The sequence below is a fragment of the Lytechinus pictus genome, chromosome 10 (assembly GCF_037042905.1).
Source record: "Lytechinus pictus isolate F3 Inbred chromosome 10, Lp3.0, whole genome shotgun sequence".
Lineage (NCBI taxonomy): Eukaryota > Metazoa > Echinodermata > Echinoidea > Temnopleuroida > Toxopneustidae > Lytechinus > Lytechinus pictus.
Window position 1 is genome coordinate 31,251,235 of NC_087254.1, and position 144,179 is coordinate 31,395,413.

At 35.9% G+C, this 144,179-nt stretch overlaps 5 protein-coding genes and 1 long non-coding RNA gene across 8 annotated transcripts in view; 3 read left to right on the forward strand and 3 right to left on the reverse strand.

The window, feature by feature from the left end:
• The window catches only part of LOC129269473 (large ribosomal subunit protein uL3-like), a 12,206-nt gene extending 11,482 nt beyond the window's left edge, over positions 1–724 (reverse strand). Inside the window, exon 1 of the mRNA XM_054906975.2 lies at positions 645–724. Coding sequence (XP_054762950.2) covers positions 645–647 — 3 coding nt within the window. The 5' untranslated portion in view covers positions 648–724. The remainder of the gene's footprint in view (positions 1–644) is intronic.
• A 10,890-nt stretch (positions 725–11,614) lies between these two features.
• LOC129270481 (NADH dehydrogenase [ubiquinone] 1 beta subcomplex subunit 10-like) lies at positions 11,615–26,429 on the forward strand. The gene is made up of 4 exons (XM_064105820.1): positions 11,615–11,889; positions 17,836–17,974; positions 20,838–20,977; positions 24,993–26,429. Exons 1-4 carry the CDS (start codon positions 11,817–11,819, stop codon positions 25,094–25,096), a joined length of 456 nt encoding a protein of 151 aa, XP_063961890.1. The 5' UTR covers positions 11,615–11,816; the 3' UTR covers positions 25,097–26,429.
• LOC129269474 (tektin-4-like) lies at positions 25,801–34,195 on the reverse strand. 2 transcript variants are annotated; one of them, XM_054906977.2, is made up of 7 exons: positions 33,931–34,195; positions 32,399–32,995; positions 31,845–31,915; positions 31,185–31,328; positions 30,437–30,659; positions 29,912–30,066; positions 25,801–29,387 (listed from the first exon to the last, which is right to left on the reverse strand). In XM_054906977.2, exons 2-7 carry the CDS (start codon positions 32,975–32,977, stop codon positions 29,171–29,173), a joined length of 1,389 nt encoding a protein of 462 aa, XP_054762952.2. In that variant the 5' UTR covers positions 32,978–32,995; positions 33,931–34,195; the 3' UTR covers positions 25,801–29,170. The 2 variants fall into 2 exon arrangements, with proteins under 2 accessions (XP_054762952.2, XP_063961889.1); XM_064105819.1 differs by having other exon boundaries at positions 28,234–29,387; positions 33,761–33,933.
• A 10,431-nt stretch (positions 34,196–44,626) lies between these two features.
• Positions 44,627–82,045, forward strand: LOC129269475 (fatty acid synthase-like). Of its 2 annotated transcripts, none has more exons than XM_054906978.2 (28): positions 44,627–44,994; positions 49,288–49,453; positions 50,254–50,406; positions 51,063–51,236; positions 52,433–52,633; positions 54,642–54,764; positions 55,087–55,789; positions 56,019–56,226; positions 56,723–56,912; positions 57,298–57,527; positions 58,202–58,411; positions 58,941–59,232; positions 59,613–59,804; positions 60,900–61,148; positions 61,627–61,800; positions 62,214–63,438; positions 63,859–64,007; positions 64,569–64,784; positions 65,359–65,688; positions 66,861–66,980; positions 68,168–68,290; positions 69,211–69,434; positions 69,831–69,984; positions 70,516–70,712; positions 76,132–76,378; positions 76,726–77,750; positions 78,051–78,308; positions 78,892–82,045. In XM_054906978.2, the coding sequence occupies exons 2-28, from the start codon at positions 49,312–49,314 to the stop codon at positions 79,009–79,011; spliced, it is 7,629 nt and encodes a 2,542-aa protein (XP_054762953.2). In that variant the 5' UTR covers positions 44,627–44,994; positions 49,288–49,311; the 3' UTR covers positions 79,012–82,045. The 2 variants fall into 2 exon arrangements, with proteins under 2 accessions (XP_054762953.2, XP_063961891.1); XM_064105821.1 differs by lacking the exon at positions 44,627–44,994 and adding an exon at positions 47,502–47,520.
• Positions 82,046–105,503: 23,458 nt separating this feature from the next.
• LOC129270482 ((E3-independent) E2 ubiquitin-conjugating enzyme-like) lies at positions 105,504–130,232 on the reverse strand. The gene is made up of 17 exons (XM_064106091.1): positions 130,209–130,232; positions 126,540–126,710; positions 124,812–124,970; positions 123,369–123,512; positions 122,926–123,032; positions 121,099–122,494; positions 120,225–120,327; positions 119,012–119,219; positions 118,064–118,447; positions 116,584–116,758; positions 115,592–115,817; positions 115,175–115,272; positions 114,079–114,141; positions 113,440–113,643; positions 112,539–112,718; positions 111,553–111,632; positions 105,504–110,919 (listed from the first exon to the last, which is right to left on the reverse strand). Exons 1-17 carry the CDS (start codon positions 130,230–130,232, stop codon positions 110,325–110,327), a joined length of 4,317 nt encoding a protein of 1,438 aa, XP_063962161.1. The 3' UTR covers positions 105,504–110,324.
• Positions 130,233–131,047: 815 nt separating this feature from the next.
• On the forward strand, positions 131,048–135,513 carry LOC129262982 (uncharacterized). The gene is made up of 4 exons (XR_010294917.1): positions 131,048–131,138; positions 132,819–132,985; positions 133,765–133,877; positions 134,818–135,513. It is a non-coding gene; the product is annotated as an uncharacterized LOC129262982 (long non-coding RNA).
• Positions 135,514–144,179: the final 8,666 nt, after the last annotated feature.

Here is a 144,179-nt window from a genome sequence, read left to right on the forward strand (position 1 = left end):
AACACCAGTCACCAGCATTCAACACGAACTGCTGGAAATACGTCATATTTTCCGAGGTCAATCCCAACACCAGCCTGATTTCAAGTAAGGTGTTGTCACAACACCAACACCAGATTTCAACACCGTACTTGAAATCACCCATTGTCATTATTGAACATGTGTGATTCATTTCAGGATTTTGATGAGAAAGGCTGCATTTTTAGTTTTACATTTTTATTTTTAGACTTTCAAAATTCAAGTTTAAACAGTTAAAGTTCATAATAAATGATAATGGCACACTTATTATATTACTTAATCTACTCATAAAAACTAAGAACATTATCGACTGATTTTATGAAATTCATGTTAAATCTGAACTTCTTAGCTTCGTAAAGGTGCGAAGACATCGCCCCCCCCCCCCCCATAGTCATAGTTTTATAGTAAATAGTAGTCGAGCACACACGTCAAAATTCACACAGGTGCACGTCATTCATTCCTTCCTGAAAAGTATCTTTTAGACACCAAATATACTCCCACATCATAAAAACTACTATTAAATAAAAGAATGATTGTCTTTCTTCAACTCAAATACTATTACTTGAAAGGATGTTACATGAAATAATGGATTTAAGACGATATTTTTAAAGAGTGTTCTGTAGCCTCACCATCCTGGGATACGTGGACGTGTAAAAGAGGCCGAAATAAGTGAGCGATCGATTGCGAGCGATAATACATCCACGGAGATTTCTATACTGACACTAGACTCCACAGTGCTCTGTGAAATGATCGGGCCATATCCGCCATCTTAATTTTTTTATTGGTCTATAGATGACTATGTGATATATAGAAACGTTTCTTTCACGGACTTTGATGACGTAACAAACATGAATTTAACAGAAAAATTGCACATGTTGATTGCGCAAGCACTTGTATAGATATGACAATTTGTATTTTTACTTTTTTCAGTTTTTTGGTAAATGATGCTATGAGAGCGCGAAGAGTGATCGAGCTGAAAACTTTGATAAATATTGATATATTCTTATATCTGAAAACTGTGCATTTTAAGCACTCTTTAAATAAACAATATGTGACATGACTTCATTTTCAAAAATTATTGTTATTATATTCTTTGTTTTATTTTTATTATTATTATTTTGGGGGATTTAGACCTAAAATTGTGAAATTGTATAAGCACCTTTTGTAATCATAAATACATAGGCACAGTTCTGGGAGGGGGCTTTGGGGACTGACACCCCCCCCAAAAAAAAAAAAATCGTCCAAAAGAAAAAATATGTTGGCCCTGAAGTATTCACTATTTAATGAATACATAAATAAATAAAAAATATTCACTATTGAATAATGCAGAAAGGGGAATCCAACCCAAATAAAGGCCCTGTCATATCGTTCTGTTAAGGCTTGCGGGTGATTGCATGCCAGGAAGTCAACCGCAACAAGTATGTTCAAAACTTTCGAAATCTACATTTTAGTCATTTGTGCCAGGTATGAATCGAAAGTACGAACTCAACAATAAGAACGTAATTAAAGAGCTGAAAATATTTTAAACATGCAGGCCTACCATGGCCCTGGGAACGATTTTTTGGCTGGGGGTGCTGAAGTAGGCTTAAATTCAGGGGCGATCCAGCTTTCGCCAAAGGGGGGGGGGGGGGGGCAAACAAATTTCATCCAAATTTTCCCCGATCGGCCGCTCAAAGTTGATTTTTGTTTTTGTTTCTTTGAAGGGGTATTTGTAACAGTCGATCACTTCTTGCGAGTGCGAAGCGCGAGCTATTTTTTTTTTTTTTTTTTTTTTTTTTTGGGGGGGAGATTTATGTATTTTGTCCTGAAAATTGATCAAGGCAATGTCTGTGATCCTGACTGATCGAAAATGGGCTGTTAAGGACTGTTTTATATAGTTATCTATGAAAACAATATATATTTCAACAATCAAATTATAAAGCGAGCGCGAATGAAGTGCGACCTGAAAATTTAATTGTGACATTCCCGACCTCAAAAATTGACGTTCTAAGCACTTTTTGTAATAATGAACAGGATAAACAATGCGAGCGGAAAAACGGGTCACTCTATATGTTTTGTAAATGATGAAAAGGAATGGTAATTGAGTATCCTATATTAATAATGGGAACGCGAAGCGCGAGCAGAAAATTTTTAATATTCTAATCTGAAACTGGATAATTTATTTAAGCATGTTTTAAATAAAGAACAAGCCGCTTAACTCAATAAACATGCGCGTGTTTTAGATTAATACCTATATGAATATATTTTTATCATGAAAATCAATAAAGCGAGCGCGAAGCGCGAGCTGAAAATATTTGATATTCTGATCTGAAAAGGGGTAAATTTAAGTTCTAATTCAAGCACTGTGTAGGAAAATTGTGAAATGGTTATTATGGATCTTAATAAATGATGCGAGCGTGAGCTGATATTTTTATTATTATCAATTTGACCTATATAGGACCGGGACATTCCAAGGATATTTTGTCATCATATGAAAATGAGAGAATGATGACTATCTTCCTATTTCTCTTCCTAAGTGCGAGATATTCCATTCTGAAAAAGGGACATTTTAGTTCTTAAGAATTCATGAAAATGTTTACTAATAAACCTAATGACAGCTTGAATTTGTTGATATTAAGGCCTGAAAACTGGACATTTAAAGCTCTTTTGTAATTATCCAGGATACAAGTAATGTGTTAACATGATGCGAGCGCAAATCGCGATGTCAAGAAAAGGGGGGTTTAAGTAGTTTGTTATAGATTGAATTACTTATTATTATAGAGGTAATTATAGAGGTATACATTACTCACCAATCAAAATGCGAGCGCGGAGCGTTAGCTGATCAAATAATGCGAGCGCGCAGCGCGAGTTGAAAATGTTGATACTGAGAACATAAAACGGAAATTTACATAGAGCACTAAATAATACAAAATAAATAGGGAAAGCTCGCCTGTCGGAGCTGAATACGTTTTGTATATTGACTTCAAAATTTGATATTTTAAGCTCCATATCAGCCTATTGAGCAAGAGTTTTATGTATCTCATCAAACATGCAATGCGAGCGCGAAGCATGAGCGAAAATCTTTTATATAATGACATAAAATATTTTTACTTTTTTTTTATTTTTTTTATTTCTGTTTTTATTATAATAAGTTGAAATAAATCACAAAATTTACAATTGATTATTAGGTGATTGCAAATCACATAAACACAAGTTAGTTACACAAAAAAGAAAAAAATAACCATAATAATAAAAAAAACCTACTTTATTTTCCAAGTCTTCCCCTCACTTTATTTTATTTACTCGTCTTCCTCCTCTTTTTTTACTCTTCTTTTTTTTTTCTCCTCTCTGTTTCCCTTCTTTCTTTTTTCCTCTTTTCCCATTTTTTTTAATATTGCTCCGCCAATTGGGGGCCGGGCCCCTCGCCTCCCTGGATGCGCCTATGTAAGTGAATTTGTCAAGCAAAAAATAAGGTTTCACTCCAAATCGAAGGTCATTTTTGGTGCCAAAAAAATTGACAAGCCAAAATAAAAAGGTTTCAACACAAGATGTTGGTCATTTCCCATACATTTCTCCCATGTGACACACCTACCAGAATTCCAGGGGGTGCTGCCTATGGAAAATAGTACACACAGCACCCTTGGAAAAATCTTGGGGGTGCTTCAGCACCCCCGCTTCCCAGGGCCATGAGGTCTACTGACCTGAAGATGTGATACTATTTATGATGGGAATTTAGTAAGAGGATTGTTATCTCGCTAGACAGCGAATAATGCACGTAGTGCGATCTAAAAACATTCATCATCTTTATGAACAGGTTATGCGTATATCGCCGGAACAAAATAATCAATATCGAATCTCAAGTAGAATAGTTTGTGCAAATCTGGATTTTCCAATTATGAGCATTATGTGATTTTTTTATTGTATTATAAATTTGTTATTTGTTTATTAAAATATGTTTATACAGGATAACAAGCTCAGATTATTTTTCAGCATGGTCCTAACATATAAGGACTAATGACCTGATTCTTTTTTATTATTCTCCTCCCTTCCTTTTCTTATCTGTTTCCTTCCTTGGCCCATCTCTCCCCCGGGCTTTTCCCAAACCCTTCTATTTTTTTATGTTGGCATTTCAAGATCAGCAGGTAGCCGGGGGTCCCTGGGTTCTGCGGAATTCTACCTGCTGATCTTGAAATGTAATGGCACCCTGGGCAAATAATTTATGTTTGTAAAATTATACTTTACCCCCCCCCCCCCCCATCAAAGGTAAAATAAGATGGCGGCCGCTCACGCGTGCGTCAATGGATTGCTCGCCCTAATTTATCATTTATAGCTCTGTGGTAATTGTGACAAGGATCGTTCAATACATGAAGATCTTTAGGCCATGATAAAATTAGTTAGAAAATTAGATAAGCTTATGATTAAACTATAAAAATGAAATTAATGTGTTTTTGCATATAAGTTACATTTATTATTAATTTTATCATTTTTATTATTATATACCGGTACCAGTAATGAGTGAGAGTATATTCATCGGGCAGGGTCAGAGTTGGTAGGCACTTATGATCCAAGTTTGAAAGGAGACTCGTAAAATGACGTCAGTCTCGCCGATGAATATTCATTAGATCGTGGTCGTGCGTGTTCAATACACACTGCGTGCAGGCATGCAGATAGTTATATGCGAGGAACTTTGGCTCCAGAGACAAGTTGTCAAATAACGTGTGTGTGTGTGCGTGTGTGTACCATCGGCTGGTAGTACGCCATGCTGTCTAAGACTTCAAACGCGTCGGAGAGAGTGCATGGCAATTCGGTAAAACGAAGTTTCCGATATAAAGAGATAATAAAATAACACTATGTACAGTACGCCCGGGGGGGGGGGGGGGGGGCCACTTACATTGACGAGTGGATACCATGCGCGACCAAAAAAACACGTAAAAAGGATGTCCTTTTCAAGAGAGGGCACGTTACGTACGTATAACGTGATAAGGGTGTCAAAAACACAAAAATATTGAAAAAAGGGTATCTATTTCCAGTACGTTGAGAGGCAAATGTCAGATCAGGGGAGGCAGGAGTACAATTAATCAGGTTTTTTTTAAGGGAAGAATAGTGTAGAATAAAAGGTATTATGTATAGCCAAATGATCTAGGTGAGGGAAGTGAACAATGATGTTTTTAAAAAAAAGAATGAATATACCTTACCTGATCGAATATTATGGTGATCCAATTTAAAAGGAGGTGAGACAAGTTTCAATGGAGGTTTTAAAAAAGAATAAACTGTATTATGGTGAAGCCAATTTAAAAGGAGGTGAGGCAAGTTTTAATGGAGGTTTTTAAAAAGAATAAACTGTATTATGGTGAAGCCAATTTAAAAGGAGGTGAGGCAAGTTTCAATGGAGGTTTTAAAAAATAAACTGTATTATGGTGAAGCCAATTTAAAAGGAGGTGAGGCAAGTTTCAATTGAGGTTTTTTAAAAGAATAAACTGTACTACAAATTTGAAAGGAGGTGAGGCAAGTTTCAATGGAGGTTTTTAAAAAGAATAAACTGTACTACAAATTTAAAAGGAGGCGAGGCAAGTTTCAATGGAGGTTTTTAAAAAATTATAAACTGTACTACAAATTATGGTGAAGCCAATTTAAAAGGAGGTGAGGCAAGTTTCAATGGAGGTTTTTAAAAAAGAATAAACTGTACTACAAATTATGGTGAAGCCAATTTAAAAGGAGGTGAGGCAAGTTTCAATGGAGGTTTTTAAAAAAGAATAAACTGTACTACAAATTATGGTGAAGCCAATTCAAAAGGAGGTGAGGCAAGTTTCAATGGAGGTTTAAAAAAATAAACTGTATTATGGTGAAGCCAATTTAAAAGGAGGTGAGGCAAGTTTCAATTGAGGTTTTTAAAAAGAATAAACTGTACTACAAATTTGAAAGGAGGTGAGGCAAGTTTCAATGGAGGTTTTTAAAAAGAATAAACTGTACTACAAATTATGGTGAAGCCAATTTAAAAGGAGGTGAGGCAAGTTTCAAAGGAGGTTTTTAAAAAAGAATAAACTGTACTACAAATTATGGTGAAGCCAATTTAAAAGGAGGTGAGGCAAGCCTCAATGGAGGTTTTTGAAAAGAATAAACTGTATTATGGTGAAGCCAGTTTAAAAGGAGGTGAGGCAAGTTTCAATGGAAGTTTTTAAAAAAGAATAAACTGTATTATGGTGAAGCCAATTTAAAAGGAGGTGAGGCAAGTTTCAATGGAGGTTTTTAAAAAGAATAAACTGTATATTGTGAAGCCAATTTAAAAGGAGGTGAGGCAAATTTCAATGGAGGTTTTTAAAAAGAATAAACTGTACTACAAATTTAAAAGGAGGCGACGCAAGTTTCAATAGAGGTTTTTAAAAAGAATAAACTGTATTACAAATTATGGTGAAGCCAATTTAAAAGGAGGTGAGGTAATTAGTTAATGGAGGTTTTTAAAAAGAATAAACTGTATTACAAGTTATGGTGAAGGCAATTTGAGAGGAGGTGAGGCATGTCTACAATGATAAGTGTATAATATAATTCAAATGATGAAGCCATCTTGAGAGGTGCATGAGGCAAGTCTACAATGAGGTTTCTAAAAACAATGAATAGTGAAGAAAAAGATCGCAATTGCTTTTAATAATCCACAAAATTGTGTAGTTATTTATTTCATGCAAATTGCTATTAATTGATTATGCTCATTTGTGCATAATTTCTTTTTCTCCTTTTTTCTTTTTCTTCCTTCCCTTAATTCTTAATTTTTCTTTCTTATTTATTTTTTATTTCCGCTTTCTGACACTTTTGTGTCTTTTTTTTCTTTATTTCGCTCATTTTTTTTGTTCGTTCTTCATTTACTATTTGTCTTTACTTTCTTTTTTCTCTCTGTCTTTCTTTTATTAATTTTTTCTTTATTCTTTCCATTGATGTTTTTTTTTGGTTTTCTTTTCCTAACTTTTTATTTCCCCTTTTCGTTTTTTGTTCTTTCTTTCTTTCTTTCTTTGAATTTAGCTTTCTTTCCTTTATGTTTTTGTAGTCTTCATGTTTGCGTTAATTTTCCTTTCATTTTTTTCTCTCTCATCTTTATTTCTTTGTTTCATTTTCCTTTTTTTTTCTTCACTTTTTACATTTTTATTCCCTTTTTTCTCTCTTTCTTTTTTTTTTCTTTCTAACTTTCTTTCATTTGTTTTTTTCAAACTTTTTTCCTTTTCGGTTCCTTGTTACTTTTTTTTAATTTTTCAGTCTGACCTTTTTCTTTTTCTGTTCCTTTTAGATTCTTTCTTTTCTTTATTTTTTCTTTATTTTTTTCCTTCACTTTATCATTGATAATTGTTCTTTCTTCTTTTTCGTTCTTTTATTCATTCTTTTTTCTTTTTAAGTTATTTCGCTTGCTTTTTTTTTTCATTTTTCTGCTTTGTTCCTTTCATCTTTTTTTTCTGCTTCATTCTGACCCTTTTCTGTCTTCTTACTTCAATACCTACTTACTTTCTTTCTTCATATTTTATTCTTTATTCGTACCTGCTTTATTTACTTTTCTTTCTTTATTTTGTGCACGTGGACGTCTCGAAATAATAAAATCAGTCATTGCGTACAAAATGCCTATTTCGCGCAATGCGCCAGAAACAGTGTACGCGCAGCGCCCATGATATTCTCTTCACATAAGGAACGCTTCTATTGGTTAAACTGCCAATATAAAGCGCATTTTGATTGGTAATATCCTTAAAATGGGCGTGTTGAAGATAAGAAGGAGGCAGTCCTTACAGAGATAAGAACGCGTTAAGGACGTTCCACAGTTATGTTTGTGCGCATTATGATCTGCGCATGGTTTACACTCTGCGCGCTGACGTCACAATGGATGAACAGGTGATTAATAAGCTGCGGGTATGTGCTGATTTTTCTCATCATCTGCACTCTAACTGCAGATCCGATGCGTTATTTCATGAAGCTAAAAAATTGAATTATTCCATGGACCATTCAAAAAAAGATTATCTACAATTTCAAAATACTTTACTCTGCAGTGCTGCCAAGAATCACGAATATTACCCCGAGTTTGAATAAATGGTAGAGTGGTTTGATTTTTTTCTTCACATAGATACAAAGCATTCGGCGCATTTTTGGTGTTTTAAAAAGCACATTTTCTCTAATAAAAATACTGATAGTTTAAAAACAAGCACATGAACCCCTATTTTTTAATGTTTGTTCCTCTTAGGTATACCTTCCTCTACAACTCTACAACTTTTGGTGAAAATGACATGGATTTTGAATAAAGTGCAGCATTTATTGTACTTTTGTAGTTTGTTACTGAAATTTCACATTTTTTAGATTGGGATTTTGTTATCTCTTACGCCATTTTTAAGAACTGACAGTGCTGTTAAACTTAAAATTGCAAACAAATAGCACTATAAATATATTCTCCATTCTAACGATATAATTATTAATTCTCTTGCGAAATTTGATGACTTTTTCATGTATTTTGACTGAGTAATACAGGTTTAATCTCATTGTAGTAATCTTGGGCGGTCTAAAAATGCCAAATTCTTTTGAATGCGCAATTCTTAAGAACATCAATTTGGGTGAACTTTGCAGTTCTATAGCAAAAAATCAAGCACATGGACCTATGTTAATTTTTGCATTTTTTTAATATTAAGGTTCTAAAGTATCTATGTGCAAAGTTTGGTGAAAATGACATGGATTTCACTTTAACTGTGGAACGTCCTTAAGAAGATTTTCAGAATACCGATTTGCAATGATTTTAGCGTCTTCTTATCTCAGTGAGATAAGATAAAAGATAAGAACAAAGATAAGAACGTTTTCAGAATACCACCCCTGATCTGAATTAGAGAGACTAGATACACTTTGTTGATTCATTTTTACTTCACTGATGACATGTAGTTTTGATTATTATTATTATTATTATTATTATTTATTTGGCCATAAAAACATACAAAAATTGTACAATGTAATTACATAAATACAAAAATAAAACCTGAATAAAAAATAAACCTGAAATAAAACCTGAATTTGAACTTAAACTCTTGACCTGTTTATTGCTTGAAGTTTCTAATTGAGGCCGTGGTACTAGACTACTCTTGGGCCGACTTACCGTTTCTTATCATTCTCGCACTTAACAACATAAGACAAAACCGTTAGTAAGTAGTCATCTTATACTGTATTTTACCCCCTTTTTATTTTGTTTAATTTTTTTATTTTATATCCATTTTCTTATGTTTCTTGCGGGGAGGGGTTCACTTGATTTTCTAGGCCTAGATACAGTTTTTTTTTCTTCTTTCCTTGTTATTTTTTTTTCCAATCTTATTCCAAAGTCCTTTTCCTTCATTCTCTCTCTCTCCCTTTCTCCCTGACTCACTCTCGAACACATTACTCGTTAAGACTTTGTTTTAGCAAATCGCACCGCGACTCCATCTCATCCCTCGACATCATTATAAACCTGCCTCACCTCATGTTACATTGACCTATTCAACTCTTTTTTCCTATCTATGGTCATTCCTTTCACATTCGCACTGGCCTTTTCATATATTATTTGAACTACTTTTACATGATTGATAAAAAAATACCTCACCGATGATTCTTGCTGAACCTCATCATTTAAACTTGTCTCTCATTTTTTGCATTATTCCACTTATTTTACACCATTCGGATTCATTAATATAAAAACGATTATTTCGTGGTACTTGTCCCACCCCATCTTCCCCATATGTATACCGTTATTCATATTTCTATACTATTCTTTAACCAAAAAAAACTCATTGTACACTTGCCTCACTTCCTTTGAAGTTGGCTTCATACTATTCATTCTTTCAAAAAAATCATTGTACACTTATAATTGCCCGCACCTCCTTTCCAGCTGGCTTCACTATACTAGATTCAATCTTTGTAAAAACATCATTGTGCACTTGCCTCACCTCCTCTCAAGTTGGCTTCACCATAATATTTATGACACTAATTATTCTATTTAACAACCTCAATTGAAACTTGCCTCACCTCCTTTTAAATTGGCTTCACCATAATTTGTAGTACAGTTTATTCTTTTTAAAAACCTCCATTGAACTTGCCTCACCTCCTTTTAAATTGACTTCACCATAATTTGTAGTACAGTTTATTCTTTTTTAAAAACCTCCATTGAAACTTGCCTCACCTCCTTTTAAATTGGCTTCACCATAATTTGTAGTACAGTTTATAATTTTTTAAAAACCTCCATTGAAACTTGCCTCGCCTCCTTTTAAATTTGTAGTACAGTTTATTCTTTTAAAAAACCTCAATTGAAACTTGCCTCACCTCCTTTTAAATTGGCTTCACCATAATACAGTTTATTTTTTAAAACCTCCATTGAAACTTGCCTCACCTCCTTTTAAATTGGCTTCACCATAATACAGTTTATTCTTTTCAAAAACCTCCATTGAGGCTTGCCTCACCTCCTTTTAAATTGGCTTCACCATAACTTGTAATACAGTTTATTCTTTTTAAAAACCTCCATGCATTGAAACTTGCCTCACCTCCTTTCAAATTTGTAGTACAGTTTATTCTTTTAAAAAACCTCAATTGAAACTTGCCTCACCTCCTTTTAAATTGGCTTCACCATAATACAGTTTATTTTTTTAAACCTCCATTGAAACTTGCCTCACCTCCTTTTGAATTGGCTTCACCATAATTTGTAGTACAGTTTATTCTTTTTTAAAAACCTCCATTGAAACTTGCCTCACCTCCTTTTAAATTGGCTTCACCATAATTTGTAGTACAGTTTATTCTTTTTTAAAAACCTCCATTGAAACTTGCCTCACCTCCTTTTAAATTGGCTTCACCATAATTTGTAGTACAGTTTATAATTTTTTAAAAACCTCAATTGAAACTTGCCTCACCTCCTTTTAAATTGGCTTCACCATAATACAGTTTATTTTTTAAAACCTCCATTGAAACTTGCCTCACCTCCTTTTAAATTGGCTTCACCATAATACAGTTTATTCTTTTTAAAAACCTCCATTAAAACTTGCCTCACCTCCTTTTAAATTGGCTTCACCATAATACAGTTTATTCTTTTTTAAAACCTCCATTGAAACTTGTCTCACCTCCTTTTAAATTGGCTTCACCATAATATTCAGGTAAGGTATATTCATTCTTTTTTTAAAAAACATCATTGTTCACTTCCCTCACCTAGATCATTTGGCTATATATAATACCTTTTATTCTACACTATTCTTCCCTTTAAAAAAACCTGATTGTACTCCTGCCTCCCCTGATCTGACATTTGCCTCTCAACGTACTGGAAATAGATACCCTTTTTTCAATATTTTTGTGTTTTTGACACCCTTATCACGTTACGTACGTAACGTGCCCTCTCTTGAAAAAGACATCCTTTTTACGTGTTTTTTTGGTCGCGCATGGTATCCATTCGTCAATGTAAGTGGCCCCCCCCCCCGGGCGTACTGTACATAGTGTTATTTTATTATCTCTTTATATCGGAAACTTCGTTTTACCGAATTGCCATGCACTCTCTCCGACGCGTTTGAAGTCTTAGACAGCATGGCGTACTACCAGCCGATGGTACACACACGCACACACACACACGTTATTTGACAACTTGTCTCTGGAGCCAAAGTTCCTCGCATATAACTATCTGCATGCCTGCACGCAGTGTGTATTGAACACGCACGACCACGATCTAATGAATATTCATCGGCGAGACTGACGTCATTTTACGAGTCTCCTTTCAAACTTGGATCATAAGTAAGTGCCTACCGTCAGGGTTGGTCGTCGAAGTCGAACAGAGAGCTTTTCTTCCTTATTAAACACCTTTTAAAAACAAAATGGGTGTCTTGGAAGACTTTATAGGGAAGGCCTTCTATTATACTGTTGATGCTCCCGTGACTTTTGTAAGAGGTATGAATTCCATGATAGTTAATTGAGGTATATTTAACAATTCGATTTGCTCAGTCCCACACGACAAGATGCGTGATGTGTCTGGCATGTACGTCTGTTCACAAGATTAAACATGAAGTTGATAACGTTCCTTATATTCTTATGTCTATGAGTAAGTTTTTCATAAATATTTTAAAATGTAATGAAATATATGATTTTCATCACTTGAACTTAAGTTGAAGTTGAAGTGAAGCCAAAATAAGGCCAAAAGGGCTTAAAAAAAAAGTTTAACAGTTTAACTAACTAGGCTTGATTATTTTTTGATAAAAAAATGTGAATTTATTTTGTATTCTGTGGTGTGAGACTTCTAACTTTAGTAGTGTTAATAATGTTATTTGAGAGACTTGTTATGGTCCATGGGGAATGCCGGCATGCCCCGAAGCCAGACGCGCGATGTCTTGGCCACTCCTAGTACCATGGCAATGAGGTCCAAACATTAGCATGTATGGACCTCATAGGCGACAATGCGTTAAAAACAGGTTAGAACTTCTAACCGTCAGTCAGACCGCAGGTCCCTATGCTAATGAGCAAAAAGGCCAGATTCATCCAAATCATCTCGTGGCTGAATCCTCCTCCTTGCAAAATCTCGTGATTCGTGAGATTTTCTTTCTCTAAGAATTTACCTGTTTTAACCTCAAGTTAAATGAAATATTATTGCACCATCAGATAGAGTAAAAGTTACTCTTTCATATTGGTCATTTATTTTGTATACAACATTTTGTTAAATAAGTAAATTTCTGGCCTGAAAATGTGCCTCAAAACTGAATTTTCTTCCTCTGTTTTCTTTTGCAAATTGTGCAAAACTTTTTATTTTGAGCCTCAATGATATTCATATCAACATAAAGCTGAACTTCTGTACTTTCTCACAATGCCACTCTTGATATGCAGCACCTTTTAATCGGGTCAAGATCACACTTTTCCCACCAAGGTACAAGGCGAGATTTCTGAAATTGTGTACTTGCATGAAATCCAGAGTTCTGATTGGCTGGATAAGATTCACAGAACAACAGGCGCGGGGTATTTGAGGAGATAACCACATGGGAAGTGTGACCTTCCCACGAACCCAGGCACTGGAACCGTTGGAATTTGCCAGTGTGCGGTCTCTTTGACCAATCAGAGTGCAGTATTCTTGTTTTCAAGCTGCTTTATGTACTTGGCAAATGAAAAGTGTGATCTTGACCCGATTAAACCAATTCTTATTTTGAAACCTATATCATTTCAAAGCATACATATTCAGCTTTATCATGATATAAAAATCATTTGGGCTCAAACAAAAATAAAGTGTGAAAATAGCAGCTTTTGTCAGGTGAAAATATTTATTTTGTAGCATATTTTAGATCAAAATTTTAACCTATATTACAAAATCTTTGAATAAATCCAAACACATGACCTGAAAGAATGATTCTTCTTCTTTACAATGGTACCAAATTCATGAAATTCGATGCACAATTAGAGCAGCAATGACCGAATGAAAAGAGGTGTTTTGGTCCGCATCAAGCTCATTAAATATGCAAAACATCTCAAGTCATGAATATCACTTGGATGAAAGAAGCCACTTTCTTGGGACCTGCAGTCTGACTGCCGTACTGTTTCCTGCACCCAAGTATGATATTACTCCCAAAATATGAGTTTTGTCCTCGTTTGTTTATCATTTATTAAAAGATTGCCCATTAAATATATTCCTATTCCTAATTTGAATTTAATAAAATAAAGGGAAACTTACATTTGAGTCATTTTTCGATCTTTTTTTGGCAGTCAGTCCGGTCACCGTCGAGTGCGATCAAAGCGGTATGAAGCTGATTTTCAGATCACGTGATACGTGTGGTCATCACCTGATCAATCGACTATCCTTTTTTAAAGACCGCAACAATTATAAATTTTATTATAAAATATATATAGAATAAATTATTGCATAATATTATGTATATTTCTACAATTAAAAAATATTTTGTGATATAAATTTAATATTTGACGTAAAAATCGCTATTGAACAAAATATTTATTAAAAATTAAAAAATCAAACAAAATAAAAAAGCCTTGGACACAGTGCAAAAAACCTAACGATTTGGCCGCGTTGTTAACAACTATCGTAAGGGGCGCTTTATTTATAAATAAAAAAGAATATGCAGCTGTCTATGGCGACGTGGTTTGTCGCGAGATTTGAGACAAATCCGTGGGAATTCTTGAGAAAATACATCAAAAGAACCGGTGAGTACCGATTAAACATTATTAAAGTTGTAAATAGATTATACATACCTTGTCGATTTAGTTTTTAAGGTGATATTAGTGCTTAGTTCTAAGCTAGGGAGGCCCAAACGCGCGTGAGCGGAGTCCCACTTTATTAACACGGGTAAGTATTGCGGTGTCGCCTAGAGTGGTCTTGGCTAGCCGCCCAGGAGAGTAAAAATCATTAACTAACGTCACGAGTTGCATCATGCATGTGCTTACTGAGTTACTCTCCACAGAGCCAGGGATCTGGGGATTGCGTCCCATTATTAGCTAAAAGTAAAATGCATTATTCATGTGCGTGTACCACAAAAAACCTGAAATTTTCGCCCACAAGATTTCTACTTCTAAAAGATCTAGCCCTAAATCATGTAAATGGGATACAAGTTACAACTTCATTTCCGACATTTATGACATTGATTTCATTTTCAAACAAGAATTCTTTTAAAAAAAAAAGAGAAAAATATGAAAAGATGGGGATAATCTGCCACGATGTTTAAATCTTGTTTATTTTTGTTCTTTGCCAAGATACATGATGCATTTCCTCGATTAGACAGCCGTCTGTTTTGAGGAGTTTTTAAACATTCTTAATTTTTTTTTCTCCTTGTACACAGACGGCTCGCTATTGTGCAGCCACCATTAGGGGTAATGGGCTCATCGATTTTTGCCTTTATTTCAGAAAAATATATAAAAAGAACTTGTCTAAAATAAAGATTATTATTCAGTTTTGGCCTGAGATGCACCAAAACCGGAAAAAATAAACTTAAAAGGGGAAAAAACAGTGACTTTCTTCGGCTGTCGCGCAACTCCCACTTCCTAGTTTATCCGAACTTAATAAATAAACATATGGCCATTGAGTACCTGTACAGATCGAGTTAGAGCTCCGGTCTCTGTATTTGGTGGGTGGAGCCAACGGAGTTCAGCGGAACAATCAACATAACGGAGACCGAAGCTTTTGGTCTAATCCTCGATATGCGTCATGAATGGGACGCAATCCCTGGCTCCGTGGAGAGTAAGCACACGTTAGTGACTCTCTAGGAGCCTCCTGGCTAGTCTCGGCGGAGCATATCATGAAGACCTGACTGAAATAGATTGATTTTTTGTCTAACGTTAGATCTATATAGAATTGTGCAGATATGCGTATGCACAGACTAGGGGCACAGGACAGACTTGGGGCATCTTACCTGCCATAATGATAAACTAGAGCAATCCATAGGAGAAATCACAATGTAGTTAAATATTAGTAGGGAGACCGCAATAGTTTTTTTATCTCAACAACCACTTCATTAGACTATTGTTTTTTCAGATCTTGAAAATAGTGCAAAATAGAAATCTACCAAATTTCATAGTAATCCATGAATCCGTTTTTGAATAATAATCAAATGAATTTCGAATGAAATTCAGCCAAATGCTCTTAATAGGCTCTGTAGTATAATTTGTCACCACACACACACACACACAGCTGAAACGCACGCACGACCACACATAGAGTGCAGATAGTTTGTGTGCAATTTTGCATTGGGCTTTCTGAAGTAGTGGGGGATGGGTATTTTGAAATAAATTCTGACACTTGATCCTGAAGGAAAGGTGAAAAATGAGTATTTCTATTGGATTTGCCATTATCAATACTACAAAAATATGGTATATTTATTCACAAGCTACGAGACGTTGAACTTCCTTTTTTAATGCCTCATCAAAATTATGGTAGTAACCAAATGTAAAATAAGTAGGATATTTGGTGTATTTTATTCTCTTTAATTTGATACCAAAATCATTAAAATTTGGATAACGGGATCCAACCGCGTAGCCAGGATTTAATTCTGGAGGGGCCGTAAGTGCATGCGAAGCATGGCAATACTTACAGAGTGCGCGAAGCGCGCTCCCTAGGGGAGGTTTTCGATATCTCATTGAATTCAAATCAAAAGAAGGCATCTGTTGCGTCTCTAGTACCCTTATCAACTTGAATATTGACTTGCAATGATTAAAAAAATTGTTTTTGAAAGAAATTATGAGCACCCCAAATATGGGAAAAGATTGAAGAATTTGAAATAATTCCTCTTTAATACCGCGCGAAGCGCGGAAGCTTAACAAGTTTTATAAAAGTAGAGATACAATTATGCCTACCTTGGTCACATCAGATTTGATTGTAAAAGTGTATCCACATTAAATTTCGTAAACTCAAGTCGCAAATCAGAGTAGAAGACGGGTATATACAGGAAGGAAATAGGCGCTATTCCTTCCCGCGAATGGCGTTGAAGCTCTGAAAATTCTCTGAAACTTTAACCTGTTCTAATTTTGATAATTCTTAGATTATTATAATTTGATTAAGAAGAAAAATGAGCTCAACATGGAAAAAAAAAATTGTGTAATTTCACTCATATTTAGCGCTTCCTTTTGATTAAGAAACTTCAGCGATTTTCAAATCAATGGCGCAAAACAATACATGGATGTGCAGCGATACAGTTTAATATTGTATATACTTTTGCATATGGCATTCATTTTTGTTACATTACTTTGTTACTTTGTTATATTTACTTTGTTCATGATGATTTTAATTTTATATTCTGTATTTTTTACAATTTTTTCGGATTATGAATGATTATTTGACTTTGTGAACAGTGTTTTGTTGATATACTATTACTTGTATGATCTTGAACTGAATGATTTTGATAAATACTATTACAAAACAAAAAAAATATAGCACGGCACTAATTTAATGCCTCCCCCTTTGAGGAGATACTTTGCCAAAAATTACTTGCTGACAAGCAGAAAAAATAGAATTTGGGGACTCTTGGAGTGATGGTAGTGTTTACCCGCTCCGAACAGAAGAGCCAAAATTTTGTGTCAATGCAATATTTGAAAAAATACTTGTCATACTCATTACACCCATGTATACTTTATAATTTCTGGCAAGAATATACGATTCCCACGGCCGGAAAGGGGAAAAACGGAGTAGTAAAAAGGTGTGGGAAACGAAAAGGGAATGGCAATTTTGATATTTTTCAAGTGCGGAGTGCGAAAGCAAAATTTTGTATGAAGAGAGAAGAACTTCTCGTTTAGGTTTTTATTCTTTTGACCAAAAATGAAGGGTAAAAATCAACAAAGCTATACCTGTCTTCCCTTTTATCCTTTTGCTTTTTCTTTTTGCTTTTTCTCCTTTTCTCTTTTTTTTCTTTTTGGGAGCATTTTTTTTAAGGGGGGGGGGCAACTGCCCCCACCGCCCCCCCCCCCTGGCTACTCGTATGACGGAATCATATGTCAGAAATGCATTGAACTTTGATGTTTCCCTCAAAACCATTACCATTTTTGGCCGTGTGAATATGGTGAAAAGGGCAGAATTTTTAGCTCTGTGTGCAGTCTCCCTAATATTAGAGAGTAAATTTATGCAAAATTTAGCTGAAATTAGTTTCTTAATGGTGGGCTAAGAAAGTATTAGTGCCTGTTTTTGTGATTTCATTTTCAAGATCATTTATATGGGTAGGCTATAGTCAATATGTACAAGAAATTTGACTCCCCAAATTCCAAAGACCAAAATAAGTACCGTATTTGAAATGAGACGGAAGAAAAAAAGGAAAACAATAAATTGCAAACTTGGTTGGTACTACTGGTAGATTTTTTAAAATACTAAAGTCTTGCCTTGATAAAAGTTCTGCTATTTTTATTTGTGATTGTGTACTCCAGACTTTGTCGATGGCCAACGCAAAAGAAGTCCATACTACTATTACCACCAGAGATTTCCTCGTGTTACCTCCATAGAAGACTGTGCTGTTGATGACTATGTTTGCATGTATGAGGCCAATATGCAATACAAAAGAGACAGGTAAGTGCATGCGTATATAAAATATTTTAGGAAAAACTTGGTTAGGGATCAATAAAGTCCTATATTTTCAAAGTAAATTTTTTCGTCATTGCTGTTATTTTGCTGAATCCATTGGATGAATAGGAACAGACTGTAAGCAATTATTTTTTTATCCCAAAAATATGCATATATAGGAAATGCTTATCATATGTATACCAATATTAATCACTTTCTAAGATAAAGAAAATATAGTGCACTAAAAAATAAATAATGTGGTTAAATCCACAAATTATTAATTTTTTCCAACATTTTTGTCTCACCTGCATAGTAGAGTGAGACTATATGCGCTGCTTTTCCGACTGCGGCGGCGTCAACACCAAATCTTAACCAAAGGTTAAGTTTTTGAAATGACAGCATAACTTAAAAAGTATATGGACCTAGTTCATGAAACTTGGCCATAAGATTAATCAAGTATTACTAAACATCCTGCCTGAGTTTTAGGTCACATGACCAAGGTCAAAGGTCATTTAGGGTCAATGAACTTAGACCATGTTGGGGGAATCAACATCAAAATCTTAACCTAAGGTTAAGTTTTTGAAATGTCATCATAACTTAGAAAATATATGGACCTAGTTCATGAAACTTGTACATAAGGTTAATGAAGTATTACTGAACATCCTCCTTGAGTTTGACGTTACATGATCAAGGTCAAAGGTCATTTAGGGTCAATGAACTTTGGCCAAATTGGGGGTATTTGTTGAATTACCATCATAACTTTGAAAGTTTATTGGTCTAGTTCATAAAACTTGGACATAAGAGTAATCAAGTATCACTGAACATCCTGTGAGAATTTTAGGTCACATGACCAACGTCAAAGGTCAATGAACATTGGCCATGTGGGGGAATCTGTTAAATTACCATCATAACTTTGAAAGTTTATGGATCTGATTCATGAAACTTGGACATAAGAGTAACCAAGTATCACTGAACATCTTGTGGAGTTTCAGGTCACATGACCTTTCAAAGTTTATAGATATAGTGTATAAAATGTGGATATAGGGGTAATCAAGTATCACTGACAAGTTTTAGGTCACATGATCAAGGTCAAATGTAAATGAATGTAGTATTGTATCATTATATGAATGGTGTTTTTTGTGAATAATAATTTTATACAGTGCGTATAAAAAAAAACGGGACAGATTTGAAAAGTCTATAAAATTTTTGTTTCAAATTATTATGTCTATATTTTGGTGTTAATAGGTGCTCTAAGGTCTTGTCTTTCAAATATTATTAAAAAAATTTAGTTTTGTTCATGCTTGAGCGAACACGGGACGTTTTTGTTGGGGGTTCAAAAAGAGGCTTGCGCCAGAATTGCAGAATATGAGTAATATGATGATCGGATTTCTTGCTAATTAGCAGACTTCCTCTTAACCTTTTCATTATCTTTGCCATAATTTTCAAATCATGCGGTCAAAATTCATTTTCAGATCTATTTATTTGCTTGAATTATTCTGTTATTTCTTTTTAATATGCTCTATGTAAGCTTTGAATATTCCTTCTTCAATCTAAAATTATTTTTCTTCAACCAAATTATGGGAGAGCATGGATTTTTTTATTCAAATCCTTTCATTACGTGCCACAAAGGTTATGGTGCCTTTTGAACAAAGCCACACAGATGGGCGGGCGCTCGGGTTGCTCCCCCCCCCCTCAATTAAAAAAATCATGACCAAGAAAAAGAGTGGACAGGAAATAAAAGGAAAGATAGAAAGTAAAATATGATATTATTTTCTGAATATTATGTCAAAATCTATCACAAAATTTGATATTGTAATTAAAAAAAGTGGGAATATTTGCGTGCTCACTTCGCTCGCTCACAACTTTTTAATACATTTTACCTGATCTGCCATATCTAGCTCCTTCAAAATTGACTCAATACACCATTGTCATTGAAAGACATGAATCCCTTCCTGTGTTTCCTGTCAAGCAATTAAACTTGGTCAAGGAATTAATGACCCATTGAAAAATAGATTCATGTCTTTTAAAGGTACATAACATAATGTGTTTCACATAATAAAACGATTTGAATAATCACAAGTTTTCCCAATTAATAATTCAAATCTTCTTGCTTGGGTTGACAAAAAAACAACTTCTTTTCTCAGTTACTTATGAAGGAAAATTAAAAGGTAAGAGAAGTTTAAATGAAAAAACAAAATAATTCAATTAAATAAATAACTTTGTAAATGAATTTTGACAGCATAATTCGAAAATTGTGGCACAGATAATGAAAAGGTCAAGAGGAAGTCTCCTGATTAGCAAGAAGTCTGATCATTGTATTACACATATTCTGCAATTCTGGCGCAAGCCTCTTTTTGAACCCCCAACAAAAAGGTCCCGTGTTCGCTCAAGCATAAATAAAATTTATTTGTTTAAATTGCATTTCAAAGATAAGACCTTAGAGCATCTATTAACACCAAAATATAGACATCATTATTTGAAACAAAAATTTTATAGACTTTTCAAATCTGTCCCGTTTTTTTTTATACGCACTGTAGTAGTTTTCAAAGTCAGCACTGCTGCTATATTGAATCACGTGATGCAGGTGAGACCGCCAGAGGCATTCCACTTGTTATTGATGAGATGTGGGTTAAAACATGTTATGTCTGGGTACAACTAAAGCAGTGTGCATTAAAGTAAAGTAAGCACCCTTTATCAAAGCCCAAATTTATAATTGAACCTGCAAATATAGAGTACCATGAAATGCATAACCCAAATGTAAAATGAAATAACCTTCAAGGTTTATACACAATCTATAATAAGTTCATATATGTGATGATGATGATGATGATGATATTCCATTTACTTGACATTTCTCATCATTCTGTAGGTTGGTTGATATGGAGATATTAAAGTTTCTTCAGAAGGCTCTTGCTGACTGTAATCTGATGGAAGGACCTAACGCCAAACAGGAATGCAAGGCACAGCTTGCTGAGTATGAAGAAGCTGCTGATGGCTATGAAGCAAAATGTAAGTAACTTAGGTTAGAAGTATGCGAAAAATTCTGCAATGGAATGTACATGTATGTCCAAACCAGTATATAAATTCTGTATCATTTACACACACTCTGTGCTTTGACACAACACACGTAATGGACATAATAACATGCAACTTTACAGCCATTCGAATCAAGCTCACTACTTTTATTATCTTGAAAAATGCTTGTCGATCGAATAAACATTAGAAATAATTGTCCTACTAGCCTGCCTGATTTATGACTGAAAAGACTTCTATATTGATGTGTTTACATAGCATTGGCATCAGATATTAGGCATGCAGAAGTTTAGGCTGTTTGCTGTTATAAAGAAAAGACAACATTATTTTATTTATATATATATATAATGTTGTCTTTTCTTTTAAAAAAAATACAAGAATAAAAATGAAGATCCTGCGTCGGTTGTGGTAGTGTAAAACAAAATACAAGGTGAATAAAACAACCATAGGGAGAAAAATTAGATCAAACTTTCGCACATAGGGCTTCATCAGGAAATCATATATATATATATATTGTGTGAAAGAAATGGATGAAGAGAACAATGGTAGGCGTAGCTTAAATCAAGGTTCCCCAGAGCTATCTACCCTTTTTGGAAAAATTGGTGATGCCGAAAAAATTTCTCTGCCGGGAATCGAACCCGGGCCCCCAGCTTTGAACGCCGGTGCCTTAACCACTAGACCACAGAGACGGGTTAGTGGCTAGGGCGACCCCGATCCGATTGACCGTCAGATAGACAGATTTTCGACACCATACCAATTGTAATTTCCTTTGTCGGGTGAAGGTGGGTTTTGAACAATGACAAGCCGCCATGCCTCAGCTGGATCAAAGCTATTGCTTTGATACAGTACACGTATGGGAGAAAGTATACAAATGTGTGAAGTTATACATGTACTACAGCTTTGGCAACTCTTTTTTTTAAATATTGTGTGAAAGAAATGGATGAAGAGAACAATGGTAGGCGTAGCTTAAATCAAGGTTCCCCAGAGCTATCTACCCTTTTTGGAAAAATTGGTGATGCCGAAAAAATGTCTCTGCCGGGAATCGAACCCGGGCCCCCAGCTTTGAAAGCCGGTGCCTTAACCACTAGACCACAGAGACGGTACATGTATAACTTCACACATTTATATATATATATATATATATATATATATATATATATATATATATATATATATATATATATATATATATATATATATATATATATATATATATATATATATATATATATATATATATATATATATATATATATATATATATATATATATATATATATATATATATATATATATATATATATATATATATATATATATATATATATATATATATATATATATATATATATATATATATATATATATATATATATATATATATATATATATATATATATATATATATATATATATATATATATATATATATATATATTATATATATATCAAACTAAATGAAGAATAGTCAAAGAATGCTCAAATATTCCACTTTAACTAGTTTCGTCTTTATTTCTTCAGAAAGGGTGAAATATTGATTCACAACAAATTCATACAAAAATTGCACTCTAGCGCCATATACTAAGCATGTATACGCTGCTGAGATGCGTTGCGTAGCAATGGAATCATTATGTTATCATTATATAATTTACGTCATAATCTAAATCGCTATGATCAAAAGACGTAATTTACGTCATAATCTGAAGCGCTATGATCAAAAGATATTTCATTATTATTTACACCCATTAAAAGAAGCAATGGTTTGTCCATTTTCATTTTTATTCTTTATGAATAATATAATGTTAAGGCCTATTCAACTCCAGCTGAAATATGTCAATGAAATGTTTCTCTTTTATTTTACGTTTGTTTTCATTGTCTTTTTTTAATTTGTAAAAAGGTATACATGAAATTCTGGAGTTATTCCTTTTGCACATATTGATATGTGTTTACTTACATTAAGAATTTGATATTTTTTCTCTTTTGTGTTGACGGTGGAGGGTCATTCTATTCCTCACAATTCCTCCTGTTTCTCCAATATATTTTTTTCCACATCCGTTACAGGTCATGCAATAAATCAAATTCCGAGATGTGCATGAAATTGAATCTTTCAATTTGAATGTTTTTTTATTATCATTGTTTTTAAATTCTAACTTATCAGTAGTAGGCATATATGGGCACGTTTTACATCGTTTATTATCACATTTTTCGTCCCTCCTTGTGATTTGTCTAACTATGCTTTTGTCAAAATTTTCTTCAAGTTAGGAGCTTGTCTTTTGCTTGCAACATAATTAGTTTTATCAAATACCCTTTTAAGGTTAGCATCATTATTCAAAAAGGACATTGACCGTTTTATAGAATTTGAAAAGTCTCCATTATTCGGATTATATGTAGAAACAAAAACAATATTATCTAATTGATCAATCTTCTTCTTTGTTTGATGTAGGCATTATATATATATGCCTACATCCTACGAAAGGGCGAAGTTTATGAATGAGTTTATTCCGTCATAATACACATATAGACGTAAAGACGAAGGTAGAGGGCGTTAAGGCGCATTACGAACATTGAAAGAAGACAAACAAATTCAACTTAAACACAGATGTAGAGAAATATATATATATATATATTCACACACACACTTGTTTTTGGAAATCCTCAAATTGGCAATCTTAATTGAAAATGATTTTGCCTCTTTGTTTTCTGCTTTTGCAGGCAACTCTAAGTACGTTTGTGCAGAGAATTTCACATTTCCTATGGTGCAGCTTATCTCCCTCATAGCTTAAATTATGTCATAGTAAAGTTTATTTATTTATTGGAGTGAAGTGAAAGATTAACCAGCTTTATGGAACAGATTATGGAATATGCTTTTTACTTCTCCTAGGTCTAGGTCAGACCTAGGAGAAGTAAATATGTAAATTAAAGTAAATAAGTAAATTTTCTTCAAGTTAGGAGCTTGTCTTTTGCTTGCAACATAATTAGTTTTATCAAATACCCTTTTAAGGTTAGCATCATTATTCAAAAAGGACATTGACCGTTTTATAGAATTTGAAAAGTCTCCATTATTCGGATTATATGTAGAAACAAAAACAATATTATCTAATTGATCAATCTTCTTCTTTGTTTGATGTAGGCATTATATATATATGCCTACATCCTACGAAAGGGCGAAGTTTATGAATGAGTTTATTCCGTCATAATACACATATAGACGTAAAGACGAAGGTAGAGGGCGTTAAGGCGCATTACGAACATTGAAAGAAGACAAACAAATTCAACTTAAACACAGATGTAGAGAAATATATATATATATATATTCACACACACACTTGTTTTTGGAAATCCTCAAATTGGCAATCTTAATTGAAAATGATTTTGCCTCTTTGTTTTCTGTTTTTGCAGGCAACTCTAAGTACGTTTGTGCAGAGAATTTCACATTTCCTATGGTGCAGCTTATCTCCCTCATAGCTTAAATTATGTCATAGTAAAGTTTATTTATTTATTGGAGTGAAGTGAAAGATTAACCAGCTTTATGGAACAGATTATGGAATATGCTTTTTACTTCTCCTAGGTCTGTTTAAGTTCCTTAAACAGGTCTCTTCAAATCCAAGGCATTGCAAGAATCTTAAGTTCAATTCCAAATCAAGCATAAGTCCCAAATGAAGCCGAAGTGTAATGGGGCTCTGCAAGAAAGGTGAGTCGCAATTAAATGAAAATCAACAACAAATTTGCATTTAATCAAAGGACCTATGCTTGCTTTTGGGACTCATGTACATGCTTGATTTGGAATTAAACGCAAGTCTCTTCTAATAAACTATCCTTATGGGGGAGAGTAAACTTTATATTGATTTCATAAAGTGACAGTTTAATTGTACTCTCAATGTCTTCCCTTTTTTTCTTCTCTTCACCTCTTTTTTCATTCCTCTTTCCCTATCCATTTCTTCTCTTTGGTCTATGCCCACCCCCTCCCCTGTTTCCTCTCGCCATATTACAGATGGTGAGCTTGGAGGTTTGGGCAATGCTGTTAAGTGCATGATGAAACAGAAGTCCAGATTAATGGAAGAGAGAAGAAAAGCCAGAGAACAAGGAAAGGCATAGATTAGTTTCTTGTTTTAAAATTTTGCAGCATTGCGAGTGGTATGAACATGGCGCTACCAGTGATTTACATTAAATTGACCATTGATTCAGCATGTGAAAAATACAGAGTGGTGCAAAAAAAGTTAATCCAAAGCCTTACATTATTGACTTGGGTGAACTACATGTACCATATATCTGATTTTAATAGGTCTATCACACTGGCACTAGTCAGAGGAAATAAAATCACATAGAGATGGCATTAGGTGTATTAATTTCAAATCGAGACACACAAAATAATTCTTATATATATTTTATGAATACCATCCATTTCTTGATTACGACACCATATTTATAAAACTGTGACCTCATCCTGCAGTTTGACCCAGCAAAGTACATGAATTCAAGTGGACTTCTGGGTACTATTGACATATGCACAGTGGATTGCACACAAAGTTCTTGTTGATAGATTGATGACATCTATCCACTCTTCCAATGTAAAATGATGCTATTTGCACAACTGTACCAGCAGAAAAAAGTGATTGTCTACTCTTAACTGTACTCTCTGCTATAAACCTGGATTCTGTTTCCTTTATCAAGCAGTATTTGTGATACATGGATGAATTTGTGAATTCTAATTTGTTTGTATGTGTTAAATATGAAAATTTGTAGAAAATAAAAAGATTCATCAATCAAAATCTATAATTATATTGCTTTTTTTTTTGGGGGGGGGGTGTTTTTCTGAGGTCTCATGCAGCTGGATCTTTATTTCATCAACTAAGATTGCTGGGAAGTATGCATCTAGAATGAAAAATGGATGAAAATCTGTTTTGCTTAATTGGGGAAAAGACAACATAGATGTAATTTTGTGTGAGATAGCCAGACAAATGAAATGTGCTGAATCATTTTGGTCAACTCATCTATATGAATAATTGTTGTACCACTCACAATGCTTATATGTTACTTTTGTGTAGAGCAATTTATAAAAAAAAACATTGACTGAAAACCTTCCTCAACCTTCCTCACAAGAATCAGATTTTACTGCCTTCCCTCCACTTTTATTAGCTGTAGCACTGTTTTAGCCATAGGCAAGGGGTAATTAGTCATAGCTGTCCATCTTCAAATGGGATTCTACGCTTAAAGTACAAGTGATTAAACTGAAATGGAATTCCCTTGATTTATGCAAAATAAATGTTTGAATGGATTTAAATGGAGGTTTCAGTGATCAAGGATTGAGGATTGTTTGTCAAATGTTTTTTTTCTTTTTCACCCTTATGTGAGAAGGGTTTGATACTGTATTATATGAAACCAACCAGTGAAGGTTTGTTGCAGCAATTATTAAAATCTGTAAAAATCATTATTGATCTGGCGTTTGTTTTTAATTTTTATCAGTGAACCATTGGTAATTCTCTAGACATGAACTGTGATGATATGAAGAATATTCAAAGCTTTTTTTTTATATATAGAAAGAAAATGCAATATCTATAGATTGGCAGCTATGCTTGACTAGATCTGTTGAGAGATTTATGGGCCCAGATTTACAAAGTTGGTTGTGTTGAGACCATAGTTTATGCAGAGTTCATGTATTGATAATATCAGGTTACGCTTCATTTTCCACAAAATCGAGGACAGCTCCAATGATGAATGCATGCCTTTTTACAGGGTTTTTAATTCACACCTATTGCTATCATGAGAGTCCCCTCTTGAATTGATAGTATTAATGCAAATCTAATTGGTTAATTCATGAATTTAAAACCGTTGGCTCATAATGCTCAAATGATAGCAACACAAGTGAATATATGTGACAAAGATGTGTAATCCAGTATTTAAAACCATGGATTAATCTTCTTAAAACTGAATTTTGTGATTCCCATAGGCTCTGAAAAGGGACCACGTGGATCAAGTAGGCAATGGGTTAAAACTGCCATTAAGAATTCGGGCTATGGTGTCTCGTTGTGTAATCCCAGTTTGACTTAAGTGACATCGCATTTATTTTTTCATTTCAGTGACGTTATCATTAACTCAAAATCTGTACTTGTTAAAACCAATGACAATATCGTCTTTTAATTGAACCAGTTGGTAGAAGACGAAACTGTAATTGGGTAATGAAATGACATGTTTTCAGATAATTTCCATGCCATTTTTGGGGTCTTTGTGAGCTTGTTGGGAGAGACTTGATGAAAGGAAATGAAAAGGAAGAGAAACAAAAGTGAGGGAGTAGGTAGGTAGAAATTGGGAGAGAGAGAGAAGGTAGGATAATGATGTGAAGGTAGATGGACAGAGAGAGAGAGAAAGAACTAGAATTACATAGATGTGGAGGATTATTATTTTTTTTAAGTTGGAGATGGATGAGAAATGAGGACAAGAGATACAAGGTAGATCACTTGGAACATACACTACGGGTGTGCCTATGTCTTAGGACCACATAATTCTTTTTGACTTTGGAGAAATTTAACTGGGGATTATCTGGTCGGAATATTGAATCACCTTGGGCAAAATGTTAACTTTTGCACTCATTTCCTATGCCAGACTATGGTGTGTGTACTGATTCAATCTGTTCATCTTCCTTGGTTGCTCTCTCTCTCCCTGTCCCCCTTTCTACCTCTAAACCAAAAGACAATTTTTCCTAGATAATAAACTAGTTAAATTAATGGAGTATAATGAAGTGATTTTGGAAAATGGACTATCACTATGCCAGGGATGTAGTCAAGACTGACCTTGTAACAAAATTTTGCCGGCCTTGGCCTCGAGTCACATGTTCTATGGGAGATTTTCTCCAGCCTCGACTACATTCCTGCACCAATACCATTCACATGTTAAACATCAATGTCTCCTGGATCGAGTGTGAATTTCATCATTATGCTGTGTTTGGGGTTGGACAGTTTTTAATTCACTTACCAACAGACAGAGACAGCACATGAAGTAATTGCAATTTACACTCTGACTCCTGAAATCAAATGTTCACATTGAGCACATCATTTATGAATGGAAATTTAAACCAAATAAGTTGTATCTTACTCCACCATCTTTCTTGCTATATATCCGAATTTCACATGAAAATGAAAACTAACAAGTAACTTTGTTTCATTATATTTTTTTTTCAACTTTATTTTTATTACATATTCTGATCACTCACATAGAAAGCATGATAACCATTTAAATTTCATGCAGAAACAATTCATCCATTTAATTTGATGAAATCTCATATATATACACATACTATAATACATGGCACAATAGAAAAGGGTCTTCAAAAATAGAATAGAGAGGGGAACATTAAGCTAATGTATATACCTAAAGTTATTGCAAGTAAGAAATTGCAGCTAAGTTCACTAGAATGTGCTGTCATGATGAAATTAGAAAATATATAGTGATGATCATGATGCAAAGACGAGATAAATAATGTGCATCAAAAGGACGGATGTATGTTATTTCCTAAGTAAAAGTTGGAATGATAAATATTTATCATGTCATAAATAAGCAATATAACGTACCATTGGTACAAGATTTCTTGATGCTACCAAGCAATACACACACAAAAAGAACATGCACATATCTGAATTGCTTTTGATATGATGAATATGAACAAATATATCCCATTCTACGAGTACAAAATCTTCCCCATTATAATGTTGATCTCAAAGAGTTAACTCCAGAATCTCTGGAGGCATAGTTTAAGATAAATATGCACATTCCAACGTCCAAAATGAGTATTTTTTTCAAGGGACCAATCCAAATTTCTGTGCAGCTTTGTTTATTGATTCTTCATTTCTGCTTTTATGCTTGTACGGCAATACTGTTTCAGATAGTACATATATACATGCAAATGAATAGATCTACATGCTTGCTGATATTCAACAACTACAAAAGTGAGCAAATGGTAGAGTATCGCTTCAAAGATCTGTATTCCAAAACAGTGAATAGTTCACTATCAGCCTTTAGCTAATTTGCAGTATAAGCTATGACCAATAAATTGAGATATCAAAGCTTACATTGCAAAAATACCTAAACAAAGACGTTTTGGTTTCCTTCCTACTACTGAACATGCTCACATTTGTAATGTCTGTTTTATTATAATATATGACGGACCAGTGACATTTACTGATATCCCACAAGCTTGGAGGTGGATGGGTAGCGGGTGCGGAATTTGAGGCACTTGTCGCGATCGACAAAGATGCTGTTCTTCTTGAGGGCAATCTCCTTTTCTAGGGCCATGCGGGTGTCCATCAGGTCATTCAGTGAGGCCTTGGATTCAGCCAGCTTCTGTCGAAGCTTGTCAATCGAGTCCTGGATCTCGCCAACTTCTTGAACCATCCTGAAAATAAAGGAGGAAATTTGATTTTAGCATATTTCAATTATAAGTATGCGCATGAAACAGATAAATTGATAAACAGTGTCTTCCTTAAACAATAACATGACGACCGTATCTTGTTTTTTTCCACATACATTCACATGGTAGCTGAACCAAATAAGAATGACATTTTAACATCAATTTCTTTCTTGTTTAATTTGAGGAAAAAAATAAAATTATCAACATTTTTCATTAGTTCGGCTTCTAAACTGATTCACTAACAGCAAGTAAACCTGACAAAGAGGATTCTGAGAAAATATGTAAAGAAATATCCCTTTTTGTTTATTCAAAATTAGAAATGGCTTAATGTTTGTTCCCTGAAATCTACTATCAAATATGGTGGTCTCCTTGCCTAACTGATGCACCTTGCTACATGATCACGAATAAACATAGATGTAAAAAAACCCTTTTCTTGCAGTTTCAGAAGTAAATATTGTGTCAATAATCACTATTTAAAAATGATCATGTATTTGGAAACAAACATGTACCTGTACTGGGCTGGGTCCCTGCAGAGTTCCACATTTGGCCTATATGTTCTGTGGTCCAGTCTTGTTTGGGCTACCTTCATTGGGGCCTCTTTGTCCTTAATGGCCTGTGTCAGATCCTTGATGTTCTTCTCCATGCCGGCAATGTCTTCAACAGTCTGTTTGAGAAAAATTAGTAAAGGGTTTAACATGGACCTTTTAAGTTATTTTGGGGCTCTGATCACTTTGAACTCTCACTTTGGAAAGTTTTATTTTTTATTTTTTTTTAGATAAGCTAGAGAAAAACTTGAAATTGGCAATAAAGAGAGATAAGGATACTGTTTTTTAATTTTTTTTTACAAACATTGAAGGCAATCATTGATTGACAAAAATCTGACAATTAAAATAAATATATTGTTTTGGTCATGAAAGAATATCCCTGATGAATACTGTCCAGATAGTGTGTTGATAGACAAAGCTGACAATGTATTGAGAAATAATTGGTAATCAACAATGAATCAAAATACGGATTGAAATCAGTATATTCACCTTCAGCAAGTGATTCTCCATCTTGGTCTTGGCATCGTTCATTTCTTCAATGCGGCGTGCGAACTCAGTGTTGACAGTGTTACATTGTTCCCTCATGTCGTTGGATGTATCTGTGAGGATCTGGTCGATCAGGTTACGGAGTTGCTGAGAGGCTAGACGTTCATGCTCGGCACGGACAATGTTATCATGTGAGAACTCTGCCCAGGATTGTGGGTCTGTTTGACTGTAAAAAGAAAAAGAACAAACATAATGATTAACACCTGCTCAGAATAAGATGATGGAAAAGAGTGTTGCAAGATTTTTTTTTGCAGTTGACAACTGACTGATCAACTTTCACTAAAGCAAATAAATTCATAATTTCTACCGCAAGGAGCAGACCACAAATCAACTACAAATTTGCAATCAATTGTAAGACACATTATTGAGTTTGAAGCCTAATATGGGCTACATGTAACCATAGATTACAAATTTCTTACAATGCAATATACATAAGATTAATTAATTCAATAGTGTGAGCTTTTGAGTGTCAGTTTACACAAAATCAATCAGTGAACCATTAAGTCTATTCATGAATTAATTGCTCCAGTATCACAAAGTGAATGAGAATGATCCTTTTGCTTCATTTGTATCACTTTAAAGTTTTAAATTATAAATGCAGTCAGTTTTATTCATTCAGGACAGTGAGAATGTAGTTATTCCAAGCTTTGTAAAATTCAGAAACTGCATGTACTGTGAAGTAAAAACTTACACTGCTTCAAATTTAGCTGATCCTTCCTTGTACTGGATCTCAGTTGAATTGTTGTTCAGTCCAGTGCATTTCTCATCAATTTTGAAGGCAGAGACTTTATCTGACCAGTCCATGGTCAATTTGTGCTTTGAACCACGATTGAGCCTGGAAAAAGAAACATCAACAATGTCATTAGTAATAATAATCAATTACAAAAATATATATTTTTATAGTAGGGGTAACTATGAGGGAAACAAGTGTGTTGTGCACTATTTCAAGGGGCAAAAATGGGCAGAGGAAAAAAGGAAAAGAGAAAAAACGAATCTCAATCTGATAAACAATAAAAAACAAAGGTGAAAAAAGACATGATTTAGCTTCCCCAGGTGTCATACATGTTTGAAATGGTGCAAATTTCCCTGGTTATATATTCCATTACTCAGCAATAATTGTAAGATTTGCACATCCCTTACTGACTCAGATTATTATCAGATATTAAGGTAAGGACCCTGGAGTGGATTCAATATTTTTTCCTTAAACTTTCAAGAGGTTTATTGAATTTTGAGGGTCCTGCTGGAGACAAATACCAATGATGGAAGCTTTCATGAAAATAATTTTGATAAACTCTTCATCAGTATCATCACCATCCATGGTGCAACATAACAAATGAACTGTCCTACTTACTTGATTTGCCTATCAGACTGTTCTATTGTCCTCTTCAGTAGATCTTGAACCTTAGTGATGATATCTACCTCCTGTGGAAGAAATAAACAATCGAAATTGTCAAATAATTGAAGTTGAAAAGAGATTCTAAATTATTTTCTTTCAATCAGAGAAAGATGGAGAACATTACAATGAAGCATAAACAATCAGGAAAAATAAATCATAATGAAAAGAGGGAAGCAAAATCGGTTGCGAAATGAGAGTTGTGAAAGTTTTAAAAAGCTTAAATGGCGATCCTAAAAATTGGATTGTTGTATTTTGAGACGGATTGTATTTTGGTGTATACTTCCATCTTTGTTGTTTTTGTTATCTTGGGTTTTAAGGCGCGTACCGTTCAGATATGGATATTTACGCCTATGATTAATTTGTCTTATTTGTTGTATTGCCCTATGGTTGTTGCCATTCAGGCAAAGTTAGTTTTATTCAGTGGTGAGGGGGGGGGGGGTCTATACAGGAACACAAGTTATAGTCAACATTTATACCCCATAAACATCCCAACATAATGTTTTCCTCACCTTATTTAGGGCCATTTCTACCCTGTCTCCAACAAGATCAATGTCCTGTCTCCTTGCCCTACAGGTAAGATTATCCCTTGCAATATTCAGAGGCACTTCTGTTGCATCCAAGGCATTCTCTAACCGCTTCTTCTGTGCACATAGAAGGTCTGTCTCCTGAATCATTTCCTCAATTTCACGATTGAGCTCACACTTCCAAAAGTGGATGTCGTTCATCCTATCCCCTAGCTTCTTTGTGACATCAGATTGCGTACGCATGGTAAGTGCATGGGTCTCGTTGGAAAGCTGTTTAGACTCGTGACATAGTCTCTCGGCATTATCGCGGTCTGTGAAACTCTGGAGGTATTTGTTGTAGTTAGATTCATGCCATTCTTGAGTGGTGTGCTTGCCAGAGCGGAAACCCTGTGCAGCAGGTGCACCGGTAGGAACACCATAGACTCCAGTTTCTCCTAGGCCACTCATTTTGGCAAGTTCTTTTGACAGGGCATGGTCTGTCTTGGTTCCGACTGTGGTCCGTGTTGGAAAGACTGGAACCGTCGGGGAATAGGACTTGGAAAGGAGAGTTGCACCAGCATCCATGATGGAATCGTTTGCTGTCTGGAAAAAAAAAGATGCATATAGTGTGAATAAATCTACTAAAATATGCTAAATGAATGATTTAATAGTTTATGATAAAATAAAATAGTGTTGTTTTGTAATATATCTAAGAAACATGTAGAATCTAAATTAGATCTTATTTGTCTTGGGAGCTGTTCTCATGCAGATATTTTCAACTGCATTATACATTAGCCTATTACTATTAGGGCATCCATAAATTGATAATTTTCATTAAGTCAGATGCACACTAGTCAAAATAACAACAAGTGTTTTCAGACATATCGTCCAAGAGGCAATATTGACAAATTTGCCTTTTCCCAACGAACTGTACCTGAATGGAATAAACTCCCTCTTCAAATAGTTAATGCAGTTTCGCTTGGCAGCTTCCAAAAGCTTCTGCAAAATCACCTTGAAAATATCCCTCACTCCTCATAACGTGCGTCCAAGTTTAATCTCATCTTTGAGATAGGCTGCAGACCCCTTTGAAGATTACAGCAGATGATGATGATGATAAAACTTCATTAGACATTGTCATTAGATCTAGGCCTATCTCGTCTACTTTTTAATTTTTTTTATCTTCCTTTATTGGCTTTGCTTTGGTTAAAATTTCCGACCTTGGCATTCATCCACCCTCACCTCAGCCCAGGCTCATAGAGTCATTCTTTAAACCGATACGTTTAAAATGACCAGGACAGGAGTAACTTTGGATCTAAAATCATAAAATGAAGACCCTGCATGGTAACACTAACAGTTACACATCCATACCAGAAACAGAGAACGATTGCCCCGCCGTGTCCGCAGAATGACTGCATCAAAAACTCGACTGGAAAAAAAGATGACACGAAAACCCCAACTCAGGCCCAAGTTTGACACATTATTCCGGAATGAAATAACGAGACGTGTCTGTCAACATAAACTAAAACATGTGTACTTACTCTGCGAATGTATTGAAAATATAGACTTGGACACTATTGGTTAGCGACTAAAATCTCAAAACTAAATCGCAACTACCTTCCGCGAATGAATGGTTTCTCAGTGAGCACAGAACGCCGTATGAGGATATCACATGGGTTTCATTGTTTACATTATATTCGGCGTCAGCTGTGTACGTACTGTTGTGCGTTACTACGGAAATCGTCATAGTTACCTCCTCTATCCTTTTTGTCTACTATTTCTCGCTAGGCGGATCTCGTATTCTCTCGTCGATAGCGAGAATTTACCCAGGGCAAGAGGTTTTTTGGGGGAGTCCACTGACAGATCAGCGGGGGAGTTCCGCGTTGATTACACGATCGAGGGGCAGTATATAGTAGACTAACAAAATGAGGGATCTCTCATAATGCAGTAGCGTAGAAAATTTTGGGGCCCTAGCTATTTAGAAAATAGTGTCACATTTCACACTCTTTTCTTTCCTTGTTTTTCCTAATCGTGAAACATATACCGGTATATATATATATTTTTTTTTGGGGGGGGGGGGGGTGGCCTTGGCTCCCTCCATCTCATCTGTATGCCTAAATGAATAATATGAGTGAGAACGAGCAAGCTTGATGTTTTATATTCATTATGTATTTAGGCCTGTAAATTGAACATAGCTTTGAGCAGTTTATTTTGTAATATCATGAACATGCATGATGCGAATTTATAACTGATCGAATGATTTGTAAATGCAAGCGCGATGGGCGTACTGATATTTTTGGGAGGATCTGACCTAAAAATGGGACCTCTAGCTCTATACACACTCTTTATGTGATCTTGGACATGATAATCAGTAATGAGAGTCACAGTGTGTGTTATATATATATTTTTTTACTGTATATAAAACTCGAATTGCGAATATCTTTTGAGTTTTGTAGTATTGACTTAAAACTGATGATTTTAAACCCCATTCAATCCTCTGGAGTAGATTATTATCTCACTCAACAAGCAATGCGAGTGCAAAAAGCTAATGAAATGTTTGATTTCATAAAGGTACCGGAAAGACGGCGGAAAGATTATCTATTTTCAAAACTATTCCCCTACCTTTTTTTTTTATTCGGATTTTCTCCCTCCTCTTATCTTTGTTCTTCCTTTTTTACTCCTCTCAATCCATTTTTTTTCTTCTTCTTCTTTTTAAAAATAAATAAACAATCCTTTTTTCTTTTTCTTTTTTTTTTGCGCTGTAACTAATATTAGGTATTGCATTTCGGCCTCCTTAAATGCGCGATCCATGTCCCACTTTATCTCACTCTATATACCGCCAGCTCGTGGCAGAGATTAATTTATTTTTGTCTATATATTCGAATGAAATCATGCAGGACTGAAATAATCATCAGACGTCAAAACTATATAATACATTCTAAAAAATGAGATGAAAATAAATATAAAATGAATCAAAAGATGTAAGAAAATTTTTTAGAGTAATCACAAGGCCGTATGCAGCTATTTTTTTTTCGGGGGAGGGCAAGACACGGAACAAATTTTAAAAGATATTCGAAAGCGAGGGGGGAAAGTGCCCCCCCGCCCTTTGAAAGGCAAAATCAGAATTTATAATTTAAACTTGCCATTAAAACAGAAAAGTGCCCCCCCCCCCCTTTGAAAATGAAGACCTTTTTTCCTTTTTTTTTTGCTTGTCAATTTTCTTCGTGGACGAAATATCATTAATTTTTGGTTAAAACCCTTTTTTGCTTTTTTGCTTGTCAAAATTTTCCTCGGAAAAATGTGCCCCCCCTGGATCCGCCTGGATCCGCCCCTGGTCACAGTGGTCATGTCATATCTTTTATAGGGAATCTATATCCTTAATCATGATAGGCCTAAACTATAATAGATAAGTAGAGCTATTTATATATTTTTTTATCAGACGAAATTTATATGCTAAAAGCATTCGATCCTTATCGCCATTTAATTGGGTTATTTTTACACGATTTTAGTTGGTAAGAGGCGAGGCATTATTTACCAATGAAATTTGCCTACTCTTGCTCTTAATTTCAACAGGAAAACAACCACTGTAACAACAAAAACAAAATAGGAATCATTTGAAATGTATATAAAAGGACCGTACGTTGAGGTTGGGGCATGTATTGTAATGAGAGTGACTGGGGGGAGGGGGCTTAGTTTTGATAAACAATGTTAAAAATAGAATACGTCAATCTGAATAATCGTACACGCTGATGATACTTTGTTGAAAAAAGAGAAAATTATCATTCTTTAAAAGAAACAAAGCAAGAACATTTCAGAGAGAGAAAATGGGGGCTTGGTGTATTTCCTTTCCTTTAGAATGGTCCCCCGATGGGGAGGGGTGATAGCTTGAAATAGAACTTGGTGTAGACCTTCAGGCGAGAGTCTGAAGTAACTAGATCAATTAAAATTATTCAGGGGTAGGGGCAATATCTTCTACCATATAATTGCATGATTGTGTAAGCCATAAGGTAACATTATACATTGGCCACTTTCCACCCAGGCCATGAATACCCGGTCATGCCGGTACGAGGAATGTATTCTTTGAATGCATCAGCACCCGATCATGCAGGGTATAATAGACATGGTAAACGGTGTAATATTATAATAATAATAAATACAATGCAGCGTAACCATGGTAACTTATAAGTGATTAATTTATTATTTTCATGTCGCTATACTACATGGTATTATCTGCCGATAATGTTATCATATCAGGTAACTAATGTCTCTTATACAAGCTACAGAATTCTTGGCACATCTGAACCATTTCAAAGTAAACATTAAAAAAACCTCGATTTGGACAGCTATATCCAAGTACAAATACACACAGACCAAATTAGCTCGGACAGCTATTTTTGAACTGCTGATAATAGGACAAATTTACAAAAAACGATTCAACTGTAAAAAGAAAAGACTTTGCGATAAACCAACGACACGAAAATAGTAATCTTTCTAGTTATTTTCAGATTTGAATTTAATTATAAAAGAACGTTTGATAAGGAGATTGGTTTATTTAAAGAAGGTTCTAATTTGAGATCTCATTGTTGGAATATTACCTAAAATAAAGTTGTGATATAAGTTTAAGCTTATACATAAACATTTATTGAGATCAATAATTAATCACAGCGAGTAAAAATAAAGTTGTAAATGGTATCACTATTTTTAGAGGCAAACATGTTGACGACATTTTACTCAATTCATTTTAGTATTATTACATACACTTTGCCGTTTGTTAAATATTCTTCGAAAATTCCAAACACAATACGGGAAAAACCGATGAATTATTGATACCAGTTGTTTTTCAATAGCTTGCAATATGGGCCCTATTTTTCACTTAAGTTGGTATTGGTGGCGCCAAAAAGAGGAAGAAATGAGAGGGAAAGAAAAGGGGGAGAAAAAGGAGGGAAAGAAGAAAAGAAAACTAGGGGAAAGAAAGAGAGAAGGAAACAAAAAAAGAGAGAAGGGGGGGCGCCGAATTGATGTTCGACATTATAGGGGCGCCAATTTGATGTCTGCTCTGGGGCGCCAAATTCATGTTCAACCTAGGGAAGGGGGTGCCAAATTCATATTCGACCCTTGCATGGGTCTCCAATCTGATGTTTGACCGGGGAGGAGGGGAGGGGCGCCAAATTCATGTTTCACATGGGGGCGCCAAACTCATGTTTGTTCGTATATCAAATGCTTGATTGATTGATTTTATTTGTCATGCAGGTAAAATATAACAATTACATGAATGTTGTGAAGTATATAAAAAATACCTTGACAGGATAGCCCATGAAAGCCGAGATGGCTTATTTCCAAAGGGTCCTAACATATTAAGTAATTTAGTACATTTATGAAAAACACCTATAAAAAATCTATGAACTACATTAATTAAGTCTAGACCACTAAATTAACAAGATGAATTGTAAAACTTAATATGTAAAAAGACAGAAACAAATGTGTGACATCAAAACTTTCAAGAAATCAACAAAAGTTGATTAAACTAATTTTTAAAACAAGTTGATTAAAAGATCATAACTCCATATAGTTATATAAGAATAAAAATTATAATAATATTCCGCTTTTATGGATCGTAAAACTTTTTTTATATAAAAAAATAAAGACAAATAAGTTTGACATCAAACTTCATGCAATCAACAAAAGATGATGAAAAAATTATAAAAACGATTTGATTAAATAGATCATAACTACATAGTTATAAATAAGAATACACGATTCAAATGAAATTAGAAAGAATAATTAACATTACAGAGTGGGGACATTTTTTAAATGTTGCTTCAATATATAATACTCTTTTAAAATGTGAAAAGGTCTGATTAGGAAGGGAATTCCAAAGTTGTATATACCTTTATAATAAAATGTGCTTCCAATTTGACCCTTTCTCATAGGTACAACAAAGTTAAATTGACTATTTCTTGCTTCATGCCCTTGAATACTAGATGACCGAGTAAAAAAAAATGATATGTAATGATATTCGTTTGAATTGAAAATTTTATAAACACTGAAAACATGGTGAAGTATATAAGTTGTTGCGACCTCAGGTCTATGCAAAGAAGGCCAGCTTTTTCAATTCATTCTTTCCAACATGATTGTGTCCTTGGGTGTAAGCAATTAATAAAGCTAACAATCTTATTTTGAATTATTATAATTTTTTTTGATAAACCTTTCCAAGACTGCAGTACCATGCTGCATTATCATAATCAAATAAACACTGTATTAATGAAAAACTTAAAATGCGTCTGGATTTCGTATTCATGCAATTTTGGTACCGGTACAGAAATTTCGGGCGAGCATTAGCTCTTTTTTTACAATAGAGTCAATCATTGATGTATACATGAGAGATCACTATTTAATATCAGGCCTAAATACTTCACGGAATTCTGTCTCTTAATTAATTGATTATTATAGTATATATTAAAATCATCTATAATGTTTAGACTTACCCCGTGAACAAAACAAAATGCTCTCAGTTTTCTGTCATCCAAATGACACAATTTGATAATTCTAAACTAAGTTTTATAGTTAGATGGCCATCCTGTTCATGATTACCAAAAGTGCTTAGAAAGTCCAAATTTTGGGTCAGAATATCAAAATTTTCATCTCGCTCTTCGCGCTCGCATCAGTTGCTTAGTAGTGTAACGACCCTGTTCATGGTTAGATAAAGTGCTCAGAATGTCCAACTTTGGGTCGAAAGATAAACAAAATTCATCTCGCACTTCGCGCTCGCATAAAATGTTTTGTGAGATACTCATGCTGTTTATGATTACTAAAAAAGCTTACTCGAATGTCCAAATTTTAAATAAGAATAAAAAAAAAATCATCTCGCGCTTCATGCTCGCATCAATTGGTTAGATTAGAAACTCATCCTGTTCATATAAATATATATATATATATTCTGTTCACGACTGTTTCAGAAACGGATTTTGAATTATCTTTTTTGTCACATCATGGGCACTGACGAAGAGTGTGACTTTACCTTTCATTTTTTGAGAGCTATGCTCCTTTTAAAATCTACGATTTTATTTCTACGGCATTTACTAAACCTTTTGTGATTATTTTATTCCCGTTATGCCGAAGCAGACTATTTATATATATATATATATATATATATATATATATAAATGTGTAAAGTTATACATGTACAACAGCTTTGGCAACTCTTTTTATTTAAATATTGTAAAGAAATGGATGAAGAGAACAATGGTAGGCGTAGCTTAAATCAAGGTTCCCAGAGCTATCTACCCTTTGGAAAAATTGGTGATGCCGAAAAAATGTCTCTGCCGGGAATCGAACCCGGGCCCCCAGCTTTGAACGCCGGTGCCTTAACCACTAGACCACAGAGACGGGTTAGTGGCTAGGGCGACCCCGATCCGATCTGACGGTCAATCGGATCGGGGTCGCCCTATAGCCACTAACCCGTCTCTGTGGTCTAGTGGTTAAGGCACCGGCGTTCAAAGCTGGGGGCCCGGGTTCGATTCCCGGCAGAGACATTTTTTCGGCATCACCAATTTTTCCAAAGGGTAGATAGCTCTGGGAACCTTGATTTAAGCTACGCCTACCATTGTTCTCTTCATCCATTTCTTTACAATATTTAAATAAAAAGAGTTGCCAAAGCTGTTGTACATGTATAACTTTACACATTTGTATACGTTCCCCCTACGTGTACTGTATCAAAGCAATGGCTTTGATCCAGCTGAAGCATGGCGGCTTGTCATTGTTCGAAACCCACCTTCACCCGACAAAGGAAATTATAATTGGTATATTGTCGAAAATTTGTCTATCTGACGGTCAATCGGATCGGGGTCGCCCTAGCCACTAACCCGTCTTTGTGGTCTAGTGGTTAAGGCACCGGCGTTCAAAGCTGGGGGCCCGGGTTCGATTCCCGGCAGAGACATTTTTTCGGCATCACCAATTTTTCCAAAGGGTAGATAGCTCTGGGAACCTTGATTTAAGCTACGCCTACCATTGTTCTCTTCATCCATTTCTTTACAATATATATATATATATATATAAAACCCCTTTTGCAACCAAACTGAAATGGACCTAACCTCTTTTGAAAAAAAGGGATTTTTAGATCACTTTTTAATGGGAATTTCAACTTTTCTTTGGTATCATCTTATGGAGCTACTAAAAATCTATACAATGAGGCAAAAAAAAAATCAAATTTGATAAAAAATGGACCCAAGCCCTTTTGCAAGTGAGCTCTTCATATATATATATATATATATATATATATATATATATATATATATATATTATATATATATAAAACAAGTTCTTATCACGTGGACATCTTGTCACTAAAATTGTATTATCCATTCATTTTGACAAGATTCTATACGCCTATATAGTCCACTTAAAAAAATCCATATAGTGCCATCCAGTAGCTATTCAAATGTGAGTAGATCTTTTTGAGCGGGGTGCACATTGTAAAGATAATGCAGTTGATTATGTTGTTCTATTCTCAATAAATAAAACAGATAATGCAGTCACAGATTGAGTGCGTGTTTTTTGTGAACATTGAGTCAGGCTGTCAGCACATCGACATTGAACATGCGGGATTCAAGATAAAAATGCTATTGTTTCATTGTAAAGAGAATGACTGCATCGTTGACATTTCTGAGAGATAATAATGGCCTTAAAGTGACATCAACTCTGCAGTTTCCCCTGCATAACATGATAATAATTGAAACGATGAAAGGATGCATCGGGGAGGATGTTGATGTCCCATAATTTTCTGGACCCCCTTTTCAGAACAATTTTATTCTTCTAAAAAAAATTACCCCCACCAAAAAAAATAATAATGTTCTTGTCCCCTCCCCTATACCCCTGCTACAATATACCTGCGTACGACACTGACTAAAGCCAAAGGCTATACTTAGATCATGTCGATTCTGTTTGGTCTTCGTCTGGCCTCGAGGCAGTGTCCACATTGCCCAAGGTGATGTCCAGAAGATTATTTAAAATCAACATACATCGATTTGTTTGTGAAACCTTAAACGCCCGGCCCTTTCAGTGATTCATTGGAGGAGCCGGAATTTTCGTAAAACTTATTCTGTATAATGTTAATTAATTAGGAATCATATAGTATTCTTGATCCTGGTTTATGATGTAAAGTAATCGGAGAACATATAGACAAAAGAAATGAGAATTTAAATCAAAGAGTGTATAAAAGGGAAAAACCATTAAAACCGACAAAAGTCCTCAAAATGGCTCATTTCAGGTCAATTTGGTCAAAAATTTCAGCTCGCGCTTCGCGCTCGCACTGTTGATTTAATCCACATGTACATAGTTCCTAGTTTTGTTATAGTTTAAAACTCCAGTCTTTAGGACTTCCTACAATTTATAAGACGAATATATGACATAATATAATTATTACGAGTACAACTCGCATAAAAAATTAAACAACTCGGCTTTAACATGTCATTTATTTCGTTTTGAAAATTGCCGAATTTTCATTCAGCATTTATTTTTCTATTATTCTTTTGCTTTTTATCAGTATCAAGTATTAAAGGTTCATTGCCAAAAGCAAGTCTTTCATGGGATATGTCTGAGATACAAAATTTTGTTTACTCTCATTATTTCTATTGGGGCTAAAATTTTATGATTATAATTTTTTATTGTTTGAATTGAGGAGGCTTGAACCCTTAAAAAAATGATAGAATTCAACCTTCAAAGGATTTCTGGTGAACCATTATTATGTCAATGTCTTCATGAAAGAACATGCAAGCGATAAAGAAAAGATATTTCTGTACGTTGATTTTTTTTTCTTTCTTCCAATATTGACATATACAGAGGAACACGTTTGAAAATGTGCTTTCTTGATAAAGACCCGATCCCTTTTGTCAATAAGGACACAATCAACGAATGAATTCATTGGTTAGAAATGACGTCATAAACTTGGTTTCACGATAAGCAGGCATGATTCCATGTCAGGTGTATAGCAATGAACAATGTTGAAGAAAATGTGTATGTCGATTATAGTATTACAGCATAATGAAGAAACACTGGTTTTTCGGGATATGAAATTTTAATAGATCCAGAAAGAAAGTTATCCCAAGCAGCAAGTTCGCTTGTTCTGTCAGAGAGATGTAAAAAAATCAGTAGACTTTTATTTATCAACGGCCCGTTGCCCCCGTCGCTCGATCACTGGTAGAATCCAAAAGGCTTCGAACGGCAATCAAGGTTTCCAATGAGATTTCATTTTGAAAGATAAAATGGGTAGGAAAAAATAACAATTTTGTAAAGAAAAAAAATTACAGGACCATTTGCTAATTAATTTACGCATCTTTTGTGTTTTTCCTCGCTCGCTGCGCTCTCCCTCCATACAAGGACACGGAAGAAAACGGACTAGGGAACCATGGTACCCAAATATATTGTAGATAATTTGGATTATAAAATAGCAACCAAATTTACTTATACGTTGCATTTTTGTCTTTCCTCGCGGCTCACTCGTAGACTCAATGTCAACCTACTTCATAAAAATGTAACATACAGCTTTCTAGTTTCGGAAAGTAAACAAATTTGGTGACCGAGATGACCTTTACGAAATTATGTTTTACCCCATGAGAAGGGCAACTTTCTTCTCTCATTTCGCTCTATGGCTTGTAAAATCTATGCCAATTTATGTACAGTTAACTCCCTGGTACTATACTGATTACGATAATTATACGGAAGTTGCCTATTAAGCACAAAATGCTTATTAATGCAGTGGCGTACAGATGGAGGGCTTAGGGACACCCCCCAAAAAATATGAAAATAATCACGACCAAGAAAAAAAAGGAAGGAAAAGAGAGAAGGGTGAAATATGATATTATTTCAAAATATTATATATAATTATATTCATATAAATTATGTCAAAATCTATCGAAAATTTTGATTTTTGCAATAGAAATTGTCGACATTTTTGCTCGCTCTCAACATTTCATAAATATTGCCCGATACGCCATATCTAGCCCCCTCAAATTTATTTTTTTGCTCATTACGCCACTGAATACATGAGTTAATTGAGCTCTCATCTCTTTCATGATGTGGTACTTAGAATTATACTAGATTATACAGAGGCCTGAAATTCGAGTGTGATAGTGAACTTTTCCATGATTTGTATTCAACCGCATTGCCAAGGCGTTCGTTTGAAGGACCAGGAATTCTGACATAAATTTTGTTATGTTAAAGGGAAGTTCACCCTGACGAAAACTGTGTTGTAAAATAGCAGAAAAAAAAATCAAAAATATTGATGAAGGTTTGAAGAAACATCGTTAAAGATTAAGACAGTAAGGTGTTATTGGAATTTCATTTTTTTTGTGACGTCATAAACGAGCAGTTGCCCCGTATGTTATGTAGTATAAAATGCATAAATTGAATTTTTAATGGTTAGTGATGACTTATTTTTATTTTCTTTTTAGGAGCGGATGTTTTAAATTCCTTTGTGTATTGATATATTGAAGGTACATTAATAAACTTTTTCGATTTTCTGAATAAATGACATTTCATTTTTTTTCACCATTACGATCTGTAGGAAAGCTGCTCGCATATGACGTCACAAATCAAATAATTAAAACTATAATAACTTTTGTATTCTTTGATGGATTTTCCTCAAATCTTCGCTAATATTTTTTCTGCTATTTTTACAATAAACTTTTCGTCGGATTAAACTTCCCCGGGGTGAACTTCCCCTTTAAAATGGAATGTGAATATATGCATACTATTTAGGCATCCCAGGTCAGTCTATCCTCGGTCCACGCTCCCACATCATGCTTCGACTGTGAAGGAAAAAAAAACATTTTGCCATGGAATACTATTAACATTTGAAACACAGACCCGATAACAGAATATTTTGCTCGATGGGCTAATGTATAAAAGGGAGATGATTAGATCATGCATGCAAGCTTTCTTCAAGTGAAGCGTGATTCCCACAACGCTGATCCCTTACAGTTTCTATTGTTTCCAACATCCTTCCTGATAAGAGTCTTGTCTGGTGAGGCGATGTCAACAAACTTTTTAGTTTACGTATGCAAATTAGATGGGCGACGTCGGTATACAGTGCGATGATTGGTCAATGAGAATGGCGAGGCACGTGTGAGCAATGTGGATGTTTTCAGGGTCAAAGCGGGTCACACCGGCAACGTTATCGTGCGATGCCGGTTGCTCTCATACCGTACCATGGTCATGGAGGTAGAACCTAGCTCCATGCTCATATTTTACGAATGCAAAGCAGGAGAGTTAGAGAAAGAGGATTGTGCCGGTGACAGACAATGGAGCCGGCAATGGGAGGGGGGGGGGGGGGGGGGAGGGGGAGGGTGACGTGGAATTATTAATCAAGTTCTGAGATTATGACAGAGCTATAAATGTTGGGTGTGGGCTTCGTCTCAGCTCACATCTCTTTAGAAGTAGGCCCAACAAACAGGTGAGAAGATAGGATCAAAATATCTATCGACGAAATTTACGATGTTTCGTGTTTTATGATCTCTTCTCGGTATATGGACATCATCTCCTACTATCAATTTTGTCGACAAGGAAAGAGAAAGCTGTGCTTCTTCTGATCTACCTTCTGCTCCTTCCCGGTAAGAATTTAATTGTCATAGCCATAGACACGTTATTTCTACCTCTTGTTTTAATTATTACTTTGTTTGAGTGGCCTGTTATTTGTGTACACGGCATATCCTTATAGGGATATTTTTAATTCTAATGTATATAATCCAGGGGTGATGGGGTTTGGCATGCATATATGAACCATTCATGGTTTATTTTTAATCTAGTTTAGTTTAACCTCTCCATTTTCATTAGATCTTTGTTGTTTTCTTCATTTCCCATTAAACATGTTTTTTCCTTCTTAATAGCTCATAGATATCAGAGGAATTCCAGCGAAAAATATCGCCGGAAAATCGATCTTTTCTTGCTTCTTCTTCTTTTTTTTAAGTAAAGGGTTTATACCACGCTTGTTACATATTCACAGCATTTTCGATTTCAGTTTTTACCTTCCGATTCTAGCCTCATATGTACCGTATCACCCTTTCCCGCTTTAAGTTAATAACTGAACAACAGATAATAAGAAATGATTTCAGGCCAGCACTCATTTTCTTTTCCAATTTTACCAAGAAATTGATACCTTGATTGGAATGGATACATAATTAATGCATTTTACTTACATGTTTATAAATGCAAGATTATGATGAATGGGAATGCCTCTATCGCCATTTACGACCTACGACTTTATTGTTTTTGAAAAAAATTACTCATCTGTGATTTTGCATCATCAAATCGCACGACAAACCAATGTTAAGAGTGCGATCGCAATCGACCAATCACGACGCGCTATTCTGACACACCTCCTAAGCTACAGAGGATGGTGAGATATTAACCAATGAAATCACCCCATTCTGACACACCTCCGCCGCATGCTCCGAACAGCTGATCAACTTGTAAATCCGCGAACTCCACGACCACGCATCCGGACCTGCAGACGCAAGAATATTACATCCACGGTTTTTACTCATCGATTTATTTCGTAAACTGTTAAGCAAATCCCACCCAAATCGGCTTAGGTATTTATTTAGTACTTTACTTTACCCATTTATTTCCGAACGAAAATGACGTGTGCAAACCTGCAACACAAGCAATTCATTTTTAGGAGGGGCACCAATATTCAGTAAATTTTGAGACTGGGATAATATTCACTTTCAGTTTCAAGGAAATGAGATGGATATTTGGTAAGTTATTCCCGATGTGTTATTGATAAATAAAACAAACTGAATTATAAAAAAATTAGGTGTTACCAAAATACGATATGAAATAAAAAAGGTTACATTTTCATACAATCTACATCCTTATGTAAGATATGATGACTGCACTCACTCATTGTTTATTAGAGATTTTGTTACATCCATTATGTAAAATGATCAAATTTCCATAAATTTAATCAAATAAAAGTTCACGTACTGAACAAAATATGGACGAATCCACGCTTTTATACTATGTGATGATTTATGAAAGGGATAGTGAATAGAAATAGAATATGCTGTACAGCCTGAAGCACTTGAAAATGTTCCATTAAAACAAAATGAAATTAACAGGAAAATTAAGTTCCTCAGCAAGTATTAAAAGCCAAAAACAGATTAAGTACATGCCTTTTCGAAGTCGAATTAGTCGCCGAAATTAAAGTCTGTTTTTGGTCTAGATCGTGCAAGGCTTGCCTCATCAGACAAGGGAAATATCTTTATCTCCCTGTGTATACACCAACCGACAAGCGTTAATTGCTATTCGGAAAATTTGTAATTTGTGACTGCATGGCCTTGGTGAAAAAAAACACTAATGATTTAGTGACAATCAAAGGCAAATAATGTGATACGAAATATAACAAACTGAAGATTTTTAGGAATGAAATTATTTCATTGATACCGTGATCTTTGGCAAAATCTTATTTTCATGAAGGACGTGGCACTTTTTTTCTCAATCGCTCACTCCCTGCATGTCTTCATACATGTAGATTATTGGGAGATCCTTTTTCACAGCTCATCATCAGGAACAGACTATATTCACACCAATTACCAAACCGCAGAGATTTTGAAAATATATAAATATATAGATGAATAAACAGATAGATAAATAAAAGAAAGAAATGAAATAAATAAATAATAAATAAATAAATAAGTAAATGAATAAATAAATGAAAAAATAAATAAATAAGTGAATCAATTAATGAATAAATAAATAAAGAAAGAAAGAAAGAAATAAAGAAAGAAACAAAGAAAAAAAAAAAAATACATAAATAAATAAATGAATAAATAAATAGATGAATAAATAAATGAATAAATAAATGAATAAATAAACAAATGAATAAATACTGAGTGCGGGACTGAGTGTTCGCAGCCCCTTCGCAGCGTGTAGCCTTTATTCCATTTTAGAGAGGTTTAATAATTAAGGAGTAATATATACCACATCTAAAAGAACGACGAACGTATCAGTTATCAACTAAAGTTAACTTGAGTGAATTAACAAAAATAACAGCAAGTGCTGGTTTCCTTTTTCGAGATAATGCCAATTCGGCATAATTAAAGTGAGATTGCCATTAACTATGTCAGCCATGATAGGTGAGCATGAACATATTTATTTTATCACGACCAAGGAAAGAAAAAAATCAGCTTCACATTATATGCATTTGTTGCAAAATCGTCATGTCCAGACTCCACTGTCCGTATCAATTTTTTGATATTCCAGCGGGAAGGAGGATTGTGTCCGGCCGATTCTGCACGGTACTTGTAGTGTGATATAATGGGCTAATTTTGCGAGTGTGGACAGTGTTCAGTGGATGATGGATGTGGCTGTAGAATGGTCCTCTCTGGTGGTTTAGATTTTGCTTTAAGTGCAAGCATTTTTTTTCATTCTCTTCTGAAAAGAACAAGGGGGGGGGGGGTGATCACCATTCACATGCAACCAATAACTGGCAAATGTCATCAACGTTAGATTGTCATAATAATTATTGCACTAGACTTTAGATCTATATCCATTTCTACTTGGTAGAATTTGAAATTTGCAGTTTATGCTGACTTTTATTGAATGCTTATCGTAGAAACAGTTTGGTAAATATTGCAATCATATTCCAAAGATAGCGGCATATAGCTAGGTAGACAAACGGCAAACCTATGAATTGTGCAAACACTCGATCGTCTGATTAAAGAGTGAGATTTCTTGTTTACATGTATCTTTTTTATTGACTTAACCGATTGATTGAACCTACATTGCATATTCTACAAATCATTTATCTGTCTGTTCTGTTTCACATATGTTGTGCAAAGGGCAGGTTTTGAGACAAAACAGAAGAAGACCAATCCTGCTTAGTGATATCCCCGGGTGATACCATTAGCATTGTTATAATACTTTTCACACAGACAAGTAAATTTATGAGGGAATATATTTCATCTTATCTTGACTTGAGTATTTACACTTACAGTACCATTATACCAAATGTTAATATGTTTTCATCTGTTGAGATAATGAAATGTTTGACTTGTGTCAATGATTTCATTGTCATATTAAATGTAAAATGATAATAACATGAACAATACAATGATGTTGTATTTGTATGAACAATTAAGATGGACTGTAAGAGAGATAAAGAAACAGTTATTGGGATATAGCCAGATGATAGGGGTTCAAGCGGCCTTGCCCGCACTGGCGTACAGATGGGGGGCTTGGGGGGCAAGAGCCCCCCCCAAAAAAAAGAAAAAAAAGAAGAAAAAAAATCACGACCAAGGAAAAAAAAAGAGGAAAGAGAAGGGTGAAATATGTTATTATTTTCTGAATATTGTAATAGTATGTCAAAATCTATAGATCTCAAAATTGGATTTTTATAATGAAAATATATTGATATTTTTGCTTGCTTGCTTCACTCGCTCGCAAAAAAAATAAAAAAAATAATGCAATATGCAATATCTAGCCCCCTCAAAATTTTTAGCTTATTATGCCACTGCTTGCCCATCCAAACTGTGGACCCCTTTTCATAAACATTACAATTATTGTCACTTCTGAAACGATGATACTTATTTTTGGATTCTTGCTTATTATTTGGCATCATATGTTACCATGGTAGTTATTGATGTTCAATTTGGCTTGAATATAGATGACTCTGCCTTTGACTTGCATGGGTTCCTGAAACCTTTTACTTCAACATTCTTTTCTATTCCTCTTTTTTTACTCACTCAACCCCCCCCCTCATCCCATGTTTCATTTCTTTGTTCTCTCTCTTTCTTGATGCTCTGCTCTTTGTATCCATATAAATATTCATAAATATTCATAAATATTCAACAGGTGCATTATGTCACAATATCTGAAATATATATTTTCTACAATTCTTACAGAAGTAAAAAGTTCCTCTCTCTACCATGGGAGTTATCGACGAAGATGACATCGTCGTCAGCGGCATATCCGGACGTCTCCCGGAGTCGGGTAACCTAGAGGAATTCTGGGAGCATCTCATGAACAAGGACAACCTTGTGACAATTGATGACAGAAGATGGGAACCAGGTAATTACTGAATAGCGTTTGATTCAACTTTGGGGATTTATTCTCATTGTTAACCACAGGGTCAACTTTTATAAAGCTTGGTTTTCAGTGGGAAGTGACAGGTTAATCCTGTAAGCTACTCAAATGCTGCAGTCTAATAGGCTAATAATAGCAAGTTTTTTTTAAGCTTTGTGAAACTGCCCATTGTCATGAAAATAAACCTAAAAAATCAATTAAAAAATAAAACTCAACTTGAGATTAACATCTTCTAAATACTAAGATAATGGTAAAAATCAATCTATTGCTAGGAGATCATTCACAACTTAAAAAAGACAATACCTCATTCTGTCCAATGGATTTAAATGAAATCTTACTTCTTCTCTTGAAAAGTTTTCTTGGTTTTTGTCCTGTTCAGTGAAGGCAGATTGCTCCAATTATCTAGTGTAATCATTGCGTAATGTGTAGTCAGACTTGCATGATATAATTCAAATGTTACAGACACTCAATCTCTAGACCCAATCTTTTTTATTTTTAGATGTAACTGTTATGTAACTTCTGGAAGTTTCCATGGCAAAGAAGAAAAGTGTACTGTAGAGATTTTATGGTGTACCCGTAAACCTCTAAACTATGCGTAACTTTTAGTTAAAAGGTGATTGCAAAAATATAATTGATTAAGGAATTTGAATAAAAATAGATAATGAATAACAATCTTTCCCTAGAGATAGTTGCAAGTTAGCCTCAAAGCTCTTTAATTTTCCTTTTGTGAAAAATCCATAACACTTACAGTGGTAAAGTCATGTGATTCCCGTATCTTTTCTTAGGATTGTTTGGGCTGCCACCTCGCAATGGAAAGCTGAAGGATCTATCCCGCTTCGATGCCACCTACTTTGGAGTTCACGCCAAACAAGCTAACACCATGGATCCTCAACTAAGGATCCTCCTGGAGGTTGCCTATGAGGCCATTGTAGATGGAGGTAAGTTACTTGATGGATGTTTCATAAAGCTGTTTGTAAGTTTACGAGCGATTCTACAAATGACTGATGATCGATTGTTGAGGGAATTATGTGCACTAAATTTCCATTGGTGATTATTTAGGGTCACCAGTCGTTCTTAAAGTTGCTTGTAACTTATGAACAGTTTTGTGAAGCACCCATCTACTTACCTTGTCTAAATCACTATTCAAAGGGATGGAATTCAAGAAGGATGCTTTAAATCTGTGAGCTGAAAGCACCCCTTCTGCAGAGTACATACATTCATTACATTTTATTTAGGACATATAAAATGAGGAAGAGTCCAATGCGTGAATCGAGAAAAAATACAATTTCCTTGATTATATATTTTATTAAGTTATGTATCTTATCCTTTGATTTTATTTTCTAACTTGTTGCATTGATTGATCTTTTATCATTTGCTCTTAATTATTTATTCAAAATATAAGAGTGATGTTAATGGTGATGATGACGATGATGATAATGATGGTAGTGATGATAATAGTTATATGCATAATCCTTATTTTGATTTGGCATTTTATGATTGTAGTCCTGAGGGTTATGATGTTTTTAAGAATTTTCCTAATGTTTCATCTATATATCCAGAGGCAATACTTTAATTTATTTTTTGTTCAATCAAGGTATTGATCCGCAGTCTATACGTGGGACCAAGACCGGTGTCTATATTGGATGCAGTGTGGCAGATGCATCCGAGGCTTTTGGTAGTGATGCCGACACATTGGTGGGCTACAGTGTTACTGGTACTAACCGAGCCATGCTGGCTAACAGGATGTCATATTCCTTTGATTTCAGAGGTATGCAATGTACAATGCTACTATTTTGTGACCTGCCACCCCAAAACCATGAATAAGTCACCCAAAATGAATTTTAAGAATTTTATTGGAATTGAAAGGTCACATCCTAAGCTTTAAAATGATATACATGTATAACTTGTCAAAATTGATCAGCAAGAACTCAAACAACTACTTGATTGAATAGAAATGAAATTCACTGAGAGTTCCAAAGAAGGAGAAAGCAAGGTTTGAGGTCTGAAGTTCACTTAAGAATGAGATGTGCACACTGTACAAATCTCTCTGAAACTTCCAAGTAGTCTGGAAAAAAAGATGCCAGACAAACTCTTGTATCTCTTTTCTATTTATTCACTTTACAACTTTAAAATTCAAAGTTTATTTCTTGGATTTTAAATTTTTATGACCAAATTACCATTTTGGCTATTTACAGATAATTTTCCTTGGTGACTTATTGTTGATTTTGGGGTGGCTGGTCACATTTACTAATACTACAACTTCTACTTGATTGTTACTTTACTTTAATCCAACGATGCTTGTAGAACTATGCCTCTTCATTGATCAAATGCTCCACATTAACACTTAATCACTTCGTTATTACATAAGCAATTAAAATTGCTGTAGACATGCACTTATCTCCAAGATTGCTTAAATAGAATGAACTAATTCAATGAATAAACAAGAATATATATCAATATAATGTGTTGGTAAAATCACCCATTTTTAAACATCTCTGGGAATTTGTAAAATTGTAGTGTCTTCACTAGATCTTAATTGAAATTGTGTGGATTAGATAATGAATCATAAAGGTATTCAGTTGGCAATTTATATCAATGGGTGATGTTAGGTATTTCCTAGGTCTCCACTACTGTATATGCATTGCTTCAGGATCGTGGTCATTGTCCCTTCGTCAAATCAAAAGACCAATTTTGTTAAAAGATGCTAGAAATGAATTCTGCAAAGAGGATTGTTTTTCTGGAACTTGATCTTAATCATTAAGCCTCAACATACCTGAGGAGTATGGAGAGTCAACACCGGGGTTGACGTGACTCGCGAGAGACGCGTGGGTACGTGTGCACAGAAATATAAGTCAAATTAATGCTATTGATAATGTGCTACCTTAACTTTAAAGAGTTTTCCGTCTTGCGTATTCACTGTCGATCTCTTCATGTATCATGTAATTGTTTTGTTTCTGTTGTCAGGTCCAAGTTACTCTGTGGATACAGCATGTTCATCAGGTTTCATGGCCCTACACAATGCCATCCAGGACATGCGACGAGGGGACTGTGATGCAGCCATTGTAGGAGCTAGCAACCTTCTGGTAAAACCCCAGAGCTCTGTGCAGTTTCTTAAGCTTGGTGTCCTATCGCCAGATGGACAGTCCAAATCTTTTGACAGTTCCGGTGAGTAATCGATTACCTTGACATATTGCATCTTATGATATCTTGTATAGAATATAATTATGTCCAATATAATTTTAGTGATGTATGTCCAAATTGACACTTTGGAGGTTATGCTACAGGCCTATGACTGTGAAGGATGCATGAGACTTGCTAAAACCTTCTGAAGTTTTCACTTGCAGCCCAGGACCAAAATCCAGTTAAAACCAATTAGGGAAAAACCAATTGAAACCAGTTGGCCAACTGGTTTCAATAGGGAAATTGGAACAACTGGTTCCAATTGAAAACCAGTTGCCAATTGGTTCCAGTTAAAACCAATTGGTTCCAATTGAAAACCAGTTGCCAATTGGTTCCAGTTAAAACCAATTGAGCAACTGGAACCAGTTGGCAATTTGTGTCAATTGGTTCCAGTTGTTCCAATTTCCCTATTAAAACCAGTTGAATCCAATTGGAGGCAACTGGTTTCAATTGGTTCCAGTTGAAACCAATTGGAGGCAACTGGTTTCAACTGGAACCAGTTGAAACCAATTGGTTTCCAACTGGATCCAATTGGAACTTCCAGTTGGAATGAACTTAATTAGTTACAAATTAATTAGCATTTGCACTAACTATTGCTCATGCCAACACAGAAGCAGTGTTATATGTCTATTAATACCAATGTAAAGGGCATTGATAAAATACAGACTTTCATATGTACATATATTTATATGGAAGATCTTCAAATATATGTATTTTCATTTGATGTAATTTGGTAACAGTTAGTGGTGTACTAATTATCCTTTAATCTGTTTTAATTATAATCTATAACATTTATGAACATGGTTTTCACTGCAAAGTATTCTAAATACTTATCTTTAAAAAGTGTGGTACTTGTAATTGAAAAGAGAAAAATAGATACATTGTTAATGATGATGAATCTCATAAAACATTAATCTGTGCACACTGGCAGATAATATGCAAATTAACTGGTTTCAATTGGATCCAGTTGGGTAACTGGAAAATTTCCAATTGGAAACCAATTGGAAATCATTTCCAGTTACCCAACTAGTTCCAGTTAGGATTTCCAGTTGCCCAACTGGTTCCAGTTGGGATTTCCAGTTACTCAACTGGTTCCAGTTAGAAATCATTTCCAAGTGGAAGTCATTTCCAGTTACCCAACTGGTTCCAGTTAGGATTTCCAGTTGCCCAACTGGTTCCAGTTGGGATTTCCAGTTACTCAACTGGTTCCAGTTAGAAATCATTTCCAATTGGAAGTCATTTCCAGTTACCCAACTGGTTCCAGTTAGGATTTCCAGTTGCCCAACTGGTTCCAGTTAGGATTTCCAGTTACTCAACTGGTTCCAGTTAGAAATCATTTCCAATTGGAAGTCATTTCCAGTTACCCAACTGGTTCCAGTTAGGATTTCCAGTTGCCCAACTGGTTCCAGTTGGGATTTCCAGTTACTCAACTGGTTCCAATTAAAAATCATTTCCAATTGGAAGTCATTTCCAGTTACCCAACTGGTTCCAGTTAGGATTCCCAGTTGCCCAACTGGTTCCAGTTGGGATTTCCAGTTACTCAACTGGTTCCAGTTAGAAATCATTTCCAATTGGAAGTCATTTCCAGTTACCCAACTGGTTCCAGTTAGGATTTCCAGTTGCCTAACTGGTTCTAGTAAGGATTTCCAGTTGCCCAACTGGTTTCAATTGGTTTCAACTGGAAATTATTAAATTCCAGTTAAGACCAATTGAAACCAGTTAAAACCAATTGAAACCAATTGAAACCAGTTGGAAATCCAACTGGTTTCAATTGGATTTTGGTCCTGGGAGGGCAGCAGACCGCAAATCACCAGCATGCTGCTCTCTCACAAGTGCCACTTTGAACCTCTTTACTGTCATATTTTAAAAATTAGGATCTAATGAATTCTAAGCTCTGATTGTTCTTGGAAAGAATGTATCTTGTAAATTTCTGTTCACCAAATCAATATCATACATAATAATTTCTAAAATATCATCTGTCTAATCATTACAGGCAATGGCTACTGTCGATCAGAAGGCATAGTGGCACTGTACATCACAAGGAAATCAGTTTGTAAGAGAGCATATGGAAGTCTGGTTCACTCTGGCACCAATACAGATGGATACAAAGAACAAGGTAGGTTGAATTAGTTCTGTATTGGTTCTTGAATGGGGCTGTCCTAGATCGTCAGTCACACAGTGGATGGCCCCTACTGGGCCCCTATGCTATTGAATTAGTCTTGTTTATATCTCTTGTTGAAACCATAATAATGAACTCACATGTTTTACTTGTATAGACTTTCTGATGCAGACAGTGCAACCAATTTGTACATTCTTGATGATGGAGTGGATGCTTTCCAAACTCTAAAATGGACATGGATAGAAAATACAGTATAAATAACTGGGCAGCAATGGCAATATTGATTCATGCAAAATTGATATTGTTCTCATTGTTGTAGGAGTGACCTATCCATCAGGGGATGTCCAACAGAGTCTCCTTCGACAATTGTATGGTGAGGCGCAGATCAACATTGATGAAGTGGAGTACTTTGAGGCTCATGGCACAGGAACCAAGGTTGGTGATCCTGAAGAGACTAATGGCATAGCTGCAGTCTTCTGTCAGGACCGTACTCCAAGTAAGCCACTCTTGATTGGCTCTGTCAAGTCCAACATGGGCCACAGCGAGCCCACATCTGGTCTTGCTGCTCTCGCCAAGGTCCTGTGGGCATTCAATAAAGGGATCATCCCACCCAACATCCACTTCAATGAACCACACCCTGACATCTCTGCATTAAAGGATGGGCGGATGAAGGTAGTTACTGAACCCACCCCTTATAATGGAGGCTACGTTGGCGTCAGCTCCTTTGGGTTTGGTGGATCCAATGTCCATGTCATAGTGAAACCCTTCGAAAAGTCCAAGAAAGTGGAAATGACAGGGTCAACACCACGCCTTGTCCTCTGTGCTTCCCGCACTGAAGAAGGTGTCCAAGAACAGATCAGCCACCTTGAGAAGAACCAGGAGAGTGTAGAACTGCAGAGTCTGTATGACCAGATTGCGAATGCACCACTCAATGGCATGCCTTATAGGGGTTACACATTGATTGGGTCAGAGCAAAGGTCAGAGGTCAAGCAAGTGTCACCACCAGAAAGGAGACCCATATGGTAAGAATCATTCAGCATTCCATTCATTACATTGATAGACAATTCTGAATTTTCTTGCTGTAGGAGATGTTTGTAGTCAATGATTTGATTCTTAGAAGACATGTAATCCAAGTCATCATTTTAAAACAATCAAAATCGGGTTTAAATAATTCAAATTCCGGGAGCATGTAACATCAAGGTTCAACATACAGCTGTTTTTGTCATTTATTGTTTCTATTCCGTTTGTCAGGTATGTGTTTTCAGGCATGGGCTCTCAGTGGGCAGGTATGGGCAAGGATCTGATGGTCCTGGAGCCTTTTAGAGAGACCATTGACTACCTTCATGATGTCCTCAAAAAGGAAGATGAATCTATGAACCTCAAAGGCATCATCCTGGAAGGGAGGGAAGAACTTCTACAGTCTACCATCAACTCCTTTTCAGCCATCGCCAGCATCCATGTAAGATGTGATTGAATATTTCTTTTAGTGATTGCATATCATTCGCTCTGGCTACAATTGCTTTGGTTGTTCTTTAAGCAAAATTTAAAACCTAAAAACATGGCCTACGTAATGCTAATAACCTTACATTCTGAACCAATAACCCTCCCAGAATCTGAATCCTTACACTAACCATTCGTATTGCAATTAATTAGGACAGAAATAATAATTACAGGAACACACGTCAGGACTCCACTTGAATATGGATTACTTGGTTCTTTAATTGAAATCAAATCTATTAACCTGATTTGCTGCCATTACTTAGTCATTTACCATTGTGATGAATATTGCAATGTCACTACAGCTTGTTCTATTAATATTTGCAACATTAACAATTATTCTCATTCGTAATTCTAGATTATCTTAGTCAATTCTCTCTTATAGCCACCAGCAACTATTTTTCCTTTCTTTATACATTTTCTCTAATTTCCATCACCATCCATTTCCTATCTTTCAGGTCGCCTTGGTCAATTGTCTTAAGGCTATTGGAATTGAACCTGATGGCATGATTGGACATTCTGTTGGTGAGCTTGGCTGTGGCTATGCAGACGAGAGTCTCACAGCCGAAGAGACTGTTCTTGCTGCATACTGGAGAGGGCGCTGTGTTATGGAGGCTGAGCTTCCTCCAGGGGCAATGGCAGCTATTGGTAAATATATGATTTTTTTTTCAAGTTTATCAAGAAGTCACAACAAAAAGTTAGAATAACATAGACAACAGACTAAGCTATTCCTGTCTCACTAAGAAGGGTTAAATAAGAACATTACTTGCCACTGGGTTATGCCATGCAACAATGGTGCAATGATGCAATTTGTGGGCTTCAGACAACTTACATGTACATAAAGATAGAAATGTGTGTACAGGTTTAAAAACCAGAATAAAATTGAATGCAATCACACAAAGGAATATTGAAATATCAGAATTTATGGCCAATAGTCTATAGGTACAATGATAGATTATATGTAGATATACAAAAGAATCATTATTGATATAACAATCCTTGGCCCATATCAGTAAACAATCTTTTCACACAGGCTTGACATGGGAAGAGACAAAACAGAGAGTTCCTCCTGGAGTGGTTCCAGCCTGTCACAATGCTGAAGACACCGTCACCATCTCAGGAGACAGAGAATCGGTGGAGAAGTTTGTTGCAGAGCTGCAGGAGGAGGGTATCTTTGCTAGGTCTGTGAACAGTGCCAACGTGGCCTTCCACTCCCCTCACATGGTACAGATTGCACCCATACTACTAGAAGCACTGGAACGGGTGAGTAACGTGGACATACTAAAAGCATTATTAGACAATGATAAGGGGTGCTAGTTAACTTTGTGCAACAGAAATTATCAGACAGGGATATTAATATAAAGCATTTATATAGCGCTTAATGCAATGTTTCTAAGCATTTGATACTATTCATGCCTTGGCCTTAGCATTGCTACACTGATAAGATGATTGAGCATTCAATGAATTCCTTCCTGCCATGTACTTGTTAACTACACTTTGATAGACCATGGCAAAGTTAGATAAATAATTTGCTAAATGATGTGAATGCTCTGTTGAGATTTGAACCCCAGGCCTTGAGGTTCAAGTCTGGAGACCTATCCACTAAGCCACAACACTTAAGGCATAGATTGGCTGGCTAAAGTTAACACTGATTTTTTTTCACTTTGCTCCTGATATTTGCTATCAATTTCAATGATTTTTTTCTTACTTCCTCAAAGATAGTTGGTTCTTGAAGGGAGATGCACTTAATACAATACTTTGTCGCCTGGCTGATAGAAGTATGGTAGGATGGCACTTTTCAGTTTGCTGCACAGCTGGCATATGGGCATGCGCTGCACGAAATGTTCAGTGCGTACATACGTTATGTCCTCCTGCCTGACTAACTTTTTGAACGAAGTGTGGTTAATTCTATGATGCTTGATTCTATTCTTTCATAGGTCATCACCAACCATCGGCCTCCATCCAACCGCTGGATCAGCACCTCAATGACCTCTCCGTCAGATGACCTTTGCCCTCCGCCCTCTGACATGTCGTTGGCTGCCTACCAGGTCAACAACCTGGTCAGTCCAGTGCTCTTCAGGGAAGGCCTGGCCAAGATTCCAGACAATGCTGTTACCATTGAGATTGCTCCTCATTGTTTGCTGCAGGTGAGGATGACATTTAACCTTTGACCTCAAGATCATACCATTCTTTATTGGGGGAGGGGGAGGCAGCTAAAGCATTCAGTTAATTCAATTCAAATTAATTTCAACAAAGCGATAAGATTGTAATACCTGACCATAGAATATACATATTTGTGCAGTAAATATGAGGGGTCACCTGGCAGGTAACAGCCAGAAAGAAAAGCAATCTCTGACCTTACAAAATGTATTAATGTGTGCACATCTCAAAGTATGTTCACTTTCACTTCCAGCAGCATTATGAAATAAGTAGCTTGTTGGACAAAAACTTGATAATGGTTGTGAGTTTATAATGTCTGTCATTTCAAGTGCCTGACCTCCGATAGTTTGCTCAACTTTAACCATTAAATGAAATATAATTTAGCATTTTAGAATCTGTTCATCATTTTGAGAAGGAATTCTGAAGAAATCATGTATCATGACAAAATTGCTTCATTTCATAATTTGGCTCATTTCTGGTCACTTTTGCAACTCTCTGTCTATATTCTTACCATAGGCAATCTTGAAGAGAACCCTTTCAAGCAAGGTTGAGTTCCTTAGCCTCATGAACCGCAAGAAAACCAACAACCTTGATTTCTTCCTCACAAACCTTGGTAAGCTCTACACCTGTGGGATCGATGTGAATCTGGAGAGCTTGTACCCTGCGGTAGACTTTCCAGTATCTGTTAGCACGCCCTCTATCGCTCCTGCCATCAGATGGGATCATTCCCAAGAATGGGATATCCCAAGGGTAGAGGACTTCCTGAAGCAGGGGGGTAACAGCCCAACTGTGACAAAATTTACAATCGGTAAGTATTTTCACAAAAATATCTTCACTGGTTCTTCTGTTAACATCTTTGCATTGATAGATTTAATAGATCTGTTATCTACATTATTTTTCAAAAACTTTAATTACTCAGTATGAGGCATGAATTGTAATGAAGAATGTTTGTAAGTTCACTGATTGTATCAGTCAGTCCATCTACCTGTATTTTCATTCATTTATCTCCCCATGATGCCTATTTCTGTTCGTCTGTCGGTATATCTGTCTATCCATCTATCATATTCTGTGAACAAGAAAACTAGTAACACCTGATTTCTTCATATCATTAGAGTATGAATTCAGGAATGATAAGATGCATTTGTTTTCCATTGTCTATTTTACCCCCCCCCCCCCTCCTCTAAATAGATGTGTCTCCTGAGTCAGAGGACAGTTTCATCAAGGATCATTGCATCGATGGACGCGTACTGTACCCCGCCACCGGGTATCTGTGCCTTGCTTGGCGTGCTTTGGCTAGGATGAAGAATACCATGCCCAATCTTATGCCGGTAGAGTTCAAAGACATCACCATACACCAGGCAACCATTGTACCCAAAACAGGTATGGATTTTTGTTCTATTCATATTAGGAGAGTTTTCATGAAGCATTTTGTCAGTTGTTTCTCCTGACTAATTTGCTCTGAGCCAATCAGATGCAAGGTTTTCATTAGCTTATAACAGCTAGTGAAATCACTTATTTGATTTATGAAATGTACCCCTGGTAACAAAATACTAAATTTCACTGAAAAGTTTAAAACTATGAGATGGTTTGAATCTAATTCTATTGTGTTATATTGTCAAGTTCCTGTATAGGAAGACATTTTTCTAATTATTTGAAGATACATATGGAAGTTAATACATTACCCTTTAAAGGAGAATGAAACTCTTGGAGCAAGTTAGCTTTTGTGAAAGCAGAAAAATCAAAGAATAAGATCAACAAAAGTTTGAGTAAAATAGGACTAGCAATAAAAGAGTTATGAGTATTTGAATGTCGAGATCACTAATGCTATGGAGATCCTCCCATTGGCAATGCGACCAAGATCTGTGATGTCACATACGTACAACTCTCCCATTTGGACACTGAAAATATACCCCAAAACATCTCTTTTTGCTCATTCTAATCATATGACAAACGATTCATCAATGATATAATGTTGTGAAACCTCTGTACTCGTCATCTCATAAAGAGAACACCTCACCTTGTGATAGACTCTAGTAAAAGTGAGAATATAAGTGAAATAAGTACTAAAGTAAGGAGGGAGTTGTACGTGTGTGATATCACAGATCTTGGTCGCATTGCCGATGGGAGGATCTACATGGCACTAGTGATCTCAATATTCAAATGCTCATAACTTTCTTATTATTCATTCAATCTTCCTCAAACTTTCAACAATATGTTTCTTTGATTTTTCTCTTTGATATGGATTCAGCTGGTTTCAAGGGTTTCATTCTCCTTTAATGACACATCCTTTGAGAAAATGGACCATAGATGTTGCTTTTCAAGGAGTTTTTGTCTGGATTCTAATTACCTAAGACCATGTTCCAATTTCCAATCATGGGTAAAGTTGTGCTTAACTTTACAAACAGCTTCATGAAACATTCTCCTGATATGGATATCTGGGCAATTACAATGTAGCTGTTTTCATTACTATTACAGGTACCATCGACCTGGAGGTCCGCATTGCTCCAGGCTCAAACTCCTTTGAGGTAGGCGACGGAGATCAGCTGGCTGTATCTGGTAAGATCTTCATCCCGGATTCTCCTCTTGCAGAAAGAGCTCCTGCAGGAGGCTCTGCCTTGGCTGGATCCATTGTCTTGGAGAAAGGCGATGTCTACAAGGAGTTGAGACTCAGAGGGTATGAGTATGGTCCAGAGTTCCAGGGTATCATCAAAGTCAAAGATGATGGTGAGTATATATGTGTTCCATGCAGGGCCCATATTCATCAAACCTGACAGTCTAGTTTTTCCCTAATTGCGTAGACCACTGTGCTCAATTAGGTGATTACTAGACTTGTCAAGATTTCATGAATATGGGCCCAAAGTAGTCCAGTTAAAAAAATTAAATCTCTCTAAGTAAGGGATGAGTAATTTCATTTCAGCAAATGTGTTTGAATAAGTAAAGCAAATACACAGAAAGCACAATCTATATGATGCTTTGCAGAGTAAATTTTAAATGAAGATCGATCCGTATAAAACAAATGGAGAGTCATGATAGACATTGCTAAAAACCATATGGCATTTCAATGGATATCTCCATAAGTTTGCATCTACATATCAATATCACTTGTTTAGGTTAGGCAAGCCTTGGAACTCCATAAAAATGTGGTCTTAGTTCAATGCTATGAGAATACCAACCTTTATTTTTTTGTGTTGATCATTTTCAGGAAGTGAAGGCACCCTTGCGTGGTCCGGTAATTGGGTGAGTTTCACAGATACCATGCTCCAAGTTACCATTCTCAACCGTCAGAGAGGAATCCGATGTCTCCGCCTACCAACCCGCATCAGACGCATCTTGATCAACCCCACCCTTGTGGATGTGGAAGTTGATGAAATGCAAGGTAGTCATTCAAATTTTTCACTTTCTATCAAACTAATGTTAAAGTTATGAGGTTAAATGTGGAAGGAACTTTCCCCAACTAATTGCGAAATGTTGACATGTATGCATCCTGAAAGACTTAAATTCTTTCATTATCAAATGTCCTTCACATGATCTCAAAAATTTTATCAGTTTCATTATGAAACATACCTTTCCCCTTGTCATTCTGTGTTCAGGAAGGGATAGAAAACATAAGCTCTGCAATGAGGGAAAAATCAATTCTTCCTCATTTCTATGTGACACAAGTACCTATACCTGTCCACTGAACTTGAATAAAGCATGAAAGAAATAAGGACTGATATTTGGAGTTTTGTTTTGCCACTTTGTGTCACATCTTATCTGATCCAATTATTTCCATTCCTTTTTTTCAAACAGAGATGAAGGTTACTGTTGACAAATTCACAGACACCTGCAGAGCTGGAGGTGTGGAAATCTCAGGTCTCCATGCCACAGTGGCGCCAAAGAGACATGCACAACATGCACCCCCTCTTGTAGAGGACTTCAGCTTCGTGCCCTATAATGAAGACAACCTTCAGTCCAAAGATAGCATCCTCAAGGAATATAGCAGTGTCTGCGGAAGGTATGCCCAGAAAGTCCTGAAGGTGACCAGGAAGAAGTTCGTTGCAGCTGGGATTGAATTCCCATTCAGAGATGTAAATCAGGATGTCTGCTGCACCTTCAGTGAGGATGAGCTGAAGCCATTCTTGGAGAAACTGGAGTACAGTTACTTGAAGGCACTACAGAAGATTGTCCAGCTTGAGACAAAGGATAGCATTTTGAAGGACGTCTTGGAGATTCTTGAAGAGGGTTGCAGAGATGATGTTCTAATGCGAGGACTTGTTCAAGGGAAGCACTTCAAGAATGCCTTGGATGTTGTTTGGGAGAACACAAGATCATTGAAGATGAAACTGCTCGAGATTGGAGCCCTATCAGGCAAGCTCTACCCAAGAGCCATCTCTTGCCTGCACTCACAACCCACAACTGAGCTTGACTTTTCCATTGCTGAAGCAGAGAAAATGAAGCTGGATGAAGCCTCTGATGAACTTGAGGCAATGCACATCAAAAGCCACCTATGGGACATTGCAACAACACCCACAAATGGACTGATGGGATCTGATCTGATCCTTGTAGATGGACTGACCAGACAGACCTCTAATCTGAAGGATGCATTGTCCAACATCCATGCAGCGCTCAGGGATGATGGGTTCGTTTTACTTCATGACATCACCTGCAACCAATCACCATCTGGTGTCAATGTCTTGCCCTTTGACTCTCGCACCGTCATCTCTGAACAGGAGTACATTCTGGCTCTCAAGAATCATGGCTTTGAGGTCATTTCGGTAAAGAGCAGTGGGCTCTTGACCACTCTATTCCTCTGCCGCAAGGTGGCCACCAGCATCACCAATGACCCATCCCCATTCATATTAAACATTGATGATGAGACCTACTCTTGGGTGACTGACCTACAGGAAAAGATGTTAGAGTATGAGGAAAAGCCTTCAAAAGAGAACATCTGGCTCCTTTCTGACAGAGCCTATCACAGCGGCATTGTGGGAATGACGAACTGCCTCAAACAGGAACAAGGAGGTGAAAGAGTAAGGTAAATGACCATAGCACTTCTATTCTGCTTTAATTGCACATTTTGAATAATGCTTTTAGAATCTCTCTTTACTCTTATCTTATTGACCGAATTTAGTAAAATGCAGGTCTATAAGGTCTACAAGATTAGAAAGATTTTCTAGGATTTGGTAGGTTTGACACCCCTCGCTCTTTACAAATATAATCTGTCATTACAGAATATTTTTCTTGACCATTCACTGAATCAACCAATATGGCTCATACCAGGAAAGCATGGCATATGTTAGATGCCTTTGCCTTGATGAAAATCATCTCTCATATTTTGGGAAGCACTGTTGCTTGACATCCCAATTTCCAAATACAAACATGTACTTACTATCTCAGGATTAATACTACATGTATAACATCCATTACATTTTTTATTACTATGATTAATCTACAGGTGTATATTCAATGCAACCCCAGAGTCTTCATCTCTTGACTTGAGCCAGTTGGACAGACACACAAGACAAATCTTCAGTCAAGACCTCGTTATGAATGTTTTCAAGGATGGACAATGGGGATCGTACAGACACAACCTCTTGGAAACTTGTGAGTTGACAATTTACAATAATTGGTTTTTCAACTTTTGGTTTGGTTTCCTTTAGTCTTTTATGATTGCTGATGATCAGTGTTCAATGTTGAAGTCAAGAAAAATCTTAATGAGATGATAAAATATGGACTGACTTCTAGAGGGATATAGCATTTATAGCTTGAACTAGAATTGATAATGAAAGCCTACAATTTCAGTGGAGGCAATTAGTGTTCTGTCCTCGAAAAATTATTCTCTCATATCACTATTTATTTATAAAGATCTAACATGAAAATGAACCTATATTAGTATTTCAGATATAGGATTGCAGATTGAATATATTTTTGAGGTCTGTTGCAGTCACTTTGGAGAAGATCAGTGTTTGTATTTCGTATGTGCAAGTCAAACATTGGAAAACTGTAGTAACAAATTTTTAGATGCTATTGAAAAGGCCACTTAAATAGATTTTCTCATATCTTATCTTCAGGCTTGAAAGTTTTGTTTAATTCACCATTGTTCCCAATTGCCCCTCAATTTGCATTATGTAGTGATAGTAAGAGTATTTTCTTAAATCTCAAAAGCTCCTGATAACTCAAGAGTAGAGACCTCCCATGCCTACGTCAACACGTTGACCCGAGGTGACCTTTCAACCCTGAGATGGGTGGCCTCACCTATGACCTACATGACCCCTGAGCAGCTCCCTTCAGATGTTTCCATGTGCAGTGTCTACTATGCATCCCTCAACTTCAGAGATATCATGCTGGCTACAGGGAAGCTGCCACCGGATGCGCTACCTGGTAAGTACTGAAGGCTTTTAGAATGTTTTTTATGGCACCTGCTCTCTAAACAGTGTTCCAACATGTATCGAATCACACATGGAATGATTGCATAATAAGTGAGATGTAGTCTGATTGCTGCAAACAGTTCATTTCCAGTCTTATATGAATAGTACTACTGGGCAATTCCATAAAAACGTGTATGTCCAACTCCATATATGTGTATCAATAAATATATATCATTAAATTTTCTGTCTCTATTTTCTGGTTCTTTTGACAGTCTGTAATGCTCTCAAATGATCATGATTTAGTCAAGTTATGAAGTGAAGTAAAACTTTAGAAAAATGGGGGTCGGATGTACAAAAGAGGTTGATTATTTTAGGGTATTGCCCTCATGGACCGGGGTCCAGATCATAATGGTTTCACTCAATTCATGCAGTCATGCATGTACATGTAAGAAAATTTTGAATAATCTTCTGCATCATTCATAATTTCTCTCCATTGCTGTTGCTTTGCTCCAGAATTCAAAATTGGCCTACTGGTTCAGCAACAATTGCTATTCAGTGTGTTTATCTCTTACACTTCATACAAACAGCTGAACTTGCCCAGAAGGAGTGCATTCTAGGTCTAGAGTTCTCTGGTCGCCTTGGCAACGGGAGACGAGTGATGGGACTGGTACAGAGCGATGGTCTAGCTACTTCCGTAGCGGCAGAGAATCATCTTTTCTTTGACATCCCTGATGCATGGACCCTGGAAGAGGCAGCAACTGTCCCTGTGGTCTACTGCACCGCCTACTATGCACTGGTCGTCCGAGGGCAACTGAGGAAAGGAGAGACCGTGTTGATTCACTCCGGTTCTGGTGGGGTGGGGCAAGCTGCCATCGGTATTGCCCTCAGCTATGGCTGCAGGGTCTTCACAACATGTGGTATGATCTATAACATGTTTTGATTTTCTATGTAATCAAAGTTTGTAAGAGTCTCATCATTGAAGTGCATGTATCTATTCTAGAAAAAGATATTCTGTTTCAGCCCAAATTATTATTTTATTGTTGGGGGCTACATTTCACTACTGTTTGCCTGAATATGGAACATTAGATAAACTTTAACATTGCAATGAATGGGGAATTTAGAGGTCTTTTTTAATTTCCAGGGCTCTTTTGAGCATTACAGCGGTAAATCGCCCCTATATAGCCGCCATGTAATTTTTTCCCTGCTCAAGAACTGGGGTTGTTTCACTTTACAAAGAATTGAAATTATGATATGGTTTTAAAAGAATGAGTTATGAAGATGGAACTTCAATGTTGCCTAAGGCGATTGATTAATTTTCTGCCTTTGTTTAAAAGTCAAGACCATCCCAGAAAAAAGTTGATTTGAATAAGTAGAAAAAAATCAAACAAGAATAATGCTGAAAACTTCATCAAAATCTGATGGAAAATAAGAAAGTTATGACATTTTAAAGTGTCGCTTATTTTTCACAAAACAGTTCTATGCTCAACTCAGTGATATGCAAATGAGAGAGTCGATGGTGTCATTCACTCACTATTTCTTTTGTTTTTTATTGTTTGAATTATACAATATATTTTTTTTGTTTACAGATTTGGAAATTATGACCATCTTGTTTGAACCACAAAATGTTAAAACAATAGAATTCCATATGTTCAGCGAAGAATTAAACATTTTCCACATGACAATGGGGAGAAAATTCAAATATTTCATATAATAAAATACAATAGTGACTCGGAGTGGGTGATGTCATCGGTCCCCTCATTTGCATACTGACCAGGATGTGCATATAACTGTTTTATGAAATTTAGCAAAACTTTAAGATGTCATAACTTTCTTATTTCAGATCCGATTTTGATGAAATTTTGAGTGTTATCCTTGTTTGATTTTTCTCTTACTATTCAAATCATCTTTTTTGGGGGGTGGACTTGTCCTTTAATGTTCATCCATCTCTTATGACTATTCCATACAAATAAGTCTTGTATTCATTTTCATTTTGTAATTGTTCAGCAATGTATAATCAAATGAATTCATTGAAAGGATAGAATGATTTCTGTGGCTCAAAATGATATCACTTGTTAACTTAATCTTCCAGGTACCAAGGAAAAGAGAGACTTCTTGAAGCTTCGCTTCCCGCAGCTGTCTGATGACTGCTTTGCTAACTCCCGTGATCTGACCTTTGAACCTCACATCATGAAAGAGACCAATGGAAAAGGTAAGGTCACATTACTCTCTCTTGTAACATTCATATTTCTTCTTTAGAGTATGTGGCATGCAAAGAAATATAGACCGGGTGGGTGTTTCATAAAGCTGTTTGTGACAAGTGACTTTAAGAACGACTGGTCACCTTTTTTTATTGTGATAAATGGTATGCACCAAATGTTTATTGGTGGTGATTTAGCCTGTAAAAGAGGTTCACCAGTCATTCTTAAAATTGCTCTTAACTTACAAACAGCTCTATGAAATGGCCACTGGGGCTGGTATTTAATTGAGAGTATTGATGGAGTAAGTATTGTATGAAGCAAAATGCTTGTTCTTGTATTCAGATCACTTTCATGTAGTCTAAGGCTAATAATGTGCAATGTGTGTATCCACTTGTGCGTAGGATGCATGACTGCGGGAATGCACATTAATAAATTGCATGCAAGCCAGAGTTAAGTCAGTTAGGGTACTGACTTTAATAGATTTAAGCAAAATACTTGGCAAAAAAAAAAGAATATTGAATACCAAAGTTTGATAAATATTTTACTTAAGCAGAATACTGAGTAAAATGAATTCTGAATTGAATTGACTAACGTTCCAGTGACCTGGATCACAAAGCTTAGCAATTGATTGTAGGGCCAATTTTAACAAGTTATTACACTGATCATTATGTACAATCAATCTTACAAATCAAATTACAATCAATCACAAAGTGGTGTGATACAGAGCCCTGATACTGTTTTGTTGGCTGGTAAAAATTGCACCTAACAAAGAAAAGACACTGACATATGGTAGTAGCTATACAAGTATTTACCCAAAACCAATGAGAGAGCATTATTTTTACAAATATGCTGTACTTGCATTTGTTTGTATTGAATGGTCAATATACATTTTGGTCATTTTGGTTTCTTTTCATGAGCAACACATGTTTCAGTTTCACTAGAAGAAATAGTGAAGTTCCATTATCTCATGGTAGCCACTAAAGTTTAATCTGAAAATTGATTATGCAGAGAATCCCATTCCATCTAATATGCCAACTAGGCACCCAGCAAGAAGTCAGAAGATCCCATTATTTGTTTTTGGTGGTATGAATTGGCCAGGATTTGATTCCACAACCCCCATCCATGAGGCGATTGCTCAAACCTCTGAGCCTGATTAATCAACCTTTTCTAATTGTTTTTTTCAAATTTTTCATTGCAGGTGTTGATGTTGTGCTGAATTCACTTGCCGCAGAGAAGTTAGAAGCGAGTCTGAGGTTACTGGCCATGCATGGACGGTTCCTGGAGATTGGAAAGTATGATCTTTCACAGAATACTGGACTGGGTAAGATATCGTTTAATGCCTAGAGATCCTGGGAGCATTTCATGAAGAGTTTTGTTCATGATTTTCACTGACCTTTATGCTCTCACCCAATAAGATGCTAGGATTTTCAGTAGCTTTTCACATCTCTTGATGAAAAAACTCTACATGAAACACTCCCCTGTTGTGCTAATCAATTTTTTATTTTTATGGAGCATATATTTCTTGTGCTTTGATTGGTACACAGAATATTTGTTTGGCTATCAGCAGGGCATTTCATCAAAGTTCGTCACCTGACCAGAAGTCAGATCTGACAACTATCTATGGTTTGATTGGCTGAGAAGCACAGGTGTCTGACCATTACTATGGCAACCATCAGACAATGTCAATCTTTCAAAACTGTGCCCAAGAAAAGAACACTAAGGGATATGGAGAATTGTTTCTGCATATTTCCACATGAGAAATAAAAATAATCACTTCAATTCATATTCAACGTACAAGCTATCAAACCAATTATCCAGAATATCAAAAATTTTGAACAAAAAGAAGCTCATATATTAAGGAATCATGCCATGAAAAAGTTAGTATAATGAAAATGCCTGTTTGATTTCATATTTTATTCTGTGAAAACAGCTTGATTCCTTGGTAATGAATGTATAGAAAATCATAGGACTGTAAGTGCTCAGATAATTTTACAGCCATATTTTACTCGCATCAACTTGTAACAGGAAAGGCAAGACTCAAAATTACCACCCTAACCATAAAAATGTTGGAAATGGTAAGACATTGCAGAATATTACCTTTCAAATTTTACAATTTTTACTTGCCCTTTACTAAAATGATAAATAATAATATATGAACAGTGAGAGCAAACGATGGCAAAGTCAAATCAGTCTTTGAGAAACATCATTCTGTGATTGTCATGAACTAATCTTTCATCTCAGGCATGGCCTTGTTCTTGAAGAACACCTCCTTCCATGGCGTGCACTTGGACCGGCTAATGGACGCCGGCAACCCGGATTGGCCGACCGTCGCTCACCTCATGAAGGATGGCATTGCATCGGGAGTAGTGCGCCCTCTCCAGGCCACCACATTCCAACGAGATGACGTGGAAACAGCATTCCGTTTCATGGCTCAAGGAAAGCATATTGGAAAGGTTCTAATACAGGTAAGCAAATGTTTGCTCCTCGTAATCCCTCCAACCACTAAGCTAAAAATGAAACAACATGAATCATTTACTTTCATAATATTTCTCATTGAAGTAGCAGAATATGCAACCAGAAATACAGTGGTGCTAACAAAATAGTGAACTCCACCAGAAAATAAACATATTTCAAATGTTCAAGTTCTGCCATGTTTTAGATATTTAATTGTGAAGTCAGGTGATGAAATATTACATTCAATGAAGTTCATTTCTCTGGGCTTGCCAAACATGTAGTGTTGTTGTCTACATTCAACACTCGGCATGAAGGAGTGCATTATCCGGTGGGGTTCACTAACTTTTTAGCACCACGGTAAAACATTAATTTTCATATCTCCTTTTCAATCTTTTGTTTTTTTATAGGTCAGACCAGAGGAGCAGGAGAAGATGGTGGCGCCCTTGCCTCAAAAGTTCTCCGCTGTGGCCAAAAACAACTGCCACCCTTGCCGAGTATATATCATCACTGGTGGTTTGGGAGGCTTTGGTCTTGAGCTTGCCCAGTGGCTGGTAGACAGAGGTGAGAGTTAATGATAGTTGTAATAATGATGATGATGATGATGATAATGAATAATGATGATAATAATGATAATGATAATAATAATAATAATAATGATAATGATGATAGTGAAAATAATGATAATAATGATGATAATGAAAATTATGATAATAATGATGATGATGATAATAATAATAGTAGCAATATAGTGTCCTTGCCAAAGTAATAGTGGTTCACTGCTCTTACACAGTGATTAGGAACAGAAAACGATAATACATGTGAAGATTATTGTTTAAAAAGCATAGTTTTGAGATAAAAATCTTATTTACTTGGCTTTATTAGCTACTCTTCCAGTGGGCCTGCGTTTATATTATGTCATTATTCAATAAACTTTACACATGCAAAGAATTTTCTCTTGATTACTCATTTTGCAATGATAACTCTTCATCTTCACCAGATATACTGGCAATATATGTTTCTTGATATGTTTATGACATATATTGTTCATCATCACCATTGTCTTCATAAATTCTCATTTAATAAACCCGTCAGGAGCCAAGAACCTTGTATTGACATCCCGTTCTGGGGTAAGGACTGGTTACCAGGCCCATCGTGTTGCCTGCTGGGAGGAACAAGGCATCAGGGTTCTTGTTTCCAAGAGGGATGTCAGCCGACAGGAGGAGGCGGAACTTCTCATCCGGGAAAGCCAACAGATGGGAGTTATTGGTGGCATATTCAACTTGGCAATGGTTAGTCTTTGATATTATTTGTGGGAGGGGGGGGGGGCTGAAGAAGGGGCGTTAATATGGTGATTGATGCTTGGTCTCATCTCATTTAGTCAATGTCAAGTTTGCCTTCTAGCCATGAGGCTGCTTTGTTTGATTTGCCTTGTTCCCCATTGCTTGTTTTCTTTTGATTTTGAATATCAGCTACACCCATATTGTCTGTGGAGGTAAATTGCCACTTTTAGTTTTGGTTGTGAAATCACAATGTGGTAGAAATCGTTAAATTGTTCTTTGCAAATGTTGATTTTAATGTACCTCAGAGTTAATATTTATTAGATTGATCAAATTGATATTTATTAGATTGACCAAAAGAAAATATGAGCTGCAGTCACCAAGGTGACTTCCAAGGAATACTTAAAGGAGAATGAAACCCTTGAAACCAGCTGAATCCATATAAAAGAGAAAAATCAAAGAAACATATTGTTGAAAGTTTGAGGAAGATTGAATGAATAATAAGAAAGTTATGAGCATTTGAAAATTGAGATCACTAATGCCATGTAGATCCTCCCATTGGCAATGCAACCAAGATCTGTGATGTCACACACGTACAACTCCCTCATTACTTTAGTACTTATTTCACTTATATTCTCACTTTTATAGAGTCTATCACAAGGTGAGGTGTTCTCTTTATGAGATGACGAGTACAGAGGTTTCACAACATTATATCAATGTCAATGATGAATCGTTTGTCATATGATTAGAATGAGCAAAAAGAGATGTTTTGGGGTACATTTTCTATGAGGCGCCGAATGTACCAATATTATATAGAACAATTATTTGTTATATAATCATTATTTATTAAATAATAACTATTATTTATATATAATTTACATTTTATTTGTAAATAACTACTATTATATAAAATATCATTTCTAATTATTTATATATAATTCCAAGTAATACTTCATTATTTGTAAATAATAATAGTTCGACATTCCATTATTTATAAATAATGATTATTTGTTTTTCATTATTTATAAATAATGATTATTTGTTTTTCATTATTTATAAATAATGATTATTTGTTTTTCATTATTTACAAATAATGATTATTTGTTTTTCATTATTTATAAATAATGATTATTTGTTTTTCATTATTTATAAATAATGATTATTTGTTTTTCATTATTTATAAATAATGATTATTTGTTTTTCATTATTTATAAATAATGATTATTTGTTTTTCATTATTTACAAATAATGATTATTTGTTTTTCATTATTTATAAATAATGATTATTTGTTTTTCATTATTTATAAATAATGATAATTGGTTTTTCATTATTTATAAATAATGATTATTTGTTTTTCATTATTTACAAATAATGATTATTTGTTTTTCATTATTTATAAATAATGATTATTTGTTTTTCATTATTTATAAATAATTTGTTGAGTTTTCCATTATTTATAAATAATGATTATTTGTTAAATAATGAAAACGTCTACTTCATTATTTATAAATAATTTTTTCGAGTGCACCATTATTCTCATTATTTATAAATAATCATTATTTAATGTTCGAGTTTTCCATTATTTATAAATAAAGATTATTTGTTAAATAATGAAATATCTACTTCATTATTTATAAATAATAATTTTGTTTCAATATCCCATTAATCATTATTTATAAACAATTTTTACAGTTTGCCATTATATACAAATAATCATTATTTATATACAAATAACCATTATTTATTAAATAATGCCATTATTTATTAAATAATGCCATTATTTATTAAATAATGCCATTATTTATTAAATAATGGAAAACTCGCTATAACATGCAAATGTGGGACCGCCCATGATATGAATATTCATGATGCGATTTCCTTTTTCGTGATTTTTCTTCACAAATTTTTGTCCATTTCCTCTTCATAATGACATTTCTTGAAGCAATTTTCTAGGGATATGGTCTGATTGTAATATTCTTCATTTTCTATATAACTTCGTCTTCGTAGAAATATCAAAAAGTGTAATTTTATACGATTTTTCCTACAGTTCACAATCCCCATAGGCGCGCGTGTACGGTAGGGACAACCGGTGAATCGACGGAGTGCTCTTCATCGAAATACTACGTTGGTTGGTCCCCGGAAGTGGCGGGCGGAATTTAGCCCGAATCCTCGATGGAAGTCGATCAAGTGCATATGAGCTGAGAGAGTGAAATATCAGTGTACTTGTACAGGCCCTTCTACTTTTTATAAATATTTCTTGTTGCTTTTTTTGTTAAGTTAATTTTTCCTGGTGTAGAGATAAGTTTCAGTTCTAATAATGCACTTCAAATACATTTTGGAGTGTCTGTTTGAGGCGTTTGGGGCGATTTCACCCTGGCCCCAAAATGCTCGCAACGACAATACGGGGGCATGATGACCCCTAAATTTTTAAAAACTTATTTTTCTATTGAAAATTATCACAAAATTCACCAAAAGTGTGCACGAAAGCCTTCGTATTTCACTTTTAAAACTCCAAAAAGTGCCCAAATGACAAGCTTGGTCGCTTCGCTGTGTCGTTTTCAACTTGAGAAAGTTTACGCGTCTGCTTCCCCCCCCCCCTCCTCCGAAAGAAATTATGTATACGGCCATGCTCTAAAGAGCCTGGCACATTGATTTATGTATACTTCATTTTCATTATTTTTATCTCATTATCATCATGGCCTTACGCATAATTTTTTCCGGGGGGGGGGGGGGTGGGGGGAGCAGGACGCGCGTAAACTTTCTCATAAAAATCTTGAAAAAGCGAAGCGACCAAGCTTGTCATTTGAGCTTGGTCGCGTCGCTGTCTCGCTTTCAAGATTTTTTGAGAAACTTTACGCGCGTCCTAGCTGCTCCCCCCCCCCCCCCGGGTAAAAATTCTGTGTAAGGCCATGTTGATAATGAGATAAAAATAATGAAAATGAAAGTATACATAAATCAATGTGCCAGGCTCTTTAGAGCATGGCCGTATACATAATTTCTTTCGGAGGAGGGGGGGGGGGGAAGCAGACGCGTAAACTTTCTCAAGTTGAAAGCGACACAGCGAAGCGACCAAGCTTGTCATTTGGGCACTTTTTGGAGTTTTAAAAGTGAAATACGAAGGCTTTCGTGCACACTTTTGGTGAATTTTGTGATAATTTTCAATAGAAAAATAAGTTTTTAAAAATTTAGGGGTCATCATGCCCCCGTATTGTCGTTGCGAGCATTTTGGGGCCAGGGTGAAATCGCCCCAAACGCCTCAAACAGACACTCCAAAATGTATTTGAAGTGCATTATTAGAACTGAAACTTATCTCTACACCAGGAAAAATTAACTTAACAAAAAAAGCAACAAGAAATATTTATAAAAAGTAGAAGGGCCTGTACAAGTACACTGATATTTCACTCTCTCAGCTCATATGCACTTGATCGACTTCCATCGAGGATTCGGGCTAAATTCCGCCCGCCACTTCCGGGGACCAACCAACGTAGTATTTCGATGAAGAGCACTCCGTCGATTCACCGGTTGTCCCTACCGTACACGCGCGCCTATGGGGATTGTGAACTGTAGGAAAAATCGTATAAAATTACACTTTTTGATATTTCTACGAAGACGAAGTTATATAGAAAATGAAGAATATTACAATCAGACCATATCCCTAGAAAATTGCTTCAAGAAATGTCATTATGAAGAGGAAATGGACAAAAATTTGTGAAGAAAAATCACGAAAAAGGAAATCGCATCATGAATATTCATATCATGGGCGGTCCCACATTTGCATGTTATAGCGCGTTTTCCATTATTTAATAAATAATGGCATTATTTAATAAATAATGGCATTATTTAATAAATAATGGTTATTTGTATATAAATAATGATTATTTGTATATAATGGCAAACTGTAAAAATTGTTTATAAATAATGATTAATGGGATATTGAAACAAAATTATTATTTATAAATAATGAAGTAGATATTTCATTATTTAACAAATAATCTTTATTTATAAATAATGGAAAACTCGAACATTAAATAATGATTATTTATAAATAATGAGAATAATGGTGCACTCGAAAAAATTATTTATAAATAATGAAGTAGACGTTTTCATTATTTAACAAATAATCATTATTTATAAATAATGGAAAACTCAACAAATTATTTATAAATAATGAAAAACAAATAATCATTATTTATAAATAATGAAAAACAAATAATCATTATTTGTAAATAATGAAAAACAAATAATCATTATTTATAAATAATGAAAAACCAATTATCATTATTTATAAATAATGAAAAACAAATAATCATTATTTATAAATAATGAAAAACAAATAATCATTATTTGTAAATAATGAAAAACAAATAATCATTATTTATAAATAATGAAAAACAAATAATCATTATTTATAAATAATGAAAAACAAATAATCATTATTTGTAAATAATGAAAAACAAATAATCATTATTTATAAATAATGAAAAACAAATAATCATTATTTATAAATAATGAAAAACAAATAATCATTATTTATAAATAATGGAATGTCGAACTATTATTATTTACAAATAATGAAGTATTACTTGGAATTATATATAAATAATTAGAAATGATATTTTATATAATAGTAGTTATTTACAAATAAAATGTAAATTATATATAAATAATAGTTATTATTTAATAAATAATGATTATATAACAAATAATTGTTCTATATAATATTGGTACATTCGGCGCCTCATAATTTTCAGTGTCCAAAAGGGGAGAGTTGTCCAGTTTTGGACACTGAAAATATACCCCAAAACATCTCTTTTTGCTCATTATAATCATATGACAAACGATTCATCAATGATATAATGTTGTGAAACCTCTGTACTTGTCCTCTCATAAAGAGAACACCTCACCCTGTGATAGACTCTATAAAAGTGAGAATATAAGTGAAATAAGTACTAAAGTAATGAGGGAGTTGTACGTGTGTGACATCACAGATCTTGGTCGCATTGCCAATGGGAGGATCTACATGGCATTAGTGATCTCAATATTCAAATGCTCATAACTTTCTTATTATTCATTCAATCTTCCTCAAACTTTCAACAATATGTTTCTTTGATTTTTCTCTTTTATATGGATTCAGCTGGTTTCTAGGGTTTCATTCTCCTTTAATAGTGGTTTGCTATATACGTCAATGTCACCATGGAAGTTACCATTAATTACAAATTAACATCAATTGTAAGTTAAATGTTACTGTAGAAGACCCTGACGATGATGATCCACAGCATTTATATTGCGCAATATATAAAGAAAAAATTTAATTGGTGCAGGCTCATCCAATAAGTTAATTACTGCAAATCTGCTAAAAGACCCTGATCCACCATATCTGCAATAGATATCAATTCTATCCAACCTCCTTTCTGTTTGATTAAATTCAAGGTACTGAGGGATGGTCTCTTTGAGAACCAGACACCAGAAACCTTCCAACAATGCTGCAACCCAAAGGTCAAAGGCACAGTGAACCTTGACCTTGTGACCCGACAGCTGTGCGGCCAGGAGCTGGAGTGGTTCGTCATGTTCTCATCGGTCAGCTGTGGACGTGGCAATGCTGGACAGAGCAACTATGGCTTTGCTAACTCCTCAATGGAGAGGGTGTGTGAAAGGAGAAGGGAAGATGGACTTCCAGGTAAGGAATTGCTATTCATTTGCCACCTTCCATCAAGGTGTTTATTTGTTGGATGATGACATGGATACTGATGAAATGAGTGGTTGGTAGGCATTTCTTCTTATGGGCCCTGCTGATTTTTGTTATTTGTGTATTGGCCACAAGGCACTCCTTGAATGATGTAAAGGCTTGAATCAGAGCAATAAAATTATATTGTCTTTAAGTTTAAACTGATTTTTATGATGGTTTTGGTTTCAAATATTTCATTCACAGATGAAGGAAACATTGCATATTTGCCAATGATGTAACATGTAATTGCCAAGTAGGATAATCACTAATGTCTACAATATCGTTCTTTTGTGTGGCAGGTTTAGCAATTCAATGGGGAGTTATTGGTGATGTCGGCGTTGTTGTCGATACCATGGGTGGCAATGAAACTGTGATCGGTGGATGTGTGTCTCAACGAATGCCATCTTGTCTAGCGACCCTTGACGGCTTCCTGTCACAGTCAAGCCCTGTGGTTTCCTCGATCGTGCCTGCGGAGCGTGTGGATGCAACCAGCAGTCAAGGTTCCAGTGTGAGCCTCGTTGACTCTGTAGCACACATCTTGGGTCTGAGTGACCCTGGAAGCGTTAGCCAAGATGCTTCCCTATCTGACCTTGGTCTGGATTCCTTGATGGGGGTGGAAGTCAAACAGACCCTGGAGAGGGACTACAGCATCCAGATGGGAATGAAAGAACTGCGCCAACTCACCATGCGCAAGTTGGCTGACCTTTCCTCTGGCGGCAACTCATCCACTCCCGGAGTGGACGCCGTAGATGCTCCAGCTGCAGCAAACGATGCCGATGAAGGCAAGCAGTTTGCCAAAGTCTTCAGCAACTCTCCATCGATGCTTTCCGCCTCTGACAAGGACACTGTCATCAAGATGAACGACATCTCCAATGAGAATCTCTTTCCAGTGTTTCTCCTGCATCCTATTGAGGGCTCGCTCTCCATATACATTGAGTTTGCCAAGCAGATACCTCTGCCCTGCTACGGGGTGCAGTTCACACCTGCCGTTCTCAACAAATCCATTCCAGAAATGGCAGCATACTATGTGGAACAGATCAGGAAGGTCCAAAGACACGGTCCATATCGCTTTGTTGGTTTGTCCTACGGTGCATGCTTGGCTCTTGAGATGGCCTTCATTCTAGAAGCTTCTGGTGAAGAGGTCAATCCCTTGATCTCTCTTGATGGGGCACCTGCTTACCTGTCATGCCACACTGACTTCTTCCACAAGAAGTTCTCAGGAGAGAAGACAAAAGATGGGAAGGAACTTGGAAAGGATGCCAGCAAAGATGTCGGCAGCCTTCTGACTTTTGCTATGCAACATACGCAAGCCAAATGGCAAGAGGTATGTCCATTTCTAAAATACTTGTATACTTATAAACTCCTAAAGATACCTAGTAGAGCCAGTCAAAATAATGAAATGTTAATTGCAATTGTATAGAATCACTAGTAAGTAGTAGTAAACACATTCTGAGAATTTCTTTTTGAAATGAGAGCTTTTTCATAATATTCCTTTTGGGGTTAGTTCATGAAATTTCAACAAAAAATTATGCCCTTGTTGTAACATGGTTATTCAAAGAAAAATGTGCAAATGATAATTTGTTTCATTCCCTTTCATGCTCTTCATCATTATTTTATATCCCAGCTGAAAGAACAGCTTATGGACTTGAAAAGATCTGACGCCCAGTATGATCTGGTGAAGTCAAAGATCACGGAGGCCCAGCCCGATCTGAGCCAAGAGGACATTGTGTTCTCCATGGAGGGGTTTGTTCAGAGGACCAAGTCATGCCTCGGCTACAACCCCAAGGGGAAACATCAAGGAGACATCATCTTTGTGAAGGCATCGCATGGGTCAGAGATCATGTCTGCATATGGATTGAGTGAGGATTATGAACTAGGCAAGGTGAGAATGTCTGCTTTATGATTGGCTTATAAAGATATCTATAACTTCTATTTAATGTGGACCTAGGAATGATGTATATATAACCTGCCTGTTATTATTGGAGAATAAATTATTTATGAATGATAATAACGTGATATTTTGCTTTTTATGTAGCACTTTGATACATTTTATCTAAGCAGTTTACAGAATGGTTATACACCAGTCATTGTCTTGGATTCAATTACTGCTCCATACATAAAATGCACCATCTCCATTCCATCGGGATCCAGATGCAATTTCACAAGTCCACACTTGCCAATCTAATTTATTGAGGTTTCAACCTACAGGGTACCCATTGACTTTGGTGGGGAGTGGCAAATGTAGATAAGTGTCTTGCTAACTTGGAATTTAAGTGTGACTTTTTAGTGCAATTTTTTCAGACTTCTTAATGTAACAATGCCCTTATCTTTTCAATCAAAGAATTGTTCAAGATAAAGCATCAACATTGCTTTGCAGTCACATAAAGGTACTCTGCAGTCAATATACATACAGGTCTACATGTTTAACACGAATGTTACCCCATCTCTTGTTTTCCTATCTGTAGTACTGTACTGGGAAGCTTCACATCAGTGTAGCAGAGGGAGAACATGGCAGCATTCTTCAGGGACCTGGACTTGCCACCATTATACCTACAGTCAAGCAAGCCCTTGGCATTCTGGAATAAAGAGCCCAAAGCTATCCAATCCTGGCCAAACAATCCTTGCCAGCAGCATGTTTACATTCATGTTTTATTTGATATGTTACCATGGTTAGCTTGATGAATTGAAAAGGTAATTATTTTTTATAATCATTCCATGCTTCGAGCTAGGTATGGAGTTTTTCCAACATCTCATGATATATGAAGGACTATTTATATATTGATATTATTCTTATATGTTTGGATTTGATATTATTTGCACACAATTCTTTTTTGCTTGAAATCTTCTTATTCCAAGTCCTGATGAAATATATGTTTATATTTAGTATTCATATGTAAATTTGATGTGTGCCATTTAGTTTGAGCAAGAAGTGTAATGATTCTTTGAGAATCATAAAAAAACTTTTCACTTTTCACATTTTTTCTCATTTCATAGTAAAATAGCCTATAGTTGTTATAAGTACCTGTATGTGCAAGAATTTATGGTTCATTATCTAAATGTTATTCAGTTGTTTTAAACAAGAACAAAAAAGTAAACATTTAACTTTGATAAAATCAACCTGCAATTATGTCATAATGACAGAAATTATCCTTCTAGTTTATAAATTTCAAGTTATTACTGAATATTTGTATTTTGTATTCTTAAGTGGATACATTTAATGCCTGATAAAAGCCAAGGTTAATCAAATCATTTCATCCTTTCTTCTGAAATTAAGTGTAAACACATTCCAAAAAATATAACTCACCTGATATTAAGGGAATTATAATTGGTTTTTTATTAAACAGAAAGTTGTAAGTAAGGAATTATTTGTCCTACTATTAATATTCTATATTATCAAAATTTTAATGTTTACTTACTCTCATATATCTGAAATTACATCGCATATCTATTGTACAGGGTGATTTGTATTTTTTATATTTATATCATACTATACCTGATATATTGAAAAATCAAATTTATTATGTCACAAACTCAAAATGGTAGACCTATTTATTATACAATGTAGCAATATTTTGATATTTTTGCCCTGTATATAAAGGTCCAGTCATATTGTGCTTTGCAAGCCGTGTGGGTGGTGTTGCAACTCAAATTTCAATAATTTGATTTGGTTACCCAATGTCACATTAAAACTAACATCAATTAATGTATTTTGTGTCACAGGTAGAAATTTTTTTTATTGAAATTTCAAAATCATTTCAAATTGTTATTGCTGATCATGTGAAGATATATAAAATTGATAAATGGGAGAATATGTAGATGTTGATTTTTTTAACATAGAATTGTGAACATTTATGATTTATACTTTGTTTTGTTTATTTTAAATTTACTGGTATTTTCTACTTATGTCTCAAATAACTTATGACATGCTATTGAAATATGAGATGTTTTTTTCCTTTCATTTTTTTTCAGTGCTTAAAAGCATTTGTTTGTTGGTTCTTACATTTTTATGTTAGTTTTACTTCAGGCATTTATTGTGAGACAGTATTATTGTAAGATAATTTACTACCTAAGACTTATGGATCACTTCACTCTTTTGATACAAGCTGCCAGTGTGTAGAGTTTGGGCGAGTGTTTGGATGATATCAACTTCTTGGTTGGCATTAAAAATGTCCAGGAAAAAAGTTCCACAGAATTAATATTCACCCATAATTCAGTCAAAGGAACCCATAAGTTTTCATGTATATTAATTCCAGTGCATCATATTTACATAAAAATTAACTTCTAGGGACCCTTGTTTTTCCACATTTTAAGAAGTTCCAGGGACACGTACTTTCATGCCGAGCCCCATATAATTGACTTGCCAGTGGCACATACCTACCACCCTCCCCCCTCCCACAGGGATAATACAGATGAATTAAGTAGCTAAACTGTGTGAATGGAGTAAGTAGTAGTATTAGTAGATGATGTTGTAGTAGTAGAACAGTAAAAAGAGCAAACTGACTTTTTTGCCTTTTGAGAAACTTGATTGTGATATGAAGGAAACTGATTAATAATGAAGTTCCTGATTACAAAAAATATCTCACTTCCAAAGCAACATATTAACAATTATGTTACATTCCTTTTAAATGACAGGTTTGCCTTCTTATTTTCATGTTCAAGGTACCTGTAAGTTTGTGTGTGTAAATCATTGTTAGTATGTTTAAATTTACTTAGATATGAAGTAGTTAAGCGCAAAACAAATATTATGTCTGTAAACCTAGGTTACGGTCACAATGGAGTAAATGCAGTTGGTATAAATTAATGTTTCAATCTATGTGTGTGAAAATATGAATTCAAAATACTGAGATCATAGTTGAAAGTAGGTTTAGAATTCCCTCGCTCTTTCTCATGCTTTTCTAATTTATTTTGGTCAAGAACATGCTGTCATAATGTCTATAAAATTTGTATCTAATTTTCACTGCTCTTTTGTACTTGCTTGATCAATTGGTATGAAAAGACATTTCATTGTGTCAATTTGTAAGTACAAGATATTACAGTAAAGATATTACAACTTTCAATAGACTGAAGGTGTTAATGGTCACATCTTTTGTACTGCATAAATTTATTCATCAGTTTTTAACAAGCTAAGCTATAGTCATTTGAAGGGGGTAAGAGTGATTCTATTACAGGTTGAATTGTCCATTACAGTCATTTATCATTGTTTTTTTTTGTTTAAACTGATAAATACTTTGTGGTAATACATGTATGTATTTAGTTATGTTCTATAAAGATGAAGTCATATTCAAAATTGATAGATGTGTTCAGTTACCAATATATGTGACAGAATATTTCTGTTTTTATTTCATTTTTATTTCAGAAATGGCTACCTTGTTGAAAATGATTAGCAGTGCAAAGAAAAAGTTTTGTAGTTGTTTGATATTGGAATGGTTATGATGATTTAGAATTGATTGTCTTTTCATAGTCATGGAATTCCTTAATTTGAATCTCATTCCAGATTTATGTTCTATTGGTTATATATTAGTTACAGTTCTACCAAATAACATTCATTCTTAATGGAAAAGAATCAGAATAGAAATAAAAGCCCTCTGTGGCAACGATGGAAAAAACAAACAAACATAATCTCATACGTTTCGTTAAGTATTGCATCATGTAAACTGATAGTAAATTTCTTCATTGGTTATTGTGTGTACATCAAAACCTGGGGCCTGTTTCATAAAACCTCAGTGTTATAATGACAAATTTGCAATAACAGTTTAAAGCGACTGAAATCCTTCAACTTGATTTGCTGATCATAAACCTGTTGTAGAAACCGTGCATTATAACCACTTTTAATGAAACGGGTCCCATGCCCAGAAACCGGCAATAAGAAACATAATTCACATAGAGAGATTGAGGGGGTGTGGTCCTGAAGAGCTGGGGGGGGGGGGGTAGAAGATTGAAGGAGAAAAGGAGAGAATGATTGGAAGGAGATATATAACAGGACAAAACTATTAGATTCTAATTAGAAAGGAATTATTGTTCCTTCCTTGCTCGTGACATATCGAACTATTGCATAATCAATCGAAATTTATTAACTCTTATGTCGCTTACTTTGGGGAAAAAAAACACCCAGTACTTTACGTTGACCCAGAAATAGTTCGCGGAAAGAAAGAGAATAGGGAACATAATAGAGTTTGTTAAAAGAGGAGGAGGGGGGATCATTGAGGGTTGTTTTTAAACGTGTAACCAGATCATGAATCAAATAGGTCAAGTACGCGTGTCTGTAATCCATTGACTTGGTGATCGGTGATGGTTTAAATTCTTCCAGCGGGACAAGCATCGCTTACTCTCATCCGTCTCCCTTGACAATGAACGTTTCTAAATAATAAGGGTGGAGTTCCGAAAACGAGGCGAATTTATCTGGTGAGGTATAATCCCTGCTATTGTTGTAAACCATCCGTTTGAGATAGAATTGAATTCAAGGATTAACGTTAACACAATTAAATTCGATGGATCGATAACTGATTCAAGATCGGGTTCAGGTTTAAGAGGGGATTAAGAAAAGGGAAGACATCGCAGGGGGAGTGAAAAGGCATTTCACCCCGAATATCCTGCAGAATACAGGCCTACGAAGCTCCGTTGGTGAATGGAACTATGAGTGAAAAAAATAATCGATATCCAAATTACTGCTTACCGTATTTAGCCCCAGGAATAGGCTTAACCACAACGGAAGCAGGCCCAGGCCTCACCCCCCCCTCTAAAAAAGTGGAAGAAAATTATTTTGCTATTGCAAATTTTCGCATAAAGTCCATCCTCCCTCCCTCCCTCCCTTCTTTCTTTCTTTCTTTCTTTTAATTTTTTTTTTTTTATATCTTTCTTTCTCTCTTTCTCTCTTTTTCCTTTTTTCCTCTATATCCTCCATTTAATTTGCCAACTGGTACATGAATTTTCCCCATACCCCCACCCCCCTCTGGCTATACGGCTCTGACTCAGTCCCCTCTTTTGCATACCGACCAGGATGTGCATAATATTAATTTAATATTAATTCAAATCAACTTTTTGTTTGGTGGACTTGTCCTTTAATATTCTCAACATTCATTGTTCATAATAATTTTGAAAAGCCCATGCACACAAATAAATCTCGGCCCATAACAACACTGATGTTAAATTGAGTTAAATAGTTTTTATTTTCAAAAGGAAAAAACAACAACAACGGAGCCAATGTACGACAGATTGACAGACAGCAAATATACATTAAATATATAAATTAAACAAGTATATAGTTAACACTTTGGCGTATCTAAGTACATGTAGTGTTAAGGAAACGATAAAACATATATTTGTAGAAAATTGCTGCTGTGACATTTATAATACACGGAGGCCTAGATATGCATAAATGAAAGTACGGATTTTTAAAGCTAAAATCTCAGAGAGCCTATTAAGGCCGCCGCACACCTTATGAATGGTCCTTGCGACCCGATTTGGAATAGAAAGGGGAACATGGAACATCTTACTAATACACGTACAAATATTTATGTTCAAACCTGTGACTATACTACCATCCTTATTAGAATATAAAAGCAAAATGAATATCTAGTCGTAATAACGTCATAGCAATCGTACGACCGGCTATGATTTGAAACCAAAAGGCATTTACTAAAAAAAAAAATTAAGGCATATAATCATCCAAAATTGTTTTAGTAGCATTCTTACAGTTAATTTGCACCTGATATAAAGGTATAATTTTCATTCGTATTTTCATGAAATAAGCAAAATGCGATTTGTTCCAAAATCGAGTCGTGTGCCAGTCGTAAGGTGTGTGGTGGCCTCCGGGTGGCCTTTAGAATATTTCTGTGTTTTAATGAACCGTAGGCCATTTTTTAGTATATAGTAGAGCTAAGCTTAACGTTACGATATCATTTCTAAGCTGCATAAGGCGGCATATCGCAACTTATTCAGAACCGAAAGGAGTATCTCCATGGAAGATCGTTTCTTCAGCATCTTTAACGGCTTGTATATAGAGACGCGGTTTTCCCATTAAACAAATCATTTGATACTACATTGCACATGACTTGTATAGCAAAGCCAATGATAAATGTATACAGATGAAATAATGAATTAAGTTGAAAAATGTATAATAAAATGGAGAGTAAATTATGAATCATCCATTGGACTTCAAAATACCGAAAAGTGCACAGTGTCAAATATTGATATATGTTAATTATCGATACTTCACACATATAAAAAAAATACCGGGCATGGTGCCGTCGTCGAGTGGTCTGGTCACCTTACTACACATTAGTATAAGGGCCGGTTTTAATATCCGGTATATGGTATTCAAGCCCCTGAGCATAACATTTGTTTATGATACATTTCTTTTTAATCATGCTTTTTATGGATAACTAATTCATATACATAATAGCGACGATTATACGTGCTTAAGATAATACTAGTACGTATAAGTTCTGCAAAGATCCACTTGAATGAGGATCCCACCTAAAAAAAGGGTCCTGGATTTTTTTTACACACAATAATGTCTGATATCAATTTCTTTAATAACCATTTAATATAAATTTCTTATCTACTGAAATATTGTTAGTAACATATCCAAGAAAGCAATGTATGGCTGAATATCAACATGCTTTCTTAGGCATATCAAAACCATATATACATTTTCGTATTTGAAAATGTTTTCATAACTTTTTGCTAGCTTTTAATAATGTTTTGTGCAACCTGGATTCACGGGTATGTGAACATAAGGGAAATACATAGACAAGTGAAACATTAAAAAAAAGCCAAATTACAGATTATATTTTGCGGTTTATAAGATTTTGGTTTGCGTTATTGTGGTAGTGTGATTATCATTGATCAGGAAAGTGTACAGTCCCATAGATATCACGGATATACAGTATGTTAATGATCGATATTCAGACATGAATAAGACCGGGTATGCATGTGCCCTGGTCGAGTGGTATATGGTCACCCTGCACATAATTACTATAAGGGCCTGATTCAACCTCCGGCACGGCACTTCAGCCCCTGAGCATAACATTTTGCATGGATCATATATATTACTTTTTCGTCTGTATTGATAATTATATGCATGTACATAATCAGATAGCGACGTTGAGCACAGGTTTAAACATACTTACAATAATGGAAAGATCCACTTAAGTAAGGATTTTGTGTAAGCCAACAGCCAGATATTCTACTTTATGAACATGAATAATAATTTTAAAAATCTGATCTTGTGCACCGGTTGCATTAAGACAAAGGAGAAAATTGGTGTTTCAAACAGACAAGTTTTATAATCAGTTGAAACTTTCACTTGCTAAATCGGCAATAGACCAATTTCATTTGAAGATTTTCTATATAATTATTGATGCAGTTATTTATTGCCAAATGTGTTATTACTTTTGGGGATCAAAACTTGACTTGAAAGCAATCACAATTATTTTCTTGCAATCCCGCTTGCAACACCTCTTCGTGTTACTTCCCATTTCATGATGCAGGCGCTCTACCACTATAACAGGTGTCAGGTGATCAACATTAATTGAACTAAAGACATTCAAATAAATCTTTGTTTGCATCTAGGTTAGCCGATGAAATTATACACTAATTATACATGTATATCTATAATATGAAACGTTGTCGCCCCGGATACAGTAAAGGTAAGTTTAATTCCTTATTAGGGAGAATGTATTGTAATGTCATCATTATGCAGTTGATTGTGAATCAATGAAGCACTTCTTTATCACAAAAGATCTATGAATTGAAACCTATGACATTAAAATACAAAATCAATAGTGTGTGATATGGCTTCCCAGGCGTGGTTCTAGACTAAATATTTTTTGGGGTATGGGGGGGGGGGGGCTTCTGGGGGCTTGAGAAAATTTCGACGTTGGTTTATTCAATACAATGAAAATGGCCTATTGTATAAACCCTATATTTCTAATATTATGCGAAGGAGCGTAGCGACCGATGAAAAAAAAATTACATTTTGAAAAATTTAGAATTTTTCTTCTATAACATTCATCAGGGCCTGATGGTTGTAATAGATTTAAATGAGGGCATTTAACGATTAAGGGGGGGGGGTAGGAATGGTTATCTTGAAATGTGTTTGCGTTGTTACTCTCTCCAGGCGCATTAAAGAGCTATGCAAATTTAGAGACTTTGACCGTAAAAAAGGTACACGGCAGGAGACCCCTTAAATATATTACGAGGGAATATGGTGACCAGAGAGAACTTTTTGAAGTGAAACAAATCATTCTGAGCACTTCATATGAACTTCCATTATATACATTTGCAACATCATTAAATCACTGAATGGGATACTCAACATACATATCAGCTGCAAAGAATACGACCCAGTGATCACTGCCCTGTATAGCGCAAAAGTCTACCCAAATGGAGTATTGTAGAGAATAGAGTCAAATCATTCTACATGCTGTTTCTATCATGGGGCAGAGGGCGATCGCCATGAAAAAAAAAATTGGGAATGCATTAAAACATATCGATTTGCCGTGCTCAATCATTTTGAAGAAATGAAAAATTTCGGTGTGCTTCATGTACGTGTAAAATATAATTTGGGGCGCAGAGCGCATCGAAAATTGTGGACATTGTCTTAATTCCCCTCTCGCCATCCGAAACATGGATCGACACTCCTGACTCTAAACTATTGGTTTTAACTATTTTAGCCGAGTCAGGGAGTACATAGCTACAGGACCATTTAATTTTCTATTTAAAAAGATCCTAAAGAATGACAAAAATTCGGAGCGCATTTGACAAAACACGAATAGGTTTAGAGTTAAAACGTCAATTATATGGCAATAATATTGTTATATTCGTTGTGGGTGAAGTATAAAGGGGAGGTAAAAAAAAAAAGGTGCAGGGCAGTCTACTATATTGCAGGAAATAATTGACTCCCTATACAGTGCGTATCAAAAAAAAAAACGGGACAGATTTGAAGTCTATAAAATTTGTGTTTGAAATTACACTCTAAAAACAAATCAGTCAAAATGACTAGTTAATAGGGTCAGCTGGGTGCAACTGTTATTCTAGTCATATTTGACTATTTCCTAGTCGTAATTTACTAGAACATTGTTATTTCTGACTAGAATGTATGTCAGAAATGTGACAAGACATATCAGTTGTACCCAGCTGACCCTATTAACTAGTCATTTTGACTGATTTGTTTTTAAAGTGTATGATCTCTATATTTTGGTGTCAATAGGTGCTCGGAAGTCTTATCCTTCAAATGCCATTAAAATAATATCGTTTTGTTCATGCTTGAGCGAACACGGAATGTTTTGTCTGGGGTTAAAAAAGAGACTTGCGCCAAAATGGCATAAAATGATAAATATGATGGTCGGACTTCTTGCTTATCAGCAGAGTTCCTCTAAACCTTTTCATTATCTGTGCCATAATTTTCGAATTATGCGGTCAAAATTCATTTCCAAATCTTCCTATTTGATTGAATAGATCTGTTGTCCCTTTTTAATATGTTTTATTTTAGCTTTGAATGTTCCTTCTTTAGGCAAGAACAATGTTTTTAAAACCCTAGTATGGGAGAGCGTGTTTTTTTAAATTCCATTAATTGTGTGCTACAAAGGTTATGGTGCCTTTGTACAGTGGCATACTGATGGGTGGGGGCTCGGGGTGATCCCCCCAAAAAAAATCATGACCAAGAAAAAAAAGTGGAAAGGAAAATAACAGAAAACATAGACATTGAAATATGATATCATTTACTGAATATTATGTCAAAATCACAAATTTGATATTTTAATAAAAAAGTGGAAATTTTTGCTTGATCGCTTCACAACTTTTTTTTATACATTTTACCCGATCTGCCATATCTTGCTCCTTCAAAATTGACTCAATACACCATTGCCATTGAAAGACATGAATCCTTTCCTGTTTGTCCTGACAAGCACATAATTAAACTTGGTGAAGGATTCAATAACCCCTTGACAATAGGATTCATGTCTTTTATAGGTACCATAACATAACTTTGTTTCACATACCAGTAATAAAAGGATTTGAATAATTACAAATTCTCCCAATGAATAATGAAAATCTTCTTACTTGGGTTGACAAAAAGTCTTATTTTCTTACTTCTGAAGGAAAATTTAAAGGTAAAAGAAGTTTAAATGAAAAACAAAATAATTCAGGTAAATAAATAAATTTCTAAAAATTAAATTTGAAAGCATAATTCGAAAAAGTATGGCAAAGATAATGAAAAGATGAAGAGTAAGTCTGCTGATTAGCCAAAAGTCTAATCATCAAATTTCTCATTTCTGCCATCTTGGCGCAAGCCTCTTTTTGAACCCCCGACAAAAACGTCCCGTGTTCGCTCAAGCATGAACAAAAAAAATTTTTTTTATGGCGTTTCAAAGATAAGATCTCAGAGCATCTATTAACATCAGAATATAGATATAATAATTTGAAAAAAAAGTTTTCATAGACTTTTCAAAACTGTCCCGTTTTTTTTTTAAACGCACTGTATAGTGGAGCGGTTATGTGGCAAAAAATGGCCAAGATGCTCGGATCTGGCAGAAAGTGTGAAATTTGGCATACAGGGGTATTTTTGGGCGCTGATTTTTCAAAAATTGCCGGCCCAAAGCGATTTGACCATCGGGTCGGCCGCCAATTTGAAATCCAAGATGGCCGCCATGAAAAATCATTAAATATCATTTGCTTGAATTTTTCATGGCATGCGCCACTGAAATTTGGCATATAGGGGTATTTTGAGGCACTGCATTCAAATATTGCCGACCCCCAGCAATTAGACCATTAGGTCAGCGGCAAAATGGCCGCCATCTTGAAATCCAAGATGGCCGCCATGATATAATATTGCAATCATTTTTTCGAGTTTCATATGAACTGCGGTATTGAAATGTGGCATGTAGGCTTTATTTGGGGCGCTGATTTCAAATATTGCCGGCCCCAAGTGATTTGACCATCGGGTCGGCCGCCATTTTGAAAACCAAGATGGCCGCCATGAAAAATGTAATTTTCTTGAGTTTTACATGGCATGTGGTATTGAAATTTTGCATATAAAATTATATAGGCTTAATTTGGGGGGCTGATTTCAAAGATTGCAGGCCTCAAGTGATTTGACCATCGGGTCGGCCGCCATTTTGAAATCCAAGATGGCCACCATAAAAAAATCATTGAAACTCATTTTCTTGAGTTTTACACAATATGTGGCACTGAAATTTGTAGTATATGGGTATCTGGGTGCGTTCATTAAAAAAATTTGCCGGCTTCAAGCAATCTGACAATTGGTCGGCGGAAAAATTGCCGTCATCTTGAATTCCAAGCTGGCTGCCATGAAATATTGCAATTATTTATTTGAGTTTTATATGATAAACGGTATTGCACTTTAACAAATAGACGGTGTGGGGGTGCTTATTTCAACTATTGCTGGCCCTCAGCGATCTGAGTCCGAGTCAGGGTTACATGGGCCTAATTACAATTGGCAGGCCAAAGATATTCATTCAAGCCAACTCATTCTCAATTTCTAAATTTTAATATTGCTGATTGACAAAAATGAATGAATATGATTGACAATCTAACACTGATTCTAGGGAGGGTAACTATACTGAACTTCCTTTTTTGTAATTGGGAACATATATCACCACTTTGGAACTATTTTTTTTACTGGCGGAAGAAGGGCCATCTTACTGTCTCAAGTGAAGAATTTGATCCTGTCAGGTGTAGTCTTCATAAATGCAGATTTATCTTTAAAATGAGCCGGTCGAGGTACCCTTTTCCGATCAGATATGGAATGTCAGACTTTATATCCTATCCACTGGTAGTAAACATTCAACCCTCGAATTTCATCCTTATTTTCTATGATTTTTTATTTTGTTTTTTAAAGCGCCTCTTCAACACAAGAGGATGTTTTAGGCCCGTGATACCTCAGCTGCAAAATGGCAGCCATCTTGAAATCCAAGATGGCTGCCATGAAAAAAAAATCAAGTATCACATAACGTAGGTATTATTTTGAAATTTGGCATCTTGGGGATTGAAATTCCCCCACCCCTAATAATCTGTCCAATAGATATGCTGCAAAATGGCCACCATCTTGAAATCTAGAGAGGATCGACTGTCATGAAAATTCATTAAAATCATTTTCTTGAGTTTTAAATAATTTGAGGCACTGCATTTTAGACATACAGGAAGGTTTTTGGCCTGCTGGTTTTAGAATATTGCTGCCCCCAGTGATTGATCCACCGGGTCAGCTGAAAATGGCCGCCAAATTGAAATCTAAGATGGCTGTACCATGAAATATCTTTCAAAATGTTTTCTTGAGTTCTACATTACCTGTGACACTATAAATTGGTATTATGAAGCAAAAACTTGTATTATATGTTGAATTCAAATATGGATAGATAATGAAAATAAATAACATATCACACTGGACAATGGACATGATTACCTAGCTTAGTTCTAAATATTGATTATTGTGGGGTGATAAGTACAATAAGTAGCACGAATCAAAATTCATGTATGGTATAACTGATGGCAATCCATTTATTGTTGCTATCAATCATTTATATGCTAGACGGTTGACAGTAAAACTTACAGATCTCCAGGAATTACTTTGGAACGATTCAATTGATAACCATCGTGTGTTCGACAATGGGAACATGTTCGCCTCACAACCGGGAAATAAGGAGTTCAAGCTCGGACAGCGCCATGATCAAATGATGTTAAAAGAGGGAAGTTGCTTCTACCCTGTTTGGCGGTCAACGAATTCGAATTAAAGGGGAAGTTTACCCTGACAAAAAGTTTATTGAAACAATATATAACATAATAAGTAATGAAAAAAATATTGAAAATTTGAGGAAATTCCATCAAATATTTAAAAGCTATTGAAATTTAATTTGGGTGGATTTGTGACGTCAGATGCAAGTAGTTCCCCCATGCATCTCATCGTAAGAAATCAATGAAATGTAGCCTCCTCAAAAAATGAAAATGTTTTTTATTGTACCCTCAGTATATCAACAAAACTGTTTTCACACCCGCTCCAGAAAGAAAAAAAACCCATCATGAACCATTTATGCATTTTATATCACATAACACATGGGCCGGCTGATCGTACAGTATATGACATCACAAATAAAAAACTTATACATTTTCTTGTGTTTATACAACAAAATTTTCTCCAGGGTGAACTTCCCGTTTTGAGGGATAAAGCAATATTAACGTCCGATGTGACGCTGCTAATTTGCTGCCGGGCTCACGATCTACAGGGTATATGGGGAAAATAAATTAAATTTTCAGAGAATTTCTGTTTCTGAATTATATTTTCAACAATAAAATATGTATCATTATCATTATCAACATTGATATTATTATCATCATCATCATATTACTATATAACCATCAGTACTTCAAGTCTGGAGTAGTTTTCTTCATGTCAATTTTTAATGAAATATTCCAATTATTGCAGCAATATCTAAAACCAGCAGGCCCAAAACCTGCCTGTATGTCTAAAATGCAGTGCCTAAAATTATTCAAAACTCAAGAAAATGATTATAATGAATTTTCATGACAGTCAATCCTCTCTAGATTTCAAGATGGCTGTCATTTTGCAGCTGACTCAGGGGATCAGAACGCTGCATGAAGGCCAGCAATACTTGAAATAAGCTCCCCACACTCCGCCGATATGTAAAAGTGCAATACTCTGCAGATCATATAAATCTCAAAGAAATAATTGCAATCTAATTACAGTCTCTCAACAGAAAATGATTGTTCTGGATGCCTACTTCAAATGTGTAACTGCAGAATATTCAAGCGTGTAGAAGATTGCTGTTTTGTGAATTATGGTGCTTCGTATTACGTAACATATAATCTATATCAGAAATTATAGGGTGCCAAAGTACTATGTGGTTGTGTTGGATTTGTTATCAGTGCCAATACAATGGGTTTTACTCACCATTATCATTCAAACTTGGTAACCATATTGGAATTCAAAATAGCAGCTAATTTATCATGTTTTTTCATTGATTAAGGATGTAAAGATCAATTTTCCTCCAAATTTACAGTGCTACAGGCCATGCGTAAAACTTGCAATGAGCAAATTATCTTTCATGGCAGCCATCTTGTATTTCAAAATGGCAACCAAACAGGGGTCTCACAATAATTAGTGCCTATATGTGCCTATATGACAACTTTCAGGGCCAGAGTTTAATATATTAGAACTCAAGAAAATTATCATTGCTGTTTATTCATGACGGTTATTTTACCGAAACCGGGTGGTCACATTGCTGGTGGCCGGCAAAAATCAGTGCCACGTACCTTTGTATGCCAAATTTTGGTGACATATAACGTAAAATCCAAGGAAATTATTTTGATATATATGGTTTTTCATGGCAGCCATCTTGCCGCTGAACTGATGGTCAGACATAGAGATGTATTAGTATCATAGAGATGTATACTAACTACGCTAGAGTGCGGAGTCGCCATAGGCGCGCGTACTTAACGTCTGTGATTGTGTGGAGCGTGGCGGCCATTGCTCGATAGGTATAGATTCGCAAAAGTACCCGGATGTACCCATAGCTCGTGCGTTGTAACGCTGTGAAAAGGGGTGCCGTCTCCGGCCTTTTTCTTGAAGAAAAGAACACAACCTCATAAAAATCGAAAATATGAATGACAAATTGCATCTCAATACACTATTAGAGTGATTACATGGGGATTATGCTATTAATTTGGCATTTTAAAAACCTGATTTCTCGGGATGAAATTCTAAATAATTTGCATTTACCTGTCCGTTTATAGGCCTGTAATAGATAACAATGTTGATATACTATCATATAAACAATCATATAAAAATAAAAACATACAGCGGACATTAATAGAAAGATTGACAATTAATTCAAAAGACTGCAGTGAATTAGCCCTTCTCTGGATTTCCCTACCTTTAACTGCATCGTCCTCCTTCCACCCTTCCCACATTTACGTCCTTTGATTCTATGTTTATGTTGGATATAATTTTGTAATTTCTATATAGGCCTACATGATATGTAACTTGCTTTAATTTGTATGAAATATAGGCCTATCATTTTTATATATTAAGTTGTACAATAATTCTGTATAAGTTAGTGTTTTGATCTACATGCGCTATTAAAGGGCATCTCATTATTGTTCTTGGTGAGCCTCCCGTTACACCATCAATGTTGAAATTTGTGTTATTTGGTGAACGTGCTGATTTTGTTCTTATAGGAACATAATAAATTCCCCAAAATCTGCAGGCCTATATGGCCCGAAAATAAAATATTGATCTAAAATGTCGAGAATATAGCCTAATTTGTTCAAACTTTTCAAAAATGACAGTTTTAATTCCCTTCACTTTAAGTTAGATTTGTTTTAATTCGCTTTTTAGGGGCCATGTGTGCAATTAAAATAACAAACACACCTAAGCAAATTCGCTTTAACATACTGATCAAAATAAAATACAGGGGGCGCGACCGGACCCCTCCCTGAAATGAAAATGAACATTACACATAATATATGATTTTGATTTTATGCACCCCATCACTTTCAAAATCATTCCGCGACGCCGTAATTAACATAATATAATAATTTTGTTCATCCATGGAAATCTTATTTAAAAAAAACTGATCGAATAACCAAACTCAGGTCCATAGGCCAGCATATGACATTAAAGGAAGAAAACTAGAAAATCAAATTCAGTTATACTTTTAAAATGAAAAACAAAACTGGATATTCAAAACGCGTGTTTATCTGTTTATATGTTAGGCCGGTGCCAGTGCTTACAAATATTTGCCATAAAGTTCATTTATTCAAGCGACACAGACACAGTTAATTAACACAATTTCAAGGCAGGTATCAAATTTGAGATTAAATTAGGATTTTTAATATCTTATTCCAAGTATTGTCACTTTTGCAATATTATTGTTTCATAATTATGTTTGGTTTTAGTACTCACAATTTTGCAACCGTTTTCATAATTATGATAAGTTTGCATTGATGTCTTTCATGATATTAGTTTTGCACTCTTGCAGTAGTAATAATATTCTTTATAGTATAATACAAATTATATATCATAATCCCGCCCCTTTTCTTCTCTCCTTCTCCCCCTTCTTCCTCTCCTTATTATTCTATCCTTGATTTGTTCACATGATATTGGTCCAATCATTATAGGATCAGAAACAACGGCGATAAACAAAATATTTCAGCCAGTTTGCCGATCAGCATATTTTCAGCCGGGGAGAATCAAGTCTATACTTTCCAGAAAATCAAAGTAAAATTGTTTTGCGCATTGTGATTTGTTTACTCTCCGAAGTTTTAAAATGTTTGCAAGGCAATAACACTGTACATAAACATCCAACCCCCCATTAGGCCTCCTGTACATTGCAAAATTGTACGACTGCATGCGCGCATTTGATATGCAAATGTTGCTGTCAACAAACTTTTCTATACATTGATCGCAAGTAAGAAAGTATACTTTTATATACATATTTATAAATATGATGGGATGGTTGCCAGCAAAGGAAATCTAAATCATCAATTTTTAACTGAATCAATGCGTAAATCATTTCCAAATATCAATAAAAAGTCATTTTATGATTCGCGAGTTTTTGTGATGTTGGTTTACATCAGCGTGTAAGACATGGGGAAAAGGGATCGAGTTATTATAGGCCCTATTGTGTAGATATATATGGAAAATGAATTATAACAATTATCTAAAGTGAAGAAATAAATTATCAGCAATCAGCATAATAGTAATTAGGAAACTATGAACTATAAAAATACAATCGTGTTTTTTTTTTCGATACAGCGTCTCAGATGCATCAGACACTGTGATATGGCCTATGAATTTTCTTAGGTTAATGTACATCAAATCATATTAAAACACATTAAATTTATTTATCAGGACCTAGGCCTAAATGTTATTTTTGATATTCATCTCTTCCAAATCATTAGAAAATAGAAGTCATATTAATGTATCGACATTTTACCTAAGCAAAAACAATTGGGACTTTAAATCGTTTGCCTGTATTATAGCTGTATCGGCCTATGTTATGCGCTATAGATAGGCCTATATAGGCCTTTTGACCTCAGTTTTGCTAGATTTTTGTTGTATTTGAACTTTAATCCAGTGCAATATTTACAATTTTGCTTTTCCATATGCTTTCGTGCTCATATGTCATCAATTTGTCATGTTCTGTGCTCATCCGTGTACATGCCCCATAGGTACTGTACGCTCATGGCAGGCTGCGAATACCTATCGAGCAATGGCGGACGGTCTCCACGTAATCACAGCGATTTGACGAAGTACGCCCTCTAGCGTTACTAGTATACATCTCTATGATTAGTATACATCTCTATGTGGTCAGATCACTTGTGGCCGGCAATTTTTTTAAATCAGCACCCCAAAATAGGTCTAATATATTTGCCAAAGTTCAGAGCATATATGTAAAATTCAAGAAAATGATTTTTAATGATTTTTCATGGCAGCCATCTTGGATTTCAAGATTTGGTGGTGAGACTATTTGGAATAAGTGCCCTAAACTACGCCTACACTGTATATGCTAAAATTCAATACCATAGACATAGTTCATACATAACTAGAGAAAATTATTGCAATGATATTTCATGGCGGCCATCTTGGATTTCAAAGTGGCGGCCATTTTGCCGTCGACTAGGTGGTCACATAGCCGGGGGCCAGCAATATTTAAAATCAGTGCCTCAAAATACCCATGTATGCCAAATTTCGATCAGTGCCACATATTGTGTAAAATTCAAGAAAATGAGTTTCAATGATTTTTTATGGCGGCCATCTTGGATTTCAAAATAGCGGCCGACCCGATGGTCAAATCGCTTGGGGCCAGCAATATTTGAAATCAGCGCCCCAAATGAAGCCTCTATGCCAAATTTCAAAACCGCGCGCAGTTCATATAAACTCGAGAAAATGATTGCAATATCATGGCGGCCATCTTGGATTTCAAGATGGCGGCCATTTTTCCGCCGACCAAATGGTCAAATTGCTGGGTGCCGGCAATATTTGAAATCAAATTTCATTGTCACATGCCATGTTAAACTCAAGAAAATGATATTTTTTCATGGCGACCATCTTGGATTTCAAAATGGCGGCCGACCCGATGGTCAAATCGCTTGCATGCTTGCTTAAGGGGCCAGCAATTTTTTAAATCAGAGCCCAAAAATACCCCTGTATGCCAAATTTCACACTTTCTGCCAGATTCGAGCATCTTTTTCACATATCTTACGGACTAATATACTCGCACTCTAAAAGAGCACGTACGTATTCAGATGTTGTTTTGCGAGGGCGCGTTTAGCCACCGAAAATGTTCGAATTCGAAAAAAATGACATGAATGGAATACTGCATTAATCAATACATATGTACATCTAATTTTTTTTTCTTTGTGGTCGACTTTTTTTTTTTTGGGGGGGGGGCTTCAGCGATTTTATTATTATTATTTGGGGGGGGGGCGGGGCTTCAGTCCCCAAAGGCCCCGCGCCTATAGAACCGCGCCTGTGGCTCCCTCATAATAAGCTACAATTGAACTTGAAAATGCCACAAATTTCTTACCTTGTCAATTTTGATGACAAGGGATATTTTTTTACCTCTGACATTCAAATCAACTTGTTATGGGGTGGACTTGGCATCTTCATAAAATCACTAGTAAAACGTTCGAAAAATGGTCTTCTCTCGATAAGCCTCTTTTCCAAGAAATGGGTAATTACATTACATTTAACCTTTAACTAAGATCGCCGTAGCATATTCTTTAGAATTTCTTTAAAGGGTTTAATAGTGAAATAGTAAACGATGATATTAATTCCTCCATTCACGGTCACAAGGGAGGTAAAGATAATCTCGACAGAATTATTCAAACTCTGACCCGTTACAGCCAGGTGAATATTTATGAACGTTATCGGAAGGAATGTGAAGAAAAAACAACATATGATGATAAGGGGTGTCCGCAACATTTTTAGGTTTTTCCGCAAGGTAGATATCTTGGCAGGTTTGGAGGGAATATGGCTCCGTTTTCTGAGTCTGTTCATCGTCTTAAGGGTGACTGACGTTTCTCGAGGAGAGTCGACACTGGTCGGATAATCAACGTTTGATTCGGAGACGGTATTACCCATAGTGCTTCGGTCTTCTCTGTCTTTTAGAGTGGCATTTGCTTCTGGAAAAGCAATAACGCTTATAAGGGTTCGGCTTACATTCACGTTTTCGACATTATTCACCAGAGGTTTGATCCGTTTTAGATGATATGTGGAGATCTTGATGATGTGGGCATACTGTATTACAAGGAACACCAAAACAAGCCAAGCCATTCCAACTATGCAGAAAGTATACGGCAAAAACGCGGGTTCCTTAAAGTCAATGGCGCACATTAAACCTGGGATTTTCCTGATGATGCCAACGGAATCGTCATTTACGAAAACAAAGGTGGTCAAAGCAGAGGTGTGGAATGTAAAAAGGATGATGGATGCGAATATGATGCGATTTCGAGTGGCTAATCGGTGATAAAGCATTGGTCGAGCAATAAATAGATATCTATCCGTGTTCAATAGTGCAATGTACCAGATACTGACACCCAATAATGAAGTGGTGAGGAAACCAACCAGTCTGCAAAAGGGCATTCTTCCGTACATCCATCCCGTAGAGTCACCAACTAGTTCAGCTAGAAGTCCAATGATGACCATGAACGAGAATACCAGGTCTGTGACAGCCTGTCCCCTTAAACAAACCTTACTGGTGTCGGCAATGGCGTTTGATGAAATTTTCGGTATAATTTTCAGGATCAATATGTTCCCAATAAAGGCTAGAGTGTTGTAACATATACCGAGAATAGGTCCGACAATCGACACATTTTGTGATGCAGAACGAGGTGTTCGAAGGAGGAATACATTCTTAGAGTAATTGTTTGTATGGTGGGATAAGTATCCAATCAACTCATCCATATTGCCTTAGCATGCACGAACAAATCTAGCAAAGAATGATTTGAAGAAGTTGCATTCCGTGACCAACACCAACTTAATCAGTTTTCATCTTTGTTTCCTTTTGCCCTGTGCCTTGGATTAAGAGATGTTATTTCAGAATATTTGTAACAGCAGCGCTCATTGACGAGTCGACTTCTGAGAGTTATGCAGATGATGATTCCAGCTTTGGCGTGCTTTCAGATCCTTTGGTAATTAAACCACTGCTGATCATCATTACTACGTCCTGAGGTTGCATGCTGACGCAGTCTTTGCGTTGTGCTAAATTTCTCTTTTGGAAATGGTTTGAGTTTATGAATAAATGAATGAATTCCTGATCGATCAAGATTAATTTAGAAAAGTTCTCGATCTAGAGGAGCAAAAACGAATTGAACTGTTCTCCTTTCAACTGAGACGAGCAGTTTGCCTGTCTTGTTTATAGTGCTTCAGCTATAGGAGTCAAGGGAGTCTTGTCTTTTCAAACACAAGAAATGTCATATTCAGCATGCATGCGTTTGATGAAATGCGCACGCTCAATAAATTAATGAGATTCTGGATCATTACAATATTATGCAACACATGTATCATCAGCCACATTGTCAGGATAGTGCATCATGAACAAGATAGATTGAGACCCCTCCCCCTTCTTTAACATACGTTATAGGCTCATGATCAAACTTTATTCGTAACAATATTCTGGGTAGAAGCTTTGTTTTTCTATCCTATATATAGATCCGCACTTTACTTTTGAATCAAGGCATGCACTTCACCTTGTACGGATGACCGGCTTCTTTGTTTCGCCTAAGCTAAGGCACTTATTAAACAATAAAGGTCTGTGCTTATACTATAAAAAAACAGGATAAGCCTCCTGTCAATTGCCATTCCTTGGCCTCAATCCTTAGTCTTTGCCCCTAATTGCTTGTTGGTAATCTCCTTATACAAAATCGTTTTACAAGTCTTCGATGGTCAGATCATGCTGCTGGAAAATAAAGGAACCATTGACCCAGTGATCGATTATTATGCTTAAAAAAAAAATTACACCAAGGTGGACGTGTATCAGTGCGCAATAAGGGCGCCAATTTCGGGATTCACCGAGAAGCTAGGATAACGGAACTAATTGGTATAATATTATGTAAACGTCTGCTCGATGCCCCCAGTACGAGCTCCAGAGCAGACAAAACAACAGAAGCACACTAGAAAAACATTTTAAATTCATTTTGATTCAGAATAGAAAGGTTTTTTTATATAAGCGGACACGCAGAGGGAATTTTGCCGTATTCTGGCTTGAGCAATTTGCCCGTAATACTAGGCGGGCTTGTACTTGTTAGTTTGAATTGCTTTCGAATCATAAATGCATATTAATGGGGAATAAGACCATGGAGGAATATTACTTCAAATGAAAAGAGATGATAGCGGGTCGCGAAGTGATTAAAGAAATTAAATTATACTTAAAGCTGGTTACGAAAAGAGAACGTTAAAGCAGCAACGAACCAGCAGTCGTAATAGCGCAAAACCTCAAGTCGCCAACCACTCACATTTGACCAGCATAATACAACACTCTGAGCTGTGTTACCATCGGTTACCTTTTTTTAAAATAGAAAACCCGGTATAGGAACCGTATTGTCATGTGGTCGCTAGCATATTGGCGAATCAAAAGGAACGTCATCGACATTTGAAAGAAAAACTTTGGTTAAAGAACTTACAACAAAGTTGGTTTCGCGTATGTACATTAAAACCCAAAACTTTGAAAAAGTGGGTTTTGTACACTTCGCCTTCTATATAAAGACCATAACCCGTGATAATTGTGACTTAAGCAAGGTGTCAAATTTAATTCGATGAGTTACTCAGTTATGTAGACAAGAAATCACAAGAATAAATCGTGTTTTCTTCCCGGGGATTCTAGGCATAGCTGACCTTTGAACTTCGGTTACCTCTTTTTTTTTAATTTAATTTTTTTTTAGATACACCCTGTATAAGAACCGTATGGTCATGTGGTACCTAGCATATTGGCGAATCAAAAGGAACATCAGCGACAATCTTATAACCTTTTACAAAGGCTTAAGACTGTTTTGCAAACGGTACAAACAGTTTGCGGAAACAAAATTTGCCAAACATTTTTAAACATGTTCAAAAGTTCTTTGCGACAAGAAAAACTGTTTACAACACAGAAAATTGTTAAAGAACTTTCTTGCGATGTTTTACAAACTTTTTACAACCTTTAACATATAATGAACCCTGATGAAATCTCAAACTCGCAAGCATTCGCCGCTCAGTAAGATACCCCTTTACAAAGGGTATCTTTTGAGAAAGTGATTGATGTAGATCACCCCCTTCTTTTGTTAGATGAAATATCAATGACCATCTTTAAAGAATATAATTCGTTGAAATAAAATGAAGAATACGCAGCGGGAGGCGTTATACAACTCTCAGTCAGTTCCCTATAGATCTAATTAAGTGCCAGGATATTGTAATCGAAATTAATTGGCTATTTCTTAGAGAATATAGGTATATATTTATAATATATATATAAATATATATATATATATATATATATATATATATATATATATATGTGAATAACGGCCTCGCATTCCCGCTGGGCCAGACTAATAACTAAAATATTATTAAATCCACGTACGACCCCGAGGTGCAATTATCGACTTAATCGACATAATAAATGAAATTACACATCACACGGACACAGTGCACAGAATTTGATATACACCTGCAATCATAGATTATGTATACTGTCAGTGGCGTACCGTGGGTCAAGGCATTGGGGGGGGGGCACCAGCAACATTTTTGAGTCACTTAGTGAGCGCGCGAAGCACGCTCAGTTGTCAGGTATACTGACCTAATAGAGACATTTTAAGGAAGCACTTGTAGTCATTGTAATCATGAATAACATACGCATCTCAGTAATCAAATAATGCGAGCGCGAAGCGCGAGCTGAAAATATTTGATATTCAGACCTAAAAAGGGACATTATAATCGAATTTTTGTAATTATGATACGTACCTGTCTCGCTAAACAATGCGAGTGCGAAGCGTGAGCCGAAATTTTTGTATATTGACCCCGAGATCTTAAGGACTATATTTTAGGAATCCCTTAATAGTAGACATATCTCACCATAGTCATCTAATGCGAGTGCCAAGCGCTTGCTGATTACACATATGAAGCACTTGTAGTAATTGTAATCATGAATAACATACACATCTACCTAATCAAATATTGCGAGCGCGAAGCGCGAGCTGAAAATTAAGGAAATTCACACCTGAAGAGGGGCATTTTAAGGCTTGTTTTGTAGGAATTCACGAAACCATACGTATTTTACAAACCAAATGATGCGAGCGCGAAGCGCGAGCTGAAATTTTTTGACTCAGATCAGAAAAAGGTACATTTTAAGGACTGATTTTAGGAATTCACGGAGAGCAGACATATCTCACCAATCCACTGATGCGAACGTAATCACGGACAGGAAATGTTTTATATTAAGACCTTAACATGGGCAATCAATTTAAGTAGTCATGCAAAGAAGCATATGTCACTACATAAAACAATAATATATTTGGTGTATACATATTGACTTGAAAACGGGAGGTTTTCGTACAACAGGTTTATATATCTCGTTAAACAGACAATGCGAGCACCAGGAACAATGAAGACATAAGCCCTGAGCAAATTATGTTTCATAAAGTTTTGATAAAAAATGTTTCCTATGTAATATAATATGATTATAATATAATATACCATTATAATGAATAATAATTTCTTCTTTTCCCTCTACGTTCCTCTTCCTTTCTCCCTCTTTTTCTCCTTTTCGCGGTTTTTTTTTGGTCAGCTGATGGGGGGGGGGGGCACGCGCCCCCCCCCCCGTAGTTACGCCACTGTATACTGTTATGCCGATCAATGATAATTGTCTGTTAATTGACAGTGTTGATTTTCTTCTTTCTTGTAAGAAATCACCGTCTATTCTGCATGAATGGAAGATTGTGAGGGTGTAACCGCTTATTCTCTGTAATTATCCCACGGGGAAATTTAATTGACGAGAAAGAAAAATTATCGACCGGAACAGATTAGATAACAAGGCAAACGCCAAGCGTTGTCTCGCCTGCATATTGCAGTCATGAAGAGACTGCATGTCAAATCTGAAGGGTAACATTTAAGAAACTTTGGCAGCTTTTCTATTGTACCATTGGCAAATGTGTGTGAATATTATAAATGGTGCCAAGAACTATAGCTCATTAAATAAATAACAACAGTTTTTAAAAAATAAACAAGTAAAATACAAAATCTGGTTCAGGTATAGAGAGTACTGAGTTCTGAAGTAAAATGTTAGTGTTAAAAAGTATAAAATTATAAAGTTCATGTCGCTAGAGGAACAAAGTAGTGTGAAAGTTCATTGACCTTTGACCTTAATCAAATTCAACTCACATTCGAACCTGACCTGCACCTTCAAGAGATGGACCTCTGTTACGAGTTTGGTGATCCCACCTCGAAGCTATAGAAATGTATTGTGTGAACAAAATAGCACAGTGCCAGTCATGGAAAGTTCATTGACCTTTGACCTTAATCAAATTCAACTCACATTTGAACTTGACCTGCACCTTCAAGAGATGGACCTCTTGTATGAATTTGGCAATCCTACCTCGAAGATATAAAAAGTTATTATGTGTACAACACAGCACAGTGCCAGTCATGGAAAGTTCATTGACCTTTGACCTTAATCAAATTCAACTCACATTCGAACTTGACCTGCACCTTCAAAAGATGGACCTCTTGTATGAATTTGGCAATCCTACCTCGAAGATATAGAAAGTTATTGTGTGTACAGCACAGCACAGTGCCAGTCATGGAAAGTTCATTGACATTTGACCTTATTCAAATTCGGCTCACATTTGAACTTGACCTGCACCTTCAAGAGATGGACCTCTGTTATGAATTTGGCGATTTCACCTCGAAGCTATAGAAAGTTATTGTGTGTACAACACAGCACAGTGCCAGTCATGGAAAGTTCATTGACCTTTGACCTTATTCACATTCGACTAATATTCGAACTTGACCTGTGCCTTCAGGAGATGGACCTCTGGTATGAATTTGGCGATCCCAACTCGAAGCTATAGAAAGTTATTGTGTGTACAACACAGCACAGTGCCAGTCATGGAAAGTTCATTGACCTTTGACCTTATTCACATTCGACTAATATTCGAACTTGACCTGTCCCTTCAGGAGATGGACCTCTGGTATGAATTTGGCGATCCCAACTCGAAGCTATAGAAAGTTATTGTGTGTACAACACAGCACAGTGCCAGTCATGGAAAATTCATTGACCTTTGACCTTATTCAAATTCGACTCATATTCAAACTTGACCTTTGCCTTCAGGAGATGGACCTCTGGTATGAATTTGGTGATCCCACCTCCAAGCTATAGAAAGTTATTGGGTGTACAACACAATTGTTGACGACGACGCCGACGCCGGAAATAGTGATACCTATCAGTATGTCTCGCTCCGCTACGCAGGCGAGACAAAAATGTGAAGTATATATCCACAGCTGAAGCAGCAATAGAAGTAAAATAAGGTGGGGTGGGTGTTTTATTTCCAATTCGTCCAATTGCCAACTCGTCTACTATCATTTGGTCTACCATTGGTTCGTCCACCTACCACATGGTATACTTTCATTTAGTCCAATGCCATTCCGTCTAATAATCAGTTGGTCCAATAACCATTTATACCATATACCATTTGGTCTAATTGGACTAAGAGTTTTAACACTTAGTCCAATTGGACCAAATGGTATATTCAAAAATTAAATAATTGTGCAAAAGGAATGAAAATAATATTAGACCAACTTGTTATGAGACGAAATGGTGATCAGACAAAGTGATGATTGGACCAAATTTGCTAATGGACCAAATGGTTGTTAGACAAAATGTTGGACGGAATGGCATTAGACTAAATGAAAGTTGACCATGTGGTGAGTGGACGAGTTGGCAGTAGACAAATTGGCAATTTACTGGGGTTGGAGTGGGGAAAATGACCGAGGGGCAATTTTCCCGTCAAAAGTGAGGATGCAAAATGCCTTTTCCTCCCCACCCCACCCTTAAAAATAAATAAATGAAAAAATAGAATAGAATAAAATTAATAAAAGAGAAAAAAGAGGAAAGAGGTAAAGAAGAAAATGGGCAGAGAATATGATGTATTACTTATCTATTTTTTTTTTTTTGGGGGGGGGCTTCAGGCATTCATCATTAATGTAGCTTTTTTAAGATTATAAAGATTTATGAGCAAATATAAATGCCTTTAAAGAGAAAAGGTATCAAAATTCTGATTTGTTGGTCTGTTTTATTATTGCACCATCGAGGAAGTGGGGGGGGGGGAGGCAGGTGCCCTATGATGGAAATGTATGTCAGGGCGGGAGGCAGATCACAGGGTAGAGTGGCCATCACATCCCGCCACCCCTGTCGGTGGCACAATAAAAAACAAAACAACAGAACAACAAATAAGAATTTAACACTTTACAACACCACCACAATTCATATTCCACAGTTTCCCTCTTACAAAATATTACCGACTCCCAATATCCTCCTTCCAATTCTTTCTGTCTGGAGTATCCTTGTAGACCAACCTCACTTCACTGCTTTCCTCATCATCTTTCCATGAACTCTTCCATGTTTTCATCTTACGCTATCCACTTCCAGATCCCTGTGTTTTTTTTTACACGCGACTATCTTCTTTTATCTCAACTCGTGCTTAACCCATCTTCCCGATCTTAAGCCACTTCCCTTGACATATCCTGTGACAGATTCAAAGCCTAAACTTTCTATGAGCTAACAAATTACCAAAGTATGAAGACAACCATTCTATTTCATAACATATATCTTGTTATGCAATACTAAAAATGCAATTTTTGAATGACTAGATTAAGGCAATTTAAAATCACAGTTTGCTTGAACATCAGTGAAAACACGTTTTTACATTATTTGGCATTTCATAGCAACATCGGTTGTATTGATTCCTGTTTCTACTATTTTGATTTGAAATGAATTAAATGGAAAAATTTCGCATGATGCCTTTCACACTGCTTTCAATAAAAAAAATAAAACAAACAAGCACCATATAGAAGTATTTATCCATACTGCTTTTAATTTTCTCATGCTTTGATGCATCTGGGCCAAATATTCTCACAATGTAAGGTGGGGTGAAAAGGTCAAAACTGTCTGAAATATGATATCATTCATATAAAGTGATTGTTATCATTAATACCAAGTTTTACGGTATAAATATATTAATATTCATTGGCAATTAAGCAGTGGCGGTGGCACAACATTTGCTCCGGCGACATTTGCTCTGGTCTGCAGCAGCCAAGAAAATCACTATCTGGGTAGGTGCTAAAAACATGCATGTTTCAGCATCTGACACTAGGGCCCCGTCTTACAAAGAGTTACAATTGATCCAATCAATTGTAACTCTATGGAAATCCATCAGTGCCATAATTTTTTCTACAAGAAATTTGCAAAATGTCCTTTGTAAACAAAGGAGAACACACCAAATTGTCAAGAAATCAATAAATTCATGGATATACATTCATATCTAGAAAATCTTTCGAACTAACATGCATTTTATATGTTGACTTTGCTGGCTTTCCATAGTTGCGATTAATCGGATCAATCGCAACTCTTTGTAAGACGGGCCCCTGGTGTTCAGGTCATCACATACCTGACTGTGACCCGATTTTGGAATAAAACATAGTTAAAATTTGATACCAATATTGCAACAAGGAACATCTTAGTGTTTATAGTTCTAAATCTTTGTATAAATATCTACATTCAAATCCGTAACTATGCTACCATCCTTATAAGAAAAAAAGCGAATTGAATATCTAGTCTTAATGATATCATAGTAATCATACGACTGGCTACGATTTGAAACCAATTTGAACTTTATTCCAAATAAAGGCCTGCAATCATCCAATATTTTGTTATATGGTTGTTTTGTGAGATAAATCTTTCAAAGGATTCACATACCATATGATTTATTCCATCCCCCCTTGTTTTTCATTTTTCGGTGCCCTCCCTAAAAGTGGTGCTCCTGTGAAAATTGCTCCCGGCTTTATTTCGTCTGAGATGTAGAGTTAGGGTTAGAGTTGCAATAGGGTTTTATGTTAGGTTTAGGGTTATGCTTAAGGTAAGTTATAGTGTTAAATCCAGGGGTGGTATTCTGAAAATTGTCTTAACTTTTCTTGTAAGTCAGCAAGATAACAGCTCGCTAAAATTATCTTAAAGTGGTATTCTGAAAATTGTCTTATCTCTGTAAGGACGTCCCCTATTTTATCTCTGACACGCCCAATATTTCATCATGAACCAATCATTAAGCTTGTTATATGCTTAGGTCAACCAATAGAAGTTTCTCTTCTGAAAAATAATGAAGTGCATTGTTGATGTGAGGCGTAATTTCCTTGCACCACCGACGCTTATGTTGTGCACTTCTGTGCTAAAAATACACGCGGCTCTTCTCAAAGACATATTTTCTCTGAAATGATTCATCGTCTCGAACAACAATTTTTAATTGCTGAAAAGTCTGTTATGTCTTTGGAATGTCTCCTTTTGTAAACATGATGTTCTTGCGGGATGCAGCAAGAAATGATTATTGCAGATGGACAAATATTGCATGCAACAATAAGTAACAATAGCCTCCTACCTCTCGTAAATTTTCTTGGATTTTGCGAGGAAGTTAACAGAACGCAATATTTCTCTTCAGACAATTTTCAGAATACGGCCCTAGGGTTAGTTATTTGAATAGTGGGTGGAATTTATAGTGGAGCAAAATGTCACTGAATCAGATATCATGGAACCGCCACTGCATAGGAGTTCCTCCAACAAAGTACAATGCGCCATTTGGTATGCAAAGTGTTGTCATTCCTCCCATAATTAATCTATACTCAAAACTAATTTGAATAAACATCACTGTTTCTTTATGGAGAATGGAAGAAAAGAGCTCATTCATAATGATTTATTCCATCAGTGCAAAAACGAACCTTATCACCGCATATCAATTTTACATGTCAGAACAAGAACATCCTTAGTTCCATGCATTGTGCAACATAATCTGTGTGATACTGTGCTAAAAGTGTGGCGATAAGGTCATTTCTTCCACCAATGGAACATTTACTTGATCTGATCTTGTTGATAAGATCCTTTCTTGGGGATACAATTGTAGGTGTTTCAAAGGAGAACACCTGGGGTGATTTACAAACAACTAAGGCAAACTTGTCCTAAGTCTGCAATGCATCATTCAGCAGGATACTAGTATATTAGGATGATATAATACATCTTTTCATTAGAGCTTTCCTGCAGTCCCCATGCAGTGTTTGTTTCTTTGGGCGACTGTGATGATTTGTAATAGAAAGATGCCTGCTGGATTTCTGTGGGAAAGATGCAGCTCTGACTTTGGACAAGGTGTCTAAAATCAATTATAACAATCTCTAGAACAATCACATGTCACAATATTGAGGTTTATCTCTTTCAAATGTTGTTAATTCTTAGAGATTCCCCTGCTGAGCGGAGGTAAATATAATTGATTAACACTCCTAAATTATTCCTATTCACGAGACATGCTGAAATAGCTGATCAATGATTTATTTATTTATATTTATAGTTGTAGAGTGTACATTAGTATACATAAAATTTGAAATACTGATCACTATTACTTTACAGTCAATATCACTGCTTATTAAATTATTTAATTTTTTTTTTTTAAGTCAGTGGTTGACTGATTAATGAGCAATTGAATTTTCAAAGGCTTTTCACAGAATTTAATTTTCACAATGATAGGTATCCCTCTGTAATGGCAAGTCTTGAAAAGTGTATATAAATAACTATCATTTTCAATAATATATATATACCACATGTACATTATTACTGTTACAGATATACAGGAAAAATTAACAGATATACAGTCTTTTGATAACAGAGTATAAAACGCAATAACACTGGTCCAATGTTTTAAATCTTTTGACCCTGAAAATAAAGGAATTTTTAAGAGTAAATGAATACAGATCATGATTTCATCAAGTCGATATTTCCCTTACAACAATAGTTTTTTCTTATGAATTTCTTATGTATTTCAGGGATCTCTCGTCTTGCATTCTAAGTTTTGGACAAGAAAGAAAAAGAAAGAAAAGATCTCACTCAAAAAAGGAACCTAATAGGGGGGGGGGTATTTCTTAAAACAGGGCAGCAATCGTGCACAACTTGTTGGCGGGGGGGGGCATTCCTTCCCTCTGAACAGATGCACTTCCTGTATATTACAGAAAGGGGGGGGGGGGGATCCTGTTAACGTATGCATTCCCTAATCAGCGTCCAGAGAGGGGGGAGGGTAGAGTCAAAGATTACATTGACTCAGTGTAACTACTTGCCTTACAGGCACATGGTAAAAATAATGATTAATTTATTTTAATTCATTTGACCTCAAATGCTCAAAGACATTGAAGTATACATGTATATTATGACTATAGAATCTAGACACAACCCAGAATGAGACATTATAACTCAAATCCATCACATGAAATAAATGAATCATAATTTTCTTTTTTTTTTACAATCATTCTTTAGTACTGCTTCAATAAATATTGGCATAAAGAAATAACGAATGTGATGATAATAATCATGACAGCAAGCACGGTCATGTTGATGACAATCATAATGAAAATGATTATAGATATGTGAAAAGTTTGGTGATAATGATTGCGATTCCCATTATGGTTGCGCTTATATGGATAACCCTAACCCTTGGTATAAATGCAGCATTACATACATGCAAACCGTAAGCCGTATGATCAAATCATGTTCTCGTCTAACAGCAATTCTGCAGCTGCTGCCAGGCAATGGTCAATATAAATAAAGAGAAACTGAACGTTTCGCATTAATAACCGCTGCATCAAAATAAATCGCTGATTGACTAGCCATGATACATCTTGCAGTAACACCACGCGCCTTACACTATGTGGGTGTCTTTGCAAGCTTGCGTTTCATTCCACTATAAATACACCATGGCAATTTGATGGGGCATTAATGCATTGTTTCATTACCCACTGTAAATTCATTTGATATCAGTTTTAAGCGGGATGGCCACTCCACAGCAGTTTGGCAGTAAATATAAAATCCAGTATAAGTGTGATATACGATTATAAGAATATTAGTTTTCAACAAATCAGTGAAGAACACAGCAATTGAAAATAAATCAAACTTACATTGTGGATTCTTTACAGGCATGGCATCAACTTGATTCCCGAGTAACATTAATATAATTTTTATCACATCCCCTCCTAATTACATAAGGCTTAAACAGGTGACTGACAGAGTAATTTGTTACCCCTAACAAGGCCAGGCTTTTTTGGTGTAATTTGGCAGGGAGGGGGATTGAATCAATCCCTCTTGAGATCTTGGCCGTCAATCATGTGATCACAGTAGGCAAAGTAATCTACAATGCTATTGTTGATTTTTCTGAAATATGATTTTTATTTCATACAAATTAAATTTCTAACATTAATCATTTTTTTTCAAATTATAACATTAAGTGTAAATTTTATTAAGTTCCAGATCTTTAACCAAATAATTAATGTCAAGCAAGGCTGGAAGTACCTGACACATATAAATGTGGCCAGCGCCCCATAACACAAAGGTTAGTGATTAATCGCTAATTTGAAAGATAAATTCTGGTTGGTTCCTAGTCAGTCTACGACGGTCTAGATAGGCCATTTAATTTAGCGACTAGTTGCCATCCTTTGTGTTACGGGATGCAGGGCTATCCACTTTGGCTAATCATCAGAGTGGGGTGGACAAACATTCTGAATCTACTGCATACAGCTAGATAGTGAAAGCGCTAAGAAACATCATTCTCCTAAATGCCATCTTCCATTATCTTACAAAATGATTTTGGGTTAACTGATACCGGCTTGCTTTAGCACAGATTTGAACTCGCTAAGGGTATGCTGTAAGCTAATGACAAAGCCTTTAGACAACGGAAAGAGCGCGTACGGAGGCAAGAGGACGTTGCCATCGGGCATGTTTCCCAATTTATGGATCGGACCTGGTTCCAGGCTGGCATTTTCTGGCTTGGTTGTGGTAGCTTTAGAAGGACTTATAAGTGCAGCTTCAGGTGATGATGAATTAGCATGAAAGGTGCTAGTGATGGAGGAGGATGGATAAATGTCTTTAGGACCTGTCTGGACAGATGGAGCCGTCTCTGCGGCAGGATCTGACTGAACATGCAACAAAAAATCTTGATTTGAGGAGGGGGAGGATGATAAAGATGAAGAAGGTGGCAGTACCAATGATTCCTGGACATCACTTTGAGGTTCTTCTAGAGTTCTGGAAGCTCCATCCTCTGTTATATCTTCTGCATCCAAAGGCATCATTTGCCCTTGCTGTCCTGGTGGCCCTTGACACACCTCTGCTGCAGGCTGGCTGGCATCCTTGGGGATATCTTCTGATCTTGATGCAAGATCAAGCCAAGATTCTAGACGTCTAATCAACCTGATTAAAAGAAAATGTATTTATATATTACTATCTTTTAATGTTTTCATGGATAACTACAGAAAAATACCATTCTAAATCCAAAATTGGATTTGTAATAGCAACGTAATACCTTCCAACTTTACACCTTAAATTGCTATAAGAGATATTCCTGAATTTCATATATCTATGAGGTCATTAAAGTGGTGGTACAAGGTGAAAGTTGCTATTCCCCCTCACTTAGGATTTCACAATCCTTGAACAATTCAGTTGTGATGGTCATTGTAAGGTATACATTTTGGAAGATAGGTTGACAACTTTCCAACAAAATAGCACACTGGTAAAAGATTTATCCATATCGTACTGCACTCAACCCAAGTGAGTGAATGGGTACCTGGCAGGATTAATTCCTTGAATGTACTGAGCAATGGAAGGCAGCTTGAGCTAAAGCCGGGGTAAAAATATTAGTGCGCCTCGGAATAGATTATTTCTTGATCGATGACCCTATATGAATACCTATTATTCTTATTGTTATTATTACTACTATTATAATGGCATCCCATCCCATAAAATTCTGTTCAAAGACAGAACTTGCTAGATTATTGTTGTTAGTGTTGTTGTTATTACCAATATGAGAGTTATCAATATACTGACCTTGCAGAATGTTTCTTCAAAAACAAAAGTGTTTCTTCCTTGAATAAGAATGGAGGAGATGATACCATCTTGGTCATAGACTAAAGACAAAAAAACAAACAAACAAGTAAACAGAAGGGTTATCACAATGATGGAACCTTAATATGTTCTTGAAAGCCCTGAAACCTTTCCATAACACCCCTTTCTTTGTATCCACCATCAAACAACATTCACATGAATGATTCCTCTTATTGGCAATATAGCATATGCTGATCAAATTGTTTGTAAACTGGTAGGTATGACTCGATTAATTTTAATTCAATAAGTCAATTGTCATCTTAAATATTTATTTTTAAGAGCGATATCCTGAGCATTCACAGACAGTGTAATTCATAGCATTATTAATTCCTTTTAGAAAATTTATTTTCCTTATCTCCTATCACATCCTAAGGTTGTCAACTAGATCAAGTAGTAGTCATCATCCAGGTTTTAAATCAGGTTTGGTCCCTGACTACAGGGGTGGTCGGAATAACCTCACTCACAGAAATCACCCCCACCCCTCCACTCTACTCTTATTCAGTGCATCCTCCTCCCTCAACCCAACCCTCTTACTCCCCTTCCATGTCCTCTGCGGTTGCCCTCTTCCCCTCTGATCAGCCACTTCAAACTGTGCCTTTCTTAAAACAAGATCAACACATGTCCATGCCATTGTACTTCGCCTTTGCTACAATCTGATCCACAGTCTCTTCTAAACTCAACATCTGCATCAAAACCTCAGACTCCTTCCTGTCCATCAACTTCACATCCCACACCCTTCTCACCATTGATCTCTCAGTCCTAACAAGCCCTTATCTTTCTGGATATTACATGATCCATTATCAAAGGAAAGAAGCTTTTACAAATACACTTTACAGGCATCTAATTACACTGATACCAGAGTTAAATATTCTACAATTGGACACAAGCTTCCAACCATAACATATACAGCATACACATGTGGGACCCACCTGTACAAATTTAACCAGTGCCATCTCGTTGTACATCCTACAGTTTTCAATGCTCTCTCTCGTACCACGGTGCTTGTCGTAGCCAGCCTCATTGTAGTATGGTTCATTAACAAGTATCAAGCCTTGAACGGAGACCAAAAGCTGGAGAAGGTTAGACGATGAAGTCCACATCTCGTTACCCTGAATTAAAAAAAAAAAAAATCACAAATGAAGATTTACTGGAAACAATCATATGAGGCAATAAGCTCTGGTAAGTCTGACTAATACCTCAGTCACATTATCCCTACGGTGGCCGTACGGCGAGTTGAAAACAGCCGTTTTTTAAATTTCTATTCAAACCACCTATATGTAGCTCTTATAAAAACAATGTTAAAATGGCGGTTTTCTACTCGCCGTATGGTCGCCGTAGAGCAAATGTGACTGAGGTATTGAAGTCAACCCTCGGTGACAGATTTTGTGCCTGATGTCATTGATTAATATGCACTAGAGTGTGTCCCATGGGCATTACCTGATAAATGCGGTCATGCATTATTTAAACCCATGTAGCTGGGGGGGGGGGAGGGATTTAAGTGCAATTTACAGTCAGACATAAATCTATGCGAAACACCCCCAGCTAATGTTGATTTTGAGGGGATTGCCTATTATTTGTTAACCTCTAGATTTACTGGTCTTGCAACACTAAGTGTTCACGGATAGCAGGAGTTTCATGAAGCCATTTGCAAAGTTATGCATGTCTGACCTCTTTCTTGTTGAAAACATTTTCTTCATTTCCCCCTAATTCAACTTTATATACAGTCACATTTCATCAATTGTTCATTCCACATATCGGCGTTATGCTACAGAGACTTGTGTTGCCAAGTTACTGTAAAACAAACAGAATCTATGAAACTTCACTACAAACCTTTCCTGTCCAAGTTCCAAGAAGGCTCAGACAAACCTTGCCGTCACTGTACAGGTTTGGGTTGAGACGGCCGCTGCAGAAGGACAGGTAGTGGACCTTGGGCGGAGTCTTTGGGTAGTCGCCTAGCAACCGAATATCAAAGAAGAAGACTCCATCCTCATAGGGGGTATTGACAGGTCCCTCAATCATGACAGAGAACATGTCCTGCCGAGTTAAAAGCAAAACTCTTTTAAATTCCACATACTTCACATGTTGATGTCATATTGGTGAAAAGTGAATCACATGATGAATTGTAGGTTTGCTTATAAAATATCAGGTGTCTTCGGAATTTGATCGATATCTCAAGTTAATGGCCCAAAATCACAAAGGTGGCTTTGAAAACCGTCAGTTGAACCCATGAGTTATGCATATTTCCTGTATAAATTATGCTTAATTTACCATGTGATGAAAAAATTTTGAATGCTCTTGCATGCTTCTGTCACAGTGCACTTAACTGACACTTGTTGCTGTGATTGAACTTGCTATTTTTTTCGTGAGTCCACAGTGGACTCATGATTAAAATAAAGTGCTCAACTATGGCAACAGGCATCATTTTGGTACATATTTTTGTTAGTGATTTAGTGAAAAGTGGGAATTTACCATTCTGTCCTCAAAAGCTTTCACCAGGATCCCTTGAGGAAGAGCTGTCTGGAGTAGACGAACCTGCACAAAAAGGGAGAGGAAATACAATCAGATATCAAAATCTATATATCATTATAGGTCAACTACATACCAAGGGTCAACCTAATGGTCAAAGGTCAGTTAGAGAAATGATTAATATTTACAACTGATTGTAAATTTTCATACATGTTTTAGCATAGACTTTACAGTTAGAACTAATAGCACAAATGATTGTATCTAATATTACTAGGCCCTGGTGGCAAAATCTAGAATCTTGCAAAAAAGTAAAATATGACTGTACCAAAGCCTACAAAACTCCTGTCAGAAGAAAATTCTTTTCAAGATTGTTTTGACACTTATTAGCATTGAATGTGAATTAAGCCAATAAAAAAAAGAAGTATATTTTTCTCTTAAGAATTGTACTTAATATGAAGTGACAATATTCAGGTAAGGCTTTGAGGTTTTGTCTCCTTGGTACCCACCTCTGTTCCTTGTAAGTGCGCTTGTATTTGCTCTCATCACATTTGGAGGTAATGTGGAGTTGTTTATGCTTTTTTTAACTGTGCATATTGGTCAAATGACACACAGTGCAATAACCTGTCATGTAAGATAGTCCAGCGCTTCTCAACCTTTTTTTACTCGAGGTCTACTTTGACTCTCAGCAGTGGCGGACCATGACCCGGAGGAGACAATGATTGGAGGGGCACTGTATTGTTTGTGAACAATGCTGTGCCCCTCCAATGCTTTGTCTCCTGCGGGTCAGGGTCCGCCACTGACTCTCAGATTTTCTTGTGGCCCACCTGAGAGAGCTTTACAGCCCACCAGTTGAGAAGCGCTGAGATAGTCCACAGTGTAACAAACTGTTATCAAAGAGAGTAAACAGTGTGATGCACTTTCAATTCACGCATACTCCAAATAATAAGAACGTTCGCTGTGACACTCAAGATTAAAGCTGTTAACTTCAGAGATCAATATAACACAGATACCACTTTGTGTTTGATGGGCAAATCCACTCTTCATCACATGACTCTCTTTTCATTAATGCGAGAACATCAAAATGACATTGAAGTATTACCTCTTTTCTCCATGTCTGTAAGAACTTTTTCCTGTTAGTTGGTTCCTGGGCACTGCTAAAATAGTGGCAGCTAGGCAAGGAAGGCACCACAATGAATCCTGAACAAAAACAGAAAGCATTATATTTCAATGTGGAGGCTCCACGGTGCACCATGTATTATTGTGTGGGCATATGTTGGTTCTGAATAGGACTGCCCAAACTTGAAGTTTCAACTATTATTTTCTTGCCATTTTCAGGAGAATGAGTATATGTTGGAAAGCATATTCCATCATGGTTTAGTATGAAAAGTGCTCCCTCAGAGTACATGTTTGTGAAGAGCATTATATTCATTTGATGCATAAAAAATATCACAGAGTAAAAAAAAGGATGGACGAACGACCTGAAAACATAATGGAGTGATCAAATCTTCAAACTTACTGCTAGCCGCATTGGGACTCTGAAGTCCATCCTCTTCCCATATCAGTTCTCTATCTTGGCTACCCGGTACCTCTTCTTCCATCGGAGGAGTAACCTCAAGCTTCATTTTCACCTCATATTTTTCACCCATCTTCTGCTCCATCTGTTCTTCAGACTGTCTTTTTGTGATTTCTTCTTTAGGGGCCATGGCTTGTTCTTTGCTCTCTGCAATTTCTGTGCTTGATTGCTACCCAATGGATGCAAAAAAAAACCAATATTTATTATTAGTTCATACACAGATCTACAAAATATAATGTTAAAGGAAACTGATAATGATGTAGCAAATCAAAAGCTAAAAAGGAGAAACATGCATGACAACTAAATTTACAGCCATTCAGGTGGATAAACTCTTGTATTTGTATGCATTTTACAAAGTGAAAATAGTAATAAGAGTTTTTCACTTCATACTAAGAAAAGGAAGCACTGCATTTTGCAACAATATCCAATCCCTTGATAGATGCAGTAAACCCTGATTTCATGAGAAAGTGTTTAAAACCAAGATCAATTGTAACTATATCACTGTGAATCAATCCGGTACTGTTACATAAACTGAGTTTTGTGTGATTATAAAATCTAACCTGAAAAACAATCACACTGCAGATCGCCAAAGCAGATAAGTACATATGGGACAGTGTATTATTATTGCTTTGAAAAGACCCGACATGTGGCTCAAATCCTATGCTTATTTTGCCCTTTTCTCAGCAATTACACAATTTTTTTCCATAAACCTTGAGACATATTTTTCATTGATGCAAACAGACTCTTAGGGGTCAATTCATTGCTGCATTTTTTTTTCAGAAAAACTTCTTTTTCACATTTGAGCTTTGGAGACCAAATTTTTATTTTAGCTAATAACAAATTTTGCTGGGCAACATATTGTTAGTTTTGAGGAGTCACATAAAGGAACAATACTGAAAACATGTTAGTCCCTTAGCTTGGTCTGAAACTCCTACCTGTAGTACTGAGCAGTCACTGTTAGTTGATAATGGTTCTTCTGTTTTATCAGCCGTTTCAACCTCTCCCGTTCTCTGGGCCTCTGTATCCGGGGGCTCTGTTCTACTGATGGTCACCGAGTCATCAGCAGCATGGGACACGTCTTCATCCTCACATACATCCTTCTCTTCATCTCTTTGAAAAGCGAATAAACAAAAGTATGAAGTAACTTCCCCCACTTATAATAAATCTTTGATTCGTAACTATCAACCCTCACGAAACTTAAGATCCTCAACTTCTAATCTTTTACAAGTTCTGGTTTCAAAGAAAACATGGGGGAATGGGCCTTTGCTCTTGCAGGGACGACCCTGTGGAATTCTCTTCCACAGAATTTGAAAACCCAGACATCAGTGACCAACTTCAGGGGCGACCTGTAGACGTAAATGTATAATGATATTTTTTTGAAAGACAACCACCTATGCATTGAAGGCTATCCTTGTATAGTTCAAACTTGCAAAATATTTTTTCTCTCCATTTCTGTAATTTGCCCTGAAGCACCTTGACTATCTAATTAAGATGGAAAGAGTGCTATGCAAATTCTATGTATTATTATAATTAAAATTGCTTTATTTACACTGCAGAAGTTCATTAGATGGTGTGATGACATGAAAAAACATTCTTTCCTCCTAAAACCACAACATTTTACATGTTTTTGTAAATCTTCGCTTGTGAGGGTGGCAATTGAGGAGCGTGTGATCCAATTTTAAAACTCTGTCATGCTGCTTCAGCAACTATCGCCATCTATGATGAAGGACTGGTGAATCTTGCAGTATCCTCAGCAGAAGTTTACTAAAACCGGTAAAACTTTGAGATTAAAGAATCTATAAAAAATCTTGATTTCTTTAGACAATCCACAGGCATTAGCTAGTGGGTTTTTTTTGTCTCCTATTGTATTTTTCATGTTGTGTTAGTCATTGTATTGATATTGAAAATGAAATGAAATACAAATAAATAAAATTGTGGGAAAAAATATTTATCATAATATTGCTTTTCAATTTATTCAACCCCCATAGTAAGCATATGTACAAATATGCTAAATCAACATTATATATCTTACCATTATCTTTCAAAAATCAAAGTAAAGCTACATGTAGGTGCAAACTCAATCTATTACTCCACATTTTATTTTTTTCTCTATTAAGTACTTGAAGTTTATCTCTAAAAGGCATGAACTGCGGAAATTTACAAAGAGAAAAGTCATGAAACCTACATGTATGAAAAGGCTTTTCCAAGTTCCAGCTACCTAAATATCATTACACTTGAATCCAGGTTTTCAGCTTCTTTCTGAATAATCTTACAAAGTGTTGAAATAAAAAAATGTGACAATGCATCCATTTAATTCTATGATCTTAAATATGAACTTATTGATGTGATTCCCTGTGTGCTGAATTAAGTCTGTGATTATATCAATGATCAATTTCTTTTGAGACTTTCACTTACTCTTCATGGCCTGACTCGCCACTGGCCGTCTCCCAGCTGCTATCTGATGAGGTGTCGTCATGGCTACCATCTCCCCTTTCTTCCTCATTCATCTCCTTTGCTGCTTCCAGGAAGTCGGTAATAGAAAGCTCAGAGTCAAACTCCTCTTCTATTCTAAAGAGTTGATGAGGAAACACCTTTGACATGGTGTCATCCACCCATCTCACTGTGATTGTGCCATCGTTGTTTACTTGACGGACCTGGCCTGCAGGAGGAAGATCTTTTGCAGATTCTTCTTCTTTTGAGTTGTGGGCGATCCTAATGACCACATCGTCCGTACTGAATACAAAGTCTGAATGGGGTGAGAGCTCGTAGACACTGTGCTCCTCAGTTCTTATGATGGGCCTTTGAAAAGAGAGAAAGGATGCAATCAATAGCCACCACCAAGGGCATCAGTAAAAAGTAAACACACAATGTACCAATGGAATAGTCTAGCTAAGCCTTTTAATGGTTACCAAGGTAACTTCTCTAAGTCTGTACTGCCGTACTTTGGCAAAAGGAAGAAGTTACAAGAGTTTCATTTGTTTTCTTCAATATCTTGCCATAGATCAATCATTTCTTCCCAAAATTTTGCCTGAACGTGCAACATACAAAGGGTGTTTCAGAAACAACAATAACTCAAATTTACCAGTAACTGATTTGTCACCTTGCCAAAGTTGGGCAGCGTATAGTGTGAGTAATTATTCTAATGCCTGAGAAATATAATGTGCATTATATGTTTTATGAGATACAGTATGTGACTGATGTGGATCGTTGTTATTTGATAATAAACATCCTCATCTCAAAACCATGACCAGGCAAAAGAACTGGTCCTTAATACAAGCCATTACCAATACCAAAATTTCCTGTAAGATAAAATACATGACTGGTCACAAATCAAAATATAAATAATTAAACAATCAAACTTACTGTGAAGGGTTTTCGGGATTTCTTGTTATCCAGTTGATGCCACATGTCCTTTCTTTGTTGTCAGCCTGGGTAACAACACCATATCCTTCCTCATTTGCTTCTGGTGATACAATAGAGTTCCGAAGTGTGACGTCAGTTGCCATGGTGTCATGGCTGGCTGGTTCTAAACAGAGTCGCAACTGACGGTCGTCTGTACACTTTGGCTCGTCTGAAAAATAGGTTGCAAGCGCTCAAATTCAAATAGCAGCCATTTTCTCCTTTGAGAAACACATGCTTTCATTCGGCGGGTTCATTTGTTTAGAACCAGGCCACCATGACACCATGGCAACTGACGTCATCGCTTCGGTACTCTATTATTGTTAGGAATGTTATCGGCAATCAATCCTCGGGACAGTATGAATAAAATTGTGGTTTTCTCCCTCTAAATATAAGCATTTATGTTCTGGATTTTAAACAAACAATATATTCATAAAGATGTCTCTCAACAAGAATATTTGTCCATTACACTTTTATTCAGTCAATCTAAAATCATCCATGATCTTCAAGGCTAAACTAGTCTCATCCTTCCCCCATATGTATTGAACTCTGTTTCACAAGACATAATATGGTGAATTCTCCGTGAGCAAATTATACTCTTTGACATAATGGGAATGACTTTTTTTCCACAGATCATAATGAGATTTGTCCACAAAACTCAGTCATTTTCCATCTTCATTAAAATTAATTTGAGTCTCTATATTTATTTACTTGGGGTAGAATCGTGGCATGCATTAAAGATAAATACCAGTTGTGGTAATGACCTCAAAATGAGTTCAAACAGAATCCAATAAAATGACCACCCAAGTGTTTGTATGTATAAATAAAAAATATGTGCCAAATGGCTCTGGAAGATAATGCGTAATTGCTGAGAAATGAGCAAAATATGCAAGGAATTCCATCAAATGTTGGGCATTTTTCCAAATAATATTAATACACTTTCCAACATATGCTTTTCTGTGTTAGTGATCATCAGAATTATCAGTTTTGAGCTATGATTTTTATGATTTCACTAAGATAACTTTACATTAATGTACCATATCTAGATATGATAGTATGGTGACAATTAACCTTGATTTAAAAGGACTTTCTCATGAAATAATTGTTAGCTGCAACTACTTCCTTTTACCTCTAATTCATAAAGGTATATGTAACAGACTAAAGAGTAAGGGCTCACCTTTACTAAGACTGACAAAGTCTCCTGGGAAGAACTCCAGCTCATCTAGCTGTCTGCACGGAACCACATCAGTAGATACGATACTGCTTTCGTACGTACCATCCTATCAACAATGAAACAATTTGCCACAAAATTCAGTTGCAGTTCCTATGAAAGTGACTGCTTCAAAGTGACTGTGAAATGCTGATTAGAATGCATCTCAAGAAGAAATGCATGTTGCAATACATTAGAATCGCAAAATTGATCAGGATTCAAATCTTCAATTCATAAACCTTATAATGTTCAGCAACCAATTTCATTATTGTTTTGCCATGTTTTGAATGTCAGGCTATAAAAAAGATCAATACTTTGCAATTAGCTTGATAACTTAGATTATTCCTGCAAAATATTGACAGATCTTATAAGTTCACAACAACAGTTTTCACATTTCCCACAACTTGAGTTTGTATCCTGCATAATGAATGTTAAGTTACTGAATTTATGCACAATAATGTAACCTTTTCTTTCCCATTCACACATACATATGCATCAATATGTACATCGAATAACATAGTATGAAATATCAATTACATGTTTAACAAGCAATGTATATAAAATGCCTTGCTGAAGGTCCCAAGTCCCACAGCATGATAGAGAGCAAGAATCTCTTTTAAGTTCAAATTGAGTTCTTTAACAGCAGCTATGAATGACATCAATAACATAATACAGATCATTTTGCTCAGGCATTAGAATAATCCCTGATTGTAACCTTTGTAGCAGTTCACACGCTCTTGACATAAAGTACCTTGTGCGTGTAGGTCATATTAATGCCCTCAATGATGTATATTATTTGTATACTATCCCCCCCAATCCAGTATGTCATGAATAGACTTACCTGCCATAGGACATCTACTATAGACGACGTATGGGTGACCTCGACACACACCCATTGACCAGGATGGATGGGATCCCCTCTGGCTGCTCGTTCTTTCCGCTTCTTTGGTTGGGAGCTCATTTGCCGCTTGGCTAATTTGGCAAGAGAGTTCTGGCATGAAGTCTTGGACTTGGCTTTGGATGAAGAATCAGTGTCTTCTCCTTGCTCTTTTCCATTAACAGGCTCTTGTTCACCATCCTCTTCAATCTCCTCTGCTTGATCTTCTTCTTCTCCTTCCAGCTCTTCATCCTCCTCCCACTCCAAATCATCTCCAGAGGAAACATCATCTATTACTCCTTCTTCTTTCTCTCTTTTGGTAGTCTCTGACTGTTTGTTTGGAATCCCTTCTGCGTCAGAGTGTACATCTTCTCCACCAGCTGCCTCTACAGGAAAAAATACACTTTGACAGACCTTCCCCAGCAATTTGATCTGATCGTGCATATCTTTTTGAGTGTCTGCACACAACTTGTTGTAAGATTCTAAGGGCAAGCTTCCGGATGCAAGCCCACTCAATGATCCCTGTAATGTTTCTAATTCTTCATGTATCTTCTCAAAGTTACTGAGCACTCTGCGTAGTCGACGGTCTTTGGGTTTTTTTGCACGTTCTTGGTCTGACTCAGACACTTCAGTATTCCCTTCGTCCCCATTCACAAGATTAAAGGCAGGCTTGAGAAAAGCCCTTGCTAAATCCTCGGGACGAGGTAGATTGCGTAAATTTCTCTGCGCTTGCCTCACAATGATTTCCTTCTCATCCAAAGATGCTGGGTCGTCAACTCTAGCTTTCTCCAGTTCATACAAAATTTGGTCATATGAATTAAGACATTTCAAGATTTCTTTGTTGCAGCGAGCTCTACTTGATATTTGTTGTGTAGTCAATTTGCTAGCTGCAACCTGATTACTTTCCAGACCCATTTCACCTGTAGCAGAGTTGAGGCAAGAGGCTGCTGATTCACCTGACCCACATTGCACTGATTGTTCACCTCCACTCACTTTACATCCATCCCCTAATACAGCTTCATCCACCTGCCCTTCTTTTGATTCTGGCACACCTCCTGTACATGCATCTTCTGTCACAACATCTTTGGCTTTCTTTAACTCCAGAATACCCAATCCCTGCAGAGCTTCCTTAATGACAGATGGTATGCTGTCTTTGTTCTCACTGTCCACGTCCTCTCTAACAGAGTTCATATCACCCTCTAGCTTGGCTGCGACACCTTCGTCATCAGGCTTCCTAAAGGACAGTAAGGAACCTTTTGTAATAGATTCTGGGTAACCAATGTCCTCTTCCTTGACTTTGTACATGAACTTATCTCCTATCTGAACACTGGCATGGGCACTGAAGTTTAACAGCTTCGTTCTGAGGGAGAAGAGACATTGTAAATATTTACACAATTCTGTATAAAAAATAACTCAAATGCTACTTCAAGCTGGCTATTGTGTCATGAAACGAAAATCACTTGCAGCTCATTAAGACATGTATACATGTTAACCAATGTTGCATTTGTATGTTGGGATGTACAATGGGTATCATGTAACAACAAAAACAACTCTATAAATACAGGCTTCCATGTCATTCATACAGTTCAGTCTGCACAAGCCGACCTCCTCTAAGTCAAATAATCACCTTGGTCGACAGACTTGATACAATTTTCAAGACCACAATATGTTTTATCTCTTCTAATTTGAATTTCTTTGAATAAAACAGATTTCTGTTCCCAAGAGATTAAAATTGGGCAGACACCTGTCCTTTAAAATGACCAATAGAAGGATAGTAAATGAATTTCTTACCTTTCTAGATTCTTGCCCTTAATGCACATTGGTGGTGGCTTGAGGTCATCTGTGTTCTTGGTTATTGCCCTTGAACACCACTGGACATCCAGACCAGTATTCTTCACCTGTGAAAGAAGATCAAGTATCCCATTACATCAAAATGACCATTAATAAGTTTTGCTGTCTTTACCCAGGACAGTGGTCACATTGCTCAACAGCCAAAATAAAATCACAATTTGACTGAAATAAGAGTAGCATTTTCTTTAAAAACCAGTGCACATCTAGTTACCAAAGAATGTGTATAGCATTTCCATTTATTTAAAAATAGGGTAAGAACGCACTGTTGATCGGACCCCAGACTTTCATGAGTCTAGTCAGGCGCCTTAGACCACTCGGCCACGGCACCCGCACATTTGCTGATCTTCATGTATTGATTTTAGAAAAAGAGATTGGCTTCATACCTCATCCACGGTGACTCTGAACCGGGTCTTGCTGCCAAGGATTGGACGTGGTCCCCCAAGCCATTTGGCTCCTTTGAAGACAGCTGCCGGACCCTGAAGGACCTGGCCTGGAAAGAACCCTACCTCTTCTCCAAAGACAGAATTCTGTCAAAGATCAAATCATATTTCAAGAATGCAGTAATCAAGCCTTGAAATAAGCAGCTGCAGACCAGGGGCAATTTTTCAAAAAAAATTGCCCCCGGCTCACGGGCTTTTTACAGGAACCGGGGGCAATTTTCTGGAACCAGGGGTAATAAAAAAAAAAGAATATAACGGTGAACCACACTGCAAATTTGTTTAGAGTAAGCACAGCTCCTGCAATTTTTTAATTAGTACATGAATAGCACGCTAAGTAATAGGCTTATTCAAAAATTTAAGAAATCAGATTTAAATGTTTAAGTGTGTTTTGACACCCTCACTCCACATTCCCTTTACAACCACACACACATGGGCTTATTTATTTTTCATCTTTAATGAACCATGAACAATGAACCCCCCCAAATAAAAAAAAATCTAAATAAATGAGTAAAATAAAAATACAAAAATAGAGAGAGAGAGAGAGATGGAGAAAGAGAGAATTCAGATCAATTAATAATAAATTTAGAAAAAAAAATTACCCCTCTCCAAGAAAGAAATTAAAAAGCTATAATAATTCACAACTATAAGCTAAGTGATTTTGGCTCCGTTTTGACAAGCAAAGTCGGCGACTGTGAGGATAAAAGACTTGCACATCGTATGTGCTGTGAACAGGGATTTATCTCCTGTGCAATTCGAATTACTATATCACAGAATTGTGATATCCCAACTGGAAATGTGTGCATTAGAAATTGCACATGGTGAAGTATGGAAAAACCGCTACCAGAAGCACGCGCGCACATGTATTACAGAAAAAAAAGACGGACGGAACTCACTTTGTATGGTACAGAAAGAAAGACGCACTTGGCAATTTGAAACTGTGCTTATCGTAAATTGAAAGTTACTTGATTTTGGCTTTAGAGATATTTAAATTACATGTATGATATGGCTTCACTGCTCACTCACGGCGGACGCAATTACCTGGAAAATATTTGCGCCCGGTCGTCAAAATGTTGATGATTTGGGGGCTTTATGGGCGCAATTGATGGCTTTATGAGTGCGAATTTGCGCTCAGCGCCCGCTTATTTCAAGGCTTGGCAGTAATGGTAGTGGAGATGATAGTGATGATGACGATAATGATGATGTTGATAATGATGTATCTGAAATTGAACGTAAGATCCCAGAAAGTATTCGATATCACAATAATCATCCAAAGAAAAGTAATGATAAGGATGCAGTTATTCCTAACAGTAGCTTATGGGGATTACTCCATGATTACTTGTCTTGGGATCTAACTTTAACTTTACAGAACTCAAATTTAGATCCTACCTCATCACTGCTGTCATGAACATCCACAAGACGACAAGCACTATCCTCACACACGGAACATCTGGCGTCGCTCTTGAAGCGCACCACAACATTGTTGTAACTTTCTCTGACAAAGCCAACCCAATCATCCATCACAACATGGTGACCAGACTGAAATGGCTAGAAAACAAGGGGAACAAGAAGTTATTGATTTCTTTGTAAAAGAGGTCTAACATAAATTAAGTTCTAAAAAAGTTAAAAAGGAAATTTATCCTTTTTTGAGGGTCTACATTATCTCAGTGGTGTGGTGGAAATGTCTTTTTTCTTCCCCATATACTAAAAGCAGGTCTTGGCTACACTGCAAGGAGGTCTCAAATCTTGATGGAGAGACTTTAAAAAGAATATTTTAAAAATTCAGTGTTTCTAATCCACAGAGCTCCATTAAGTTCTGGCTAGCTCAAACTGTTCCTGTGACTCTAATAAGAAACCAGATACCAACTTGTGACCAGTACAGTTAAATAAGGAAATAAGGCATGCAATAAACAAACTTAAGCTTCACGTTTCCAAGAGAACAGAGCTACATTGGAAGCATCACACAACATAAATTGCAACTAACCAGGGTCGGAATTACACGGGGGCGACGGGCGATTTTGCCCCCATGACAGCCCAAATCGCCCCTAAAAATTCTCAAAACCCAATGCTTTGGGGCGACTATTTATTTCAGAATCGCCCCAATAAAATACCATCGACAATGTAAAAAATACTTCACATAATTACGTTCTCCGGCGGCGGAGCAAGCGCATCTTTTATATCGCCCTTTCCAGCTTTAAGTTGAACGGTCGATGCAATATCCGAACCTTCCGTAACACCGGAAGCTTCGCGATTGTAAATAAACGCGCAATGCAATATGGGATGCGGAGTACGCATAGTCTTTAGCACAGGGTTTTTAGAATTGTTGACGCACTTGCCGCATGGCTTATGTATATGTACGCGTGCACGATTAGACTGCACAGCTGGTAACGAGACCACGTGCATCGTACGGTATATTATGTGTACTAGGCATGCACAGAATTGTATGCGATCAGCTGGTGATTGTGACAGCGCTGATTATCGACATCGTCAAGTCGGAGTGCGAGATGGATAAGTTTCTAATTCGAGTTCAACCTGGCTCTGCCAAACGGCCAGAGCCAGCGCCAGAAGCCTCTCCAAATCGAGATACTGTTGAGAGGGATAAGCCAAAAAAGAAACAGTACTGTACAGAGACAATAAAGTCTTGGGGCCTCGATTGGCTCGAATCTGAGGTGTGCGAGGCTGAAGGCGACTCTGGTGCACTAGCGTACCTACAGGGGGGGGGGCAGTCTGCCCCCCCCCCCTGACGAGTCACAACCCATTTTTTTTTTTTGCTTGTCACATTTTTGGACGGACGAATTTGCCCCCCCTGTGAAAAATCCTAGGTACGCCACTGCTCTGGTGGGATCACTGTTGTTTATTGTAAGGCCTGTCATGCCTGTAGTCTACAGTAATTACAGTTAAAAATGTTCTGAGCTTTTAGGCATCACATTGAGTCTCGGAATATCAAAAGGTAATTGCTGACATGTGATAAAAAAAAGTAGCCCCATGAATTAGAAAATAGCCCCAAGATATTCAGTGGTAGCCCCAATGTAAAAAAAGTAGCCCCTAAAAAAAAAAAATTAATTCCTACCCTGCAACTAACAGTTGTTAATATGCAAATCTATATAGAATACTCACCACAATTGGATTTAGCTGTTGACTAGGAATGTTGTAGATCATCTGTCTCGTGCTGTGCACTTGTAAATGACATAGAACATTAATGGATTTGATGATTCCCTTCTGCGTCTGGGTGGGGACGTTGTACTTCACTATGTCACCAGGTAGTAGACATCGGTCATGGAGGGTTAGCTTTAGAATACAGGGAAGAAAAGAAAATCAACACATACAGAGGCCTTTCATGGAATGTAAACTAATACACAAGAAAGAAGTTGAGAATTTTCTGATTTTGTATCATTTTGATTTTGGGTTACGAAACCCCCCTACCTAGTATGATTATCGGCAATGTGCGTTCCCTTTCTAACAAGATAGATGAACTGGAAACTCTCACAAGATACATGCATGAATATAGAGAAGCATGTTTCATGGGATTCAGTGAAACTTGGCTAAATGACTCAATACCAGATAGTGCACTTCATATTCCTTATTTTAAATTGGTCAGAGGGGACAGAACGAGAGAATCCGGGAAGATGAGGGGAGGAGTGTGCCTGTACATAAACTCAAAGTGGTGTTAAAACTGGACTGTGAAACCGACTATGTCAAGTTCTGCTTCAAAATAACAACGCCAAACAGACGAGTTAAGGTGTATCCTAACAACAAGCCGTGGGTTAATAAAGAACTTTGCGATTTACTCAGGGAGAAGGGTGCAGCGCTTTCGACAGGAAATACGGAGTTACTGAGAGAAACCCAATGAAAAATCAAGCAGCAGACGGAAAAATGTAAAAGTTCCTACAAAGAAAAGATTGAACGGAACTCTTGAGATAATAACCCCAGAAAGGCATGGAAAACAATGCAGGATATTACTCGATACAACAAAGATAAATCAAAATCTGTGCCAACAGAACAAGATATTGGTTTTGTTGATGATCTAAATAATTTTTAATGTCGTTTTGATGTTGAAAATTTTGGTAGTGAAAATGAAGGAATCAAAAGTAAGGTGAACGAGATGCCTGATCAAACACCTATCCAAATTTCTGAGCATGACGTAAGAAGAATATTTTCAGGCTTACAAACACACAAATCTCCCAGGCCAGATGGCCTAGGTAACAAGGTACTTAAAGGTCAAGTCCACCCCAGTAAAATATTGATTTGAATAAATAGAGAAAAATCAGACTGGCACAACATTGAAAATTTCATCAAAATCGGATGAAAAACAAAAAAGTTATGACATTTTAAAACGTTTGCTTGTCAAAACGGAGCCTTAATAATCCAAAATCACTTAGCTTATAGTTGTGAATTATAGCTTTTTAATTTCTTTCTTGGAGAGGGGTAATTTTTTTTTATAAATTTATTACTAATTGATCTGAATTCTCTCTTTCTCCATCTCTCTCTCTCTCTCTATTTTTGTATTTTTATTTTACTCATTCTATGCTCAACTCAGCGATATGCAAATGAGAGAGTTGATGATGTCACTCACTGGCTATTTCTTTTGTTTTTATTGTTTGAATTATACAATATTTCATTTTTTTACGGATATGACAATTATGACCATCTTGTTCGAACCACAAAATGTAAAAACAATCAAATTCCACATGTTAAGGGAGGAACGAAACTTTGCTCACATGACAATGAGGAGAAAATTCAAATATTTCATATAATATGATACAAAAGAAATAGTGAGTGGGTTATGGTCAATTCCAGCGCAACGGACATGACGTTCAGACAAATTTTTATAATTCAAAGGTAAATACAGTAGAATTAGCAGTCTTTTGATAATTGTTACTGAGCTTATCAGACACATTTAAGTATCAGTTACATACACATGAAATTTCAAATCGTTTCGTTGAACAGTTGCTGAGAAATTGCACTCTTTGTGAGCGTAACGGACATGACACGAAATGGACGAAGCATTTTTACCTCCTATTGCTTATCAAAATTCCTGTGAATTCTTAGATTGCATGCACCTGATGTTGGTGTTGATTTAACCTTAAGATCATGCTCTATCCATAAAATAGTGTTTAACAACAGTTTTGCAGTGCATTCTGTATTCATAGCTCAAAATGTAGCGTAACGGACATGACACACGAAGCGTAACGGACATGACACACGAAGCGTAACGGACATGACAGTTTCGTCCACTTTTTGTAAGCAAATATAATTATTTTATTACAAGATATGGTACAAGTCTAATTGTTTACATGTTAAGGCTAGAGGTTAGAGACACACATCATAACTGGTAATCTGTAATATCTCCTATTATTTTGCAATTTGAGAGAGGGGCTTTTCGTACAATATTTATAAAACAAACAAATATTTAGAAAAATTTATTTTTCACCAATTAACAACAGTTAATGAGTATTTTCCAGTTACTACCATCTGCAACACCAAACTAAAAGAGAAAAAGTTGATAGTAAAGATTATCTTTTAGTCATGGCTTACTATTTGACAATGTACTTAGCGTAACGGACATGACACCCTTACGAAGTGAACTTCATCAGCACTTCTTAGTTTCAAAATGAAAGAAATATGAATGAATGAATGTAATTATGTAACAGCAAAGTACCTTTACTAACATTCTAAAGAAAAATATGTAGATATTATTGGCAGGTATTATTAATTTAATAGCTAAAGCCTACATGATAATTTTATATAGAATACAATGCTTAATAGTACCGCTACGGCCTACGGCACACTGAGAAGACCAAATCTCATTTTTTGTGAGAAGAAAACAAAATGTACCAGACCTGTATAAATCCAAGATGAACATATGAAATATATTTTATGATAAAGAATAATATGAACTAGTATTAATGTCAGTTTTAAGATAAAAAAATGATATTAAAAAGTATTTTAAAATTTAATAGCAGTACCTGGAAACCAGTCTTTCATTATCGATTATGTATGAGTTGAAAGGTAATCGGAATGTTTGTAAATCGCTTCTGAGATTTTTTTTCATTCAAAATAAATATCATCCTGAGTATAATCATCCTTTCATCAATTCTTGGATGTTCTAAATCTTACTATCTTGCTTGCTGACAAATGTGGCTGTATCTAATTATGTTGCATTGTCCGTGCTGCTTGTGTACAAATGAAGATACATCATTCAAATCGTGATTATGGCTGACCAAAATACTATGATGACATAATTTATTGATAGCGCCACATTCCTTCCATAGCCCCTTTGCTTTGTGATATTGCAAAGAAGTGCCACTGTAGATTCATGGATTCATAGAGCTACATCATGTAACACAGATATCTGAATACAAACTTGTTTTTAAATGTGAGCCCGTGCCATCACTGAAGAAGTTGAGGTTGGTGAAAGTCAGATACTTTGAAGCAATATCATCAATGATCTCATGAATTCACAAGTTGGAATTTTATCATGCTCCAAACTGTCAGTGCAAACACCTAAGATAATCAATCGTATTGTTCAAACACAAATGATACAGATTGTGATCTGAGTATGTTGCCAGATCTAGCTGCATCTTATCCTAATATTATGTGGCATATTGTTAATTCTCAGAAAAATATACCAGAACAAGAGCTGAACTTTCATCATTCACCAACTTCGAAAAATAGCTTGAATGACATGCAGATTTTAGGAGTTATTACATCCAGCTATCCTCAAGCAATTGAGACTGACCTCAGTCTGTGACACTGAGCCTAATATTTTGTTTTTGTGAATGCTACCTTTTGTCGTATATAAGGCGTCATGTCCGTTACACGATTTGTCATGTCCGTTACGCCATTTTTATGAAAATGAGAAGTGGTAAGGGAAAATGATTGCTACACATGGTAGGGGGATTAATTCTAACATAGAATCTGAATCTGCAGTACCTTCAGACAAATTTCCTGTAAGCTGTGAAAACTTTAAGTGAAAAACGTAACGGACATGACACTGAAAATGATAAAGAAATCACACAAATCTGAAGATCGATTTCTTTAAAATTGATGAATGGCATAAAATTTAATGATGATTTTGTATTGATGTAAACATTAATCAACTATTCAGAAGTTAAAAGAGACCTCTGGGACCTTATTTGCTTTTAGTAGAGACAGAAAAGATGAATTGTTTAAAAATAGCCACGTTTTTTAGATTTTGCAATTTACTATTCAATTTTTTTTATGATGGAAAAAAATACAAAATTTTATCAATATTGCAATTTTTCTATTGGAAATTGAAACTTTATAGATTACTTTTTAAGAAAATTTAACTGCTTAAGTGAAATCTGAAACTTCATTTTTTCTCTAAAGTGAACATTTTCCATGGAATTGCCCTTATGTCATCAGTCCCCTCATTTATAGTGACCAGGGGGGTGTTTCATCAATATTTTCGTCCGACAACTGTCAGCGCTGACTAAAATTGTCAGCGCTGACAATTTAGTCAGCGCTGACAAAAATTCGTTTCATCAAACTCTCGGAGCTCCTCTGACTATTGTCAGAGAATTTTTATTTTACAAATCGTCTTGAACGAGGTTCGCTGACTAATTAGGCCACGCCCACTCCCAAAGTCGTGAAAAAGATGTAAAATTGATTGATGTTTTCGCCACGACGATTCGAAATGAAACGAAGAAATGAGAAGAAGCGAAGGTCCTCGTAGAGGTGAATGAGGATTTTACCGTAAGTAAAACCCTTCAAAATGTCGTTCATATTGTATGTAAGGTGATTGAATTATTCGTTGTGCGTGATTATCAAATGAATTACAAGAAAAGAGGATCTTCTGGCAGGACCCCTGTCGATACGATCGGTGAACTTGACAGTACAAAATCCAGTCTAGTCCCATACCCGTGTTTCTGTGTCTGTAGAACTATCTCAGGTCCAAACTAACGACACGGCTCACGGCTGTCACGTTTTTATGATCCGCACATGGCTGCAATGTTATAAATTTTGCAAAGAGAATTCTTTATATTGTTCTACCTTTATGTCATTCTATGTTGCAAATCATATTTTTTCATTTCCTTTGGTTTTGTAATAATTTTGTTGCTCGGTGTAGTCGGAGATTGGCTTGATCACCAGGCAAACCAGCGTGTGCAATTGTAAATGTACACATATCCAATGGGGCCATCCTAATTCTGTGTTACAGAAATTGGAATTGAACAGGAGCTAAATCACATGGTAATAGTGTGAGTGGTAAATTTGTAAAGTGGATGTTCTCAACTATTAATGTAGGCTTAGCCTTAGCAAGTCACAAGTCGAATGAAGTGAAGGCTCTCGACAGCTGTCGAGGATTCGGGCGGGGGGGGGGGGGTGATGCGATTGTGGCAGAGGTGCGTTCACACCCAATAAAAATTAAAATCTAGATATAAAAAAATTATTAGATCTAAGTTTTAAATAGTGCAACCGGCCCGTGGCCGTACTGGTATAGCTTATAGGCCTAGATCTATCTTAAATTATCTTTGACTTTGCGCACCCAAGTGAAATGAGCCATTTCATAGCTCCCTTTAAAAAAAAATATTGATCGTCCAATTTGGGGGAGACGAAATAATGCTCTTCATTTGTGTGCGATTATGAAGTTTGTTTGGCTTTTATTTTTCTAAGTCAATTTTTTAGACAAATTACTATTTAGCATGAATCTGCAATAGCATCGGTGTTATTGGGGTAAATAAATTAAATTATTGTTGATAATGTCTCTTAATCTATTTTTTGAAAAATACTGTCGTACCACATAAAGTTAGAGTCTAGTCATACCTAACCTTAAATAGCATGTAAAGGTTAAAGGTCTCTTCATTAGAAAAAAATATAGGAGAATATGGAATGGATCTCATCAATCCCAAGTATTTTTCTGCCTTGAATCTCATATTAAAGTTCCATTGAACAAAGGTCACAGTCCAGAAATAGTTGACAGTTTGATGGTTTGATGGGGATGCAATTTGCTGCAGTTATGAATTAGGAGCCTATTCATATTTTTTATTAATTTGATTGTGGCTTTTAACCGGCAAGGTATCCAAGCGCTATTGAGTTTGAAAAAAACTTTTATTTTTATTTTTTAATTTAAAAAAAAAATTATTGAAAAAGCTGTTTTACTATTTTGTATGGTTAATGTGTTAATTACCGTCTTGTTTATAATCAAGTGAAAATTATATGAATTAACAAGGATAAATTGTTGACCGATTGTTGGTAAATTCTATAAATTTCAGGATAATAAAAGAAGAAAAATGATTGGTATATTCGATCATTCCCCTTTATGAAATGTCAACAATATTCATTGAAAGTGCAGTATTTTTCAATGATCACTGTAAATCTACATATTTTCTTTGCTACATGTATAACAATGTGATATTATTAATATTTTAATTTCAGACTATGGACATTTGAACAGTATGCAGAAGAAGACGGATCTGGAACTAGAAAGCAAGGCTCTGACTGGTCTACTACAGCAAGGAATGTGCCAGCGGCCAATTTGATGAACATGTGACAGAAGATTTGGCAATGGGTGAAGAAATACCGAGATTGAAATGCAACCACAGGTAACATGTAGACTAGTAAAATGCGATAATGATTAAAAAATAATGAAGGATATTGTTTTGGTTGCAGAATGTAAAATCATAAAAACCCACATCAATGACAATGAAATCGGACTGTGACCGGATTTTCTATTTAAAGTCAGTTTGAAATGCAAACATTACATAAGCATGAAAGACATAATAGATTCAATATATTTTGCATGTTAGCTGCAGGGTCAGCAGAACGGTTTTGAAAGTGAGGGGGCTGAGCCGAAAGTGGGGGGGGGGGGGGGGGGCTGACCAATGCAAAAAATCATAAGCAGATGGTCAATTTTACATTTTTGTACATGGTTTTGGAAAACAGTGCGGGGGCTGAAAAATATGAAATGACCATCTGGTTACGATTTTTTGCATGGTCAGCCCGTTCACTGTAAAAACCGTTCCGCTGACCCTGCAGCTAACATGCACCCCCCCCCCCCCCGCCGGTTTCCGGAGCCCCTGCTCTCACCCCTCAATCCATTTAGCACTACTTGCTCATGTGTATGTACATACAAGCTACATTGTGAGGAATAATTTCACTTTTTAAGTTTCTCAGCCAGAGCATATGTCATTTTTACTATTGTTTGTATTTTTTATTAACATAATAAAAACTTGAACCCTTTATTTACCCCCTTCTATATGAAACCTGGTAATCAAAAGATGTTTTATTTCCTGTTTTTAGACATGTACATATACATGTGAGAAGAAATACCAGATTATGGCAAATATTTTAATTAGTTATTTCAATACTATTTTTCCTTCAGGTGGAGGCTTCAACCAAACTTTTCAGACAGACATGAGATACAAAGTTACACAAGTATAAATGGTTGAAGGTTTAGGAGAGCCAGACAAGAAGGCAGGAAATGTGATGTCACTTGTAAGTTAAAACACTCTTAATTATGACTGCCTCACTTTGGCGAAGAAAGTAAAGTCACATTAAAAAAAATATTAAATTACTGGTACTGCTCTCTTCTTTATTTGTTCTACTCAAATATTTGAAAACAATGACATCTATAAGTGCTTAGATGCTTAATTGATTAATGGTGATATTTATTGGACAGTTGTAAAACAACCAATATCAATCAATGCTAGATGGTGTGACTTGCTTTCTATTGCCAAAGTAGTAAATGAATGTTCCATTGTTCTGCATTCCTATTAGACCCCCCCCCCGCCCCATCACCATCTGCTTTGTATGGGAGTAACACTGGAAGATTACCCCCCCCCCCAAAAAAAAAAAAAAAAAAAAAAAAAATTATATCTCTTGTAGGCCTGTATAAATGTAATGCCTACAAAAGCAGTCATGAAACCTCATTAATTCAAATGATCTTGGTAGGGGGGGGGGTGCCTCAGGATCTTGCCTGTTGATTGTGCACTCGCTTCAGAAATCATGCTGCTGTTCCTGATGTTTTTTTTTTTTTAATTTAATATGATAACATGACTCTTGCATGAAATCAGCATTTGGCTCAAGAAATAAAGACCAAATGTGATAATTTTGGATTTTGACTCCCTTTCTTTGGTAAACCAATGAGAAAAACCCAAGTCATCAAAATCAATTGTGTATAAAAAAAGAGGAAATTTTAATCATTTTCTTATGCATTTCTTTGTTATTAACTTTTTTGTTTTCATTGTTTAATAAGGCTTTGGTGACAATATTTTAACCATTTAGAACTTAAAGTTCTTATTTCAAACATTAGAAATAAAAAAATGTTTTAACAATGATAATTAAATTAAGAATAAATGACTGATATCAATAATGATGGAAATTGATATCTTTATTAATAAAATATCACATGCTCTATAAATTAAATCCATTTCAGTTACTTCCATGAACATGGACAGCAGCAGGAGCAACAACAGCATCAGCAGCTGAAACTACAACTGCAGTAAGAGATGCAACAACCACACCGACAACATCAACAGCAGCAGGAGCTCCAACAATCATGCAGGGAACATCGGGCGCAACATAAATAACTTCATCAAGAGATGCAACAACCACAGTGGTAAACATCAACAGCAGTAGCAACAACGACAGTAGAAACAAAGCAAACAGCAAGGATTCTAACAAGCAATCATACAAGCAACAACACAAGCGACAACATCAATAGATGCCTCAGGAGATGCAACAGCCACACTCGTAAACAGCAGCAGTAGCAGCGATGACAACAGCAACCACACAGGCACCACCTTGAGCAACATCAGTAGCAAAAATAACTAATTGCACCAGGAGATGCAACAACCACACCCACAACACCAAGAGCAGCAAAAACAAACAGCAATTCCAGCAATCACGATGACAACAGCAGCAGCAACACCAACAACACTAATGAACATTGAAAAAACTTGTACAAAAGTCAATGAGGTCGCATTTTTCAGACATTATCAGACATTATTGATTAAAAAATGCACAATGATTTATTTGGGTTAAAGAAAATTATGTTTGAAAAAATGTGTACATTTGAAGATGTTTCCTATGTATTGATTGATATAATATAGTTTTAAAGATGAAAATATTATTCTTGAAATGTCTACTTTTTATTTGTCATTGACTAAAAATAAATACATTTTCTTTGAATTTTCTCAATGAAATGAAAAATAAGCAATTTATTAAAATGTTACATTCAAAATCAACTGAAATTGATCGATTTTAGCTGCAAAGGCCCTCAAAAGGCTGATTAGTCGGTGAAAATAAGTTTTGTCGGTAGGTGAAGGCCACCGACAAAATTAGTCGGTGGTTTCCAATAATTTGTCGGAGAAAATCACCGACAAATTTTCATGAAATGGAATTTAGTCGGTGATGGCAAAATTGTCGGTGAAAATGAAATTAGTCGGTGAAAATCACATTTAGTCGGAGAAAACCACCGACTAATTGTTTGATGAAACGCCCCCCAGGATGTGCATATAACTGTTTGGTGAAATTTAGCAAAACTTTAAAACGTCATAACTTTCTTATTTCAGATCCGATTTTGATGAAATTTTCAGTGTTATTCTTGTTTGATTTTTCTCTTTCTATTCAAATCATCTTTTTGTTGGGATGGACTTGTCCTTTAAAGTATGCAAGGATCGGTTAGCCCCAGTATTTACTAAGTTATTTGATAAATCCCTCATTTTAGGTAGCATCCCACAGTTATGGAAACAATCAATAATCATCGCCATTCCAAAAGGAAACCAAATCATACAAATGAATGATTTCAGACCAATATCTCTTACATGCAATGTAATGAAATGTTTGGAGAAAATCCTTCTGAAACATCTCATTAGACAAGTGGGTGACCAGATAGATATGTATCAGTTTGCTTATAGAGAAGGTAGAGGAGTAGACGATGCAATTTTGACATTTCTACATAATATATATAATCACTTGGATTACGCAGGTAATTCTGTTAGATGCTTATTCGTTGATATTTCAAGTGCTTTCAACACAATTGTACCGCATATACTTGCTAACAAGCTTGTAGAGATGAAAGCACATCCTACCCTTATTTTATGGATTCAAATTTTTTTAACGAAAGACAACAATATGTTCACATGGGAAATGTAAACTTTCATATCAGATTAGTATTGGAGCGCCCCAAGGCGTTGTTCTTTCCCCAGTGTTATTTTCTATCTACACAAGTAATTGTAAGAGTGTATTGCCAAATTGCCACATCACAAAGTATGCCGATGATACGGTAATTTCGGGCTATATATCAGACATCAGAAGTGAAAATGAGTATGTCAGTGCCGTAAATTGATTTGTAGAGTGGTGTGAACGCCACTACCTCAAATTGAATGTCTCAAAGACAAAGGAAATGGTCATAGACTTCCGGAGAAATCCACAAGCAAGACAGCAGATTATTATTCAAGGGTCACAAATTGAAAGAATGCAAAATTATAAATATCTGGGAACAACTGTATGTGAATCTCTCGACTAATTGAAAGTGTTGCTACATACAACATCATCTGCTAATTCGGTAATGCAACGCAGGCAGATATAAAAAAGATAGACAGAACGAGGAGAGTAGCCCAACATATAATTGGATGCAATGATTTAGATTCGATGACCATTCTATATGAGGAAAGAGTAGTGGCTCAAGTTAGATGAATCATGAATGACCCCACCCATCCACTCCGTCATAACTATATCTACAATAGGTCGGGTTTCCGCCTTTGCGTACCTACAATGTAGATCTGCCCGAGCAAGGACGGGACAATTTTTCACCCCAAACTCGATCCACCTCTTCAACGCTACTGCACAAAGATACTGGTCAATTTGATAATTAGCCACCAATGAATGTATGCCCGAATTCTTGATTCTTTAATCTCTATTCGAAAGTTATAATTATTGTTACAAGACATTGACCATGTAAACCCTATGTTTATATTAAGTTTATTATTCCTGCTGACTTGTTGATTTATTCATATTTTTCATCTCATTTGTAAACTTCATTTCCTTGTAAGCATTATTTTGTATTTGGATTATAAAGTTATCAATTCAATCAATTCATTAAAGTGGAATCATTTGATCAATGCTATCGATCAAATTTAATTTTCTTACCTTCCTTTCTATCTTCTTCCATCAAAAGAGGAAACATGCCTATCCCACTTCCATAATTCAATTTAACTGAGATGTTTAAATTTGAACGTCAGTATTGTGAGAAAGATATGTTTTTACAGAATGTCAAACAATTTTTATATTTCAAGTGCGATTCCATGGTAAGTCGAATTACACTTTTACGTGTCTTTTTTAATACTTGGTGCTGTCAGTTTTACAGGGGTAAGTATTTCTGTCAAGTTTATACTGTCGATTTATCTTGACATCTGAGGCTATAGAACAATACATACAGAATAGTTGTAGGATGTGTATTGTGGAAACTGTGACGTCCCAAAAATCGGTCAGTCGCATTACACAAAAAGGACATGGAAAAAACGTGACTGATTACTTTTTAATAGTTCTTTTAAATCAAAACACTTTTGCAAATTTCAGTACCTGCAAAACATAACTTACATATAGAAGTGTCAAATAAGACATTTGAATTTGGGAAGCAACTTTGAGTTTCTCTTGTGGATAGAAAAACTCCGGTCAGTCGCATTACACTTTGTCCAGCACCACAAATTTGACATCTTTTAACCTTTACCGCACCCTATATTTGACAATTTTCTTTTGATATGATGTAAAATGATGACTTTCAGATTATCCAGCTGAAAATTTTGAAAAACAAACAATTTTCTGTTGAATTGAAATTAAGTTACAAAAATATATGTAGTCCCATGTATATAATTTTTGGTATGGTTCGGATTCTCCTAAAGGAAATGCATAAGATAAAAAAAATTGAGACTTAAGTATGATCCCCTTTTGTATTTATGAACTTCCATGAGTTTTAATAAAATATATTAATCCAAATTTGAAATAGAGCCAATATTGATTTTTGGAAAATGTCCGCTTTTGCTTGGAATCACCCTCAAAATAAATGTAATCTCCCTTATTAAGATCTCTCATTGTAAATCTTGAGAGTTATAAAATTGTTTCTATTTCAAAATGACTACAAACTTCATTTCAACACTGTAGTTTTCCCAGGATCTCACTTGAAAGTCTATTAATCAATCCATATTCATCCCTATGCTTGTGCAGTTTAATATTTCTTTCAATTCTTACTTTTTCACCTTTTATTTGTTTTATGCTTGACTTTTTAAAAGAAATGCGAAACTAGATTTCTGTTGTGTAATTCACGTAAAAAAATTAAAACCAACTGCATAGTTGGCCTTTAATGTTACTTACATGAACAGAAACTAATGGCAAAAAGTATCCTTTTTTCAATTTTTATTTCACATGTGCATGCCAGGGCTCAAATTAAGAATTCAAAGGGGCAAGGCCATTTTTAAAAAGGGCACTTTCTGCGTGGAGCAAGTGGCCTTGGATACCACAAAATTTCAAGGGGCATCAAGGTCATTCGAAAGGGCATGAAGGTCACTTTTAAAGGGCAGCTTGTATTCTGGTCAAATCGTCACCAAGGCCAATATTCTATAAAAAAGTATATAGCGCAGTTGACCTACGGCACTTCTTTATCAGAATAGATCTAGATCTAGGCCTATGTCAGGGAGTAACATTCTTTCAGGGGCACAAAAATAAATTCTGGTGAAATTTTTTTTGGGGTTCGACTTTTTCGGGGGCTACCTTTCCACTTCTTAAAATAATTAATTTTTTGATGTTGAGCCTACTGACGAAACTCACAATTTCTAGACTATTCTAATTCAGAGAAATAAAAAAAAAGTTCACATCAATTTAATTATTTAGACTTCTCTCCCAAGTAACATCGCTATTGCCAAACAATACCCTTTAATTTAAGTGTTATAAAAAATGGAAATAACATTCCACAAATATCCAAAATTGTTTGTAAGTCAACCTAATCAAAAATTCAATAGAGATAGGAGTAGAAATCATTCCACAAAAGTCTCATCGTAGATCACTTCACGATGTGCACAACTCAGCTCAGCCTCAATCACACCGCACACACACTCATGCTCAGGCTGTGACAGCATCACAGAGCAGATATCTAGGCCACCAGAACTGGGGACGAAATCTTCTGATCCCCGCTAAACTGAATGCTGAAGTGCCAAACTTTTTCATGTATTCCAAAAGCAATGGGATATCTCTCAGGTATAAATCATGTGAAACAATCAATAAATGTTGAATATCACCCAGAATGAATTCTTCAATGACAAGAGCTTTCCAGGTCTTTCAAAGTCAAATTCATCCTATTTGTTTGGTACATTTTGAGGAAGATCTGGGGCCCGTTTCTCAACACCGTCATAAGTCTAACTTCTTGACTAAATAGGAGATAGTGAGCTACTTGTCCGCTAAGCATTTCACAAAGCCCTCTTTACCAAGATCGGGTACAACAACCTCACTAAATATTTATGACACCTCCGAACCTGTCATAACTTCTTTCTTAATGACGTAGTGGCATCACGTGGGTAGACTATGACATGCAAAATTGCCTTGAAATTTGGAAATTGTAATCTTACGTAATCATTCATAGCAGTTGAAATTACATTGCAAAACAGGTGTGATAGATCATTCAATAATAATTGTAATGCACAGAAACTATAAAAACTGTTGGTAAAACGCAACAAAACCACTCATTTTGAAATAGTAAAGTAATTGAATCGATAAAGATTCTACCACGGCAGGTCATCCATAACTGGACTCGTATTTGTCGTTTTCAAACACTTATCAACATTTTTGATAAATTCTATCTCTAATTTATGCAAAGAATTTGTCAAATCGTGTGTTTCGGTATGTAAAAAAAACAACTATATTTTGATGTTTGGAACCATAAATAAACGTATAATTATCATTATTTTACAAAGATAACAATTGTGGTTTACTTTCGTAAACTATCAAAATTTACTATCCCGAGGATACCCATCTCATTGTCCCCATGTGATTTTTTAGTCATGAAATGATATATTCATAATTTGATTTTCTCAGCAATTGAATGCTCAAGTCTTCATGGTTTAAGTATGCATGGTTCATATTTTGCCTCTGCTATTTAGATGTATTTCCAAATTAATCACAATAATTGCAGTTTTATCACATTTTTGCTTTTAAAAAATTATGCTATTTTGTGACTAAGGCTACGTCTCGTCTGCTCTTTCTACCGATAGTATCGATATCAAGGGATTCTAGTTAGGAAGCCCTTTGTGAAACGGGTTTAGTAAGATTGGAACTAACTCCCTGGTTGGTGGATAAAGATATGACTAACTTGTCCAGGTGTTGAGAAACAGGCCCCAGACAGACAGTACCATTATCCAGAGGGAATTTCTAATTTTGCAAATGGACTAATATTTTCCCTCATACCTCCAAATCCCCCCACTTATGGACTCTTCTCTATCTATTTGGGGAATTACCCAATTCATGCATTGTACTCGCTCTGGCCTCTGCAATTTCAGGGTTTCACTCGTCACTGCGCCCGAGGTATTCGTAAAATGACATTTCTGACATTATTTCATATCATAAAATGAAAATTTCGTCATACATATACATATAATGAGACGAAAGGGCATGACAATCAAAAGAAAAGGGGCATTTCTTTGACCAAAGTTGCACGACGGCCAGAAGAAAAAGGGTCAGTAACGTTATGGCTGTGACAGTATAACTTTTCTGGGGGCATGACGGCCAAAAAAAGAGGCATCTATGGCCATGGCCGTCAATTAATTCGAGTCCTAGCATGCAGTTAGCAATAAGCAGCTCTCCTTGCTCTCTTCCCTTCCTACTAAGTTAGGTACTACAGCTCCTCCTTCCAAATTTAAAGTCTCTCCTTTCTAGTATTCCACCCTCATCTCACTTGTCTCGAGCTTCTGTTTTTTCTTCTTTATCTTCTTCTCCCTTCCCTCCTATCAATAAATTATTTCATTTTGAGTGGACTCAAGTTTCATGATTTGGACTGATTAACATAATTTAAGGCAATCTTGTCTTAAAGTTCTTAAAATTGTGTTTTACATTTTTTTTTGCTATTCCCTTTTCTTTGTCACTTGGAAGTTTTGTTCAACAATCATCAACTTTTGTGAAATATTAGCCATACAAACAAAATATAGGCCTAGATTCTATAATTACAAATGTTCTTATAACGCCCAAAATGAGCAACATTATTAACAACTATATTCTTAAACTTAGTGGCGCATCTTCAGCCGAGTGTGAGAATGTGAGTCGAGTTCACCTCCGGAAGAGCAGGCTCAACATTCAAAATCAAATGGCAAACAAATTTGGTAGCATATGGGACTGAACATTCCTCTCGCACATATACAAACCTTGTCCTCTGCAATCACCTCTTCACGTCCTTTTGGATACCATGCAATCCGAGCCTCGCCTTTTCTGACGATGTCCGAGGCGTCATCATCTTCGTCTTCGGAACTGCTGTCGCCTGTGTAACTGTAGGTGACGAGGCCAAGTTGAATTTGGCCCCTATGTTTCCTCCTTACCACATCTTCTTTCGACAGGGTTGTCGCCATTTTACTTCGAAGATCAATGTAGTATCGATTACAGGATACGATTGCGGCGATTTTGATTTGTCTTGATTTTGATATTATAATGCATGGTACATTAAAGGAAAAAAATTATGCTTAAGTTGAGATTAAGGCCTATATCGGTGTTTTGGTTCCTACCAAGCTCATTTACTATGCAAAAACCCTCTAGTCATGAATATCACTTGGATAAAAGAAGCTAATTTTTCAGGGCTTGCGGACTGACTGAACGTTAGAAATAATTAATCAAGTCACAGAATATCGATCATTTTTTTTCACCAATTATTCATAGCGGCCCATCACTGGTTGTCACATTATTACAAAATGTCACTGAATAATAAATAAATAAGTACCAAAGCTGCTATAGTATGACGGGCAAGACTCATTTTACCATGGACATGATTTTACAAATGGTGTTGTGTAATAGCCCTATTAGGCTATAAGCTTAAGATTCAATAATTCATTTTCATTTAGGTCCAACAAAATAGGAAAAAGAATGATATCCAGAAAATTCCCAAACCATTTAATATTGGATAGGCCTATATAGTCCACGAATCTATATGACAGTGTACAAAACACTTTGTCTTAAGGAAATGGAAGGAGCCACTTAAAAGTATAATTCCTTGTATGGAGCGTGCATGGATCCCTCAAAATAGCCTCAAGTCCTGCGACATTTGGCGCTCTTAATATCTCAGAGGGCATAGAGTTAGAGGGTTTTTTCTCTCTTTATCTCCCTCTATCATGGTGACCTTTCCTTTTTTTCTTCCTGTTCTATGTATGCCCCATGGCAGAAGAATATTATAATGACTCCAAACATTGAAGTGCATGTCTGCATCCTTTTGAGGCAACCGGCAGGGGAGGGGGGGGGGGCGGTGGTCTCGAAAGTGATTTAAAAATCATGCTTGTGTTCGTGTTAATGATTTATCTATTCTATGAATTTACCTTGATGTATATAGTCACGTATTGTATTACCGGACACTATTATGATTCCGGACGCGCATATTACTGCGTTCTAAAACAAATTCGTACCGTAAGACTTCCGCAATTAAATTTCACAGCTGGAGCAATACATAGAACAAGATTGCAAAAACAAGGCGAAAAATCCAACTTTTACCTAGGGCTAATTATCTCTAAATATGACAGAAAATGCTTAAAATATCATAGGCCTATAACATAGTTTTGTATTAACAATTGATATATTTTCTAACGGAAATATGGGCCTGATTTGCCGAATTTCAATCTCGTCCACTCCTTCGATCGAATGATGAGGTGTGGTGTATTGTGGGTGATCGTCGACGGCTAGTTCTCAAGGTACCCCCGTGCGCGAGGTTTACCGTGAGTAGAGCCGTCGATCGGCAGCGCATCGATAGAACTTGATGAGCGTCCCGATACGAACGCGAGCATATTATTATTGGAAAGTGCCATGGAACATGCAGCTAACAAGACAAAATAAAATAAGTTATCAAACACGAATTTATTACCAACATCTGCTCAGATTCGATATAAAAAGAGCAAATAATACTTAGAATTTACTCATGATATGATATAAGAAGAAAAAAAATCACAAAAATTTGTTCTTACATCATTATAATTTAAATAAATCAAGGATATCTTTACCCGTCCGGCGCGCGTCCGGAATCATGATGTAATTTGTCGCGCACGAAAATAATTGTTTTTCGTGGAGGGGTATGCGGCAAGTGCGATGCAAACAAAATGGTTGGTAAATATAAAATAATTTTATCATATTCATAATTTTCATAATATTTGGAATAGCAAGTGTGAATTTTTCTTGATTGTATTTCCTCTAGTTGTCATTTTTAAAGCACTGAAATAAAGGTGTCCGGCAATAGGATACACTGCCATACGTAGTTTTTTTGTCAGTGTATAATAATTGTATAAGTATTTCATTACTGTTTGTAAATGTTGATGTCATTGGAAGAATCAAAATACTTAAAAAAAAGAATCATTCAAAATTAACAGAAATGCAAGCTCTTCTCGTTTTCTCTTAATATTCTATTGTTGTATTAATATTATTTAATATATATGTATGTGTATATAGTGTTCATAGAAACAACAGAAAAGTACTCAACACAGCATTTTGTGAAAGCCCCCCCCCCCCCCGACGTCTCCAATGGGTGCGTTAATTTGACTCCCCTGCCACAACCATTCTCAAAGGCGC

Bases quoted from the DNA above. Each gene is read 5' to 3' on its own strand.
- LOC129270481 (XM_064105820.1), top strand. From the start codon at position 11,817: ATGGGTGTCTTGGAAGACTTTATAGGGAAGGCCTTCTATTATACTGTT. The intron at 11,890-17,835 runs GTATGAATTCCA...TGTGTACTCCAG, and splicing joins TCCCGTGACTTTTGTAAGAG to ACTTTGTCGATGGCCAACGC. The intron at 17,975-20,837 runs GTAAGTGCATGC...ATCATTCTGTAG, and splicing joins ATGCAATACAAAAGAGACAG to GTTGGTTGATATGGAGATAT.
- LOC129270482 (XM_064106091.1), bottom strand. From the start codon at position 130,232: ATGACGCCTTATATACGACAAAAG. The intron at 122,495-122,925 runs GTAAGAAATTCA...CTTCTCCCTCAG, and splicing joins AAGGGCAAGAATCTAGAAAG to AACGAAGCTGTTAAACTTCA. The intron at 112,719-113,439 runs GTTTGTAGTGAA...TTTTTAATTCAG, and splicing joins TTGGAACTTGGACAGGAAAG to GGTAACGAGATGTGGACTTC.
- LOC129269475 (XM_054906978.2), top strand. From the start codon at position 49,312: ATGGGAGTTATCGACGAAGATGACATCGTCGTCAGCGGCATATCCGGA. The intron at 51,237-52,432 runs GTATGCAATGTA...TTCTGTTGTCAG, and splicing joins ATATTCCTTTGATTTCAGAG to GTCCAAGTTACTCTGTGGAT. The intron at 58,412-58,940 runs GTGAGGATGACA...TTCTTACCATAG, and splicing joins CTCCTCATTGTTTGCTGCAG to GCAATCTTGAAGAGAACCCT.
- LOC129269474 (XM_054906977.2), bottom strand. From the start codon at position 32,977: ATGGATGCTGGTGCAACTCTCCTTTCCAAGTCCTATTCCCCGACGGTT. The intron at 31,329-31,844 runs GTAAGTAGGACA...TTCTTTTTCCAG, and splicing joins CAGTCTGATAGGCAAATCAA to GCTCAATCGTGGTTCAAAGC. The intron at 30,067-30,436 runs GTGAATATACTG...TTTCTCAAACAG, and splicing joins TGGAGAATCACTTGCTGAAG to ACTGTTGAAGACATTGCCGG.